Genomic DNA, 142592 nt, shown 5'->3' with positions numbered 1-142592 from the left:
TGTCCAGTAATGTGTGTTGTCTCTGGGGAACTCGAATCTGAAACTCCTCAGTACTGGAGAAGTTTTAACCATCTCTGCCTCAAAGCTTATTCTTGTCTTGGTCCCTGACTTCTCAGTAGGTGGCCTGTTCCTTGCTGAGAAACAGGGCTACAGTGAAAGCTGTTTCAGAGCAAACATGGTATTTTGGGATGAGGACTCTTGCTGGAGTAACGTGGGTTGGAAGGATGAGGCCTGTGACCTCTCCGGTTTCCAGAGCTTTCTCTGGAGAGGCCTGGGCCACAGCAGCCATGGCTCCTATGTGATTCCCACAGCAACCCCCTCTGGGAGTTGCCATTGGGGAGTATGAAGGAGCTCTCCATACATTTCCCTGTAAAGCAAAGGGTAGCTGAGCAGAGCAGCAGTTGTGGCCTACCCTGTTGCAAACGGTGTTGCAATATATTGAAAGTATTGCCTTTCACATCTGATTGGAAAAGTACAGATTTCTTTTGAGGATTTGGTGAATAGCATTAACTTTCTTAATGCTTTCAGCAAAATCTTATCTTTACTGTTCAAGCTCTCCCTTTTTCCGGGTTTGAGACCTTATCGCTGTAGAGAGTGATATTTTTTGCACAACTAAATACAAAGAAAAGGCCCTCCTTCATTACCTACAGAAGTTTCTGTGTAGGTTTTTGTTTTGCTTTTATTTTTGCAAATGTGAAAGTTAATGTTTGGGTTTGAACAAACTGTGTCCAGTAGAAATAAACAATAAAAATAAAAATACAGGCTTTCAAATAGGGAACAGCTGAATACCAGTACACAGAAATGCATATATATAAACAAATATAGTAGATACATGAATGCAAGCAAGTAGAGATATGCAAACACAAACAAAAATACAGCTATATATTATGTATACACTCATGTGATCATGTGTGTACGTTTGTATGTACAAAGTAGCATGTTTGCAAATATCTTTTTATATTTAAATGTATGTTCAGAAATAAAAGCATGTGCAGAAATATATATATGTACATAAAGTAATATAGATGTAGACATTTTAATATTATGAATTTATGCACTGGTAATCTCAGAAATTCTAATGTTTGTACAGGTATGTAACAACACACATTACGTATCTGTTTCTGTATCAGAACATAAAGTTACTCAGGTGTGAACATTTTATATAGAAATGCAACCATAATGCAGCAGGCTCCAGAGAATCCTCCACCTGCCCACAGAGACACACCTGAGAAGCTGTGCGCACAGCATCCTCACACAGCTAGGCTGGCTGAATATAACCACTAGTTTTCAAAGAGATGAGGAGGGCCACGGGCAAGCAGATACATGCATGTGTAGGAGTGGAAGCGAGCTGTGAAAGGGTGCAGGAATGATCCTGGGGGAGGACAGAGGGTGTGTGGAGCACCCAGAGGGGAGCAACGCAAGATCCAGAAGGGTTTGCATGAGCAGGGCAGCATCACTGGAGAGTGAGAAAGGAGGATGGGGAAGAGACAGAGAGCATGAATTGGGAAACACCTAGTCTTCCCCTGAAAAGGGGGAAGTATAAAATGAGGGGGCAGCTTATGGGTGATACCCACCCTGGCTTGCTGACACCCCATTTCTGAGGGGGAGTGGGGTAGAATTGATGGGATGGGATGATGAGGCTGCATGCTGGGATCTCTCCTGCCCCCCTTCTTGTGGTTGACCCTGCCAGTGATGCAGAGCAGGACTGGCTGTATGAGGCAGCTCTTTCTAAAGATGGGTTTAATCTCATCTTTCCTCATCTGCTCTGCCTGGATCTCAGCATAGGAGTGATATGCAGTGTTTTGGAGCACTCTTCACATCACCCCCTTTCTAGTCCTGCATGAGCTGCTCCTTGTGCCCCTGGCTACTGAGCAGCAAGCGTGGGATGCTGTACTTGGGGGAGAGGGGAGCATTGCCACAGGGCAGCTCAGAGCATCTCGTGCTGGGAGAGGAATGATAAACCCCAGTGTGATAAACTGGCTTGGCCATTGTTAGCCCACGAGGTAAAACAAGCCCGCATAGGGATAAGGGGAGGCTCAGGTCCTGCTGAGTGTTTCCAGCTCAACTGCAGCTAATTTTAGATTACAATAGTGAGGGGAGTGGAGAAGGGTCAGCCAGGGGCTTTGTTTTTTTTGCTGTGAATCCAGCTGCTGTAATCACATGTGGTAATGAGCCATTATCATAGTCTCTGAGCCCCTCCACCCCAGGCTACAATCCTTCACTCTGTTGCTGGAAAATATACTATGGTTCGGGTCAAGTACCTGGGAGAAGAACATGGCTTGATGAGAAATGCCTCCAGAAGTGGTGTTTGTGAATCTGCAGCTCTGCTTGTGCCCAGTGTGTCTGTGTGTTTATATATCTGAGCTGTTGTGTCAATATATGTGTGTCTTAATGTGTGTATTTGCTGGGGAGTGTGTAGGTATAGTGGGTGGGTTCAGCTCTGCATACTGTATGTGTATGTGCTGGCCCTGCGTGTAGTTTTCTCTTACTAATGTAGGGGTGTGAGAAGTATGCCAAAATGGGCACATGAGATAAGGCAGATTACACTGATGAAACACCTCCAGTCCATGCCATGGGGTGCAGGCCCAGACTGGCTCCATGTGCCAGCAGGCAGCATTCCCTAGCACCTATTCCCCTGGTGCTGGATTGACCAGGCTAGGCATAAAATGCTGCTGTGAGGAAGCCTATGCTGTCTGATTGGTATCTGTGTGACTGAAACACTGCAGCTGGTTAAGCAGCTAGAGAACATTGTCTAGCTGCATTCGTTAGACTTCCCATCATCCTTTCATCAGGCTGGCATGGTGCCCCGCACGTACCAAAGAGGGTTTCTTGTTATCTCTTCCGCAGAAAAATTCTTTCCCCACTCCTTAGAAAATAATATTTTACTATCCCAATATAGTAATTTCTTGACCAGTGTGAAGTAAATATTAGTTTTGTGAAGACTCATCAAAAACAACCCAGTCCTTATGCATGTACTGTTCACCCCTTGGGAAAAGGAAGGGAGGAAAGGGGTCTTAGCTCACTGGCAACCCTACTTCCCTCTATCCCATCTATCCCTCTATCCCACTAGCTTCTGTTCCTCTCCAGGCCTTCTCCTGAGCTGACCCCCAGTCCAACCACTCTCCTGAACCAGGTGTATCTTCCTATTGCTATGTTCAGGACTTAGCTAGGAAATTCTCTTTGTAATTTTACTCCTTGGTACATTTTTTTTCTCTTATGCTGATGTGTTTTAATTGAACTTCATTAGCCAGGTTGTTTTCTTACATTGCCCTTCAAATTTAGTTTCTTGCTCAGGGTGGAGAAAAACACAGTGAGATGGAGTGGCTGATATATTAAAAAACCCCCTACCAGAGATATTTTGGCCAAAGGCTCTCACTCCTGCCCTGCATTCTCCTGCCAGCTCACTCATGAGCTTCCGTCATAGAATCATAGAATCAGCCGGGTTGGAAGGGACATCTGAGATCAAGTCCAACCCTTGATCCACTACCCCCGTGGTTACTAGACCATGGCACTAAGTGCCACATCCAGTCTCATCTTAAAAACCTCCAACCCCCACCTGGCTACAACCTCCTTTCAAGTAGTTGTAGAGAGTGATGAGGTCTCCCCTGAGCCTCCTCTTCTCCAGGCTAATCAACCCCAGCTCCCTCAGCCTCTCCTCACAGGACTTGTGCTTGAGTCCCCTCACCAGCCTTGTTGCTCTTCTCTGGACCTGCTCCAGCACCTCAATATCCTTCCTGAACTGAGGGGCCCAGAACTGGACACAGTACTCCAGGTGTGGCCTCACCAGCACTGAGTACAGGAAGTGGGACTAGGAAATCTTAGATGGCTTTCTGGGGGTTGTCAAGTCTCTTGTGTACCACCAAGATAGGTAGAGAGAGGAAACAGAATTTTCAGTGGTATGCTACTGTTCCTGGTTTACTCTCCAGCATGTAGATTTCTGCAGAACTATTCATTCTTTTAATAAAAGTTACTTTCTCTTTGTGAATTGTTATTAAAGTATTAAATGTTGGTTTCCATAGATTTTTTTTTTACAATGGTTACTTACCCTTTGTGAGCGATTGTTAAAGTATTAAAAACTTTTTACTTCAGTTATTTGATTAACTGACTAGGTTTATTAGCAAAGTTTTCAGACATTAGCTTCAACCTATGTTGCACCGTGGTAGAGGGCAGAAATTAAAGGTGACTGATTTAATGCTATGATCTCTCCAGTGCTATGTCTGTGCTCTCTTACTTGGGTAATGCTGTAGCTTCCTCCTGTACCTCTCTCTGTCTGTTCATATTTTCTGTCTAGTTCACAGGTTATACTTTTTCCTCTGGTATTTTGCCGCTGCCTTTCCTTCCTTTTCTCCTTTATTCCTCTGCCTCATCCTTTTAATCTGCTTTAGTGCTTTCTTTTTTTACCTCATTATGTCTTTTTGTTTTTGCCTTCTGCCTCTCCATTGGTTCCTTTTTCACTCAACCTCCTGTTGTGTACGGGCCAACCTACATCCCACCCATCTTCTTGTTTCTCTCTTTTATCTTTCCTCCTTCCCCCCCCTCCTTCTAACCTCCTCTCAACAATAAAAGTTACTCATGGCTTGAGGGGGAAGCATCTGGCCCATGCTGGCTCTCATTCTCTCTCTTTTGTTCTGAATGCTCTTTTGTTATAAATACAACAAACAGAAAAGCACAAAATCAGCTCTCAAGGCAAACACTGCATAATAATCCTCCTTATCCCTGCTTCTCTTATCTCTGAAGAATTTGCTCTCCGGGCAAAATAAGAAGAAACATGAGAAAGGGTTCGCTAAATTTGGAGGCAAAAGAGAGAGACTAGAAAAAGCTTCATCATATGGGGCAGCAAGTTGGGCAGATTTGACAAAGCAGTAGGGCAAAGTGAAATATAGCTTGCCAGGAGCTTGGACAGCACAGTGATGCCCCTGTGGGTGATCAATCCCTGTTAATCAGCCTCTGTTCCCATTAGGTTGTGGAGGCATGGTCAGGATCAAAAATGTTAGTTCGGGGTTTTTTTAGCACCCAATTTTTGGTGCCTTCTCATTTGTGCCTCGAGCCAAGGCCTTGTGTATATGAAACGTGTTTGCCAGAGAACTGTACCTGCTGGACCTCCACTGATGTTCTCAAAAAGCCACAGCAAGGTGATTCTGTGACTTGCCAGCTCCAGTCTCTGAGATAAATCAAAATAAGAACAGGCTTGCCCATTGTTGGGGCTCTTGCTTAATGTTAGATAGGGATTCTCTGACTAAACCAGCTTTCCTCAGAAAATGTAAGCTCCCTGGAAATGAAATGTTAGTTGGCATGCACTAGTTTAGACATGCAAGTGTTCTCAAAGCTAAAAAGAAAAAAGCTTGTTAAGCAGAAGGCAAGCCTTTCCCAATCCCCAAAGCTCTGTGGTTGGGATACTGGTGGTTAATGTGGGGCAGACAGCATCAAGTTCTACCTGGGACCGGTTCTGCCTTGCCCTTTCCTTAGCAATCTTAAGTCTGGCTGTCCACATGCAGTGGGCCTCCATCCTAGCCAGTTAATGCATTTTGCATAATATACGAGTATTATATTCAGGAAAAGTCTGGGTGATTAGTTTTACTTGTGCTGTATCAGATAGCCCTGCTAAGGAGCTGTTAAGGTACTTCCCCCAGAAGTGATCTGTGATGTGGGAGGTAGGTGTGTGTCCTAGGACAGAAACAAAACTGGTATTTAGGAGGAACAGCCTATGATGCAAACTTCAAACGTGAATATTTATGCATCAGCAGACAGGGCAAAACTCACTGAAATGGGGGTTTTTCCCACATTCCTTAGGAAAATTTGGGTTCCAGTGGTGCATTTTGGGCTTGTGTCTCTTTTTTACTACTGTTTACTTTGCCAGCGCTGTAAAATAAAGAAGTACAACCCACTATGTTTTGCATTATGTATTAGAGATTTAATTTTCAGCTGAACTCTTATTGCTTTTAAATTGGACTAGTATGTATTTAATCTAGTCTTGAAGTTTGGATTGCTTAGCACTAGCAACAGATTCACGTGGGTTAAGAATAAACAAGGAATGAGGACATTTCAAAAGAATGCAGTCCAAAAATTGCTTCTAAAATTTGGATATGCTTAGAGCCTCCACGAATATGGCAACTATTCACACTAACTAGTAAATTAATATTTCCTGAGCTAATGCCAAAGTTTGAGACATCTGGGTGATCAGACTCAAAGTGGAGTTTGCTGTGTTAGCAAACAAATGGAAAATAAAGTAGGAAAAGGAAAAACAAGTGTGAGCCAAGATTAGTCAAAGAGGGTTAGGGAATTAGGCTGGACACAGCTCCTTGCTCTCGGGTGCAACCAGTAGCAAGGGTGACCATGTATTCCCTGTAGGCACGTGCATAAAAACACATGTACGCACCACATATGTGCATGTATATACACAGCTGCCACACGGATCTACACAGACACACTGTGCATTTACACAAACACAAGCAGCACCAATGGCCTCATGAAACAAGCCGGATGGAGGTCCAGTAGTGGGAAATATACATATATATATATATATGTATATGTACATATGCAAATATGATAAAGTGGATCCTTCCAGGAGCTGGACTCAGAGAATCTGGCCCCAGATACCAGTCTCCCTGACACTGGCACGAGGCTGCAGCCCCACTCCTGATGGGGATGCACACACACAGACACATGCACTCAGGTGTGTGCATGGCTGGCCAGGACAATCCTGGTCCCTCTAGTAGCCAACCTGCCATGGCCTTGCCCTTAGAGACAAGCAGACACCAGTGGTTCTCACCCCTATAGATCCCCAGACCCCACAGTCTCTCCAGCAGCTGGCTGGGACTGTTCCGGTCTCTCTGATAGGCAGCTCCTCCCTTACAGGCACCCCAGCTCCCAGGCCGCTTCACCTGGTTGCCAGCTATCTGGTTGGATCTTTATTTGTGCTCATACCCTCATCTGTACAGCCATACTTGCTGCACCCTGGGCACATGGGCCCCTGTGACCCGGCACTCAGACCTCCATACACACCACCCCCACCCCCAAATAGAGAGCACCTCACCAAGGAAAAGAGTTAGAAACAGAAATTAACAGGATTGGGCAAACTGTGCTAATCAAGCACAGGACGAGGCTGGACACTTGTGCTGGCCAGCTAAGAGTTTACATGCAACTGTCCCTTTTTTCCCCTCGTCTCTCCTTTTCTCCTCTTTGTTTCCTCCCCGAAACATCCCACACTAAATCCTGTGCAATCCCAAAATTCTCTTCCCCTGCATCCTGTAAGGTGTCTGGTGCCCCTGCACGCAGCACTGCCTCTGCCCCAGTCTAAAAGGTGCTCCAGCTTTAGCTTTGTGATGAGTTTCACACCTGAACAATAGGGCTGATGGCTCTCCTGGGACGGCACCTGGCCCAGGCAGGGTGTCCCTTCCTCTGAGTCCTTAATCTGGGTTGTCACCTGGCATTATGCCCCTGTTTTCCTCCGGGTGTGTGAAAATTGGGCCTTTGATGTGCTAATGGCTCTTCTGATGGGCCTGGGAGTAGCTGGGGCAGGGTCTTAGTTGGGCTCCTCTTCTGCTATTGTCTCTCCATCCCCTTTTGTGGGTGTGAAGAGGAGCTTTTGTCACATAGCCTAAGAAAGAGGACTGTGCAGGCATCCTGTGCCCTTCTACACAACTTTTTCTGCTGGGATTAATATTTTAACAACAACACACAAATACCCATGAGGTACTTACCACATAAATATCCCATGGGTATTTATCAACCTCACTCACCCTTATAAATGCCGTAAAATAAAAGGGTATTTGTGAGGGTGAGTGGGAGAAGGTTTTGACCTGTTGATTTCCAGTTATGTGTGGCCAGGTGACCACGCCAAACAAACAGCAGAAGCGAATTTAAAATGCCATTGTTCCAGTTCCCCAGAATCTTATGACAAAAGTGGTGTCTGGTCTCAAGGTATTTTTTCTAACGATGAAAAAACAGGCTGACAGGTTTCTCCCCCTGTCCTTGCCCTCGTCCCCAGCTCTCAGCTGTTGCCATCTGCTGAAGTCGAAGTCCTTGACAGGTTCTTAATTCAGTGAAGACTTCTCTTGTTTGACAGCAGTTTTGCCTGAGATTCAAAGCACAGCTCTTCATTATTCTCCTTGAAGAGTTTGGTAATTGTTTGACCTGAAGGATGGACAGTAAATTACTATGGAGCACAGTAGCCTAGTTTGATTTAATCACAGGACAGTTTGGGTTAGAAGTGACCTTAAAAATCATCTAGTTCCAATCTCCCTGCCATGGGGAGGGACACCTTCCACTACACCAGGTTGCTCAAAGCCCCATCCAACCTGGCTTTGAACACTTCCAGAGAAGGGGCATCCACAATTCTCTGTGCAATCTGTGCCAGTGCCTAACCACTCTCACAGTAAAGAATTTCTTCTTATTATCTAATCTAAACCTGCCCTCTGTCATTTTGAAGCCATTCCTTCTTGTCCTGTCACTACATGCCCTTGTAAGGAAGGGTGCAAGTCTTAGGCTAAATGCAGCTTCAGCTTTGCCCTCGTAGATTCTAGCATCGTAGGAAAAATATGTTTTTAAAAATAAAAACACGCAACCAACAAAACAAAAAAAAAATCCCCCAAACCCAGCTATCCAGAACTGTGCTTCATGCACAGCTTTGGGAGGAGGGATGAGCACCCACAGAGCACAGCGTTAGACTTCAGGTTTCTGCCCGTGCTGTTTGTGTGGCTGCCTCTCTGCACCGTCACTGCCGGCCTTGCTGCTTTGGCTTATAGACTGAATAATAAATATCTTTATTTTTAAATATAATAAATAAATAAAGATGTCGCTTTGTGTCACGCAGCTGCTTTCGGCGCAAACCAGCGGTATTGTACCAATTAGCCAATGTCTGGGGGTGACATCCAAGGTGTGGCGGGCCCTTGTCCCCGCCGCCCGTGCCTTCTCCCTGCGTCCCTGCGGAGCGGGGAGCGGAGCCGGGGCGCTCCATGGCCACCCCGCCGCCCGGCACGCTCCGCCCGGTGCCACCGCCCGCCCCGCTCCATGACCGCCCAGCCGCCCGGCACGCAAGTTCTCGTCAGAGAGTGGTGCGAGCTCGGAGGGGTGTTTCATGATTTTTTTTTTCTCCTTGAAAACAGAAATGACAGGATGCCCGACAGCCCCTCCCCGCCCCTCCCTCCCACCCTCCCGTGGCGAGCCCATAAATCCGTGCGGGGCGGGCGCGCACCAAGTCTCGGGCGTGGGCGGGTGCGGCGCCGCCTCCTCGCGGGTTCCGTTAGGTGGGGACGGGTGGCCGTTCGCCCGCAGACGTTCTCCGGGAGCCGCCGACCATGGATGACAAAAAGGTGGGCTGGGGAGCGCGGGTTCCCTCTCCTCCTCTTTCCCCTCGCCACTCGGGTACCCGGGCGCTTCGGCGGAGGGCTGGGGAGCGGGGATGCTATCGCGACCGCCGGGCGGCCGGGGTTGGTTGCCGGCTCGGTGGCCGCCGCCGCCGGGTGTCTGTTGATCTCAGTGAAGACGGATGCGGCGGTGGTGCCGGCAGGGCCGCTGCTTGGCCCCTTCGGAGGGTGGCTCGGAATAAGCCCCCATCTGCGGGAGGGGAGACGGGGCGCGGGGGCGGGCACAGTTTGGAACGGGTTGTTGTAGGTCGCAAGATCGATTTGGTTTCATGCGCGTGGCCTGATGATGCACATGATGCTGTCCGGGTTTTAGGGTATTGATCACGAGGTTTGTTTTGCTTGCAGCGCCGCACTCGGTTTGTCCCAGGGTTTAGGATGCTAGAAGGGGGGTTGTTATTAAAGGCATTTTGTTTGGTGGTGGCATGATGTGTAAAGGCATTTTTAAATTTCAAGAAGGCGGCGAAATGTATCTTTCCCCTCTTTCTCCTATGGAGAGCAGGGGACATTTGTCGATATCGTAGTTCATCTGCAGCTGAGAGTGCAGGAGTGGCGTGAGCTCATGATGTGTGTGTTTGAATGTACCAAGGGAGACAGCAAATTCCCAGCGGAACCCGGAGCGGGATGCCGGGGGATTATAGTTAGACGGGAACAGCAGGATTGGGGAAGGACGAGGCCTTGCATCGCCATATTGATGGGAGATGGGGGCAGTGCGAGAGGATGAGGCAGAGAAAAGGGGAGCACCCGGTCAAGGTCGCTCAGAGGAGCTCGGAGAGGCCGCTCCCGCCGGGCTCAACAAGTTGTACAGCTCTGGAGTTCCACTCGGTGACGGAGGGGAGCTGGTCAGGAGCATCTCCTGGATAACGAATGCTGCTGATGCCTGTGGTCGGAGGGAGGGGGGGTGGTGTGAATTCCTTGCTGGTATACAGACCTCAGCCTTGAGCCTTTAGATAGAGTGGGTGGAGCTGTACTATTTCTGAGCTCCCTGTTTGCCTTTTGGGGAGTGAAGCAGTTGCAACAGTAACAAATGATCCATACAGTAGATCACGGCCTGGCTCATTGGAGGGTATGGGTCATGCCACGTGATGGCTAGGCGGTAGGAGGCTGGGTAGGAGACAAATAGCAGGCAACAACCAGGAGAAGGAAGTATGAAGGCCGGCAGAACAACTTATAGCTTATGTATGTGCCATGCAAGTAAGGGGTACCCACAAAGCAAGGTACCGGAAGCAAAAGGCCAGCTGTGGTCATCGCGAGCCATGACAAAGCAGAGTCCTGGGGGAAAGGTGCTCTTGAGTTGAAGATGTGGAGAGCTGGGTTTTTTTGGTCGCAGCTTAACTATACCTACTGACTAGAGATGACCTAGCCTGGGGTCTTAACAGTGCTTAAATATTGTAATGCCTTTTTACAGCATCATTCTGATGCTTTGAAAGAGCTGTGTCCTTGTGGTTCTGTGCCAAATTTTCTCGAGACAAAGATGAGGGGAGAAGTCACAAGGTGCCATGGAGAATGCCTAGACTGCCTAGGGTGTGTTCAGGTGTGAATGCTACCTCGGTGATCATCTGCACCTTGTCCCCTCTGTCTCCATTACTGACCTCAGGAAGAGAACTCAGGCTTGAGACATTTACATGATGTAGGTGGGGGAAATCATGCCTGAGAGTAATTTCCTCAGTTTCTGTTTACTGGGGCCAAACTGGTAGGCGTCTTAGGATTGTGCAGGCCAGAAGGACATACATACTTGGCTTGAAATATTGGTGAAGGTGGTATGAGCACTGGAAGAAGGCTTTTGTCAACAACTGGGCAATTCTGTGAGCCGCTACTGGAGCTGGGCTGGAAAGTGAGCGACTGAACGAGCTTTGATAGTAGGCCCCACCAAGTACTTATCTCTACTCTGCCAGTATAAGTACAATAATTGGAAAGTCTTGGAAAAGGGACTGTTAATATTTTTGGAAAAGCTTCCAATCCCTCCTGAGACAGAAACACGATCTTTCCAAATTGTGCCAACTCAAGCACTGTCGGCCTAAGCGCCAGCTCCTGAGTCACCTGCTCCCCCACACCTCCCTCACTTGGAGCTGGCTTAAATGCCACAAGCTTCAAAACCGAATAAAATGTCAGATGCTTTTCACTGACACATTTCTCACTATGTGGGACTTCTGAGGGTTGGACCTTCCAGCTTTCTCCATGGCTCTGAGGGCTCAGCAGTTTTTATTTTAATTTAACAGAGATTGACATATACTGAAATTCCAGGGAGTGTGCTTCATTTAAAATATCAACTATTGCCACAGCTTCAAGAAAAATAAACGGGAAGGTTGGCAGTAACTGTTGCCATCTCTGAGGGAGGCTGCTGTGCCAGGTGCCCTGGGGCAGGGTTGGGAAGCTCTAGCCTGGGAAAAACAAGCCTGTTGCTGAAGAGTGCATGTTGTAACTGTTACGAGTGACTGCCAGTGTAGCTCATGGGCAGATTTGAGACTCAGTTTATGGGAACTTGTCATCTGGCACAGGGAAGTTAGACCCTTCTTTCATGACACGCCAGAGATCAGCAAAAGCTTCTGTAAAGCAGATCAACCCAAAATAACAGCTACTAATGCAGCCAGTGTATTCATTACTAATGAGCTGAGAATAGTTGTTGAAGGTCGGAGATAATAAAGGGGAGGCCCTGACAAGGCCTCCCACTTGTAGTCACAGAATTTTTTCCTTCTGTACAGTTGCATTTCCCTTTCCAGGGAGGGAGATCTAGGGGATGCTACTGGTAGGTACCTAGCCTTGCTGGATGAAAGGCCATTCCCGGCCCTTGGTGCACTGGCATATGGCACCCATGAGGTACAGCTGCTGTTCATGCTGAAGAGAAACTCAAGTTGATTAGAAAGTCAAATTAACTGAATGTTTCCTCTCTCCACAGAAAATCACAGCACCCCTTATCTATGCTGTTTGCATTGCTGCCATTGGCTCTCTTCAGTTTGGATACAACACTGGTGTCATCAATGCACCTGAGAAGGTGAGAGGAAGAATGGGCTGGGGAGATGGTATGAGTGAGGGGCTGATGGGAAAACAGAGGTGTATGAAGGAGAGGAACTGTCATCCAAGCTAATAATTTGGTTCTGGTTTATGAAGTCAATAAGACATTTAAAGTCCCCTTTCAAATACAACAATGGACAGGAAGGCCAAACTTTTGGGGAGGAGAAAGAGCACACAGAGAGGTTAATTCTCCTAATTAGGAGCAAGGGGGGGGCAGGAGGGCTCCATCTGCCATATGTGGTATGTGGAGGAATGTGAGCAACTTCAATTTTGAGTCAGAATAAACCAGCCATGGCAGAAGGAATGTAACAAGCAGTGTGCAGAAAACAGTGGAGGGTTGGTAAGGATTGCCCTAGTTTAGTTTATTTCAGGTTTCTTTATTTTACTTGTTTATTCATTCCTTGTGTTAAGTATAGATTCAGTGCTTGCAAAAGAGTTATGACTTGGGCACTCTGACCAAATCATCTCATGACTGTAGCCTAAGAAAGGAGAGATGAAGAAAATGAGAGATGTGGTTTTCATGTAACTTTAAGATGGTTCCTCTCTCAAGAACTGAGTCACCAATACCACATCCACCCTGTCTCCGGGAAGAGATGTCACATCACCAGCCGGATGGGGGATGGGGGTCGGTCCTCCCTAGCTAATGTCCTGCTGCCATCTGCTGGGGGCAGACACTCTGTCCCCCCTAGCCCATGAAAAATTTCCCTCATTATCTAAGAGAATATCTTGGAAATTGGCGTCATGGCCCTGTTGAGTTGTTTTACATAATGCTGCTTTTCAGCCTTACGTCAGTGAAGCCTTGTGTCTCTTTTAACAATGTCCATACCAGAAAGCCCCTCCCTGCTGCCAGTGTTTTGGTATTGCCAGAAATGTCCCCTTCCATTCTGTTCCATTTCTTGTTCCCTTTCACTCCCAACTGTCTCACACCTTCTCCCAAGAACCACCAGTGACTCACCTAATCCAAAATACTCAGAAGATAAGCCTGTTTTCCCTAATAAACACTACTGTCTTGTGTGTATTCCACCTGCTCACTCTCAACCCCCAATTCAGTGAAGCAATCTCTCCCTCATCATGCGGTTTCCTCTTTCTGCACCCTCATCTTCCCCTTGTATAACTTGTTGCTGCTTGATGATTTTTTTTTTTTTGAGTGGGGGGTCTATTGTTTTCATGACAGCAAGAAAGACACAAGTCTCCCCTCTCCACAGTGCAAAATACCTCCTGGATTGTAACTGTCTCCACCTGATCTCTTGCAGATCATCCGGACGTTCTTCAACAAAACCCTGTCAGATAGGAGTGGGAGGGCTGTCTCCCAAGAGCTCCTCACCTCCCTGTGGTCCCTTTCTGTGGCCATCTTCTCAGTAGGAGGTATGATCGGCTCCTTCTCAGTCAGCCTGTTTGTCAACAGATTTGGCAGGTAAGTTGGGATGAGGGATACAATCTGTTAGGGTATTTTTCCTTTCTACAATGCAGTTTTGGGAGGAAGAGGGCAGAGGTGAGCGGAAGGGAGGAGGAGATGTCTGGGGAGGAAGCAAGAATGTGTGGGCTGCAAAAAGAAAGGAAGGGTTTCAGGTCAAGGCAGGAGCTGAATGGGTATTATTCTGTTCCCCCGCTGAGACAGGAGATCATGGTCAGGTTTATCCCCCTCCCAGTGATTTTCCTGTTGGCAGTTTAAGCTCAGTCTTAACATCTTTTCCTGGGCAGGAGGAACTCCATGCTATTGGTGAATGTCTTGGCTTTTGCTGGTGGCCTTCTCATGGCCTTCTCTAAGGCAGCAAAGGCAGTGGAGATGCTGATTATTGGCCGGTTCATTATTGGCGTCTTCTGTGGTCTCTGCACCGGCTTTGTGCCCATGTACATCAGTGAGGTCTCACCCACCAGTGTCCGTGGAGCCTTTGGCACCCTCAACCAGCTGGGCATTGTTGTGGGCATCCTGGTGGCTCAGGTAGGCTTGGCACAACCTGATCATACCCGTGGGGGAGGGAAAGGAGGGCTGGGGGAGGGTGAGGAGGGTTGTACTTGCCATCAGGTGCAGTATGTGGTCCTGTAATACTGGGGTGGGAGTGAGGAACTGAAGTGTTTAAATCACTCTGCTTTTTCTCTAATTCTTGGTGTAGATATTTGGCCTGGAGGGAATCATGGGGACTGAAGCACTTTGGCCACTGCTTCTGGGGTTCACTGTCCTCCCAGCAATCCTGCAGTGCGTGGGTCTTCTTTTCTGCCCTGAGAGCCCCCGTTTCCTATTGATCAACAAGATGGAAGAAGAGAAAGCACAAGCAGGTAAGAACTCATCTCGAAGGGGCAGGGCAGTGTTCTGGCTCCCAGCCTACACTGAGCTTGAGTGGGAGGCCAGGACTGACTCTGGAGCCTGTGGTGGATTAGGGTGTGACTCCCGGAGGGCATCAGGCCTGGCCTACCCTCCCATCCTTTAGGTTGCACCAATGCCAGAAAGCATGAGAAACCTGGCATCCCAACAGAGGCTCCAGGTGGGATTAAGACTTGAGGAGTGGCACCTGGCCTGGTGGGCAGTAGCAGGATGAGCTGCTGCCACTCTGCCATCTCCTTCTGAAAGGCAGGAAATAGGATGACATTTAACAAGGAGCTTGGAGGTCTGAGATCAGCTCTGGCAAGAGCATGAACAGAATTTGAGATCAAATATGAGCTTGGAGATTGATCAACATGAGTAGGGCCTGTGCCTGATTTCCATGTTGATCACAACACCCTGACCTGGGTTGAAAAGATGAGCAAGGCTGCATGTAGAGGCTTGGTCTTTCCCGTATAACAGGCCCAAACACCAGCTGGCAGGTGTTCCACTCTTCCTGCTGTGCCCTTCCTGAAATAGCAGGGCAGGATACACACACGCACCCGTGGCTGGCAGGTCTGTGTATTATGCCTGACATTTTTTGATTCCTCCCTCCAGTTCTCCAGAAGCTCCGTGGTACACAAGATGTGTCTCAAGACATCCAGGAGATGAAAGAAGAAAGTGCTAAAATGTCCCAAGAAAAAAAAGCCACTGTGCCAGAGCTCTTCCGTTCTCCAAACTATCGTCAAGCCATTATCATTGCCATCATGCTGCAGCTCTCCCAACAGCTCTCAGGCATCAATGCTGTGAGTTATCTTTCTGTCCCATCTGCTGGGCCTCCCTTATCATGGCTAAACTTGCACTTGCCACTGATGCAGAGAGAACTGTACTTCCAAAAACCTCTTTGTGCCTTGACTGGAGGTCACTGTTGTATGATATGGCAAAGATGGCTGAGATGGAAGGTGGATATTGTGTTGGCTTTCACTTTTCCCACGCACACTGTGGCAGGACACTGCAGCCTTGCACCAAGTGAATGAACCGTGACTGGAACTGTGGAGTGCAGCTTAGAAACTCCCTGTTGGGGTGTGCAAGCCAATTAGGCAGAGAATGAGGGACATGCTCTCAAACATGGGATCATGACTGTGTCCAACTTTTGCTTCTCTTCCCAGGTATTCTATTATTCAACTGGGATTTTTGAAAGAGCTGGTATCAAACAGCCTGTGTATGCCACCATTGGAGCTGGCGTGGTGAACACGGTCTTCACTGTTGTGTCGGTGAGTGGAAGGAGGCCTGGGCCTCTTTAAGAGATGTGACTAAAGACGAGTAGCCTGTGGCTGTGGCAAAGCTAGGCAATGACCTGTAGGAGCAAAGAAAAGAATTAATCAAAGGCATTTGTGGGAGGAGAGGTGGGCAGAAAGAGGTACTGTTTTCCTAGATGAAAAGAAAGGTGAAAAAGGAGTGCATGGGGGAAAAGTGATGAGAGAAAGCAGCAGCAAGAACCAGAGTGGAAAAACTTGTGCTGAGGATGGAGTAGTCTGGTGACCTGCACTGAGATCACCACTGTCACTGAGGGTTACAGGCAGATGAGAAAAGAGGTGCAGGACACACTGAGCGAGGGAGCCTGTCATGCTTTTGCTACCAAAGTAATGGATTTTTCTTCTAACCTTTTTCCAGCTCTTCCTGGTGGAGCGTGCAGGGCGCAGGACCCTCCATTTAGTTGGTTTGGCTGGCATGGCTGTGTGTGCCGCTGTTATGACTGTTGCTTTGGCTCTGAAGGTGAGTAAATAGTGTTCTTATTCATGGTGACCCCAGCAGGAGACCTATAAGACTTTACATCTGCAGTGCTGTCCTGTAGGGCAGGTAGAGCTGGGGCTATACATGAGTGTGCAGTAGGGAGTGCGATTTTCTAACTCTGGAAACTGCTAGTGTTCACAGTGCAGCTGAGAAAGTTGTGACACTGGAGTTGGCATTGTGCTGTGCCATGTTTGCCTCAAACTGCAGCTGATTGTATTTTGTCCCCTTGCAGGACATTTTGGAATGGATCAAATATATCAGCATTGTTGCCACTTTTGGCTTTGTGGCTCTTTTTGAGATTGGCCCTGGCCCTATCCCATGGTTCATTGTGGCAGAACTCTTCAGCCAGGGCCCACGGCCTGCAGCCATGGCAGTGGCTGGGTGTTCCAATTGGACCTCCAATTTCTTGGTGGGAATGCTCTTCCCTTATGCAGAGGTAAGTCCTCGTTTATAAAGCACTGTGAGAGCACTGCAGCATTGGAATAGGTGTCCAGAAAGGCTGTAGAATCTCCATGGAGACTTCCAGCACATGACACCTTTAATAACCTGACCTCTCCTGGAAGCTGTCAGTGCTTTGAGCAGAGGGCTGGTGAATCTTCCGGAGGTCCCTGAGTCAGTCTTAGGATTGTTACTGAAGTGCTGTTGCTCACCTTATATTCTGGTGTCTCAAGTGCTTGAAGCTTGCAAATAGTTGAAAGAGCCATCTCAGTTAGCACATCAAGGCTTTCCCTTTAAAAGCCTCAATTTTGGTCACCCCTAGGAATATCAAAGTCTTTCAGAAGCCCACAGGAACCTGATTTAATTTTAAAAAACATTGATGAGAAGAAGGGCATTGTTGGAGAAATGTGTTGGAATTTTGACCTGTCAATGGCAAATGACCTTGCATTTAGATTTATTTTCAAATCAAAATCTTCTGCTTTTGTCCTCCCTGCAGAAACTGTGTGGCTCCTATGTCTTCCTCATCTTCCTCGTTTTCCTGGTCATCTTCTTTGTCTTCACATTCTTCAAAGTGCCGGAGACGAAGGGCAGGACTTTTGAAGACATCTCCAGGGGCTTTGAAGGACGAGCAGCATCCAACCCTACATCCCCTTTAGAGAAGAACCCCATGGTGGAGCTGAACAGCATACAACCTAACAAACAAGTTGCCTAAGATTCGTGAAACACCCATTCTTCAACTCTCACATGCCTAAAGAGTCATTAAAGGAATGAGCAAAGAAAACCATGAGAACTGGGACATTTTTCCCCTTCTCAATTGCTGCTATTTTCTTCTTTTCACCCACATGCTTGCCCATTGTGCCAGGCTTACCAGCATTAAGCGAATCTGATATGGGTGGTCTGCCATACTGGAAAGCACCTGGCACTTGCAAAAATAATCTCATCTTTCCTGTCAAACACCAGGAGAACAGAGAAGAGCTGGCAATGTTTTTTGCTTTCCTCACATCAAATTGCCATTTGGGGTTGACATACTTATGCACACAGTGACCATTATGAATTTGAATTACTATTTTTGTAGTGAGTTAAAGTGACCTGCTAAACAAGTCCCCAGCCCTTTGAGTCTATCTTGTGTGCGTGTGTACAGTGTTACACTGGAATTTAGCAAGCCTACCAAAAAGCCAGGTTGCTTTTTCCTATCCAGTGTTCACTTTTTTTAGCCTCAGGTAAAAGGGGACCAAGTCACATGCATATTTTTCCTGCTCTTTTATTTTCTTTTGTATAGACAAACTGAAAGCATACTTTTACTTCAGTTTATTTATTTGTATGTCACTTTGTAAATATTTATTTTTTTAATGGTGTACAAAAATGTACAGATAAAGAAATTGAGGAAGTTTAAGAGAAATAGCTATTCTAACAAAAGATGCTGTAGACTTGAGGCGCAATAAGGACTGTAAAGGAGGAATGTGGTACTAAAAAAGAGATCATTTTGGGTGGTATGTACAACAGAGCCAATTATGCACATTACCTTAAAGTTATTTGTGCCCTCTGGAAAGTAATTCAAGGAATTGTGTACTTGTGAGAAGAGGTATGTTTCTCCACCAAAATCTCTGTTATTAGGGATTTTTTGGTGGCTATTTTAAATAACTGTTCCCAAGTATTCATTAGGAAGTGATATTGGAGCTTACAATGGGCGTTGTTAGATTATATTTTCAGACATGGTTTTAAGCGTTCTATGGATGATTGAGGGTGGTGATTGCTAATCAGAAAATAACTTTTCCTGCCTTCTCTTGATTTTCTTTTTGGCTTTTCTGTTGTATTCTAATAGGTCATAAAGTCTGAAATTTGCAGATTGTTACTTAAAGGCGTGCAAGGACAAAAATTATTTTTCAAAGCTATATTTTCTTAGCAATTGTTCCTATAAATATTACAGAGGCATGTAGCATGACCCTTCTGGACACAGGCATGGTCAGTTATGGTACATGTAAGTTCATAAAGGTAGACATGCAGGACTAGAGAACAGAGCTACTGGAAGTTGCTACTTTAGCAGTATGAAAGGTCTGTAGTGCTCAGTCCCCTGCTTGGTTGCAGGCCTAATGTTTTTGCCCCATGTATCCTCCCTGGAATATCTGCATGATGATGTGGTGCTCACCAGTGTGCTGGGTAGGTGTGTACAGCTCTATAATAGTGCCTCTGTTAAAAGGCAGACAGTAATTGTACATCAGAAAAAGTTGGTATCCCCACTTGTCATACTGCTGGGCAGTTTAGAGTGTGTGTGCATGCACTCTGGCTAGCACAGTTCAGGTAGGCAAAAAGTAGCAGGTAGGTTATACTTGCAGTCAAGGGATGGGAGCTTTACTTTCGTGACTGCACTGCTCTGTCAAGGGACTCCAGGCCTGCACAAGCTGTCTAAAGGTAGCACAGAGGTAAGTCCAATTTAAACTCCTGCTCTAAGATGAAGTCGGCATCTAGTCTGTGATTTTGGACTTGGCCAAACTCAGGTCTACCTGCTGGAATCCATTACTGGATTTGCTAGAAGAGAGAGAGGCAAGCTCACGGAGTCCAAGTTGGGTAAAAGGAGGAAAGGCTCAGAAAGGTAGGAAGGACAGCAAGACTTTTGTAGCATAGATATCCCAAGCTTTCTTACCAACATAATGCTTCAGAACAGATTAGAGAAGTTCCCATTGATGTATATTCTGGGGGGTCTGTCTGATGTTTTCAGTAACTAGTGATGACGTTTCTACCTTCCCTAATGTGATACAGTTGCAGAGATCAGTTAAATTTGCTGCTGTGAATTAATTTGAAATACCCCAGCTTTGCACAATGCAATTGTATTACATCCAGTTTTACCTAGCTTTTTATCAGGCTTACATGCCAGATATTTATTCTCAGAAGTATTATATAAGACTTCTTTCCCAACTTTGACATTTTGACTCAGTTACACAGATTTCTGTGCCCTTCCTTTGACCTTCCAGCACGTCCAGACATGATATTTCTATATGGGGTATCTGTATGTTAGGAAATTACCCCTATGGCTGTGCATAAGAGCATTCCATACTTTGCATCAGATGTGTGTTGGCTTGGACCGAAATGTGTAGGCCTTTCTCACATGGTATCTCTTTGTTGTTTTCTTTTTCTGTAACAGCGTTGTGAATATTTTGGATGGATTTTTTATGCTTATTAATGTGGTTGTTTCCTGGTTTTGAAATAAAAAATATTAAATAAGTGTCTGATTTGGATTTTGCCTTTACCTTGTAGGTCTTCTGTTTCTTATTCCTTTATCACAGCCTGGGACTATACCCTAAAATGTTACCAGCATCAACCCTGCAACCTTTTTGGCTAGCTCAGCACTCTTTGCTGTTTTAGTCTAGTGGAGATGGTAATTCCTCTTAGCCTCCATGCAAATCACCTTTAATTCCCTTACTGTTACTCCTTAGGAGTTTTTAAACTAAAAAGGTGTGCATCTCTGCTTCCTGTTTACCCAAATCCTTTTGTTTGCCTACAAATGCTTTCCCACAGTGTTTCTCAGTAACAGGGAGAGGGATGTTGTTGGAGGTTATGAATTCTGTCCCAAGATAAAGTACCTGAGATTTCTGCCCCTGCTCTCTTCTTGCTGTGGTTCTCAACTTCTGTGCCAGGAGGGTGAAGAAGGGGCCCTTTTTCCTGTAGCTGATGCTTTGCTCTCTCTGTCTGGCAAGTGACCTTTATGTCCTCCTCTGACATCATGCCTGTGTGCACTAGTACTGGGTGTCTGAAAGGAGCAGTGTTGTGAAGAGAAATCCCCACTGCCCACAGAGCAAGCCAGTTCCCAGGAGCTGATCCTACAGCTCAGGGACTGTGGTATTCTTTGGCCCACTATTGGGTCTGGACTGCTCTCACCCATGGCTCTCTTGCCTAGGGAATACGGGGCACCCACCTATTCTCAGGTTCTCCTTTTCCTGCCCTACAGCTATCAAGTCTGAGAAGTCAATGCTTGTGTTTTTGGCAGAAACTATAAGAACAGTTCATCATAAAAAAGTGGAAATAAAATATCCTTTAGAGGAGGATGGACTGAAGTTAGAGGAAGGAAAAGATGACAGAACCCAGTGTACCCTAGAGCAGGATTCTGGCTAATATAGCTCCAGAGTCAGCAGGCTGCAATGAGGAAACAGTAGGGAATAATGTAAAGTCTGAAAAAGCTCAGCGTAACAGAGATCCAGTATAGACTTTCTGAAGCCTGACGTTACTGGCTGCTGCATGCTCCTGGCCTGTGTTTTGCTAAGTTTGGTATGCAACCAGCCTTGGAGCTGGGGAGTGCTCTGGGCTAATCTGTCTAGGATTGTTTTTCAATTCTAGCTGAGCTAAAAAAATAAAGCCCAGCCATCCAAACTCATAAGCATATCTAGCTCAAACTTAACTCTTAACATTTTGGTTTTCTTTGTCAAAATAGGAAGCAAAGAGCAAATTCACTTGGGGCCAAAGCATGTGATTCACTGAGCTCTAAATTAATGTTTTGTGTAGTTTTTGTGATAAATGAGGCTTTGTTTTAGATCTGGTTAATTCTGAAAATTGTAAGGAAGCTTCAAAAGGAAAACCTGTTTGCAATTAAATGGTTTGAATGTGTGAAGATGGGTTGTTTTCAGTTGAAACTGTTCATCACATCCAAGGGAGCATGTAGGCAGTTCTTGCGGCCTCCACAATCCCCCACAGAAATGAGTCACTGGAGAACCCTTCAAAGAGTGAAACTACTGCTGAGTTGACAAGAGAAGGCCCCCAAAGGTCACAAGTGACATCAGCCATGTCAAACGTTTCAGTGCTGTTTTACAGGCTAGAGCATGATAGAGTGTCACAGCATCACTGACAATATTTGTCACTTTTTGCTTGTGCTATTTGTGATGAACATATTTGTGTACCAGGCAAAAATAGCAGTTTATTTCTGTGAGAAGCAATGCGGGGGGAGAAAAAAAAAAAGAACAAACCCCACATTTTATTGGAGGTAGATTTCACTAATGCATGCCCTGTGCACAAATCTTTATATTTGATTTTGTGCTCTAAAAAGAGCACATTTGAGTTCCAGACATTTCAGGAGCTGGGGCTGCTTCTCCCTTGGGAACATATCTGGATGAGAGCCCAAGCAGAACTGCAGTCTTACCTCCAAGCAAAGTTTCTAAGCCTTTCTTTGAGGGCTCCTCCAAGAAGGAACATTTGCTAGTTTGGTGGGGGACTGTGCCATCATAGGTTTCATTTGAGAGGAAGGAAGGTGTGGACACACCGCTAATGCCATTATGATGGGCTGTGATGGAGCAGCAGCAGGAGGTGACTCAGTACAATGTTTTCTCATGCTGTATACATCATGAGAAAGATCCTGACAGCAGGTAAATCAAACACGCAGTTTGCTGCACAGAAAACTTACGTGTCCTTGGCTTTTTTTCAAGCTTTCTATAGACAGGACCAAGGATGCATTTCTAATGTTTTCTGTACTTATAGAAGGATTCTTTGAAGACATGAGAGATGCTTTCTGGAAATGGGGTACACGTCTGTGGTCTGTCACTTATGCTTTAGCCTGGCTCTGTCCTTACACTGTGAGTTACCAGACAAAAGGCAGTTGTCTTCATAGCATGCTGCTGTGAAAGACATCACTCAGGCTGTCTTAGACGAGGAAAGAAAATCATACTGTTTCCTAAAATATATATCGCTAAGGGAATTTAATAGGTGTTACTTGAAAGTATGCCATTTCTAGTGGAGACAGGCTGTGTAACTTCTAAAATAATTCATTTGCTGTGATAAATCTTGTTTCTATGCTATATCTCACTAAATTACAGTGTTTAAAAGAATTGTCTCTTCCTTTTCCATAAGACACAGCTTTAGCATGCCTGATAGACACATGACTGACCTGCTAAGTCTGCTTTCTGCTTGTGTTGCGCAACTGTTTTCTGTTTAGCAAATGGGCACATGGATTTATGTAAGGCAGTCACATTGGTGCACCAGTCACTGTGACATGCAGTGTGGGACCATCGCAGATCATGTACTGAACCAGTAACTGGTCACCCATATAGTGATCAACCTGATCAAACAGCACCCAACCTTTCATCTCTGGTCTCTGTTTCACCCTGTTTTTTACTCTTCTCCATCATGAAGAAATTTGCCTTCCATCAACAAATTTGCATCTCCATCACAAACAAACTCAGATGTTTATTGCTTCCTTTATATTCCTGTCACCAACTGCTATTGTCTGCCATATTGTCTTGTTTTTAACTTTTTACATTAAATTCTTTGGAGTCTAGACTAGCTTTATTGCCTCTTTGCTTTGCTTATTTCTTTCAGAGTGCTCTCTCTGGTATGGATCAAAGCTCACAATGACAGTCTTAACCTCATAACTCTTCTTTGAGCCTAGGCTATGATGCAAGTCTATGACCTAAAGAGTCCTCAAGGTCAACCAGAATAATTTTCCACTGAGGAAGGCAAAAGGATCCAGAACCAGGAGAGGATGAAAGCTGGCATCAGTAGTGAAGGTGTGGAGGGACATGGACACAGCAGTGTAACAGCAGACATTGATATGTATGGAAGAGCCCATAAGTGTCTGAATATAAAAGAGAAACAGTGAAGACTATGAGGATGTAGTGAAGCAATCAGTAAAAAGAGAATGGTGGGTTGCTGACCTCTGCGGACAGAATCATAGAATGGTTTGGGTTGAAAGGGACCTTAAAGACCACCTCGATCCAACTCCCCTGCTATGGGCAGGGACAACTTCCACTAGACCAAGTTGCTCAGAGTCCCATCCAACTTGGCTTTAAACACTTCCAGTCATGGGGCAGCCACAACTTCTCTGAACAACCTGTGCCAGTGCCTCACCACTCTCACAGTAAAGAATTTCTTCCATATATCTAACCTAAATTTCCCCTCTCTCAGTCTGAAGCCATTCTCCATTGTCCTATCACTACAGTTCCTGATGAAAGGTCCCTCTCTGTCCTCACTGTATCTCTTCAGATACTGGAAGGCTGCTATGAGGTCTCCACTCAACCTTCTCTTCTCTGAAGGAAGAATGTAACGCAAGTTAAAAAAATCCCCAAGATCTGGAAGGAAGATGAGGCACTCATAAGTGTGGCAACAGCCACAGCACCAAGGTATGGGCCCTTGAGATGCATGCAAAATAAAATGAAGCCCAACAGTACTCCAGTAGCTTATGACTCATAGGCAAGGGGTCATCATTTCCTTAGGGGAAGAGAAATAGAGGTGTCACCTCCACTGTGCATGTCCACGAGTATCTTTGCAGCTGAAACAAATAGCTATGTCTGTCACAGTATTCCTTGCAGTAGGACCTCACCTCTTGGTCCACAAAGACTGAGTTCTGTTTGCTTGAAAGATGGCACTAAAAATGCCTCTCAAGTGCCACAGGCAGGGAAAACTGATGGGCATGCAAGATACAGCTGGCTCAGCTGGACTAAACTTATCAGAGTGGCATATCAGAAGCAGCCTTACCAAAAACACAAAGCAGAGACACCTTCCTACCTGTGTTAGATAATGTAAGACAAGGTTCTGACAAACAGAGCTGGACAAGGCCAATGTCAGCCAAGCCCAGTGTGGACAGACACCACCACCACACTGAAACCTGCAGGGGCTTGTCCAGCTCAGAAAAACCACCAGTGCAGAAGTGTTGAGAGAAGTACTTTCCAGCTTCCTCAATTCATGCCAGAGACAAAACTTCAGGAGAGTGAGGGAGCAGCATCACACCGCCTTTATGCTCTGACTTTTTTCTGGTTCTGACGCAAGAGTATCATTCACACTGATCATACATCGCTGATAGGTAATGGGGTGTGTTGTAATGCCCTGGTCACACACACAAAACAAAAAAGTTAAAACCATCGTATTAGTATAAATCTGTGATGTTTCCAAACACACCATTTAGAACAATTTTTTTCTGTAAGCAAGTCTGATACCTTTTTCTAAATGTAATTGAAACCAAACCAAATAAAAAAAAAACCCCAACGCCCCCCAACATAAAAACAAAACAAAAAACCCAAATAACAACCAAAACCTCCAAACAAAATAAAGAAAACAAAGAGGGGAAAAAGAGAAATAGAAGTAAAGACAAACATTTTTCCTTGGGAATGGAAAGTCCAGTTCCTGACTAGCTATGTGTGTGAGGACAGAGCAGCCAAAGCATGGACATCAGGGCTGGCTAGAAGTTAAGCTTTAGCACTGATTTACTGCACAGTGTTGGCTCTTGAGAAGAGAGTTTTAGCTTTTTTCCTTGACTGGGACTTAACTTTTTGTGAACTAAACTGAACTAAGAGAGCACATTTTGTCCTGCTGAAGTAAGGGTCAGGAAAAATTAGTGACACTTTAAAAATACAGACTGAGAAAATCTAAAGCTCATAGGAAGCCTTAAAGGTGTGAATTCTGTTGAGAGGGTTGGTAGGAAGGGAAAGGTGGGACTCATGCCTGGAAATGCTGACAGCTCTTGGGAGCTAGAAGCAGCCACTGCAACTTGAACTGGGGCAGGAGAGCAGGCTGGACACACCTCAGTTCACTGACAGCCTTCTCGGGACTGGAGGCCCAAAAGGACACAGCAATGGTCCCAAATGCACTCACTTGGCATCAGATATGCAGTCATAAGGTGTATTTGCTTGTGCAGTGTCCCGACACAGAGACTGCAGAGGCATAGCCCAGCTCATCATTTCCTTATCTTCCCTGATGTGGAAGGGCAAGGTGATGAAAGAGAGGCACAAAAGAAAGGGGTTGTACTCTCCCTGGTACTAGTGCCAAGGACTGCAGGACATTGCAGGTGAATGAAAGACCTGGGAGCCAAAGGGGTTGTACTGTCCTGTCCCCATGATCTCTGAACTAGGTGCTTCCAGGAAGGTTTTTGGAGCACAGCCATGAAAACCATGTTTGAAGTGGCTTCCCACCAACACTGCAAAACCCAGTTGAGACCCATATTAATGAGTCCAGTCTTTCTTCTGAGATAAAAGAAATATCTGATGTGTGGTTTGTGGGTGCGAACACTTTGGTTGCACAGATACAGTTTGCTTGCTCAAGGTAGGGCGTTAAAAATGCAGTTGGGATAGGAGATGTTTCTGTGTTTAAACCAGACTTCCTATAGCTCCCATTTTTAAAAATAACATAATCTGAAATGATGTTCCACTCTCTGCCCCCTTGATTCACATTGAAACCATGACAGATGGATACGAAACCCTCAGAAATGTTTTTATCTCTTTTCTTACAGAATTCCGGAGTCTGAGAAGTGACAATATCCTCTTGGAGGAGATAAATGAGACAACAGAAGAATCAATCAGACAGACACAAAGACCAGCTGCATGTAACCCATTACCATCCTTCCCAGCCTCAATGCCAACACTGTATTCTCAGGGCTCAGTGCCGTAGGTATCTATGTTGTGACCACTAATGTCATGAGCACAGAGGAAGCAGTGTCTCAGGGAGTGAGGCAGGACTGAACACGAGTGCTTAGCAGCTAGGTCTGTGCTTTTTTGTGAAGAAAAGTGGTGACCCTGGAAGGGAAGCTTAAGAGGGACAGGTGGTGAGTTCTATGAGTGAATTGTGGGAAGCTCTCAACACCAGAGAAGACTTTCTCATTACTCTACTCTGTCTCCTTCTCTCTATTTGCCTATTAAAATAAATTATTCCTCCAAAATAATCCTGCTGCCTGGGGCTTTCCATTCTACCTTGATCACCCTAGAAGTGAGAGCCATAGGCTTCCTCCTCTCCATCTTTCCTGTCTGTACCTTTTATGTGAGCTCCTCATTCTCAGTGGACTGAGAAATCTGAATGTGGGGCTTCTTTGCAGTAAGGAAACAACAATGCCTCGTTCTTTGAAGCACCCTGTCACATGGGGCAGAAAATGGACCAGTAGCTACTGTGGGGTCTTATCTCCAGCCATTCCAGATCCATATTAACCTGCAGATATTTGCATGCTGCGCTTTGTCATTCTACCTCATGGTGTTTGACCCACCTCTTCCAGTATCGCTCTAAGCCTGTTCCACACCCCAGTGCACAGAAAAATGCTAGTCAACCTGTATGGCCTGCTCTCTTAGTTTCTGCCTTCTGCACTGAAGCATCCTCTTGACTGTCCCAGCATGGCCATCACTGTACCAGAACAGGCTAGTGAGCCCAGCAGCTTCTGCTTAGATACATGCACTCTTGGATTTTTCTTAAGGAATAGCCCATGACCATTAAGCATGAACTGAAGCTAGCATGAAGACTTTCTTCCTCACTCTGTCTCCCTGATTAGGAATTCTCCACTGACATCCAGCTTCATGGAGATGCCAAATATTTCATGGCCAAATTACATGCTCAAGAAAAACAACATTTAGGGCATATATATCAACAGAACATCAGAAGCATGTAGTGGCAATAGATGTGGGGTGCTTCTTCTGTTTCCAGATATTTCTCATTAAATGGTTAGGAGAAATCTGCTAATATTTGGTCAGTTGATTATGGCTTTGTATAGTCCATCTAGCTTTACCTTTGCCTCCAGGTAAATGTTCAGTGCTACAGAATATTTTATTGAACAATCAGTTGGTGTAGGTGCAACACTTACTCGTTCTGATGTATTTTACCTTGTGTGAGGGTGTGAAGAGGTTGCTCAAGGCACTCTTTGGGCAATGTCACATTGCCAGGACACAAACCTGAAGTTAGGAGGAGCTAATCTACTGATGATGTCATTCACACTCCCTGTGATATTTTACATCTTCCCAATTCCCAGTATGCTGAGTAGTGGTTTGCTGCCATACCTCCCCCTCCTTCCAAAGGAGTGTGCTGTGCCTACAGGGTAACTCTTGTCAAAGTATATTACATCAACTGCTCTCCCCTAATACCTACAGCCAGTGCTGTCATTTTAAAAGGCAGTCAGTTTGCCCTTGGTAAACCAGTATCAACCTTTCCTGAATACATTTTTGTCCTTGGCACATTTGGCACTGGGTGCCAAGAGGACATAGCACTGAGGTAAGAATGACTGGTCTGGGGCTCACCAAGTCATCTTGCTTGCTTTCTATACAGTTCAGGGCAATGTTAACCTTTTTCAAGCTGTCAGGGAAGACAGATGAAAGACTCTGATCTTATAATCACACCAGGAAATTCTTTCAGCAGCTTCGGATATGTCCTAGCACCCTTGAAGTGTATTCTATACAATCTCATGCACTGTAATAAATTCAGCCTCTCTAAGTAGTATCAAGTCTGCTGCTGCCCTACGCCTGGCTATCCCTAAATTTTCCAAGCCATTATGATATGTCTGGAAATCTGGGAGCAGGCTTTGCTTCTATAGACTATTGCAAGAAAGGCTTTGAGTACTTCAGCCTCATCTAAGGCTGAGGTATCCATCACTAGTTTGTCCACCCATTCCTCAGCAGCAGACCTGGGTTTTCCCTGGACTGGCTACTAGGGTAGTTACAGAATCCCTTTCATCACCCATCCTATCCCATGCAACTTTTTGCTCCAGCTGGGCTCTGAGAGGCCTTTCTGATTTTGTCCTTCAGTACCCAAGCAGTGCTTCCATCCTCTTTCTTCTTAGCCAATCTTTTTTTCTATTACTTGCGTATCTGCTTTTTGCACTTGAATTCATTGCAAAACTCCTTCCATAGCCAGGATAGGTTTCATAGAAAACTACCAGACCCCCTGCACAACAAAAGATTTTAAGGATGCTGTCTTTCCCTCAGGGCAAATAGTTGCTGATACTGTGTCACTGTCTTTTTACAACTCTCTGATGCTGCAAATCAGTGGAAGAGTGACTGATGGCACAACTGGAACTGTGGATTTCTGGGACACAAACAGTTACCTACCTTTCTTCCCTGGTGTTGTTTGAATGTGAACAAAAAGGAGGCTGTCCATACAGAAGGACAACACATTCTCAAAGCCCGGCAGCACTCTCCTCTGTCTCAGAGCAGCCAGCATGGAGCTGGTTGAATTGAAACTGAAGATGATGTTTAGGGAACAGAGTAAGAGGAAACCAAGGAAGGATGGAATGGAGTAAAGCACTGAGAGATTATGCAGCAGAGGGCCTGGCAGAAACAGTGAGTGATTCCAGAATGGAGTCCTGGAGCTGGCAGGAAGTGGTGAATTAGCCAGAAGGATTATCTTATACCCAGAACATGTCACTTGCTGGCAGTGTGTCTAGCAGCTAAAGCAGGAGACAGGAGAGAGCTGTGTGTGATAAGGAGAGGGAAGAAGTATGCAGTAAAGGGTGGTCAGAACCACTTCCTCTCTGAAGGCAAAAACCTTTTATAGGAGAATCCTTGAAAGTCGGAGTTGGTATGAGTGGAGCTGAACAAAGTGAGGTGGAGTGGCCACCAGATAGTTTTAGCTAGCTATTAGGTATCTTGGTGTGAGACTCCACTTTTTAGTGATGGGATCATGACTACATGGTGGATTGGGAGCAGATAGCTGGGAGGCAGAGGATGTAAATAAACTCTAGCCTATATCCACCAAGAATGTGCAGCTCAGCACTTGCTGTCACCCAGCAGCCTTTGTCTTTTTGTCACCATGCTCTCTCCAAAGCAGTTCTTTCATGTCCATCCAACAGTGCTCTGTGTGTACAGAGATGGCTGCCAAGCACACTGAGACGGTGGGAATGAACAAAAAATGCTGACAGCTCTGGAGTAAGTGGTATACTGAAGGCTAATCTTGTTTCAGCAGCTAGAAACAGGACTTGGTGTACTCCAGGCCTCTTTATCCTGTGGATAAAGCAGAGCTTGATAGCAATTGATGAGAAGGGTGGAAAAACATCAGTGAGCTTGCAAATATATTGGATATGCAGGTGCAGTGTTAAGCCTGCTGGTCAAAAGCAGACAGTAATGCTACAAGACACAGCACTTGTTTGGAGCATCTATGCACTTGTTCTGACAGGTCAGAGATGAGAGGTAGGGGAATACAGGAACAAGGAGGAGGATGACATAGAAAAGGAGAGGAGGGGTGTCTGGGTATTTTGGGTGCAGCAAGAAGTTGTGCCAGTGTGCATTGTCTTCTCCAGGCTTTTGACCTGAGCAACCCTGTTGGAAGAAGGGACAATCAGGGTGAAAGTTTAGCAAACAGAACAAGGTAGATGACTTAGGTCTTATCATGGGGTGGTGCCTGGCATGCAGAGTTCGAACTGGAACTGCTGGCCTTGCCGTGTGGTTGTGCAAGAAGCTCGGCAGCTCCTGGCAGCAAAGCTGGCAGTGCCATCTCCTGGGCAGAGCAGGAGCTTTGAACAGAGAAGGTTGCATGTCATTCTCCTGCTGACCGGCTGAGTGATCTTGAGCAAAACGCTGCCCCTCCTCTCCTTGCACCTGAATATTTTCATGGGCAAAGTGATGACCCTAGGGAAGTCGGTGAGTAAAATTCATGCTCATCGAAGTGAGATCTTGACACTGTCAAATAAAAGTGTAGAGCTACACCTGGTTGCTGGCGGAGAGGAAGAAGGACAAATGTTGCCTGAGTATTTCCACTTGTTTCTTACGGAGTTTCTGTACCCAGGGCTGACATATTGTCTGTGGTTCTCTAACTGGACTTTCTAAAGGACCCATCCTGGTGCTATCTCCAGCTATAATATAGAAGATTTTCAGTCATGTAGTGGCATCCTTTTGCCACAGAAATTTTACTGATTTGGTAAATTCAGCGCTGTCAAGTTGTAACCACCACCATCAATAAGGGAGATGGGTGTGGTGGGAGATGGAAGATGAGCTTTGAAAATGTTCACTAAGCACACCATAGCTATATATTCAGTAGGTTATGAAAGCAACACCTTTAAGACTGTATCTTACCATCCATGTAAGCTGGATTGCAACTGCCCCACAGGATATGAGCAATCAACATCTTCAGAAAGTTACTCATATCCTGCAGACGAGATATTAGAATGCACAATTGTCTGCAGAATGAGATTTTTCACACAAACCCAAAGAGAAACATGACCAAAATGCACACTTCTTATGGAATATCAACTGCTGGAATTTATTGTCAGCTGCCATCCAGAGCAACCTGCATAAAGGGCTTGGTGGAAACTGATAAAATGCACAGGACCTTTTAAGTGCCACAGGCAGGGAAAACTGATGGGCATGCAAGATACAGCTGGCTCAGCTGGACTAAACTTATCAGAGTGGCATATCAGAAACAGCCTTACCAAAAACACAAAGCAGAGACACCTTCCTACCTGTGTTAGGTAATGTAAGACAAGGTTCTGACAAACAGAGCTGGACAAGGCCAATGTCAGCCAAGCCCAGTGTGGACAGACACCACCACCACACTGAAACCTGCAGGGGCTTGTCCAGCTCAGAAAAACCACCAGTGCAGAAGTGTTGAGAGAAGTACTTTCCAGCTTTCTCAATTCATGCCAGAGACAAAACTTCAGGAGAGTGAGGGAGCAGCATCACACCGCCTTTATGCTCTGACTTTTTTCTGGTTCTGACGCAAGAGTATCATTCACACTGATCATACATCGCTGATAGGTAATGGGGTGTGTTGTAATGCTCTGGTCACACACACACAACAAAAAAAACATTGTATTAGTGTAAATCTGTGATGTTTCCAAACACATCTTTTAGAGCAATTTTCTTCTGTGAGCAAGCCTTTTTCTAAATGTAATTTAAAAAAAAAGAAAAATTAAAAGAAAATAAGAGAGAGAAACATTTTTCCTTGGGAGTGGCTGCATGTATGATGAGAGAGCAGCCAAAGCACAGACACCAGAGCTGGCTAGAAATGAAGCTTTAGCAAAGATTTAGTGCACAGTGTTGGCTCATGAAAAAATAGTTTTATTTTTTTTCCTGGACTGTACTTAACTTTTTGTGAGCTAAACAGAGCTGAGAGAGCATGTTTTGTGCTGCTGAAGGCAGACTCAGGATGAATTCATGACACTTTAAAAATAGAGACCAAGGAAATATAAAGATCATGGGAAACCTTAAAGCACTGATGCACGCTGGATGCGCAGATATTGGGTGTATTTGCTTGTGCAGTGCCCTGACACGAAAGAGACTGCAGAGGCATAACACAGATTGTGGTTCTTCATCTCCTTATCTTGTCTGACGTGGAAGGGAAAGACTGTGAAAGAGGGGCACAAAGGAAAGGGGTTGTACTGTCCTTGGTACGAATGCCAAGGACTGCAGGATACTCCAGGTGACCGGAAGATTTGAGAGCCAAAGGGATTGTACTGCCCCTTCTCCCAGACTCTTTGAACCGGGTGCTTCCAGGAGGGTTTTGGAGCACAGCCATGATGACCACATATGTGATGTGTGATCCGTGGGTGTGAGCACTTCAGTTGCATACACACAGTATGCTTCATTCTTACCAGTAGTGTAATGAAAAGGTACGAAGTGTCCACACACCCAACCACATCTAAGAAAGCCTTCTGAGAGCCTTGATCACAGCTGACATCTGCATCCTCCTTTCTCCTGCAGGCAAAAGTAAGGCAAAAGCTGAAACACTATAATCGTATAGCCACACACACAAGCCCAGCTTTGCAACCCTCCCTGTGACAATGTTTTGGGAGATGGTGTGGAGGTTTCAGGCACATTATCCTGGGCAGTGACTAAACCTGCATTAATCCCATCCCAAACTCTGCAGGACACAGGGGACCTGCTGATCTTAAATCCAAGCCAAAGCCTAGTCTCATAGGAACCATGGCCCAGTGGATGCTCCCACTGCCATCATTCATACTTCAAGTCCTGCCCAGTGCTAAGTCACCTTATGGTGGCCTCTGCTATGTTGGAGAGTGAAATGCCTGGTAGGGATGCTGGCAGGGCTGCCATTGGAAGCAGAGGTTTGTGTTGTGCTGACCCCACAACTCATTGAGTGTTTGTGCCACCCAGCTCGTTCTGCAGCTTCTTGGGCACTGCTCCAGTAAAGCCCCCAAGCCTGGGGTTAGAAAAAATGCAAAGGGTTCTGCTTACTGTGGTAAGCCCAGGCAATCTTTGCTACATGCCTCTTTTGCAAGAGGTATTTCTTCACCAGGGTACCAAAAGAATATCACAACCCTATAAAAAAAAATCTTTCCTGAGACTTCCATAGGCTACCAGCCTCCCACTCCCTCTGTTGTCTTCCCAAGGAGTTAACATTACATCCCCAAAACTGATTACCTTTGGGCTATGAATTGCTTCCTTGCTCCTGAGATCTCTCATTCCTGCTACAGCACAGTGCCCTGAGGGAAACACAGGCTACCAAGTGCAGACTTATTGGAGGATGCTGACTATATGTTACCCTGTCTGTAGAATAGAAACATTCCTGGTTGTGTGGCAACACACTAGCAGCATGTGTGTTTCCCACATGCCTCATTCTTGCAAATAGTCCATATATATAAATATATGTGGTTGACATCCACTCCCACACCCACAATTCTCCTTGCAAAGCTTAGATTCATCTGCATTGTAATTATCAGTAAAAAATTTTTAGGGTAACTGATAACTCATAGAGGCAAATTTTGACATGCCAAAGCACAGGCTACTCTGAAACATGAATGCCATGCCACCACACCACAAAACACGCATCCCTTCCCTCCCCCCCCAACCCCTTAAATGCCAAACCACAACTCAAATCAGACTACAGCTCAGCAGCAACTCTGTGGCTCCTGGTGTGCATCTGAGCCAGAGCTACAGGCTTCAGAGATCAACTGATTTTCTGGCAGAGTTGATGGTCTTATCCCTGTTTGACCTGCAAAGCTAACACAGGTCATGGGGGAATGAGACCCATTAACAACACTGTTTATTAAGATCCAGCAAGGATGTGACTGATGTCCCAGTAAAGTTTGCTGAAGTATCACCTGACATAACAAACACTGATGAAGCAGAGGACCAGATCTAGCTTGGCCCTCCAGCTCATTTCTGTTCCAGAGTGGTCTGGTACACAGGTGAGATGATTGTGAATAAGTGGCGGAGCTGAAGTGACACACAACCTTATCTACTTTAATCAAAGCCCCATTTCATGGTTTGCCTGCCAGTTCAGTCCTTTCCACCTGTCCTCACCTGCTTTGTGGGAAGGGCAACTTGAGTGGAACTGGCAGTGGGAATGCCTTCAGACAAGACAGATCTCCCCCTATATGTAAACAGAGACTAGATCCACAAATTACTGAGAAGGAGAGAGGATGAGATGCTGCAATTCTGGTTTGATACTTAACAGAGAGAAGCTGTGTTTTATAACACTTCTGTGCCTGTTGCTCTTGCCTGGGACTTCTCCTTGCTCCTCCTCCCTTTATTTTGCATTGTATACAAAAGACAATGTAACCCTCTTCGTGTAATCTCACCAAAACGGTGCCTAATACTGCCCTTTAGCTCTAAGACAAAGGTTTTCTGCAATGATAGTCTGGTGCTTCCGCTGAACCAAAGAGTGGCCAGTGCTGCACAATAACAGGCCCTTCCCTGAGCCCATGTGCTGCCTCAATCTTGCCAGTTTGTGAAAATAAGACTACAGGGGTTTGCCTACTTTTTTTCTTATTTTTTTTCCCATGCTCTGCTTTGTAGACATCTCCCTTTGAATACTTACCTATGGGATTCTTTCTCCTCAGGTGCATGACCAGCTCCCATCTTTTCTTCTTCCTCCCTGCCCAAGCAAGATAGGTTCCTTTTGCATTATTTCTTTGTTCTCTGTGGTATTTGCAACACCCTCCCAGCCTTGTATCACCTGTGAATTCCATTGCTCCTGGTTGTGTTTTCTCTGCCTTTTCAGCACCTAGAATGACAAAGCCTTTTGTGCTGCTTTTGCTGCAATTGAACCTGATACTTGAAAGGAGGAGAAAAGGTTGGAATAAACTGCTCTGATGATTCATCCCTGGGGCTGAGAGATTTGCTCCTCTGATACCAGTCCCTTGATCAGAGCTCTGCTATGTTATCTCTGTCTGGGTAGACTTAATTCCTGGCACATTTGGGGTGGTGGAATCACAGATACCAGAGCCAGTGACTGGAAAAGGAGCACACTGCATTCTTCTTCCTGTCTTTATATGTCAGAGTCTTCAAGGTCTGATATTCCAGGGCCTATAACCCCCTTAAGGCAGCCTTTTTCTGCATTTAATGCAACTGAGAAACCTCATACTTTCTTTCCCCTGCCAAAATCCATCACCTGCTCTCTCTCTAACTTCTACCCTTGCAGAGGTGTTTCAACAGTTTCTTTATTCCTTGTTCTGTGGGCAGAGTGCCCTACCAGCTCATCCTCTACTTGTGTGCCACATACTCACAACATATTGAAGACTCTCTCACCATTCCTTTATGAGACTGTGCACTGATTCACTGGTCATGAAACAAGATGGGTGAAAACCATGAAAGGAACATGGAAAACACAGCTTGAGTCTACTTCAAATGTCTTGGTTAAAAGCCTAATATGAGTGTGACGTATTCCCAGGTATTGACAGTTGAATGGGAAGAGGAGCCATGAAGACCCATAGATTAGCAAACTGGGCTTAAGTGGGAATTCTTTGGAAAATCTGTTTAGGAACAAGTTGGGGGATCACACAAGGACCACCTCTCTGTAGGTGGGTTTTCCAGTGGTAGGAGAGTATTTTCTCTATACACACATTTAGATTAAGATTAATTATGTTTAACACAAAATGGTCTTACACAAAATGGTTAAATATAATTTGAGATTTCAAGACTTCACACAGCTTGGTGCCATGGCAATAACCACCATCAAAAGTCCTCATAGCTTTTGTTAAAGAGAAGAGGAAATAGTTCCAGTACTAAAAAAATGTAAGCATTAGAAGATGCCTCATCAGTTTTCTTTTAAGGGAGAAAATTTACCACAGATAACATTAACAACAGTTAAGATCTGTTACTGTAGGGGAGTTAGACATGGTGGACGTGGAGCATAGCCTTGCTGCTACTTTATATGGAAACTTGTTTCTTCAAAGTGAACATGTGTATTGAATAGGGAGGAAAGTTCACTTTCCACTTCTAATGCTGGAGTTTGACATCTCTTTCTGTTGGTGGCACACACATGGTATGGACGGACACTTTGTGAAGTGGGAAACACACAGCAGCATGAGGCTGGATGAGAATTTGTTATGCTTGCCAAAAGCCTTCCATATGTTGTAGCCATATATCCAGAGAACTTGCTGTGGCCAGTAAACACAGATACTTTTGAAATTTGAAGACCAGAGATAGAAGGTAGACTGGAAAAGTTTTGAGAAGGATGTATGAGAGCTGAAGAGCCTACTGCATTTCATGAGATGTTGGAATGACACTAAAAGTGGTAGACATGGTGATATTGTCCAGGCCTTCTTTCTGCCTACACTGATCACATATTTTTTTAGCAAATTGGGAAGTAAAATCCTGTGGGTGGGACCCAGGAGACTGTGGGAGTGATGACAACACTGGCAAAGTTAATTTTCTCCCATTTCATCTTCTTCTTGGCATCATGGTCAAGCTACACTTCTCTTAGAGAGCCTTACTGTGTGAAGAACTTCAGAAAGGATATATGAACAGAAAAATCCATCTCACGATAGTGATCAACAGCTTATACCTAAACTGCTTTGTTTGAAACTAAGCTCATTCATTTCTTGGCCCTTATGTTTTTTTCACTACACAGATTAAAAAAAAAAAAAGATGAGGGGATAGAGGGAGAGGATTTAAATATATGGGTATACACATATGTATGGGTGTGGCACAGATTTTCATTTTTACCTTTCACTGATTTTACTGAAAAATTTTGCACAGCAAAATAATTTGAGCTTTTATTACTCTGACTAATTTAATGGAAGGGGCCTCTGTAGACTGTTCCCTTCCTTCATTAACAAAAAACATGTGAGGTTGTCTCCTAAATTACATTTACAGAAGGAAAAATTGAAGGCAGCTAGGAAATACTTAGAAATGTTATTTAAGGTTGGCAGACTTCCTAGCCCCTCCCCCAGTCTTTTTTAGGTAGGTGCTACCGTAGCTTCCCTTACATCTTTTAGCCCTGAGGAGTTTTAACTCACTTTTTTTTGTGTCTCTGGTACTGCTATGAAGAGTGAAGTACCAGTTCTGACCAGCTTTAGGCCCAGAAAAATGGAAGAAGAGAAAGGGAATCTTTTTCCTTTTTCTTTATGATCACCCAACTGAAACTTGGTTATATACCCTCACTGGGAATTTATTTAATTTCTTTCAGAATTTTTCAGCCTAGCATGACACATCTAAAACCCTAAAAAGTAGCAGCACGTTTATGATTTTTTTTGGAATAATTTCTCCTTTCTGCTACCTGTCCTCAGTTCAGCAAGGGCGTATGTTTTGGGGGGGAAAAAACCTCCTTTGCTGGTGGAGACTCATTAACAGTATTTACAAAGAGGACAAGGTCATCGTGACACCGGGTAAACACAGGGATCTGACTAAATTACAGTACAGTCTCACAGAAAGCAAAGAAAAAATGTAGAAAATCATCAGTCACCAAAAAAGAAAAGTCTTTGGAGAAAAATATGGTGTTTTAAGATAATTAAATTCAAATTCAAGTTACAATTAAAGAGTTAACATGCTGAACTATGTGGTTAAAAGATGGACAATGCGGGAATGTTGCAATGTGGAAATGGTTTAGCTACTTTGCTTCTTATCTTTCAAACTGCATTACTTTTCCAATTTCTTGCTCTTAAAAATGTCTTTTAATTAAGCCATTACTATCAATGCCAATAACAAAAACCCTGCAAATTTTTAAATAAAGCAGAGCATTTGTTTATGGTTTCAAAGAAAGGAGAAATACTATAAAACAATACTGTCAAAGCTTTTTTCTTAAAACAACTGCATTAACTATCTTTGAATAATTAACTAAAACCACATTGACCAAGTTTATGGACTGAAAAGCATACTTAACAGCCAACTTGGGCAGAATAAAATACTTGTTCTCTGATACTATTATTTGTAGAAAGAGACTATATGGCCCAAAAAGACTGTGGAGGATTGCTAGATTCTCATCTGCAGTGCAGGTTCCTCTGGGGAGAGGCACTCCTCATGCATCCCCCGAGTGGGGTCTGGTGAGGCCAAGCCTCCAAGAAAGTTGGTGTTTTCCTGGTATAGTGGTAGCAATAAGGACTTCTAAACTGTTGCAGCCCAAGAGGAATGCAGATGTAGTGATACTTCTCTTGATGCATCTGCTGCATCTTCACTCAAGAGGCTGTTAGGGAGAGCTACACCAAGAAGTGGTCATCCACAAAGTATCACACTGTGACTGAACATCTAAGTCTACTCAGGATGCTGTGAGCTTTAACTTTCAGTTCTTGCTTTATTATGTCCATACTGTACATGTCGAGCCTTACTTGCGTGTTAGCTGTCATAGGACACTGCCAGAACACAGACATCTCAGAATCAGGTTCATCCAGTATCTTTATTCAGACCTAAGCTTTTCCAGTCGACCGTCTTTGACTCCTTTTTTGGGAGAAACTAATATCCCAGAGGGACCTGCTCTGCAGGTTCACATGGCAATTGACAGGCTACTGTTTCACTGCTGTGACTGCTGCAAAGTTCAGTGCCATCTCACAAAAAGCAGTGGACTTAGCTGTTAATGAAAGTTCATGGTATTAACATGCTGGTGGAGAATTTACCCTCTTTTTAGTGCAGTGCATTTTCGGCTTCATGGTACAGAAGAGCAGACAAAGGCTGCTTAAAAAAGCCCTCTGAGCCAAGAGCATGAGCCTGGGAATGCTTTTGTGGAGATCTCTGTCAGATAATAGTGAGCATTTGGGCCTAGTCTGAATAAAACAGTACCAAATCAACCAGAATCTGGCTTGGTTTGATGCCAAGCCACATCTGTGTTACATGCTTCGTGGGGGAGATAAGTTGCTCCCTCAGAGGTCGTGCTGCTCTGAAACCCAGGGGGTGAGGCCCTGAGGTTCCTTCAGCTCCTCTGCCCCTCAGTTCCCCTCCTGCCCCCAGGGAGGTGACTGCCTCTGTGCTGCCCCACTCACTGGTCCAGTTGGGCAAGTGGCTCTGCTCCCCAGAGCAGCACCACCCTCCTCCCCGGCTTCTGCCCATAGGGACTTTGTAGTGCAAGTGACTGAGCTAGTTTATTATGGCCTCAGGGCACGTTGTAGGAAAGATCCTAGACACCTTCAGAAGTAGCTGAAATCAATGAGATCAAGGGTGAAGTGCTCAACCAGTGAGACTCCCAACAAGTACACAGATACCCACTGCCACCCATGCCATCGCCCACACTATGTTTTCTGCCAGGTCTTCATATTTAACAATCCTAACAGAGATGTTGATAGGCTCCAGGTCTGCTACCTTGTTTTCATATTCTAACTGCCCCTAAGGCCATGAAAACTTGAACACCAACATATAGTACAGCTCCTGTCATTGGTGTCTCTTCCTTTGCTTAATCAGCTAGGGCCTGAGGACAGACATGAGGGACAGTGATCTGAGCTCTTGTTGCACTGTAGGTCTGAAATGGGGAATGATTCAGAAGGGAGGCATGAGCCAAAACCGCCTTGTAGAGGCTGTTGCAGCATAATTGACATATTCAGGATGTTCTTGGGTTTCTGTTGAGGCAGATGTGCTCAAAAGCACTTTTTTACAATAAGTTTTTGAAGTAAATTTAATATATAAAACTGCAGTTCTTATGCAGAGATATGTCAGATCTGCAGTTTGTAGTCACAAGTGTTTCATACAAACAGAAAACATAATACTGGGTTTCAAGTTAAAGAGACTCTAGCGAGGCCCTTAGCTACCTCCAGTCTGCACCTCATGGGAAAATGAATGGTCCCAAGGCAGAAAAATCATGCTGTGATGTGGCAACTGAGTTGAACGGTCTGCTTGTGATGGCTTATGAGCTGCTTCATTGATTTACAGGTTCACCCACTGGCCAGTCCTGCAGTTCCTCTTTGTTTCCCATGCAGGGATGTCAGAAGACTCCCAAGTTGCCCCCTCTCTACAGACAGGGAAGCCAGAACTAGTAATCTGCCATGGGGCACAGAGCAGCAGCAGAAGTCCTGGTAGAAGTGGTGTTCTATATCCTTTTAAGTTGACTTAAATTCTACTTCCTATTTCTCTTGCTCACCCCCACCTGTCTGTATCTCCTCCCTGCTGATACTTGAACCCTCTCACTGCAAGAAGGTGCCCCTCTCTGGCCTGTTGGGGAGGTACTGGGGTGCTAGCACAGGCTTAGGATGAAAGCAGTGACAAGCTCTGCAGGTGCCTGTTCCTCTTGAATAGGCCATACATCAGTAAACATCAGCTAACCCTGCCTTAAAGGAGACTCTTCATCTCCTTTATTCCAACCAACCTGTAACAGCCTGGCAAAGGCCATAGCCAAGACTACACAAATGAAAGAACGTGCCTTTGAAAGGCCCTGGACAAGCAAATCCGTTAGCTGTGGACCTTATGTGCAGTAGATCTTTTCCTACCTCCATAGTGAAAATGTCTGTTCTGCTTGTCCCCCTGTAAACCAGCCAGCTGAGATTTCTGAGCCTGCTCTGCAAAATGAGATCTGGTGCTGGATGTGACTTGCCCAGTGTTCCTGAGTTTGCTCCGGCATAGGCATGTTGAAGATGGGCCAGACACATTCTCAGCTGGTTCCCTCAAATTTCTATGTGAAGGAAATTCCTTCTCAGCTTTAAAAAAAAAAAAAAGAAAAGGTTCTAGCCCCCAGGTCTAATTCCCCCTTTTTCCATCTCTGATATATGCACCAAGAGTGCGGGAAGTGCTGCCGGGTCAGTAGGGTGTGTGCATGTGTGTGTGGGTCTTGGGGGTGGTGTCAATGTGACACAAGCCACAAAGTAAAGGGCTCAGAACCCTCCCAATAACCTGAGGCCAGGCCTTGGGTTTGCCCGGCATGGTACTGAGTAGCTCAGCACCAGAATTACCTCCTGTCCACTCCCATGTGATGGAGGTTGGTTGGGATTTATTCTCCTAATGCAGTGAACAGCTGTTTTCAATAGAACATCTGCACTCATGGGATTTTCAGAGAGGACAATTTCAGCAAAGCCCAAAGAAGCAAGCTGGCGGAGTTTTCCTGGGCCTCTGGACCAGATCCTGCTCAGGTGTGACTGAGGAACCTGCAGAATGGGAAGAATTCAGAGGGGACATATTTCAGTACTGATGCCATGTGCTACTTTCCCTCCCCCCTGCTCTGTCCCCACCCCACCGATCAGCCTCTTTAACATGACAAAGAGTCTGGAGGAGCGGGCCACGGTGAATATTGCAGTCCCAGGCAGGGAATGGCCTGCTATAAAGCTAACTGCCTGTCTGTGCTTCGGAGCTACCTCAACTTGCTGGTGAGACCTGCCCCCCAAGAGAAGGTGGCATCTATCAGAAGGTGGGGGATCCACCCCTTCATCTGCTCCCCATGTGTGCGCACTTGGCTCTGCCTCCCTACCAGGCTTACCCCAGCGGGACTGGCATGGGGTACCTGGAGTTTTACTGGAACTCGGCGGGGGAGGCAGGGCATGCTCCCACATCGGCTGGGCCAGCGGGAGCAGCCAGTGCCAGGCAGTCTCCGGAGGCAGGAGGAAAGAGGCACACAGCAGGTAAGGAATTTCAGCTAAGTCCTCGAGCTGATCCCTAGGATACCTCTAGTCCTAGTTCAACAAATTGCTAAAGACTTTGAGCAACTTTTTCTCTCTCTCTGCCCTGGTTTCCTAATGTGTGACCTAGGCAAAGTGCGATGTCATAGGCAAGGAGGGTGGGTGACCTTAGGCAGTCACACCACCTTTGCATGCAACTTTTCTTTGGCGACTGTGAACCGGTTTCCTAAACCTCAACAGAGCCTGCAAGCATCGAGGCACTGGCAGGTTTGCTCCAGGCTGAAGGGCACTGTGGCAACGTGGTCTCATGGAAGTTCATGGTTCTTGTGGCAGGAATGTCTGGGCCTCCTTTTAGTCAAATGTTGTCATCCGTGCTATGGAGAGAAACCAATCCTGAAGATACTTCTTGTGGCATCCCTTATCCCCTTACAAACTCTTTGCACCTTTCATGTGCTTATTAAAATTGAGCCAAGGCCTGCTCTGAATCACTGTGCTGGAAGATCTGCTTCCTTTAAATCCAGCACTGTTACTTTCCTGTTCTTTCAGTTTGCCATTTTCCTCTATTTCCCTCTCCTTTCTGTACTCTTGTTGCCTTGCCTTTCCCTTTTCGCAAAGAAGTCCCAGGCACCATCGCAGTGGCATTTTCAGTTCCTGCCATTACTCTCCCATTCCAGTGAGTGGCAATAGAACAGCTGAGGAAGGCAGGTTTTCGCCCAGCCCCGTTGCACGGTCAGCCGGGCAACACTCTCTCGCAAGGTAAATGGGTGTGAGGAGAACGAGATTTTGCAGTGCCAGTTTCAAGCTGTCAGTTGTTATTGGAAGCTACAGGCTCAGGCAGAGTGACTAGTGGCTACCTGACATGTGCCTAGCTGCCAAGTAGTTTGGAGAAAGGCTTAAGTTCTCTGCATGCTTCCTACTCCACGAAGGCAGCAGGCAGATGGACTTGTTTGTGTCCCCAGTGGGTCTGGTATATAGACTTAAAACCCATCTTCAAACAAACACCCTTCTCTGGTACCACAGAGACAAGCGTTCTTCTGCCAGGAAGTACCACAGATGTGGCCACTTTTCTGAGGTCCACAGCACCTCAAGGCTTTTGAATGATTGCTTAGTAGGCTCTCAGCTTAGGATAGAAGAAGGAAAGGTTTGGTAAGGCTGATGGGAAGCCTGTTCCTCGGGGCGACATCAGTACTTTGCACTGGACATAAATTCGAGAGGTTGAGGAGGATGTCTCAGTGGGCTTCAGTGTCACAGCTCTCAGGGTGACTGGGAAGGAGGTTGGGAGATATTGGTTGGGCTATGTAGTCCAAAAGTGTGTTCTGAAATGGCACTGCCCCATTCACTGCACTTCCTCTCTCCTGAAATGTCAGTAGAAGGAGAGGGGACGGACCATGCAGAAGCGTTTGCAGAGGAGTAGTTGGAGGAAGGAGACACGGGCAGATTTATCATTGCAGTTATGGGGAAGAGGGGTGTCTGGCATCACAGCCTTTCAGTCAGGGCTGGCCTGAGAAGGTTTCAGCCTCTCTCAGAGGTCAGTAACCAGGCATGTGACAGAAAGGAGCTGGAGTAATCTCTCTTGTTAGCATTTTCTTATTCCTTCAGCCTGAATGTCTTTGCATTTTGGCAGCTTTTGCCTGCACTGGTAGCCCAGATTGTTCAGGAAGTTTTTCCTTTAGATGTTTATCTCAACTCCTTAAGACCAGGAAAAATGAAAAGGGTCTTGGATGCCTTCCTCTGCACTCTTGAATTTTGTCCTCCATGTCCCTGCTACAGGATTAATGGCTCACCTGTCCCGCACATCAACCTTTCCTCTCTCTGTCCCCACTTCTACGTCAAATTTCTCCCCTTCATTCTCCTCTTGCCAAAAGCTCCCCTCAGCCAAATAGGAACCTCCATCTATATATGTGTTTTCTGCAGTGGCGTGGTCTGTGGTGGGAGATGCAGGCAAACAGGACTAAGTCAATATTCAAGGTCTGACTGATGCTCTACACCTGCCACCCCATCATTGTAAGCACCAGCTTCTCTGCCCCACCACACACTCTGGTGGGAGGTTGCTTTGCCACTGTCTATCAAATGCCTTCATATTACTGGGCAGGCAGTTTTGGGGAGCCCAGTCACCAACCAAAGCTATGCTTGCAGTCACGACCAGGCCTCTTTACACCACACCGAAACTGAAATATTACTGAGGCCTTTTGGAGGAGGATAGTAATACTGTTAAGCAATGTGCACCACTGTCCCCTCCCTGCCCTGAATTTTCTGCCTGGCAAAAGGGAGGCACAAGCACCCCAGAGGGGACTGAGCTGGGAAATTGCTCATTGTCAGTGTACTTATCTGTGCTCAGATCCATGAAGAAAGGAAGGTGACACAAGCCTTTGTTTCAAGAGAGCAGGCAGAGAAAGCTCATACCCATACAGCTCTGTGTTCCATCTTGTATACTGTTTCCCATTGTCTTTTTATTTATAGAAATATCCCCAGCTTCATCCAGTTCTGGGAATTTCAGCCAACTCACACCAGATTCAGCCACCAGTCCACATTCGTCATCCTTGTCCCCACAGCCTACAGCTAAGTCTCAGAAGGGCAGAGAATGTGGCGTGGAGGGGATAAGGAAGACCAAGAGCCGTACAGCTTTCTCCAAGGAGCAGCTGCAAACCCTGCACCAGCGGTTCCAGAGCCAGAAGTACCTCAGCCCCCAGCAGATTCGGGAGCTGGCTGTCGCCCTGGGGCTCACCTACAAGCAGGTGAACACAGAGACTTTGACCCATGGTATATCTGTCTCACAGTGGCTGAATGGTCACATGCAGCAACATCAGCAACAGGATGGAAAGATGAGTCACCAGCAGAGAGTAGAGGCAAAGGCGCCATCTAACAGTTGCTGTCCTGCTTATTCATGCCCAGAGATCAGAAGTACTTTTGTGGATAGGAGAGCCAGTGGCATTTGGGCCTCTCCAGCCAGGGGTCAGTTAAGGGTTCCTTCCCAACACATGTAGTAGAATTGCAAACCCACTGATGAATATGTTTTTTGCTGCAAACAGTCTCTACCCTGGGCTTGACAGCACTTCACAGCTTTTTCCATGCACTGTGAACTTCACAGAAACCCTGGCAGGCATCAGTTCTCTGAATCACAGGGCTGCAACATGCTGAAAGCTACTGCTAGTGTTTCCCAGGGCTGATCTTGTCCAATATCTAATAATGTTCCACACTTAGCACTGCTTGGCTGCTTGACACCTGCTCCCCTCTCCATGTGAGTACTGTGAGGTTCATTCATACATCAGAGCTCTTCAGGGTCTGCTAAGCTCCAGGTAGGTTGTGTGTAGTGAAATCATGCTGCCTCAAATGATGCCAGCAGAGGGGGCTGGGCAACGGGGCACAAGTGCTTAATGTACCTAGAATTTGGATCTCAAAGCTGGACATGGCCTGGATGCCCCGGGACTAAGAAGTTATACGTGCACTGTAGGTGCACACATAACACGCACACACAGGAACTGGTTCTTTCAGGAACAAGATAGGTGGGACAGTCTGCTCTTTCCTTCAATCCACATCCCTGCAAGGCTGCTTTCACAGCACAGACACAGCCCTGGGGGAAATGACTCTGGAATTCGCCTCAGCAAGGAGCTTTGCATTTGAGAAATGCTGGCTAAAAGGAGCAAGTCTCTCTCTTCTCCCTTCACAAACATGCAGAAACAGTGTCTTAGAAGTTTGCCTGTAGTACAGGGAGCTTTTAGATCCCTCAGTGGGTCTGATTTGCACCAGACAATCACCTCCGTGATTGAAATGAGTTGATTTGTCACAACCATCACTGTCCCTTGACATAAAGCCAGCCCCTCCCCCATCACACAGTTGCACTAGCCACCTGCTGAGGCTGCTAGACAGACCTCTCCCCTTGGCAACAACCCCAGGGAGCTCTTAAAAGGCCTTTATCTGCTGCTGCCCATGTATCTATGCCATCTGGTCACTTTTCCCCTGGTTCTTCCTGCTTTTGGATTTGGTAACATCCCTCTCCTTTGCCGACATTTTCTCTGCTCTCCCTTCCCCCCCTTAGGTGAAAACTTGGTTCCAGAACCGGAGAATGAAGCTGAAACGGTGCCAGAAGCACAGCCTGTGGACTGAACGGGCTCAGTGTCTCACACAAGTAAGAACACAGCACATAGTTCTTCATGGCTCTTCTATCTGGACAGATCAGTCCTGTGATGTATTTCCTCCTTGGGGGCAACGTAAGCATACAAGTATCAGCGTACCCTGCCTTCTGCTTTGCTCAGCACGGAGGCACAGACTATGCCATGGAAATGTTTCCAGAGAAAAGTTCTTTTCCTCATATGTATATGTGTATGTGTATATATATGTATATGTATGTATGTATCTATATATACAATTGTGTATCCACCCCTGAGCTATGGGGGTGGATATGGTTCTTCTTGCCCTCCATGTCATTGCTGCTGGTCAAGAGACAACATGATATGTGAAGGGACAGAGCCTCAGAACGTGTCAGGCCCGTGCACACCAGGCTGTGTGCTGACTCACTGTCTTTCCTTTTCAGAGTGGCTTCCAGACCAATACTTACCTGGATGTGCACCCCAAATTCCACCAGGGCTATCCAATCACTGCAGTTGGCAACATGCAAACCATGCCTGCCCCCCGTCAGCACTATGGGGCAGGGCAGAACGCTTACACAGTTGTGACCAGCGAGGATGGAGGCGTCTTTGGCAAAGGCGGGGGTACCTGCAGTATCCAGCAGACAGTGGGTTTTATTGCCCAGCACAAAGTAGACTTTTACCACAGCTGTTCTGGCAGTGTGGAATATCCAGGCTCAAAGTCAGGTGATGGCTGTAATTTTCACCACTCAGCCACTATGGGGGCTCCTTTCCCAACCACTGCTGGCCACCATCTCTATCATTCCTAAGCACTGTGGATGTGGGTTACTTGGGCAGCCAGGAATTGAATCTTATTCTCATCTCTCCCTTAGTAATTCGTGTGCTCTCCAACTCAACAGCACCCTGTAGCTAGAACCTGTTTTGACATCTGAATATGTGCCTCCAAGCATGTACAGACACACAGACATGCAGATACCTGTTTGCCCATATACACACATACAGCCCTTCATTCGTAGGCCCTTACACTTGCACACACACACTCCCTTCTTGATTGGCACAGATAACCAAGTTCTCTTATAGCAAGACCCACGATCTGGCTACAAAGCTTATTATGCCTTGGATCTTCTAAATTATGGATCTTCTAACTTGTCTCAGATGAAGCACAGATTCCTTTGGGGATCTCATTTATACATATCACTGTATACGTGCATATATAACACATGAAGCATTGGGCTGTATGGAGAGGTGCTGGTCACATATCTTAACTGAAGTTCGAGAAGTTATTGCCATGTGCCAGTTGTCCATCTGATGTTTAGACCACCAGTTCTGTAGGTGAGCCATGAGGAATAGAATTGATGAAGTATCCAGTGAAGGGAGATGTGACAAGCAGTTTGCAGGAAGGCTGGTAAGATGATCTTATGAGCATCAAAATTATAAATAAGCCCTTCCTTCTAGTCTGTATCTTTCTGCGCCTCCCCTTGAGGAAATCTAACAGTGCATTCAATTTGGCAAATAAAAAAAAATATTTTTAAGATGCACTATGTATTTTTCTGTATCTTTTTTCCACTGCAATAGTTCATTGCAACATAAATAGCCATAACAATCATATGCCATTGTTGTTACTCATTTGATGCTGAAAATAGGTCAACTTCGTGACTCTTTGCAATGGCAGATATCTAGAGCCAAAGAACTTCCCACCTTAAGAACTTCCCCTACCCAGCAATATTGAATACTGACTGTTACGGAGGTACTATAATTTCTAAACTTAAGACTATATATGTGTCTAAATATCTAAAAACAGATGTGTGTAGCAAAGTATACTTAATTAGAGGCCTCAAGTTCCGTGAGGCACAGGTTTTCTATCACTTCTTGATGATGACAATGACTTTCACTTAATGCAATGAAGTAACTGTCATGGTTAAAAAAAATGAGCATAAATGAAGGCAATGATTTCTGTGACTGGAGTAATAAGCATGATCTTCTATTGGCAAAGCTGATTTATGTCTCTGTGCCTCCCAGCTGTTTATTCCCACTCCCTCATGCAGACGCTCTTTGACCTTATTGTAAACTGTGCAGTGTGCTGGTTTTAGCTGAGAGAGTTAATTTTCTTCACAGTAGCTAGGATAGTGCTGAAAACAGGGTTGATAATACAGAGATGTTTTCATTAGTGCTGAGCAGTGCTCACACAGTGTCGAGGCCTTTTCTGCTTCTCCTTATCTCCCTGACAGTGAGAAGGTTGGGGGTGCACAAGGAGTTAGGAGGAGACACAGCTGAAACTGCTGATCTCCAACTGACCCAAGGGATATTCCAGACCATATGACATTGTGCTCAGTGTATAGAATAAGAATAAGAAGAGGGGGACGTTTTAGTTATGCCGTTTTTCTAAGTAACCATTACGCCTGATGGGGCCCTGATGTTCCAGAGGTGGCTGAACCCCTGCCTACCCTTGGGAAGTGGCGAATTAATTCATTGTTTTGCTTTGTATGTGTGTGTGTGTGTCTTTTGCTTTACCTATTAAATTGTTTTTGTCTCAGCCCATGAGCTTTCTCTCTTTTACTCTTCCAATTCTCTCCCCTGTCCCAGTAGCAGAGAGTGAGTGAGTGGCTGTGTGGTGGTTAGTTGCTGCCTGGCATTAAACCACAATATATGGCCAGCATGATTTGGGTAAAAATAAGGCCTTTGGGATGGTGAATTTCCAAGTCATATAATTTTGGCACAGAACCCCGCCCCACCCCCTACAGCCAGCAAGTGGCTAAGGTTGGGAAAGACGTGCACTTGCAACAATCAGAGGGGTGGGGACACTTAAATTAACTGAAAAGGTGCTGGTTAACATCTGAAGATGGACTACAATAGCAACAATTATCAGGGCTCTCTCACCAGTGTAAGGATTTTTTTTCAGTCCTTCTGGAGCCAACAATGCTGTTTACTCACTTGAATATCATCTGAAACCTTTCCATGCCACCCCATCAAAGGCAGATGTAGGTGAAATAGTTGAGCCTGTGACTGCTCCTCACTAATAATTCTCTGGAAAAGGAGATACGTACTCCTTCAGAGATGCTTTAGGACAGGCAGGATCTTGCTGTTAAGTCTCTGGGACTGACTTGAAGAAAGATGCTGTCTGTAAGAGCAACGGTTGTGATCTCCCTGCTATTGACCTTCACAAAGTAGTGCAAACAAACACTACCAAATATTGCAGTTTCCGCAGAGACACACAGAATTTCTCAGAGGCCATCATTCAGAGACAGACCTTATTGCTAGAGGTGGTTCTGGAGACCAAGAGCCTGCAGCAATTCCAAGAGGCAAATAAGCAACTTACAGGAAGGGAACCTATTGATGTCTGCTGTGTCAGTAGCTTCATTCCCGATGTCCTGTGTAAAAGCAGCAGGAATGCAGCTTCTGTTAGACGCAGTCCTTCAGCCTCAGCCAGCCAGAGGGACACTAGGGACTTTAGTTTCTTTTCTGGTCCTTCCCTAATATCTAAACAATCACTTGGATGGATCTCAGGGCTCACCCAATGAAGAATTCCCAATGTTGTAATTTGTAAAAGATTTAATGGTTTGAACACAGCCCAGTGCGAGAGACACATCCTGTCTGTGAGCAGATGGACTTCCATCAAATGGAAGAAATTAATTCTAGCCTGGTTATGAAAGAGATTCACAGATATGACCTGAGGGTGCTCTTCAAAACTTTGGACACCACAAAGATAACATGGCCCCCCTCAGAAAAAATAATTTTTTTTTTAATTTTTTTTTTTAAATGTCCAAGAGCAGTGTCATGATTTTGGGTCCTTCCTGCCTCATGACTATTCAGTATCAGCTAATATGCTGCTGCCCTCTGATGATGGGCCAAGCAAGAGATGTGGCAACACTGTACTGAAAATTTCCAAAACCCTGTTAGCTCAGCATTTGTCACATAGTGTACTTAGATAACTAAATATGTTTATATACGCCTGTAGGGAAGAGCCTGTTAAAGCAAAGATCATGACCTTTATCTGCACTGGGGAGACAGCCAGGGCTGTGAGCCCTTGCTCATGGACCACTCAGAAGAAACATGGAGCTTGTAAAACATCTGTACAGGCCATGCTGACACAGAGAGCAAGGAATGTGGTTGCTTGCACTGCTCTACTTGCTTGGTGTTTTGCCTATGGGACAGCAAAGGCTGGAACCCAGTAAACTAGAGAATAAACTCTAGTCTACATAACATGTACTAGATCTACTTTCTTCTGTTTGGGTGTGATTCTCTGTATGACTGGAACTACATCTGCAGCATTGACAAACAGGAGTGTTGACACTGCAGAGATACTGTGAAAGCAATACAGTGCATTCTCACAAGCTTAATATAAATAAAAAACTTCAAATGATCTTACAGCTTGATCCTAAAAAGATTTGCTGGCAAGGCACATCATGTTTTCAGTGTGCAGAAGTCACTGTTACACAGAACAGTCATGAGAAGCAATAGTCTTAACAGAGATCTAAGGTATCCTAGCAGAAAGAGCTTTTCCTGGCATGCACTTACTTCCTCTGAGGAACTGATACAAACTTTTTTTTGGCAAGTATGAATCTGGAGGGAGTAGTTGCATCTCCACCAGTTTTGGTAGTAATGCCCAATTACCTGTGCAGTTGTTTCACATGTGGGATTCAGGCACTTCAAGATAACAAGAGGTTGCCAGCACCGCAGAAAGGCAGAGTTCTACGTAATTCCACAGCCTCTAGAAACACTTCCTGAGCTAGTAGCAGTCCTTTCCAGCCCACCTGCCAAAATTCCAACAACAGCTGCTCCCCATGTTCCCTACAGCTATATATGCTTACCAAACCTGCATGCAACCCAGGCTGATCAACCAGGGGATTAACAGACCAGTGAGGGAGCACTCCATGGTAAATGCAGTAACACAGACCATAGCATGCAGAGCAATCTATCTCAGCCCCAGGGCTGGTTTTGCAACAATATCTGTTTCTGCAGAAGGACATCTGCCAGCAAGGCTATCTCCTTACCCTTGGAGCAGAAACATGAAAATAAAACATACCCAAGCAACACAGGTAAGCTGCAGTAAGCATCCTCTGCAATCATTCTGCAAAAACCTGCATACCTTGGGTATTTCTGTAGAACTAAAGATTGCATCTTAAAAAAATTAATGCATAAGCTACTAATTTTAAAGCTGAAAGACAAGGCTTTAATATCTATGACTTTTATAGGTATATGGTTCAGCTCTATTTTTTAAGGGAATTGTTGAAATTAATACTGCTGCTAGAGAATTACTCAGAATTCAGACAAACTGATGTTGGGACATAAATGCCCAGTCAGGATGAGAAAGGATTTCTTTTCTGTGATACAGAAAATCATGTGAACCTGGCATTTCCCCCTCTTCCAGGCAATTTAACTTTTTCTACTGTTTAAGGTTGGCAGCCCACACACATGGATGACTCAGCCTTTCTTCCTCCTCTATAGGCTCAACCCTCTGGTTTCTCCTTCCTGTACCTATTGTACTCACCCTTGGAAGTAGAGGATTACAGTGTTGCAGAAGAAAGGGGATATGCTTTGGCACCCACACAAGCAGGTTCTGTTCAGCAAAGGGCCTGTAGCAGCTTGAGCTGTCAGCTGCCACTTCCACTAATTGTGTTCGGTGAGAGTACCCATTGAACTGCCCGTTTCAGACAGATGAAGGCTTCATTGGTGTACTGTACATTAAAGAACCTGGGATTAAACCAAAACACATAATTTCTGCTAGTTTAGACTATGGCTATTAATAGGAGCTTGGTTCTGTTTTTGTTCCAGTGGCAGAATTCAGTTACTTACACAGAGACTTCTGTCCAATTGAGGTTAGCACAAAGACCCCAAGGGAGCTGCAGCCTCAACGAAGCAGGATCCCAGACCTGTAATTGTGACCCTCTGGAGCAGCAGCAGGTTACCACACAATTTCAAAAACATTTTCTTTTTCTTCTATCCTCATCCTTCAATACCTCTTGTAAAGCATTACAGTTTAAGGGCTAATACAAGCATGTTACAGGGCTGCACATTACTTCAAGCCAGCTTGTCCAGTTGCCCAGCCCTGGAACTCCCCTCCCACCTTGCACTAGGCAACACACATATGTTAAAAACAAGGCTGGTGGATTTCTGTGATTACTTTTTTAGAACATTTGTTTGATCCTACTTCTGGGAGAAACACAGTAAGGTTACTTTTTTTTTCCTTCACTCACTGCAGGTCTAACCTGTGTAGAATAACTATTCTCATAGCAGGCTATTTCAATGCAAGCTGGTGACACCATTTCAACATTAAAATAAAGTAATTTATTTTTAATTAAAACAAATTTGTAACATTAAGAGCATTAAACAGGAACATGAGAACATTAAGAACATTAGGCAGAAACAACATGCACATAACATAGAACACACTTGATATAACTGCAAAAAAACCTAACAAAACCACAACTTTATGAAAAATTATTCTGCAACAAGTGTTTGCCTTCTTTGCAGTGAAAGCTCTGATACGAGATACACAGGGTAAGGATCAGAGATCACCTGCTAAAGAGGCAGCACAGGAAGGTGAGACTTGAACAACACACAAACCTTTATAACCACTGCAGCTGTGGCATTGCACACTGACTTTAATGAATGAGGTTTCATTTTATCCACACGCAAAACACCTTTGCCAAGGGTTAAGCTCTGAACAGACAAGCACTTTTAATCAGAAAACTAGCCCAAGTCAGCAAGGTGCTGAGCCCCTCCTCCGGTGGTTAAAACAGCAGTAGGACAAGACAAAGAAATACAATCTATATTCCTGAGTCGAGACCCTGGAAACCCCATGAGCAAACACAAGACAAGGGAGCAAAAAATACTTAAACCTGAGACTCATAACCACTCTGGGCCCCCATGGGATGCCAAGGGACCTGGCATTGATGCTGTACAGGAGAGCTCAAAAACGGTGTGACAGTGTCAGAAGTACTCTGGAAGTCGTAGGTGTCTTCTGACTCCAGGCTGACATAATCCACATTGTCAGAGTAGCTGTGACAGAAGTTCATTGGCTGGCTTAATAAACCCACAGCTTGCTGGGTATTGCAGCTTGTCCCACCTTTTCCAAAGAGCCCCTCATCCTCCACAGCCACGAATGAGTACAGGCTCTGCCCATTCCCATAAGTCTGTCCACTGCTGTAGGCCTGGTGCGTGTTGGTCATAGCCTGAAGGTTTCTGCTGGCACCGACAGGGAAGCCCTGGTGATATGTGGGCATTATATCCAGGTATGCAGCCTGACGAGCCCCATTCTAGGAGAGACAAAGAAGGTTGTTCAGTAATGCAGAGCACCACACCAACTGCCCATTCTTATTGATAGGTCCTCCTTTTTCGCTCCCTGCCCCTCCTGTAAGCTAAACAATAGCGCCTTTTTCATACTCATTGTCCTCCCTATAGACCAGTAATAGCAGAGGTGGCAGGATCTACTGTCAGTAATCTCCAGATCAATGTGTCTGGGAGCACCACGTGGGTGAGAAAACCAGCAAATAGCTTTGCTAGATGTCTTTGGCTGTTTCATTTCTATCTCTCTCAAATGAGAGATAAGTGGGCTGGAAACAAAGCTCTTTCAGTGCCAAGGCAAGCTTAAAATAGATGCCACTGTAAAACCTATTACGATAACTGGATTGGTAATATCGAATCCTGTACATTGTTTGAATTAGCAGGTTGGACATGATGCACTTCTCTCCACAGACTGGAGGAACCACGACTGGTGGTGATGGGGAAATTTACTCACCTGTGGTAGATACAGCCCTTTTTCCACCCACTGGCTCTCCTTTTGGCAACGTTTGAATTTCATCCGTTGATTCTGAAACCATGTTTTCACCTAAAAGTGATAGGGAAAGGGCATAAGAAATTGGAAATTCATTCTCAAAGCTTACTGCACATCCCAAAGATGTTTTTCCTTCTGCCTGGCTTCTAATACGGTACATAATTTCAGCAGCTAACAACATGCAGCAGACAAGGTAGCTGCGAAATCACAGACCTGAATCATGAAAACGAACACTTCTACTCCTCAGATCACCACGGGATCTTCCACGATTTCAAAAGCATTACCCAAAAGACAGGCCAAGACAGAAACACAGCTTGTACAGCAGCATTATCCCACTGCTGCGCCAAGATCAGTGCTCAGAACCGAGTCATTCCTTCAGTCAAACAAGCAGCTGGTGGGGCAAGGACCCTTTCTTTAAGGAGAGGCCCGGGTGCCACTATGACTAAGAAAGGTAACGTGCATAGCAGTGCAAGTATTTGACTTGTTGCGTTCAGAGACAACAAGCGTCCATACAGAACAATAACCTGACTCCACATCGCCCTGCTTTGCTGCTCTGCGTGCCCTTTGAAACACCTGCATGGAGTGGGAGGGTAGTGCTGGAAGCAAACATAAGAGGAAGACTGAGTCATAAGTTTTGCCAGCCTCTCCTCTCACGTAAGCAATAGCATAAACAGGATCACGAAAGAAACTTATCTTTGAGGTTTAAGAAAAGAGAAAACCACCAACCCCCCACCACCACCACTTGTTCTCAAGGTCACTTCATGCCAGGGATGCAACTCAGCTACTCAGGGCAAGATGTTCACCTGCTTGTAGGTGAGCTCAAGGGTAGTAGCCAACTCCCGAATCTGCTGGGGGCTGAGGTACTTCTGGCTCTGGAACCGCTGGTGTAGGGCTTTAAGCTGCTCCTGCGAGAAGGCTGTGCGGCTCTTGCCCGTCTTCACCACACCTTTGCCTTGCGCTTTGACCTTCTGCAAAGAGGAGTGGGGAGACGGGCTTGCTGCTGCGGTGGGACTGGTGGCAGAGTCAGGGGTGTAGTACTGGGTGAGTGTCCCAGAGCTTGAAGAAGCTGGAGAGTCATCTGAGGAGAGAAGACAACTAGTGTGAGAGGAACCAGGGGGAAAAGACTCAAAAACTTTAAACTCCAGCTTCTCGGGAGAATTTAAGGTTGCGGATGCCCTGGGGACTCACAGGGGCTCCGCAGCTGTGGGCACAGGCAGCGTTGAGCCAGGGGAACCGAGACCCCTCGCTGAGGGCCACGCTGAGGCCGCCGGCAGCACCCCCGGCTCCCGCCGCTGCTCCCCTCGGGGCCGCCGGCGGAGCATCCCCGCCGGGGCAGGGGGCCGCCCGCAGCACCGTCATCGCCCCCCATCCCGCGGGCAGGAGGGACACAACTACCCTCAGCCGAGGGCAGCCCATCCGCTCCGCCGGGGCCGTACCTGGGGGACTGGACGTCTTCTCCGTCGCGGGCAAAGGTAGGGCGTCCGTCGCCGGAGCCTCCTCGGCGGGCATGCTGTCCGTGTTCCCTGGAGAGAGCCAATAGTAGTCCCCATACAGAACAGGTGAGTAGGACAGGCAGGACGGCATGGCCAGGTGGGCGCTCATGGCCGGGCCGGGACCCCCAGCTCCGAGCATGTGGCGGTGTGGCGGTCGAGAAAGCAGGCAGCTCGCAGTCAAGTACCCCATTGGGCTGAGGGGAGGGGGGGCCGATGCTTTAAGTCCTCTCCAGCCTGGCCTTGGCTAGAAGGTATTGTCATGGCCATTGTCATGTTAAAAATTGGTTGATTGGTGGGGAGGGACTTTAGGGGTATTCAGGGACTGGGGGAGGGCTGGGACACCAGGCCCCGCTTCCCAACTTGGCCCCTTGGTGCCACGGTGGGTGTCAAGTACATTCCTCCCTACTACGGGGTGCGAGGAAGGTCCTTGTTTCTCCCTCGGGGCCAGAAGGCCTGAATAGAGTCGCCTGGTGAGTTGGACAGGGCTTGGCAGACCCCCCCACCCCCACATTTAACACTCTTTCTCCCCACCTCCGCCTCCTCACCGGTCCCCGCCCAAACAGAAAGAATGGACCCACAGCCCGCCGCGGGGCATGCGGAGACTTTGTGCGTCTGCATTGCAGATCGCAACCATCACTGCAAACAGATAAGACCTCCACCTTCCGGCAAGTGAGCCCAGACGGGACGCAGCGGGGACGGCGCTACAGAGCGATGTCTGTATTGCGGGGAAGGGGGCTCAAAGAAAGCCAGGCTACTTCTCTCAGAGGCTAGCCCAAGGCTGAGTCAGGCAGTCCTGCTCTGTAGTGGCACAGAGAAATAGCACTTCACCGTTTTCAAGTTTCTTTCCCCAGCCACTTGAGCCTTTTTTCTTTTAAAAGTGATAGCTTAAAAAAATAAGAAAGGTTCTTTTTGCTATGCACCAAGGAGAGGTGGGAATCACCGGGTCAGATTCAAAAAGAAACGAACACTGCAGCTGTAAAAGAGCCTTACAGATCTTAAGGATTTGAAGTCAGGGCCTAGAGTCTTCTTGGGGAGCATAAACTGCTTCTCTTCCCCCCTCCCCAGATTACTATTTACTTTTAGGAAGTAAAAAACTTATCGGATCTTACAGCCCGGGAATTACAAAACCTGGAAAACCTCCTGGAAGACTTAAAAATAAGGGCATGTGATGCATTAAGCAAATTTTTTCACCTCTGCCAGTGCAAGGAAGCAGGACACAGGCACCTACCTGTGTACAAAGGCAAGGGAGTAGCTACTAGCCCTGTTCCATTGCAAAACATCTTTAGGAGCTGACAGAGAGGGACTTCCTTTGGTTTCCTTTTATCTCCTCCTCCCATCTTGAATCGTGATGAGAAATGAGCCCCAGCTGGTTCCCTGAGCCACCTGTAAGGGTCCTTGCCGGGCCTACTTTTGATCGCCTCCTAACTAATGGTGATTTCATTTCTCGGAATCCGGACAGGATCCAGTCAGACACATGATTAGGAACGGGAGGAGGCAAGGGGCGGGAAGTGATTATAATCAGGCGAGAGAGATGAAATACAGAACAAGAGCCAGAGCCTGCTTTTGGCCCCGAAGCAAGCAGTCCCGGGCAGGGGCCTGCCCCAGGCTGTGGGTTTTGGGCAGGTCGCTTGCTCGGTGCCGCCAGTCCAGATGCACGCATGGGAAGGGACTGCCCCTCGAACACGCAGCCATCGTGCTGCCCTTTGCGGGACAGAGGGCCGCCGGGACCCACGGTCCCCTGCTGTCAGGGCTTCCCCAGGACAGGTGTGATCCCTGCGAGGGCTCTCTGAGTTCATCAAAACCAGTCCTTTGCAAAGACGGAGAAAAACACAGGGTCTCTACAGGGCACAGCCCTTGCGTTTGGCCATCCCAGAGGCTGCAGGAACCCCTGAGTCGTCCGAGGGGACACGGCTGGCGAGGATCAACTGCAGCAGAGGGATGAGAGTTTTACAGATGGAGTAACACCGCCTCCACCAGCAAATCCTCCCTGGGAGAGCTGTGTGTGTGTTAGGAAACGCAGCAGGACTGCTCATAATTTGCAATTTTCATACATAGACCAGTTTTCACGTATAGATCAGATTGTGTCCTAGAGTCACACCTGTTTTGTAGTGTGCATGGAACGTTTTTCTTTTCGTTTTTTTTTTCTGCCTATGTTCATCTTTTTTTTTTCTCATCCCACTTGTTCTCCATTATCTTTTTTTTTATGCTTTAACCACCAAGTCTTTTTTTTTTCCACATACAACCTTCCAGTGAGGATAATTTGCTCTCCTCCTCAACTATACCTCTAATCAAGTGACCAAACATATATTTTTTTAATGTCATTGTGAGAGAAACAAGACTTGTGTGATGGATAAAACCATAATATCTAAAGTCAGAATTTATTTAGGAAATCAAATTATTTTCCCCCAAATAAATGATACACATAAAAACATACTGTGAAGGTAAATCCAGAAGTTATACAGACACAAAGAATGCTATGGGAAACATGATATGGATGTTTGAGAAGCTCTCCAGGGTGATCAGGTCTGGAACATCTGCTTGTGGCACCATTAGCCTTCAGATTGGCTATACTGCCCATTAAAGTCCATGCTGTTCTTTTAAAAAATATCTGTTGGGAATGATTCACAGAGCAAACGCAAGTATCCACTCATGTTTATTTTCGAGCTGTTTTCAGCTGGAACAGCAACAGAGGTCAGATCTAGTCTAATCCTGTTCTTCCCAACAGGACCAAATAGCAGAAACGATTTTGTTTTTGACCTAAGGTTGTGTTTCCCTCTCCCCGTAAGTTTGCTCATTAAGTATCTGGAAGTGAATGCAGCCACTCACTGGGCTGTGGCATACCCTAACAAACCCTTTCTATAGTGCTTCAGCAGCAAAGATAGAAGTTCAAGTCCAAAAGCAGCCTTGGCCTCTTCGCCTAAGCAAGGTGAGATAGGACTGTGCATGAAGATGTTTTCATCCAGCAAGTTTCCCCTACAAGGATCTCCCATTATTCTCAGTAAGGGAATTCCTTCGGAGAACTGGAGCTCAACCTTGCTCTGAAGTGATGCAAATACACCATTTTACATAGGCTGGAGCTGGGGAGGCAGCAGCTGGATGATACTGTAAATCCAGCTCTGAAGTTCACATCACTGGGTCAGAAATGCTATGGGTTCCTACCTCAGTGCATTCCTAAATTCATTTCCGTGAACAAGATAATGTTATAGCAGTAGAAATTGTCTCAAATTTTACATACATTAGGTACTCTTCTGTCCTCCTCCAGCTAGCTCTAATGTGGGTTATCTGTGTTTTGGTAAATACTGTGAAGTGTCACTGTGTGTCGCTGTATCATTCTGCTCACGTTCATGGGGCTCAGCGAGATGGCAGGGTGCTGGGTTGATATTAGTGAACAGGGAACCAGGGCCTGCTGTCCCTCCAAGGTTTTCCTGAGAGCCATCATCCTCTGACAGGGATGTGTGTGGTTGGGGAAGGTAGACAGAAATCCCCACCTTGTGTTTTGTTGAGCTTGTCTGAGCTTTTCTCCCAAGCAGGCACCTTTAATTTTATAATTTCACTTTTTTTCTAATTGAACATTCCTCAGGTTAAGTGTATGAAAACACTCCTGCCCTGCAAACCTCAGTACTCTCACAGCCCTTGGCTCTGGACAGCCTGTCCCCTGTAGCATGGTCGCAGCTCACAGTCTGGACCCAAGATGCCAGATTGTGGAAGGAAAGGAATCAAGAAAGAATAACAAAAATTAGACCCTCATTCATATTAAAATACAGTTTTCCTTTCTCTTGACTCTTTAGGGGAGCAGGTAAAGGACAAAGCTTTTCCCTCCCACTAACCACCAGTCTCTCAATGCCCTGTGAATTACTGGATGATGTGGCCTTTTGTTAACAGTGGAGAGGAGACTTGCACAGGGGAGCCATGGCACAAAACAAAGTGACTCCCTGAAAAGGCAGGAAATCTGGGTGCCAAAAAGCAGGTGGGAAGCAGGCTAGTGAGACAACCCAAATTTCTAGGGTTTGATGGGTCTGTTCTTCCTTTAACAATCCTTCATCCATGCCTGCCATGCACATGATGCTGGAGTGCTGTAAGCATTTATCTCAACAAGCATTCCCTACCAGAGCCCATCGGCTTTAATATGGAACAGTCTTCCCAGGGCACGACTTTTGAGCAGCTTGGAGCCAGGGTTATGGAAGTCCTGGGGAATATGGAGAGACTGTGCACATAGGACAAACCCTTCCAAGCATCCTCTCTGCTCGAATCCTCCCCTCTCTGCCCCAATCCTCCCCTCTCTGCCCCAGCCCTAGTGTAGTTGTTCCCACAGGCTCAGTTAGATGTCCTCTTACTAAAAGAAAACAGCATAAACACAGATGTGTTCAGATGACTTCTGCGGTTTCCACCTTAAGGGGGGCAGATAGTAAATCACTGTACCAAGGCCCTAGGCAGCCTCAAAATATGAGTCACCTCCCCCACTCTCCTAAAGGATGCTCTGCATTGGAACTTCGTCTTTCGTTCCCCAAGAACACACCACATAGGAACTGTGAAATGACACAGAAGCTCTTTTTTTTTCCCCCTGAGCCTTCTTTGTTTTTCTTCCCCATTCTTATAGGGGCAGTTTCCTACAAAATCCACTGCTGCTAGAGCCCTCGGTTCAAGTGGGACACTTAGAGGTAGCTAAATTTCATGCCTTCTCGAGTTCACTGTGTATTATGGCACCTGCTTTCTTCCACATCTCTCATCTGAGGATGATCCCATGTATGTCACCATTGTAAATGAACATCAGAACAGAACTAATGAGGATTACATGCCAAGTAGGTGACTGTGATTACACTTGTGCAGACCATAAGAGGGCACACGGTCTAGAAGTGCCACTAACACATCCCACCAACCAAGACCTTCCAAGTCAGCACATACTTTTCAGGCAGGTGACTGTGCCAAATCTGTGCTATCTGGATTTTTTTAGCCCCCCAAAACTCCCCTTAAGAGCAGCTCACCTATGAGACAAGTGTCTTAATTACAGCGAAGGCTGGGATTAGGAAAAACTATGCTCATTTTTCAAATCTATCAGGAGCTGACATACTGATGTCCACATTGCCTGGCCCTTGCCCCTACCTCTACACCCTCTCCTTTTTTCCAAGACTGGCTCTTGCAAATGCATTCATGAGCGATTAGCAAGTGTTTGAGTGTGAGGCTCCCTGGCTGACACCTGCTCTACATCTGAATGGTAGAGCCAGTAAGCCCAGGGCTGTGGAATGGGATCTGCAAGTGGATGTTGTCTGGGACTGACGGAAGAAAAAGATTTACCTGCTTTTGTCTGACAATATTTAGATGGCTGCCTTGGCCAAGATGGAAAGAGAATGAGACAAAGAAGAGATGAACAGTGAGAGGCTGGAACTTTTTCAACTGGGTATCATCTGTCTAGGAATTCAGTCCAGTGAAGAGTTAAAGCTGGAGAGGAGAACATCATCATCAGCTAGTGGTGTAAAGGTTAAAATTATTTGTACTTCATCATCCTTAAATTCCATGGAATTCCAGCTCATAATAGGCTGTAAAAGCATGTCTGGGGCGCAAGGAAAAAAATCAAAGGGTCTGTAATATGGACTGCATCTGTTCCCAGGGTGCAAGGTCAGGAGAAGCCACAGAATCATACAGTAAAAGAACTTCAGAGCCGCAGACTATCGTGACAAAATAAAAATGTTTCCCCAGCATAGCTTAGTCATGAAGGAGCCATGAACTGCCTGTATTGAGAAAAACATTTTGCTAAAAATTACTGTTCTAACCTCAGTTATGTCCTCCATGCAAACTCTGAGGCTAACATAGGCCTGAGAACAGCTCCTCTTAACCTCACTCATGACTATATCACTTTTCTGTAGTTGTAAACAGCCTAATAATAGCGTCAAAGTGCCTGCTGATGCAAAGTAACCTTGCAGAGTATTGCATGGCTTTGGTGCAAAGATGCAGGTGTTGACTTGTGATCCAGCAGGGCCCTCTGACATGGTAACACCTCAGATGTCTCTCTTCACTCACTGCACACACCAAACCACCCCACCTCCCCAGCAGAAATGATCAAGCCAGATGCAATTCATCTCTCCTCAGCTGCTGCAGTTCACAGACAGCACACTGATGCAAACTGCTGAAGATTTCAGTTTCTATCAGTACCCACCTGCTGTGAACCTATGTGCTGGCACTCCTTTTCTGTGATTTGTTCCCCAGGAAATAGGTGTACACCGGTCATAATGGGATTCAGCACCTGTCCCCTGCATGTATCCTTCATGTATTGACCTTCCAGTGGCTTGAGGGAGCTGCCTGGAGCACCTGAAGCTGTCCTTGCAATGCTGAATGATTCAGTCATGGAAATGCCAAGGGCTGCTGGCAGCCTGCTTAAGAGCAATCTGCTAGAGCACTCGGAACAGGAGAAAAGTAAATTCTTAGAATCAGTCTGTTCTATGTAGCATCCTCTTCCTAGCTTTAAAACTTCCCATATGCTGAAACACATGAACATCTAGTTTCAATCTCCTGAAGTTAAGGCCAAAAGAGAGGTAATTAGTCCAGTAGACCAGGTGCTGATTTCTGTTCCCTCCTGTGTAACCAGGAAAATTGCTCAGCAGGGAGGGATTCTGGTCCCATGACAGTCAAAGACACACATTGACTTGGGTAGCACTGAGGTCTGAGATTTTTCTGTGCTTGTAACAATGTACCTGAGTGCATAATTTGACCCTTTATTTAAATGTGGCAATACAGATATTCCAGGTCAAAGGAAAAAAGTTAGACACAGTGAGAAAAAGGTGAGCCACATTAAGTAGAGGGGAGGAAACAGAAAAAGAGAACAGAAAACCATTTTATAGGTGTAGGTTCCTAGATTGCCTTCATCATTATGTCTGAGCATTTTCCGGTGGAGTATTCAGTGCCCTGACTCAGATCTTCCACTTGTGGTTCTCTTTCTCTTTCTCATCCTCTCCACAGGGAGACAACTGCAGGTTTTGTGGAGGAATTAATCTTGGCTTGGTTTGGGGCTTGTTCCTAACATGCTCACAGCTATTTGTATCTGAGGTGTATGTTGGAGACCTATGTTGGAGGCTGCTGCTTGGGCTGGGTTTCTTTTAGGGTTTTTAGGAGGCTTTGCTTCTTGCCCTAGAGCCATAAATTAACCTTATCAATCGAGTAGATAACATTTGCTCTGTTTACTCCAGTGGTTTTAACTTTTTGCCATCTGGGAAGTGGATTCAGCTTCTCAGCATCCCACTGCATTAATATTGACTGGTTTTCAATTTTGCCTGATTTATGTCCAGATTTTGATATCTCGGTGGTGGTACATGGCACTGTTTTAGTAGTAGTTTGCTGATCCTGGTCAGTTTTAATTAAGGGTCAACATGCTACTTCCTCCTCATCAGATGTCAGTGCAAACTCTACTGTTTTGCTCTTTATCAGAACAACAGACTGACTTACTGTCTTGCAGCTCTTCCGCTGGGCGCGGTAAGTTTGAGTCACTAGACCTTGTTTCAGAGAGAACTAAGAGTTCTACATCCTGCAAATCCCCTGTAAGATTCTCTCTCATGTGCATTCCAAAGCTCTGCCTGAAGCTTTTGGACATGATCATGCTCAGCAGCAAGCAATGCCTCCACTTTTCCTTTTCCTCATTTATCTGAAAATACAATTCTTTCACTGAATCTAGTAAAGACAGTATTGTTTCATATTTCTGTATAACCTCTCCTTCAGTATCCAAATTTTCTCCCTCCACCCCAGGGGTAGAAGAGTGACTAAGAAATTTTTCAGTGAAGGGCTACAAAATATTTTCTTTATATTGGCTACCCAGGACAGCCATTTTCTCCAAAGGTTCCTACAAAAGGAAAGCGCACAACCTCCACAACTCTCTCAGAGGAAGCTGCATCAGAATTCTCAAGAGTTCCTGAGTCCCTACAGAAGAGACCTCAACCTCCATAACTCCTTCAGGAAGCTGTGTCAGAATTCCCAAGAGTTTTTACATAAGGAAATCATACGAAACAACTACATAGCTCCCTCAGAGGAGACTATACTGTTGTCAAAGGCACTTTGGGTCAGAGAACGTTACCCTGCTTTCGCTGTGCCAAAATAATGTTATGATCTGGTTGTTAAAATTATTGGAAATGCCTCTGCCATAATTAAGGTACAAACGAGACTAAATGCCAAAGTCAATAGTATGGGCTTTATTTAATGGTAAATGTGAGATAGAGAAAGAGAGATAGAAAGAAATAGGGAAAAGGGGGGGGAGGGGTTGAAGAAAGAAAGTGACAGAGAGAGATTCAAATAGAAAAAGTATCACCACTCCATGTGACCTGGCGGTGTCCTGTCGGTCCAGTTCTTCTGGTCTTCTTGGTGGTGAGGGTTTCCCAAAAAACATAGAGTCCAATGGATTAATATACGTTTAGGAGATGCCAGGCACCTCCCCTTGGAGGTGGGAAGCTTTGCAGTCTCTTGTAACAGATTTGTTGTCTCACATGGATCACATGCAGTCTTCTGGTGGTGGAAGGCCTCAGGAATGAATCAGGGGGGCGCTTTGGGGGCGCTTTGATGGTTTATGACCCCTTCTCAGCTGCCTCTCATGTGAATGTTCCCTGTGTACATCGTCTTCCCAGGGAGGGGCAGGGGGTTTCTCCTTTGGTTTGGTGTGGAGAGATTTCACCATCACACACCCAAAACCCTTCTCCTCCACCACCCCCTGAGCCCAGCTAGGGCTGATTCTTAACACAGATACATTCTTCTTTCCTAAGCCTTGTTTGCTTCTCCTCAGACTTGAGATGATTAGACAACAGTCCTATCTCAAGTCCCCAGTCACAGTCCAAATTCCAGTCTGGAGGCATTGGGAGGAGGTGGGTGCTTTGGTGGCCACAGACATACTGTTGCTTCCTTGCGGTTTGACAAAAAGTCTTTCTATGATTTTGACAATCTTTAAGACATTATCAACATTTCAGTCCATCACAGCCCCTTTTACTTGAAAGCAAAGCGATGAGATTGGGGCATGTTGTAGCATAGACTTCTTATAGCCCCTGAGACAACTCTCTTTCCTGCTTAGAGTAGATTTTCCCAGGGTTAGAGAGCTCCCTGCTATTAGTAAAATGGAACTGCTGAGACCAGTAGATGCCAGCTGTCAACTTTAGAGCTGTAAAGGAACCTCTATATGCTGGTCTGAGACCACGGGATACATTGAGGAGATGGTGAACTGGGCAGTTTGGTAAGTAGGGACCAGCCTCAGTCACAAAATACAACTCAGATACAAGGAAAAAAGCAGGGGTGGGTGAAACACGCCCCAGTCCTTGTGCTGTAGTCGACTGACTTAGGAGGCTGCTTATGCTGTTTGCTAACTGATGTTGGGAGGGCAGGAGAGTGTTGCTTTATGAGCCATCAGCAGAAGGAACAGCTGGGCTGACCCAAGAGTTTGGGAAAGTGTACTTAGAATAACGTAAACATCCAAGCTAACTGAGGGATCTCCACTTTGCTGGATCCATCACAAACCCATGCTCACCAGCAGACTTAACTGCAGGCAACTTTCCATGTCAAAGGCCTTATCTTACCACAGGGACCACTGTTCTAGGGTACATCTCCAAGCCAGCATTTAACTCTGTGGTTTGGTTATGGAATTTGGACAGTTTGAAGCTAAGAAGTGTGGTAGTTTGGCCTGGGCCTTCCTTGGTGACCAGCTTGTAACCAAGGAAGTGCCCAGATTTACCCGGTATTCCCTACGATTTTTACGTAAACTAGGGTATAAGAAGAAGGGAGGAAAGACCTTCGCTCTTTTTCCTTCCGGCGGCTTTGGAGGTGCAGATCTCCCTGTGTTGAGTCTGCCGGCTTGGAGAGTGAGGCCTGGTAAGGCCTTGTCGACCTTGGGAGGCAGAGGCCGCCGGCAGCCACCAGTCACCCCAGCGTGATTCTGCGTTGTCCCAAGGAGAGTAGTAAGATCTTCTTTGTTAATTCTTTTAGTTGATAGACCTTGGGCTACTGAGCGGGATAATATAATATATATATATATATATATATTATTTTGGTTTTTGTTCTTCCCTTCCCCTTTCCCTGTGAAATTATATATATTTATATATTTCAACTGTATATAACTGTAAATATAAGTGTAAATATATTTATATACATTACTTTGTCTCTCGTTTTTGGTTCTTTCGTTTTTTTCCCCCTCTTCTCCCTTGGTTTGGGGTGGGGGGGGGAACTCCTTGTGGTGAGGTTTGGAGACTTGGCAGGGAGCCAGCTCCAAACCATAACAGAAGCTTCAACACCCAGCTGAGATGATGGTTAGACACTCTGATAGTGACCTGACGGAGTGGTGTTCAAACTGCAAGCAAATGCAATGTGATGACATTGGGTAGTTCTGTGGCAAAATGATCTACCCACAGCCTGGCTTGGTGTGAACTAAATTATCGAGTAGGGAGAAGGATGGAAAATAATATATCAACTCTTCAGTATAACTGACAAAAGAAAAACACATTCTTAATTAATCACTTCCCACAAACAGGTCACTGCCTACCTCACCATCCTCAGCAGTGCACATAGCAGTGGGTAACTGCTGTTACTTTTGTTTGTTGTTTTCCCCACATGCCAGGAAGCTGAGGCACAAGGCTGTGCGGTGGCACAGCCATCCTGCCAGGCCTGGAGAAGCATCAGGCAATTCACATCTTCGACAACTTGCATTCTTAGGCTGAGCAGAAATGAAGATCTGTATTCTATAGAAGTGAGGATCACACGCTGGCAACACCTCCTGCCCAGACTGCTGTTTGTACTTGGGGAAAGAGTACACAGGCCTGTGACACTGCTGCTTTTTGTGGCCCACTGCCCCAGGCACCACATAGAGCCGGGCAGGAGGCTGTTTGAGTTTGTGGCACAGGTGCCTAGACAGCGTCTCCCACAGACCGATGCACCTCTCCAGGAGAGCAGCATGGAAGCTGGCTGCTCCCTACCCCAATACGCAGCCGCAGGGAGCTATGGCGCTTCCCTTGTGTGCTCCTGCCTTGTGCTGCAGCCCAGGGAGAGGGGCATCCTGCAGCCCAGAGGGCTGGGGCACTGCGGTGCTCAAATCCCCCCAAACCTCCGCGGAAACGCCATTTCAGGCAGAGAGTGAGTCACTTCACATCAGACCAAATAACCGCGGTGACCCGAGTAAGCGGCTCCTCAGGGGGTTCTGCGTTATGCAACCAGTTCCATCCCACTTCTGGAAATAAAAAGGTGTAACTCTGTCCGCAGCCCAGCCCCGCGGCGTGGAGCCCACAAAGGCTCGGTGTCTGTGGCCCCGACGTGAGGGAGAGCCGGTCCTGGGACACAACAACGGGTGGAGAAAAACCCCGAGGGTCAGCCTTTTGCAGACCAGGTCGCGTCTGGGAAACCTGAGCCTCCTCCGTCCCGGGACGGCAGGTTTCTGGGACACGTGGCAGTAAGGCTGAACTCGAGGGGCCGGGAGGTCTCCCCCAACCCGGGCTCGTTTTTGCTTCACCGTCCGGTGGCCACCGAGCGGCAGCAGACAGCCGGCAGCGGCGGCGAAGCTCACGCCTCCCTTATCCCGCCCCCCCCTTATCCCGCCTCTCCAGCGGGCAGCGGAGGAAGGGGATGCCCTCCCGCCGCTCTGTTCCAGTGCCCCCGAAGCCCCCGAGGGGAGCGATTGTAGCGCCACTGCCGCCTTCGTCGTCGCTGAGTACGTGTCACAAGACACTCAAACAGCGTTGTGAATCCGAACAAGATATTAAGTGATATCAGCCATAACAGCACATAAATCCAGGAATTTCTATTTACTCAGTTTTGCACCCAAAATAAAATCTTGAAAACACAGCTTTCCATCCTCCACAGCGTTTCTTGTCCTCTTGCTTTTCCCCTGCTTGATTTCCTTTCTTTAGGTTCACAGAACACACGTGCTTTGGACATGATTTCCTGCTGCTGGCAGCAAATCCCAGACACAACCTCTATAAACTGGCATTTGCACTGGCACCAATATAACTGGCTACAAGCTGGCCTAGCTTAAACGGTGCAAAATGCCTATCTTTCCTTGTTTGCACAGAGGGAGGGAATATCATCCTTTCTAGGATGACATGCCAGACTGTAACTGTCTTTTTGCAAAGGAAAGACTTAATGTGATACTAGGAATCTTGCAGAGGTGTTGTCTCAGCTGTTCTGTTCTCTTTTGTAGCTGAGAGTCACTACTCTTGTGTTTCTTTCAGCATTACACAGCTACCAGCTCCTGGCTTTGCTGCAGGCCATTCAAATTCTCCATGAGTGCTGGTTTTGCTACCTATGCTGCAGGTAAGTGACTCATGCACTGGAGTTTCCACTAGACAGATACCTGTACAATAAAGGCCACAACTGGGAGAAATTTCCTGTGCAAATAAGCCCTTCAGCTAAAATGGGTTCTGAAGAAGTTAATCTGTAGGGTGTAAACCCTGAGGGTATGTGGTCTGAGTTTCTGGAGGGCTCATTAGCCTGGGAATCAAGCAGGCTATAGGAAATGAGGCTGAACTTCCAGTGCCTTAGGATGATGTTGTTGCTGACAGTTCCCAGCAGCACCGGGGTATATGCCAGAATCCAGGCTGGCAAAGATTAAAGGCTTCAGCTGCACCAGGAGAAGAATCTCCTTTCCCTCCACCACCTGGCATGCTCTTCTGATCTGTCTCCTGTGCGCATGGACAGAGTGAGCCTTGTAGCATGAACTATCCAGCATTTTCTTCCCCTGGCACTGACAGGATGGAAGCATGGCTGTCTTTGGCCCATCACTGATCTCTCCTCAGGATTTTCTGCTTATTCTTGTTGTCTCTTTTATTTGCTTTCATTTCTCTCCTGCATTTTTCCTGTTCATTTTCGTCTCCAGATGGCTTGCCGTTTTAAATTCTAATCTCCCTATCTCCTTGTTATGTTTCCATGACTCTGCGTGATGTGCAGCAATCTGTGGCCAGTAACCAAAGCAAGCTTCATTTGAAGATAAATATAACTCCTGATAGAGATGATTTTGAAGCAGTGGTTGCTTGGAGCTGCAACTGTAGTTGCCATCAGGTATAAGGATGCAGGCACCATTTTTATCTTTTTTTTTTTTTTTCATGGAGAAGGAGAATACTCTTGTGGTTTTATGGTCCTTCTTCATTATTGGCCATTTATATCATGGGCATAGTTAGGTGCTCTCAGCATGCGTGATTCTGACACTACTAAGGACATCAGTGCTGAGAACTTTACACCAGCCATGCTGCTGTGACCACTTCTCTGGCATGGTGGCAATCTCTCCAATCAAACCAGGGAACAGTATCAACCTGGCAGCTTCATCTGTTTTCCAACTCTGCCTCCTAAATCACAGTCAGATTGCATCAGGCTTCTTTGCGTGCTCAGAGGAGCCAAAATAACAATAGTTTCTGAATCTCCAACTTCCAGCTGTTTCAATGCTTGGATGCATGCCAATGCTGGTTTGTTTTTTTGTGGTAAAATATGTCTTTTTAGGAAAAAGCCTCACAGGTACTCCTTTCCTGCCTAACGGTAGGGATGACAGGATCCCAGGAAGGTTCTGTGGCTGTAGCGCAGTGAGGTTTAGGAGTTAGTTCATAGCTATTCACTGTTGAGGGCAGGAGGACTTCCCACACTATAACGTTGAATATTCATACTATTTTCAGTGTGCTGTGGACACTAACCAGCTCAGCAATCCCTTTAGCTGCGACAGTGCTCACACCTTATTTAAAACTCAGAGACTCACCCTGGGGAACTGTCTTGCCCCAGTAGCAGTAATGGACAGTAGGACTGGGGGACAGCAGGAGAAGGAAAGGTATGAGCTGTACTTGCTACAGCATCAGTGTCCGACACTATGTTTAAGAAATGCCTCAGCCTTCTGAGGAAGCTGTCAAAATGTAAATCTCACCAGTGTGTCGTTACCCCTAGTTTTTGTTCTTCTCAAATAAAGACAATCTGTTTCTGCAGCTGTTTGAGTTGTTTTCTATCTTGGAGACACAGCAGTGCATGTAGGAATGGCAGTTGAGCTGGGCAGGATTTTTTGGCTTTCACAGGGAAAGTTTGTTTGGACAGAACCAAAAGGTTTCTGTGGAAAGAAGGAGATTAGCCGGGTAGCCACTCCTGGATCAGACTCAGGTTCATACCTGTTTTTAAATCTGTCTCTGTGGCATCCCAACTGCATGCCACAGGCTATCAGCTGTTTCATAGGACAACATAGGATGTGGGGTAGAAGCCAGTGAGAGTGGGAGGGAAGGGAAGCAAGGACCCTGTTTGTTCTGTGAGTCAGAATAAAAGCATCTCATTAGCTTGATGCTTTTCAGGAAACAGAACTGCTGATTTATGGCCAACTGTCTTCAAGCTTGGCTGAAGTCAGTCAGGTATTTCTGGGAAATGGAATTTCCCAGGTTTGCGATACCTGATTTTTTCATATCACATTTTGGTTTGCTTGCATGCCCAGTTATTTTTTGCAAAAATCCATCTGTTCCTTTGCAGACCTGCTCTCCAAACTATTTTACTACTTTCTGTAGAACTGACTGGATTAGAATTAAACATTAAAAAAATCTGTGGATGACACCATTCATCTTGTCCCTCCCAATAACAGAACTGCAAGGGTGGTAACTGGCAGCAGAACAGCAGTAACAAACAGTAAGGGATAGTCCTGCTGCAGTCCTATGAACAATTTGTGCTGTAGTAAGTGGAGGTATCCTGATTGAAAACATCTGCAAAGATATGATGCGAGCACAATAAAGCAACTTGGACTGTTGGTTGGGGATTTGGACTTGAGCCTATTTCACAGCTCACTCTCCTCCTTCTTCCTCTTTCTGTTGCTACAAAATCCCAGTACAAACACAGTCTGTTGCTTGAAGTCAAGATAAAGCTGTCCTGGTGCATGTTATATCTTTCTAAGGCTGAAGACTGGAACAAACTGGGGCCATAGAGAAGAAAATGAAGTTTTCCTCATTCCTTGTCTTACAGTAGATTTCACTTGAATTGGGATTTTTTTCCCTTTCCATGGGCTTTTGCCAAAACCTTTTGTCCTACCATCCCCTGCACGGCCACCATTCCTTTAAAGAATCTCTTTATCCCATCTCTCCTTTTACTCACCTACTACCCACTGCTGCAGCTTGGATTTTCCTTCTGGAGATGTACAGATTCAAGGGAGGAGATGGACACAGATTGTCTTGGGGACAGAGATTCATAAATTCCACTGCCCACATACATTGCTTCTGTGGTTCTCATGTATCGGTGTCTGAAAAGAAACCTGAACTCATTAGTGTTGAACCACAGGGCAGGTGAGGGTTTCCCTAGAGCTATTGGTGCTGCTGCAGCAAAGGGCTGTCTGTGGGCTGGAACCAGATGGGACATTTTCAGTCTGGGGAGAGGAGCAGCACACAGAGGCAGGCTCCCCACTGGCTGTGCCAAGTGTGGGCTATCCCAAAGGCAATAGCAGGGGCCAGTCCTGCCCAAGTCTTCCCAGCTCTGCTGGCTCATTCTTCATACTGCTGTGCCAAGTATGTATAGGCAGCTGCCTGCTGCCTCTGGGGTGTCATGAAATCTGGGTAGTGCTGAGTGGTGGACTGGCTTCTGTTACCACAAACATCTCCAAGAAATTCCTCTAGGAATTGGAGGACCTTGCAAATGGACAACTAGAGCTGCATGGCAATGTGTTGTACCCCAGCCTGGCCTTCTCTGCCTATGTCTGACTCATGTTCCCTCTTCATGGGAAGAGTTTCCTTGACCAGCTAATTTAGGTGGAGTAACCAAAGGGCAGTATCACTATTCAGGGCAGTCTCTTGGCAGGGAGAAGTGTCCAGATAGCACACGGATGATGTGGAAAAGAGAGACCTCCTTTAAAGATGAGGGAAAATCCTTTATGTTATTGCACTGCTCAGGCAGGCTTTCCCCATCTTTCTTTCTTCAAACACCAGCTTTCAAAGCAGAAGCTATTTCACTGTCTTCTCCCATTATCAAAACTCTTTGAAAATCATTGGGGAAGCATATGCTTAATAAAACAAGGAAACAAGCTTAATAACAGGGATAAATAATTTTTCTGGGGTATTTATTTACCTCTTGTTTTTTAAGCTCTGAACTGTCTTTCCTGTTCTTTGTCTGACGGGCCTGGACAAATATATAATGTCAGATGAGTGGCTGTGACGCAGGTCTGAGGCTAGAGGGGCTGAGATACAAGAAAAGACTTCAGAATCTGACAGCAAAGGTCAACAACATCCAAGAGGCTACAGAGAGATGCGCTGGGGAGTGCTGTAATTTTTTGATACGCTGATTTTGGTGACAATTGTCTCCTATAAAACTTCTGGCTTGTATGGATTCTCCTATCAACTCTGTGAGGTGATAAAGCCTCCTTAGCAAGATTCATAATAGATTTGGGGTCAGAAAGGCCCAGCTGTTGAGGGACCAACATCTAATATGTGCATAGAAAATATTCCCTGATGCGCTGCAGGCTTTTAAAAGTGGAAAATAAATCACAAAAATGCAGTTATGTTTTGGTTTCTATTTCATTGAGTGATAAAGATAAAGAGCAGCATAATGAATGAGATAAATTGAACTAAGGCATTATGACTCATATGTCCCATGACTGAGCTGTCAGAACAAGATGTTTTGTGTTTCTGGTTGAGTTACCTACATGCTGATGATCTCACATGATGTTTTTCATTCTCATATCCAAGCTTTCACTGAAATAACAATTATGGCCAGAGTGCTTAAGAGGCAAAATGTCTGTGGGCACATCAATCAAAGTCATCAGTTTTCTTCTTTTTTTCTTTGGCTCTCTACCAATCTAGTTACCTAACCTGCTTTATTTATAACCCTATTGGACCCCTGTAATTAATAAGGCTTATTAATTACCCTGCAGACTCCTGACCACTAATGCTAGACAGTGCTGTTGGTCACTGGTAGGTGCTGCACTTTTGTTCTAGGTCAGGTGTGGGCCCACAACCACATTCTGACAGGGCTCTGCCAACTCTTCCCAGTTGTGATTTTGTGCCAGCATATTTTTCTGCCATGCCCTGCACATGGGAAGCTGGTGCTCCAGGTGGTACTGAGCATGGCTCGTGCTGTGCATTGCAAAGGTGCACTCCTGTTGCAGAGAGCAGATGTTTGGGCAACTTCCCAGGAATGGACTGGCTGCTTCTGAAAGCAAACACCATCCCATGACATGACCTTAAGTAGAGATATCCCACTCTGTGGTAGGAGGGCTAAAATGTTAACTCAGCAATTCAGCAGGTCATATTCATCTAGTCCTAGGACACTGCAGCAGCAGGAGAAGGTGGTTCAAGCCCTGGGTGTTTGGAAACTGAAAGCCCTCAGCATCCAGTCTTTTGTTGCCAGCTCACTCTGAGAAACTGAACCCGTGGCTTGACAAGAGGATGTGAAGCTGTCACAGCGCAGCAAAAGCATCCCTCTTCCCAAGATACAGGAAATCCAGATCAGCATGCCATGCTGCTGTTGCAGTACACATGAGATGATGAAGTCTGGAAGACTGAAAGAAAACTTGACCTAGGAAACGGTATGTTCTTGCATCTCAGGCAGTGTTAGTTTTATACCCCTGTGTTATTCACTAACATTGGTTGCATGATGGAGAGTATTTGAGTGAGAATCACAGCTAAATTTACTAATCATAAGAAATTATAGCTATCGCATGTTATGTGAGTGTGTGTCTGTCCACTAAGGACTTGCAGTGGTCACAGATACAAGCCATACTGTTTGTGGAGCTAGAGGTCAAGAATGGGAAATGGCTTCTGGAGAAGAGACATCCACATTGCTTAGTTTCAGCCCATCACATAGTGCTTAGATCTTTGGAGGAAGATGTTGACAGGCACATTCTAGGGAACAGAGCTGCTGCAGTTTAGGTAAGTATTATCCCGTCTCTTGACTTTATCTCAGGTGATTTTTATTGCTGTCAGAGCAGGGTCATTGGAATGGATCATGGAAACAAACACATATTGCACAGTATCCTGCAGGAAGCTTTCCCATCAAATCTCCACTGAGCCCATTACAGGCTGAGTGTCACCATCTTATCTTAAAAGCATCATGTAAATCAATCTGAAATCTACAAAGAGGCCTCTTCCTTAGTAATGTTTTTCATTCAAAGGTAGGTGAGTTTATCACAACCTTGACCTTCATGAATTTCCACTATGAACTTCCATTTGTGTTCTGTTTTCATTATAGAAGTACATTCCTAGCAGACCTTTCCTGGGAGTATCTGTCATACTTTTTAGCTTTCAGAAAGTTGCATTGTTGCCACTGATACTTAAAATGCATTTACAAACAGCCATGTAAAAATGAAAACACTGGTAATGCACACCTTGACATTCTCTTCCAAGCCATGCACAAGATTGCCCATCAGGTTAGGGTGGGGTACATTGGTTATCCAAGAGCCCACACTACTCACTTTGTTCCTTGTGGAGACAGATGGTTTCTGAGGCAGCCAGCACTCAAGCCAAGTGGGTTAGACACGCTGGTGTCAACATCTGGCATTAGCTCCAGCATCAGTCCTGAAATCACTGAAGCTCCTTGTCCCTCAGAAGAGACAGGGCTCAGCAATTTTCTTCAGGTATTCCATAAAAAAAGATATGGAATCTAAAAGCTTTATACTGACAACTCATGCCATTTTGGGATATCCTGGGTAATGGAAAAAACCTCCAGGCCAGTTCCTGGAGGGACAAATAGCCCTGTCACTGTACTAGGCCAAAGCTGGCTCTGTGCATTCAGGCAGTGTTGAGCTTGAGGTAACCTCCTCTCCTGGAACACAGAGTGCTGCTGGCATGCAGAATGTGGCACAGCTCACCATGAGGTAGAGCCAGTCTCTTCGTGGTCTATGAGGAGCCACTTGGGTCCTGTTGCCTGCTGCTGCCCTGGGCTTCTAGTCTGAGGACCGTGCCTGCAGAGTCTCTGAAGCACTCCCTGTAGACACCTCTGGTCCTCGTTAGATCAGGCTTGGTATCCTGTGAAAGAATTTGTGATGTTTCCAAACCTGATCAGGCAGTGCTGTGCCTCAGCTGATGGACCCAGCCAGACTTTGAAGGGAGCCAGCTAAACTCTCTGCACCCACAGTGCAGTTAATCTGCAAGCAGAATATGAGCTGCCAAGTGACTGGTAATTGTAGCTGCTCCTCGATGTCATCCTAGGATTGTGAGTCTTGCTAGTTTGGCCATGTTTTTGAAAGGGGGCTGGCAATGTTCTGAGCTGCACTGTGTTCTTCCAGCATAGCACTTACATGAACAGCATGCTCATGTTGGGAGCTGCTATCTTTCCTAAATATTTCCATAAGAAATTCCTATAACAATATTTAAAAATACCTTAAAGAAAGGGAATGTGAGTTTATTTTACAAATCTCAAAATAAATGGATTTTGCCCTCTTGCAGTCTTATCTGTATACTCACCAGCACCATAGGATCATAGAATATCCTGAGTTGGAGGTGACCCACAAGGATCAATAAAGTCCAATTCCAAGATGTGTGCATCTCAGTGGCCTTGCCAGGATCACTTATGGGCAAGAGAGATGGTGTAGGATATAGAGTGGTTCTCAGTAAGAAAGGCCTGACAACATATGGCTTAATGAACAGCTGTTTTAATAAGAATAAGAATAAGAAAAGGAATGTAGATAGCAAGTAAATCTAACACCCCTTCAGACGCTGTGTTCTGGCAGTGTTGGACAAGACCATGGTTGGATTTCCCCACAGCACATTGTGTATATCCTGCCTGTGAAGGGAAGCTCCCCACTTTTGGTCACTTGAGCTATTATATATTTTCTTAGAGGGACACATTTCTGTTCCTAAAGGAAGTTCAAACTTCCTGCTGCACATATAGATAAGGGTTGGTTAGCGACTGCCAGGTGGGTGGTACAGCCACTGGTGCCAGGCAGGAGCTGCCCCAGGCTCCCTTGTCACAATCCACCAGCTACATTTCTCCTGAGAGCAAGGGATCTGTGCGGCCTGAGGGCCATGCTGCATGTGCAGCACAGCCCAGCACAGACCTGCGTATAGAAATTACAGATGAAATTAGGAATGTACAGGTTTCTCAGTATCTAAGCACAAGTGACCAGACATGGTCTGTTTGAGATTACCAGCTCCTTGAATGCCATGTTTGCTGCATGGTTCTCAATACATGGACCCCTCTCTTTCTCCACAGAGGAAAGTCTCCTGGGTTTGATAGGGAAAGTAAGCTCTGCTGACACTTTGTGAGTGAAGTCTCTCATCAGTGGTATTTGTGAGCACTTCATCCTTGACGAAGCTGTGACAGCATGGAAAGGTCTGGCAATGTATGAGGCAGAACTACTATGCTTTCAACAGAGGAAACCTTTCAACCTTCAGGAAAGGTCTGTGTGCCATGCAAAAAAGCTGCGTCCCTGGGAGGAGTGTCCTACATGTTACATAAGTCCATTCTTCTATTCATTTTTATACTACTACTTCTCTCTTACGACAGTCCATTCTTAAATCTAAGCTTTACAATAATTGGTTCTATAGGCTATATATCTTTATTCCAAAAACAATAACTGGTCAATTCTACGTAGCTTTACTGATTGGAATCCCTGATACACAGATCAAGATGGGAAGGGGTGAGGGGGTTTCCAAGCAGCATATATGGTCCAGTAACTTAACATACAAGGTCCAGTAACTTCTTGGCAAGATATCCATGGTTGCATACTTCAAACATAACACTCCTTAAAAATTCTGCACATTGTGCTTCACAATTTTCTACCTTTAATTGAATGAACTACTTCTTTTATATGATCAAATCTCAATTATTTTATCACAACTACTTCTTCTATGTAATTAAATCCTAATTATTTATCAGACTATTTGCAACACACAGAAGAATAAATCTCATTTTTCTGCTAAGGAAGCATTATCATCCCTTTGAAACTTAGAAGCAGGCTTCAAAGAGATTGTTCAATTATTACGTTTTTTAACCCAAAACATGTATCAGCCCTTGCTTCCCAGCTTAGGAGTTAGGAAAGCGAAAGGAGCACTGCTAACGGCAGGCATGTACGGACATGTCATTACGAGGTGGAACTGCAGTCAAGTAAAGTTTTCCTGTTTCCTCTTACGTCACCCTGAGCCCGCAGAGCCCTGGGGATTTGCTCCAGCGTCGGCCGTGCGCGGAGCCCCGTTTGCAGGAACAGAGGGGAGGACAGCACCAGGAAGGGTCCACCGGGAGAGGAGAAGCCATGTACAGGAAAAAGATGAGAGGGTAAAAGAAATTGATGACCAAAAAAACACACCCCAACTTCAGTTCTGTGCTGTTGTTGCTTCGACCCAAGGGGACCCCTGGCTTTGCTGCCCCGGGGGGATGCTTTCTGTCAGTGCAAAGTCTCTGCCTTGCTTGGGGAAGGGCGAGGGCGATACTGGTGCCAGTGTACCCGAGTAGGAGCCCCGTCCCAAGTGTAACTGCAGTGGCCGAGGAGCTGCACTGAAGTCTGAGCCTGTTGAGGAAGTTCCCACCGGCATAAAAGCTGTCACGGGAGCCATAAACCATCGAGAAACAAAAGGCACTGACAAAAGCAAAGGAAAGATGGGGGTGTGTTAGGGAAGGGCTAAGGCTGGCTCACCCCAATGCCGGACAGCAAAGGAATCCAAAAATGCCTCTTTTCCCTGCTCGACAGTTTCAAGGTCTTGAAACAGCCGTTCTGACACAAAATGAAGTGTCAGACCAGGCATTTTCTGTTCAATAGAGGAGGGAAAAAAGCTTTTAATGCAAAGTTTAGTAAAGAAAAGCCTCGGTTGTGCAAAGCGTTAACAAGGGAGGAAAATTGCAGATTAAAGAAGTTTTGACACATCTATGGTTGTGTATTTTTAGACATTATCATTATTACTATTATTATCTTGCAATGAGCAGAATTTTAAATAGTTTCTAATAAAAAGTGGTAGAGGAAGGAAGGAAAATTATTAAATGTCTATAATGATGTGGTTTATTACACAAAGCTTTAATGAGAGATATTAGGTTTTTTGGTAAAATTTTAAAATAATCTCATAGCATTCCTGTTCAAGTTATGGATGATGGAACAATGCAATAGCAAATTTATAAATAACATATTTTAAAATATATTTGTAATCAGTCAATTTAATTTTCAAGTTTTAATGCGCATTTATATAGCAGCTGCATATTAATGAAAAAGAAAGTAAAGCCTAGGAGACAGTTATGTTGGCTGTCATCCCTCCACCATTTTCTCCCCTAACTTCTCTAAATGTTTTAGGGTACAATCCACCTTTTAAATTCTCAGCCACTCTTTACAGTTGGTGTACTTCTCTCCAGCTCTTAAATTCTGAAAAGGTTCATGAGACTGATGAATCAAATTTAGAAACAAAACTAAAAATGTTTTCTTTTTTATTTATTTTATTATTTGCTAACTCTTAATTTTGTGTCATATCTGTATCAAGGAACCAGCTGTTAAGTGTTTGGGGTTTTTTTAAGTTAGGCTCTAACTTAAGTTAGGCTGAGTGTATATATGTACCATTCATAAAAATGCTGAACAGCAAGGACTGCTTGTGAAAACTATAAAAAGAAAGAAAAATTGAAGCAATTGCATGGCTTTTGGCAATTTATCTGTAAACTCATAATTTATTTTAAGTATTCTCTCTTCTTGTTTGGGGAGAAAAAAGAATAGATGAAAGGATTATGTGATTCTATATATATTCTCTAGTGTGTGAATGTTTTATGATTGTTTTTAAGTTTGTTGTCTGTTAAAGCTGTTTGAATTTACATTAATATATTATTTAAAAAATAGCAAGTTACGTCTTGCTGTATAGCAAATATTTATAAGTATGAAGACTTTTGCTTATATTGCATTAAGTTGATTACACCATAAATTTCTCTTGGCTGAACACATCTCTAGGGTGGCTGTATCTTGAAGATTAGTGTATTGCAAGATTGTTCTAAAGAAATGCCTTTATGTCCCTGAAAATATGCACGGGACATCCAGTTATCCAAAGTGCAATATTTTATGGTCAAAACGCAGGCAAGAAGGTGCTTTTAGACCAGTTTAAGTAAGACTTGGAAGATTTAACTTGTTTGTATGTATAATCAGATGGCAACATCTACAGATACCTTTGAACAAATCAGATCTCTGTAATCTATTGTAATATCACTTTCCAAAACATTAAAGATACCTTCTGTAATAATTAGATTAACTGATTGGGCTTGAGTATTTGGAATTCAGTGTATTTTCTTTGGTGGACTTCAACCAGTTACACATATTATATATTTATTGTGAACATATGATATAATTATTTTATGTATATATGTTCCCTAAAAATCAAGTTTTAAGGAAATTTAAGCTAATAAACATTAACTTCCAAATAACGTAAAATAAATAGAAAAAATGCATCTCTTTTAACACCTCAAATGAGAAAGCATAAAAATTGAGCCTGTGAATGCTTCACTTTTGTCTCTCTTTATTGTTTTTTTAATGACATACTAGATGAATTATGTGTAATAAAAAAGTTATTCCTGTACCAGAATTAAACATTTTGTGGCATTTACATTTGTTACATTTACATAAATTTGATAGAAAATCTGATAAAGAAATGTGCATGCGTGATGTCTGTGGTTTATATAAATGGAGTTTACATGGAGAAATAAAGAGAGAGATACATTCTGTGGTTTATAAAATGCTTTGTGTACATACGTATTTTAGCATGTAGGAGGCTGGGATGAGAGAGGAGACAGGATAAGGAGACAGAGACTATTGACTGACTCAGATAAATGATGTGATTTTTAAGTAGGTGATGAGTCTTGAAGCTAGAGGATATGTGACAGTTACTTGATCTGCAAGATTTCATTTGTCCTTTGTTCAGATTGGGGTTTTTTTGGTGGTGGGATTTTTTCTTTGTTTATTTGGTTTAGTTTTCTTTTTGTTTTAAATTTTATTAGTGGGTGCTAATCTATAGAACAATCTGTAGGCTTATTGCTTTTTTTGTTAAGAGTTTGTTCAGTTGTCTACTATATGTGCTCCAGATTACTCTAATGTGGAAAAACATATATCTGAAGTGCATTCTCATATAAATCTCTATACAAGGCAATTAATTGCATGAAGCTACAAAGTGCCTCTGGAGACTTTGTCTCTTATTTATGTATTACAGATAATTACGGAATATAAAGGATACATTCATGACCAACACTGGAAGTCTTTGTATAGGTACTTAATTGGCAATATTTAAAGGTCTTTTCTGAACTGAAAAGGTCTGGATCTAAGAGATGGACTATCTGTCAAAAAATATCATTCTTGGAAGCTGCATCTTTTTGTATAGTGCACTTTTTTTTTCTTCTCATGTAGGATTGTACTGACTGTCCTAATCTTTATGAAAATACAATCAGCAAGAGAATCCAATAAAAAGAAATATTCAGCTTCATAGTTTATGGGTGGTTTGGTTGGTTTTTATCTTTTTTTTAGTTTTGACAAAATTTGCAATGGCTCCCTAGATTGAAAAGGGCTAGATAGAAGCCCTGTAAAAATATCTGACACATTAAAAAAAAAATGTAGAAAGCTTTCAGAAATACTCACACTGATAAGGAAGAGGACAGCCATCGGGAGGATTAGTGGTTCAGGGTTTAGCTCCTTCACGCTGCCATGGTGCCTACCTCCCCATTTTTCTGCACTGCTCTTTCGTGTTTTGCCCTTCTCAGTTCTCCTCTCATTTCCTGCACCCTCCCCCTTTTTTGTGTACTGGAGTACTAATGAAAACAAAGTTGTAACCAGTGATTTCTTGAAATTTCTCTTCTGTTTCAGCATGTATATATCTAAGAAGGCATTAAAAAAACAGTTTGATCCCTCTAAGTTTTCACGGGAGACATATCTACTATGCAAACTGCGATGGGGTGAGAGCAAGAGGTCTTGGATACACTGGGTCAAAAATTATCATGACGATTATTATCATGACGATTATTATCATGACGATTATTATCATGCTGAAGTCTACTTCCTGGAGAAAATCTTTAGAATGAAACCATACAATAATGTCAACTGTTCCATAACCTGGTACCTGTCCTGGAGCCCCTGTGCGGAGTGCTGCTATGAAATACTGGATTTCTTAAAGAGGCACGTGAATGTGAACATAGACATTCGTGTAGCACGGCTTTACTTCATAAACTCACGAAGTATCCGCAGAGGTCTGAAGAAACTTGCGAGGTCGGCACAAGTAAACATTAGTGTCATGAACATGAAAGGCAAGATTTCTTGTGCTTTGTGGGATTGTTATGGGCTTGCTTCTGTGCTCAGTGTCCTCCCCGGCTTCTCTGAGGGCACATCAATCATTCGGTGACTGAATGTTGCATCCACAAACAGATGTTAAAATATTGCAGGAGAAGAGGGACAAGATTCTTAGGAACCAGACCTGTATGAAAATTCTCCCTTGTTTAGAGATACCTTATTTATGTCACTCCTGAGGGAATGGGAGATAAGGTCCTTCTCTCTTCTCCTAGGGGACTAAATGCATTTGCTAGGATAAGGCTGGCAGAAGGGCTTCTCTGCATTTAAAAGAGGGTAAAAAATTACCTGGGGAGAATGGCATTGGTTCCAAATATGGAGTGGACAGCATCCATCAGCTGACCTGTCCATGGCCAAGTTGTCTCTGTGACACGGACACAAGAAAGAGGTTAAAAAGTCTTGTTCTGTGAGCTTCTCTGGCATCTGAATAAACTCAGGTTAATCATCTTGCTTCTATTTCTCCAGACTATAATGACTGTTTGAAAATCTTTATCGACGGAGGTGCTGATGATGATTTCTGGCCTGGAAACTTTGAGTCAGAGATAACAAAGAATTGTTCGAAACTCAGTGACATCTTAGAGGTTAGTAGATTTCTGAGCAATAGAGGGAACCACATGAATGCTGATTTGCAATCTGGAGTAACTGAGCTGTAAAGAGAAGGAAAGAAGCCATTCACATCTAGTAGGAGTTTAAAGAGTGCTGCAGCAGGCTTTTTGGAAACAGTAATATAGTAAAATCATGGAAACTGTCCTGTCCCATTGAGAGAAATGCATTGTGGGTTTTTTCTATCATAGCAAAGGCTAAGAGGGCAGTTTTTCTCCTTCAGGCTCCAGAGTGGGAAATCCCTTGATTTTTACCTGGAACTCCAGTCTTATCCCAGAAACCCTCCACCAGATTCCTTTCTAACCTAGATCTGAGCATGGGTTTCAATTCACCAAATGATGCTACCCAACCCCTTTCTGTCAATATCTGCAGTGGTCTGACAGCCTCTGAGTCACTGGCCCCTCTATAATACTTCATTGAAGTCCTTTCCAGATTCGATTCAGCAAATTCCATGACTGGCTGGAAGGGTACAGTTTCTGTGAGATGAGAAAAGCTGTTCAAAAGAGAATGTCTGTCCCCTGTGAAAATTCAACCTTTGTTTTTGTTTTGTGCCAGACCTCCTGAAAGGCGGGAGACAGAAGAGAGAGTGTGTTCAATAACAGTGCTGAAAGTTTGTGCCTCTGGAGGCAAGAGACTGTGCTTGAATGAATAGGTCCACATTCTTGGCCTGAAAGGACATAGGAAAAAAATATAGTGTACAAAAAAAATCTAGCAAAACTAATATAGGTGCTGTAGCACTTTGATTTCACTGCATTAGAGTTTTCTGAAAAATGCTATTTTTAGTGAAACAGAGTGAAAGAAATCTATGGCTAAGTGGATCACTGATTATGTCTGTTACAAATCACAGCAGGTCCAAAGTGCAATTAGAGGATCTAAATGTTATACTTCTATTTTCATTTCAGGGTCTTCATTTATAGAATCAAAGAATCACAGAATATCTCAAGTTAAAGTGACCCAAAAGGATCATCAAGTCCAACGCCCTGCTCCTTGCAGGATGACCTAAAACCAAACAATATGACTAACAGCATCATTTAGGTGCTTCTTGACCTCTGACAGGCCTGATGTGGTGACCACTTCCCTGGGGATCCTGTTTCTGTGACTGACCACCTTCTCAATGAAGAACCTTTTTCTAGTGTCCAAGCTGAACATCTGCTAATGCAGCTTCATTCCATTTAGTCCAGTCCTGTTACTGGTCACGAGAAAGTCAGTTTCAGGATTACTTCAACTTCAGAATTGTCCTGTCCCAGCTGGAGAATCCAAGACTCACTCTTGTTAAATTTTGTACAGTTGGTAACTGCACAGCTCTGCAGTCTATCCAGATCTCTCTGCAGGGTCAGATCTCTCTACCCTCAAGGGAGTCCACAGTTCCTTCTAGTTTAATATAATTGACACAAGTACTTAATTTTGATTCCTACATTTGATTCCTGCATACAGATAATCTATAAAAACATTGAAGATCACTGGCAGTAAAACTGAGCCCTGAGGAGCCCCAGAGGTGACTGGTCACCAGCCCGATGTAACCCCATTTACTGTAGCTTTTTGAGCTATCAGCCAATTGCTCACCTAACGCCCTATGGACTTGTGTGCTGGACATTTTATCTTGAAGGATACTGTGAGAGTAGTATAAAATCTTTGCTAAAATCCAAACCTACTACATCTACTGGCTTCCCTTGGTCAGCTAGATGAGTGACCTTATAATGAAATGAAATGAAGTTGGTTAAGCAGGACTTTCCCCTTGTGAACCTGTGTTGACTATGACTGATAACTGCAGTCTTGTGAGAGACTGAAAACCTGAAAGAGTTAATGTAAACCTGAAAGAGTTAATGTCTCAAACATCTGGCAGAAGAGAAAAGGAATGTTACCATGCAAACGAGACAAGGTGCAGTTAGAAAAGGGGGTCTTGAGGAGGCAGGATAGTGCTTTTCTGGGTCCAACTTCCTTATTTTGGGTAACTATCTCTAAAAACTAAATTTGAGACAGCATTGCACTTGTGTTTCAGATGGGGGAGGATAATTGAAACCACGATACCCCCCAACCCCCTTCTGAAAAGTTTGAGAATAACAAAATGTACATGTGTGAGGACTAGGCTATAAATAGCACAACGGAGGGGCAGGGTGTGCACCCACCATCCATGCACCCGCCATCTGGAGGAACCGGACCAGAGACGGCACTGGAACCCTGTGTGGTGATCCAGATCTTTTTTCTCTACCTCTATTTTCCTATCTTTCCTTTTTCCTTTCTTCCTCTCCTTGAAAGTTTAACTCCCTGTGGTCGCAGGCTGTTCAGAGATCACTGCCATGTTTTGTTCAGAAAGGTTTCATCCACAGGCTGTTCAGAAATGTTTAAATTGTTGTTGCTACAGCTTGCCTAACCTATCATAAAGTTTAAATCAATGCTGCCTATATAAATAAAACTTTCCAATTGATCGTTTAGCATTGTTTTGCCTTTATTTAGCCCAAGGGAATCTGGAACTTTGGCTACCTCAGAGCAGGGAGCCCAGAACCTCCCTTTCGGGACCCAGCAGTTGTTTCTCAGAATAACCTTCTCCTTAATTTTACCAGGCAATGAAGTGAGACTGGCAGACCTGTAATTACCAGGGTCTTCCTTCTTACCTTTCTTGAAAACTGGGGCAACATTGCCATCTTCCAGTTGACTGCCTCTCCAGACTTGGCCAGCTCCTTCAGTATCCTGGGACAAATCCCATCCAGCCCCATAGATTTATGCTTATTCATCTGGAGCAGCCACTCTTGAACAAGTTCAAGGTTGTCTCTGAGTTTATCAATCATCCCCTCAATCATGGTCTTTCAACACAAGGCTCCTGAGGTCCCAGGGCCCATCATTATTATTAAAGGCAGAGGCAAAGAAGGTATTAAACATCTCTGCTTTGTTCCTATTTGTGATGTGATCTCTGTCATTGAGTAGCAGACCAACATTATCTCTGATCCTCTACTAAAACGTTTCACACATAGCACATGGCCAGCTGCTTTACTGCTTCTGTGGAGAATGTTGTAATGTAAAATGTTCCTAACATTCCCCAGTTTCTAAAGGCCACCAACAACCTGGACAGACAGCTTGTCACTGAAAGACTTGAATATATTTTACAGTGCTAAACATCCCTAGTGAGAAACTTCTGGATGTAGAAATGGAGGCAGGTAGCAGCCAGAATGGGGAACAGTGTCCTAGGCCCCATACTCTGCTAACTTTGTTATTCTTCTGATGTGGTCTAGTGGTGCGCAGATGATGGGAGAAGGATACTTAAAGAGGATTGCTAAATTAGCAGTTGATTAATCCACTTTAACTTACTTCAGCTGAGGCATTTTGATGAAAACAGGTTATATCCTTCACTCTTGAGAAATGAATCTCTGGCAAGAGAAGGTCAGGATGCCAAAAGGAACATCTCTGGAGACTTGCTGTCCTCTCGGCTAGCCTTGTCTCCTACCTCATGGTGCAAGAGGAACAGAACAAACCTGAAACCACAGAAAATGCCCCATCGGGGCAGAAAGTGTAGTCCAGACACTGTGTCTAGCAGTGTCAGAAGGAGACATTTTTCAGGGAGAGCAGACAATCCTGGCCACTATCTGTGATTCATTATGATCCTGTCACACTACCTCAATACTCACAATGACTGTGTGTTTGGGAACTCTTCATCTTACCTTTTTTAGTGTCCGTATATGGACTTTTTACCATGAGTTTCTCAGATCTACTTTGACCCTGTCCTGGCATCAGCATCCACAGTTTACTGGGGCAGAAGATTCCAGAAGTTCATAGTTTGCCATGTAAATAAGCACTTGCCTCTGTTTTAAACTGATCAACTTACCACAGTAAGTGTCAGTTCATTAGTCTGCATTTGAAAGACTGTGCTAACCTAGAGAATTTTCCACTGACTCAGTGGGAGCTATAACACATAACTGACAGCAGCACTTGATCTTAAAAGAGCAACTTAAAAAATCCACAGATGCTCCATTTGAAAGAAGGAAATCCTCCATCCACCAAAAGGTGTGACTGTGAGATTATAATTACAGTATCTATGGTCATTGCATTTCAGCATCTCCACTCAGCTAGTGAAAAGGAGTAAGAAGGTATTCTGGAACTGCACTGCTAGATGTATTCACTGGAAATCCCTTGAAAAACAAGTCACATTAAGCTGCATGAAGAACTGTAGGAATGCAGTTGTATTCCTTTCAGTAGTCAAGCTGGGTTTTTGCTGCTCTGTCCAGTTGTTAGTTCCTCTGACAAGTGCAGAGGTACAAGCCCTGCTGTCAGTAGTATGCTTGGGAATAGAACCTCTCTCCATGCCCTGTTTTTGATCCTGGTTAATTTTTTGCAAGACTAGGATAAATATTCGTTGATTTATACCCATTTTAGTCATTGAACTCTAAAGGTTTATTTGGGCCTGATTCTTCTCTCATTTTTACTGCTAATCTTTAACATAATCAATAGAATTAACCAGAGTTTTGGACCAGTCTAACCTAAAGAGAATCTGGCTTATGTAACTCACAATATGGCAACACTCCTCAATTAATAATGTCTGCTTTGGTAGATGTGTTCTGTTGTTTTGATGTGAGTCTTAATATCTTATACTTTCAGGAGCTGATGCTTTCAAGGTGGTTTTAAAGAGTCAGAGAAAACCAAACCACTCACACAGGTTGTTATGGGGGGAAGAGACACATGGACAATGTGAAACTGCTAAGCTCAATTTATGAAGTGGACCAAGTGTCCCCTGTAATCTCTAATGCTGAAGGTGTTTGTAACTAGTTGTCACAGGCTGCCAATCAAACAATATCACAGTGTACACCTTCCCAGCAGCTTTGGGGATGGTTCTGTAGCTTGTTGGTCCATTGTCTGTGCCACGGCTCATTATGTTTAGTTCATGTTTATACTGTCCTGTTGGCCCTGACCTACCACACTCGGCCCCTGTTTTCACAGCTCTTGGCCAAAGCAAGGTTGTGACATTCCTATACCATAAGCAAGCAAGAACTCTGAATTGTTTTCACAGTAAAAAACAAAGACAGTTATTATGGTCTGTACCTCTCAGGGCCCTGAGGATTTAAAAAAAAAAAAAAAAAAAGAAATTGGTTATCTTGACCACCCTAACTTGGGACTTCCGCTGACACACTGCCCACAAATGGCCCATGAATGACATTTAAGCTCAGGTCTGCACTATTAGTCCCTGCTTGAACTGTGGTGTAGATGTGCTTGTCTCCATCTCTCACACTCATGCATACGTCCATGCCCATGGCAAGCCATGGATCCTGTTGATCTGTTTCCTGACCCATGAACTGATTTTCTGGGTCAATCTCAGACCTGTCTCATCTCTGTGGACCAGCCTGGTGATCAGTGTCTGTATGTGACCTTGGTTGCCATCACAGGACCTGATTCTGACCTAAGGATTGACTCCACAGCTTGACATAGGACCTGCCTTGTCAGCATGAAAATCTGGGCTCTTGGTTGATCCTGACTGCTAGCCCCATGAACATACCATTAGACAACATGGGAGATCCCTGCAGTCAGTTGTCCCAGTTGTGTTACCTCCTAGCATCTCGTCCACCCCCAGCCTACTCAGCTGGGGACGACAAATGCTAAATGTTGGAGCTAAAACGTTGATGTGTTATCAACACTGTTTTGGTCACTGGGCTAAACCCCAGCACTATATGGGCTGCTATGAAGAAAATTGACTCCATCCTTGATGGTGCCCTTTGGTTGTAATACCTATTCTGGTGGATGTTTTCTGCTTTTGATGGAGGTTTTACCTCCCATGGGAGCTACAGCTTCCAGGTCAATTTTGGGGAGAGTTTAACCATATATGGTTGTCATTAAGCAATCCTTGAGTTCTTGGAAAAGAAAAAGCTCAGCACTGAATGTTTCTGGAGCTGCTCTGAACAACTCCCTGGTACGATAGAGAAGGAATGGATGAATCATTGCTTTCTGTCAAGTGAAGTCTATCTGGTTATGCTGTCCCCCTCACTATTTTAAACTCTGGCAGTTGTGTGATGACAGTATGACAGATGCAGGCTCTCAAGGGGACTAGGGACACTCATGCCCACCAGGTTTGGAGTACTTATTGTTCTGCTTAGTGCTTTGACAAAGCATGTGCACTGAAACAAAGACATAGAAATGAGGCAAAATCAGAAAGATAAATATACAGAACTTCTGTGATGCAAAGTAGTGTGAGAAGACACTGCTTAGAGTAGAAAAACATATTCCAAAATACCTTCACTTGCAGCTTTTCTTTTTTCACACTGATTCCTCATGAGGTATCTTTATTCCACTTCTCTGATTTCTGCAGCCTCACCAGTTAATGTGAAAGAATTATATTACAAGGATATTGGGAGGTTTTGTTTAGCTAAGAAAAATTAATACTGAAGTAAGCATGGAGGTAAGCGCTTCCTACTAGCTGCCTGTTTTCCACTTTGCCTGGGTCAGGGCTCTGCCTGCACACCCTTGTGTCTGGCTGTCATTCCACTTTGTTGAACAGAGTCAGACTCATAAAGCTCACCCAGCAGCAGCACAGTGTCACCAGTTATCTTAATCTCTTAAGTTTTGGTTTCCACATACAGAAGCTGACTAAGAGTCTCAATGAAGTCTGATGACGCTGTGCAACCTGCAGAGGAATGGAAAGCAAAGGTGCTGTGAGAGATAAAAGAGCCAAGGGTAGGTGTGCTTATCAATCAGAGTTACAAAGTCCTATGCTGCTAAGGAGGTGTATTTGTGTATCTACAAAGCTTTTTTTATATGCTTTATTGCATTTTTGTGCATACATAAATATCTGTAAATATTTTTGTAAGTGTGTATTCATACATATAGATTCATACAAAGAGACACATTTTAGACTTTTTTATATGTGAAGTTCATGGAGTAAATCTTAAAACACTTTGTGTGTGGTCTTTCTTTTCATAAAAATATAGATATCTACTGAGAAAACTCCATTAAAATCAAACAAGCATGCAGTGGATTTTTCTTTTACTGTCAAATGTGCCAGCAGCAGAACACTTGAACTAACTCAGGATTTACCATTTCAAATTAAGACCAGGGGGCAGCCTGTAAACTGAGATTGAGACCTAAGCCTCTGTGGCATAAGCCCCAGGCTTTTAGTCACGTTTAAATTCTGTCTTCCTCTTTGCTTCCAAACTTCCACTGAGTGATTCTCACCTCTTTGCAACAGATCATTCAGCTAGAGAATAGAAAGCTGAGTACCTGTAAAATTCTCAGAGATTTGCAAATTGGGATCTGGGCTGATTTAAACCTTGTCCCTTTTTGTCTTCTTTGATGTCTGACCTCACTTTCCTTCCTCTGTGCTCCTCTTTCTTCTAACCTGTCTGTCTTCCCTAATTTCTTCCATATGTTTCCATTTCTAGGACTTTACCTCAGCCCGAATTTGTTACTAGATGGGCTTCTTGGATTTCAGGTGTCACATAAACCAAAAGACATTTGAGAAAAAATACAAACTATGTGCCTGTTCTTTCGAGACACAGGTGACTCAGCAAGATAAGTTAGGGGAGTAGTACATCAGTAGACACCACCTCTGTAATACATCACAGCTGCAGAACTGTTATGCTGCTGTTTCCTGGGAGACATCTGTAGGGAGTTAGTTCCCTGTTTCTCTGTCCCCCTCTCTGTCATTCAGTGCATATCTCGGAGGCCCTCTGCAAAGTGTTTTGAAGAAATTGTGAAGCTTCTAGATTATTATTCACGGTGAATCTGGTCAAATGTATATGACATGACTCTACTACCAAAAGGAATATTCTCATGAAGGTCTAAGGAACCTGATGGCTAAAGGAGTCATGAGTGAGTGTATGTCCACCATTCTGTGTGCCCTTTGCTATGTATGTTCCTCCAAAATGCATTTAGGTTCATGAGGCGTGCATATGAGGGTGCTGGTTCTTTAAAAAAACCCCAAACATTTGCTGGAGTGGGTGAGATATATTCAGATGTTACCAATAGCTCTGCATCACAAATCACCTTCACATTTATCTCTAACATTACCTCCTGTAAGCAACTTCTGTAAGGAGACGTACTTGACTATGTGAGAAGTAGAATAAAAAATTTTTCACAGCTGTTTGTGCAATATGAGGTCCCACCTATACATATGACCATTGCTACAGGCACATAGCAATTTAAAGGTGTACTGGATTACTGCTGTTTGCTCATAAAGACCAAGAAACAGGTTTTTCTCACCCAGATATATGATCTGAGGCCATCATCCTCCTCTGACTCACTGAAGTCTTTTCCCTGTAAACAGAATGTGCAAGTTCTTCTAGACATACGGAAATTCTCTTGTGTGGTAACCTTGTCCTTCTGATTTTATTAAGGTTAAACCAGCAACTGAATTACAAAGGGATTTCTCTCCTCATATTAGACTGGCAGGAATGACAGAACAACATTTCCTTTTTAAATTTTTTTTTCTTTTTGGTTTTCCACCATTTCATAGAGCACACTCAGCTTCCTGGAGATACCTGAAAATGTTGCGTTGCTAATTTCCTGCTTCTGTTTGGACTCATTTTTCTCTCCCTGCTTTCTGTGGCATGTTCTGGTTTTATATCAGGAACTACTGCTGCTAATCAAGCCATTTCTTGCAGATCAGAGCAATCATCTTGAAGCCTTATTTACATCTGCATATTTGTAAATACCTACTGCATGGAGAAGGCAATGAAGAGAGTACTACAGTAGCAATGCATTCCTGGTCTTACTGAGAATCGTGTCCATGAACTCAGAACTACATTAGTCAATCACTTTTTTGTTTTAAGAATCTGAGTGTCTGAGCCGATCCCATTCACTCTCTCTAAGGTATGAAATAATACAACCACTAGGGAACAATTCTGTGCTGTGAAGTGAGGGGTGACCTTGCAGTAGAAGAGGCCCTAAAGGTAGACTCTGTGTTGGCACTGCAGTGCCTGATAACCTGCCATGACTAGTCTTCTCCTTCGCAGAGAATCCTGACAATGCCTGAATCCCTACTCCCTCTGAACTCCACCGTTCATCTATGCTTATGTTTCATCTACCCTGGCAGGAAACTGAACAGTTTTTGACAATAGAATACTGAGAGCTGGCTGCAGAGAATACAAATAAATCACTCCCCTAGCTTTACAATCCCAAGTCAGACTTAGCATTGAAGAAGGCATTGGCTTTATCCTCAGGGAGTGCACATTACTGGATGATGACTCACCAGGGATGCATTTCTACAGCTTGCATTGTGTCACAAAACCAGAGAAAACTGTGACAGAGACTGATTCTACCTAAGCCACATGAAGAATTCTTTTGTAATCCCTTTCCTCTGCAACCCAGTTTTGGGTCAGTCAGAGGAAATCTCACTAGAAACTAGCATTGTTTCACTCATTTTTCAGAGGAGTACATATGAGTACAGAGCTCTTCTCAGCTGTGACATTTCAAAAATGTCTTGGTGTTCCCTCACAACAAGCTGTCAAGTGCTGAAGCTCTCCTGGATGATAGGCAGCTTGCCTCAAGTTCACCTGACAGTGTCTGCACAGTCACTGACCACAGCTCAGTGGTCACACACATTGAGGGTCTTTGTTTTACGTGAGGACCTAGGTTCAAGGGTGTATGAGTGGTCCTTGGAACTCCACAGGAGTAGTCCCATAAAGTGAAATGGCAGCAACCATCATCACCTGCTGGAGTTCCACAGACTCACAGGGTTTTGCCCATGATGTCATTTATCTCCCTCTCTCCATTGGGTTCTGCTCAACTTTCTGATATATCTGGGTGTTAGAAAAGTTATTTGCCATTCCACAGCTATGTGTCTTGATGCCATTTGTGTAAATGCTTCTCTCTCGGTGCATTGGGGTGACTAGAGAAAATTTGCTTTTCTATTCTGGAGCTAAAGGTAATAAAGAGATGTAATTTCTGTCTGCACTGCAAAATAAAAAAAAAAAAGTCTCACCTGTGAATTCCAGCTTCTGGAAGGTAACCTTGTATTCAGGGCCAGATCCATTTCTGAATGGCAGCACCCTCATTTACAGTCTTTTGCTGCCAGGAACTTGCTTTCAGATTCAGCCAGTGGGGTAGTGCAAATAAGCATAAGAAAAAGTTACCACAAGGAAACATTCAGCTGAGTAACATTAGAGACGCCCAAAGTTCAGCATTCGGGAATAGAAACCGAAACAAACGTAAGACTAATAAAGGCACATCCATCGGCCAAGAGGTGACACACAAAACCAGAAACATCCATGGCTGCTGTTGGTGGCAGAGGTAAGTAAATTTATGTGAAATGTAGGCCTATTTCTCCATATTTACTGTAGTTGTATCTAAGAAACTGGAGAGTAGGGAAAAATGTGTTGTGTTGGCACATGAGGATACACAGGAGACACTTGTGGATATGTGTATTATCTCTTTGAATGCATTATCATATATTGAGTCTTAGGTCCAGCTTCAAAATATTAATATAATTTTGTTAACCTTAATGTGGAAGAAAGAATTCAAAATCCAAAAGAACTTTTAATGGGAAAGAGATCTCAAAAGCAATTAAGAATGGAGCAAATTAGTTAGCTTATCTATTCACTTATTTTATTTTCATTGTGAGAAACAACTAGAATATTCTTCTTAAAGAATCAGGGCAACACAGCTGTGCGAAGAGTTGATCACATCTCTGTTGATGTGGAAGACTATTTTATTTCTACTGAAATGCAATTTGACTGCGTATATTTCATAATTCCTCATCTTAAAGAGCTAAGCTGTGGAAAAAGTGCCTTTAGTATCTTAATTCTAAGTAAATTATTTTTATTATATTATATATTTTATGTAAAATAAAAATTAATTATTTTAAATTTTAATTCTATATAAAATTTATGTATAAATTTGTAAAGGGAAATAAATTTTAATTAATTAACCTATTAAATAAAATTATCGTTCCTCGATCCTTAATTTCACTATAGATGGATTTTTACAAAATAAATAAGTAGCCTTGATCACCTGCAAGTGATCAAGTGTTTTTCTCTACGCTCTCAGCTGGGAAGAGATCAATGAGTCCTGGGGTCAAACTTGCCTGCTACCACGAGAGACAAAATTTGTATTATCAGGCAGGTCTGTGGTGCTCCCCCTTGGATATTTGTTAGTCAGAAATCATCCTCCTTTCTGCACTATATTTTTTCCTTGACACTGATATTTTTCTAGCTTTTGAAATGGTTTCATAATAAGTAAGGAAGGGACTGTTGGTTGCGAAAATGTTTTTGTCTAGACTGACATTATGAGTTACAATAGGAAAATAGCTCAAGTTTTGCCTGCCTAGTAGAAGTGGTTTGGAAGATTTAAAGGGATAAGAGATTTGATTCCGCTCTTTGATTAGTCAGAGAAAAACAGATGCAGTACTGCTGAAATCAGTGAAGTTAAACTCGAGTGTTTACGCAATCCACCCTAATGTGTTAAACTGAGCAAGGGTTCAGGTAGAGTATAGTTTAAACAGCCATCAAGTTCAACTCCCAGGTAGGAATCCACCCCTCCTGCATTCCAGAGTGCTTATCCTGCTGTGCAGACATTACTTATTAAGTCCTTTTAGAGAAAAGAGATTTGGCAGGGAGTGTATAGACTGAAAGGGGTCTGGAGAGAAAGTGTAGAGGAAATTTTGTTTTCTGATCTGCTATCCTCAATGACTTACAAATCTTTTCCATATAGATCCTGCACCCAGAAAGGAAAACCAAGGGTAAGAGATGTCATCTATCACTGTGTGCTGTTTGAGCTCCATGGTGATTTCCAGAGACAGCCTTGTGCCTTGTTTTCCTCTTAACATCCCTTTCCCCAATCTTCCTTTTCCATTTTCTTACTGCTTTGGCTGGTGCTGATCTCTGAGTGGTGATGGGGCTGCTTACCCACCCAACAGTTCTCAAGAAAGTGCTGCGGGTGTTCTGGAGTCTTCATCAAATTCCGTATTTAGATCATTAGATTGCAACATTCTTCGTGCTGCTCATTTGTGATGGGAAAGGCTGAAAGTGGGAGGCTTGACTGATGCTGAGATCAGGCAATGCACAACAGGACCAAACATGGTTGAAGAGCTGGAATCACAGTACTGCTGGTACTTCTGTTGCAGGTGGAAGATACAGCCAAAAGACTTCAAAAGAAATTATTTGCCTGGCCAACATCCACAGGTGGTGTACCTGCTCTATGAAATCAGGTGGAGAAATGGTTCCATCTGGAGGAACTGGTTCTCAAACAATTGTAACCAACATGCTGAAGTCAACTTCTTGGAAAATTGCTTCAGCGATGTGCCACCAGCTCCTTGTTCCATCACCTGGTTCCTTTCGACTAGTCCCTGTGGAAATTGCTCCAGGAGAATTCTGGAGTTCCTGAGGACACATCGTAATGTGACCTTGGAAATATACGCAGCCAAGCTGTTCAGGCACCAGGATATGCGCAACCGGCAAGGTCTCTGCAACCTGGTGATGAATGGAGTCGCTATACGTATCATGAATCTTGCAGGTAACCCAACTACTCTTTGGCGGCTTTGTCTAGGTGTGGATTGAAAGTTTTGGGACTATGTGCACTCTCAGTTTGTAATAGAGGTGATGACTGGCATTGTGGAGGACTAGTGAGTGCAAAAATGTCACTCTGTTCTGCCTTATTTTTTCCCCAGTCCTATACAGCAGCAGGACTGACATGGTCATTTCCTCTTGCCAAATCTGAACATGGAGAGTTAGGGCTTTCTCTAGCCATCCACACCTCCCTTACATGCAGTGAAAAATCCTGGGCTTAAGACAGAACCTGTCCCTCCTAGCATATATATGCAGATCAGCTTGCCAGCTGCAGCCAGTAATTACTTCCCCTTGATAGAGACTTTCAGATGATGCATCACAGAGAACATGTCTTGCACGTGTGCCTTTTTGTGTGTATATCTTGCTTGCCTGTTGATGTTTGGCTGTACAAATAGTCCAGACAAGCAGCTCACAGAAAGGAATGAACATTTGAAGAGATGAACCTCACACACCTGTCTGGACACTTACTACTGGAGTGTGCAGCTATTAAATCCACCAGGTCTAATGCATTCTTAAAAGACATTGCTTATCTTGTGGAACCTATATCTGGGATTATACCACCAGAGCACTGACAGAAGCTCTGGCCACCCTGTCAACACTAAGATCATTCTGAAGCTGATAAATGTTGGAGTGTTCACTCCAGGTTTTCCCTGATCATTGAGATAAGTCAGACAAATTCATGATTGAAGCAACGTGTCTTACCAAAGCTGTGTGATCAAGCGCAAGGCTGCCAAAAGGTATGCCTGACAAGCTATGACTTGCAAGTGCCACTTCTCTTTTCAGTCCTTCCCCTTGCTGATTCCTTTTCTCTTGGCAAATGTGCTCTGGCTTTATGCCTTGATGTGCTATTCTTGATAGGGGCTGTCCTAGCCACCACAGTGATTTCTCTCTCTGGCTATTCTTTTTTAGACATATTTCTGGTTTTGGAGTTTCGGTTCCCCTTTTCACTAACTTACTTGTGTATTTAATTGTGTAATCCCTTACATGAATATCTTTCTCCTGCCCTTTACTGTATTCTTACTGAGAAACAAGTGACAAACTGACATGTTAATGAAGAAAGAGCTGAGCATCTTTTCATCAAGAGTGACTGGATATCTCTCTTCCTAGATTACAGTTACTGCTGGAAAAGATTTGTTGCATACCAACATGGAGAAGATGATTATTGGCCCCAGAACTTCACTGCATACATCTTTCTGAATTGGAGAGAGCTTGGTCATATCTTTTTGGTTAGTAGACACCTGAAGAACACACTGAGAGCAAAAATTACTGCAAAGTCCCAAGAAAAGGAGGTTTGGCAATGGTGTTAGCAGAAACGATAGTATTAAAAATAAGTATGGGCTTGATGCTGCATAAGTAGAGGGCCCAGCAGCAAGAGACTGCCGAGGACTATGCCACTACACTGTGCCTGTGTGGCCAGGAGTAGAGAAGAGATTTAACAGTACTCTCAGGTATTTTACTAAGGAAAGGGTACATTATTTCAACCTTTTACGTGGACCAGCTGCCAATTAATTAGCTTGCAGCTTACTGGAGCTATTTGACCCCAAAAGCTTCTTCAGCTATGTAATCACGATTCAAGCACTCTCTTTTTGTTTCTCAGGATAGGGCCACTGATTTTAGCTAAGTTCTGAGCAAGTTTAAAAGCCTGGATTAGTGGATTTGCTTTCAGGATCAGATTCTATATATAAGAGTATCATGTGACTGAGATCTGCATTCCCTGTTTCTTGTAATCCATACAACTGCAGAAGTTATTTGTACAGCCTGATATCCTACTATATAAGAAAGAGAAGGTGGTCTACTGAACAGGTCTGTTGAACTCCAGTCCTAGAAGACTAAGACTGGAGTTAACTTCCTGGCTTACCCACTCTTTGTGGAGCAAGCCAGTTCTCGCTTGAACTGGTCCCTCTATGCAGAATGGATGGCAGGAGATGGAGGAAGGGATGCACACAACTGCATTATACAGGCAGGAACTTACAGTCACACACACAAAACTAACCTGTATGTAGGATGCTATAAGCACCTGAGGACACTATAAACTTCCTGACTGAAGAAAAAGTACACTTTAGACTTCATTTCAGTTCCATCCACCCCAAACTTTACATAGGACTTTTAATACCTCATGACCTGACCTTTATAATTCTTGTCTGAATAAGACATTCAGGTGACAGGATACACACTCAGTGGCAATATCCAGTCAATCATCTGATCTGAAGTAGTTAATGCAATGTAATGGTTTAGGAGACCTTTTTCCCTCGGCTTTCAGTCTTTCTGAGTCTCCTAATGCCTGAGATGATTAAATAATTTAGCATCTTATGCACAATCAAATGCATAGTGTGATGCTTACCAGGGAGCTGAACAAAGCTCTCTGCTAAATGCTTGTGAGTACTGACAAACTACAGCTGACTCAGCACGGTTCCCTGTGCAGCAGTACGAGGTGAACATGCCCTTCAAGTCCAGGTTTTAAAGAGCCAGCTAACAAATTACTTGTCTCTCCCATGCAAGCCTTGTTGATTACTGGCCAGTCCTGGTGGCTAGGGAGCTTGCACTGGGACACATGCTGAAAGTCAGGCATGCACTCAACTGCTTTGCTGTCTCAGGAAAACACAAGCCACCCCTAAAATGAGGGTGAATACGGCCCATTATCAGTAGTTCTGCTAACTACCAACCCTCCACAGAAGGAATGGGAAGGTCTATGTTTTCGGCACTTTTGAAAATCCAGCCTTGTTTTACTAATTACACCGAGGTGTAATGAGGTGAGTGAGTTCCAGGCATGTGCTGTTGTGTGAAGTCCTGGCCTCCCTGGCAGAAGAAGGACACTGAGGAACCAGAGAGGATTTGGTGGAATACCCCTTCAAAGGGCAGGGGGCTGGAGCACTTGCCCTACGAAGAGAGACTGAGGGAACTGGCTTTGCTAGACGTAAAGAAAAGAATGCTAAGTGGGATCTAACTGCAGTTTTCCACTACATAAAGGCAGTAAAAATGTAGCTAAACTCTCCTCAAAGATGCACAGAGGGAATATGAGGTAACATGCACAAGCTGCAACAAGGGAAATTCCAACTGGATAGAAGGAAAAAGTCTCCCCTGAGAATGATGCTGTACTGGAACCCAGAGAGGCTGGCAGACCTCCTTCCCTGGAGACACTGAGAGCTTTCCTTTGAGCTGCCAGATCCAGCTTTGGAGTTAGCCATGATGGAAATATGCTGTTGGACTAGAGACCTCAAGAGGGCCTTTCTAACCCCTGAAAAATCTGTCTTTTCGCAGGAGCTAGCTCCATTTCCCCCGGATTCGACTATGCAATCTGCCACCTTTTAAAAGCTTCTGTTTCTAAATGGTCTGTTTTTCTTGGAGGTGTGTACATGGCACAGTACACACCTACCCTGTTGCCTGGAAAACTATATCCCAAAGGAGACTATTTAAAATACTGAAGGAAGAACAGGGTGATTGATTTCTTGGACTAGATACCGTATTTTCAAATTCTGTATTATGTTCAAGTGACAACTTAAGCTTTTGGCATCTGATTTTAATGTTCAAGTTTCTTTCTTCCTACTAGGGTCTTCCTCCGTTGCTGCCATACTGAATACTAATAAGCATCACCACCATGCTTTCAAGCTTGTTTTGTGCATCAATAACAGACCAGAAAAGCCACTGCCCAGCAATCATTTCTGCTGCAGCCTTGATGAGTTTCATCCTGCCACCAGAGAAGGCTCTTATCACTGTCTGGAGATTGTTAAGTATTGGACAGAGCAGAAGGAGTACATGAGAAGCCATCAGGAAGTTCAGATGATGCAGCCAGGCATCCAGGACACAGTTCTCTGGGTCTTTATAAGGCTTCCTGAGAGTCCAGTGGGGATGGAGACCATGCCCCGTAATCAGGTATTTCACATCTGCTGATTCTGCAGTCAGATTCTCCAAGAACCTTCTTGAGATGCCAGCAAGCAACATTTTTCATGGATACGTGTTTGTATGTTTCTGCAAATACTTCAGGCTATTACAGTATTTATGCAATTCTGTAATAATATCTCACTTTAAGTTTTTATTCTCCCTATATTTATGACTGTAAAACCAATAGAATAAAAGGAAAAAATATCAACCCTATGGAAACTTTGCTTTTCTTGTTCAGTTTCTGGATACACATCCCTCCCTTGTAATTCCACACTCTGGAGACCTAGCTGTTCATTGCAAACTGGGGCAATAAGGTAAAAAATCTCTGCTTTTCCAGCTGGAAACACTGAGTGGAATGGTGAAGTAGGAGATATTGAAAGCTCTGAGCTATCTGTACAAGCAGAAGGCAAAAAGAAGATACAGGTGTGCTGGGTCTTGCAGCAGTTTTCAATTTGCACTGCAAATAATGTAGAACATCTGAATGAATCATGTTGGGAGCTCCATGTTTCATAATTCCCAATCCCTCCAAGCAGGAGGCCCATTGTGTGATCCCACTGGGGAATGTGCTGGTGCTGGGATTTGCAACATGCAGGCACAAACAATGATTTGAAGAGTAAGGCAGGGCCTGGAGGGAACCACGCCTATCTTTTCCAGTTTATCAGTGCTTATAGCATCCTTTGGCCATGCCAAAATCTCCAGATGTTTAGCAGACAATCAAGACAGCCAGAAAAGCTGCCAGCTGAGGAAGCAGCTCCAGTCCCTGCAGTATGAGAGTATACCTAAGGCTGAGCACAACTGGTGGGGAGTGTCTCCTGTGTTAAGCAAATAAAATAACTCCAAACAGTGTGTATAGCACAGATAAAGTATTTTTCCTCCTGTACAGGACCTCATGCTGGATGTCACATGCCCTCTTTCTGGCCATTATAGTGTTTACTCTTTGTTTCCTTAGGGAGAAATCAAATCACTTGACCGATGTGTAGTTGAGTACAGCAGGGTCCATAACCATTCATGCTCAGGGCTCAGGCCTTGCCCACTAAAGGCAGGAGGACAAACTTCCTGTGGTCTGTTTGGAAGCTCGCCTGTTCCAAGTCAGCCCAGCGAAATTTTTCACACCAATTTTGTCTGCCAGAGTGAATTTGCAATCTGCTGTATCTCTGCTGTGCCCCTACTGGCATGTAAGGGCCTAGGGGTGGGTCTACCACACTATTAGTCCATAAAGGTAACCACAGGAGGCAGCTGGTCTGCTCTCATTCTCTTCTGTCCCTCTGGACTGGTATAAACATTGTGCTAACTCGTAGAGTAGGATAGTTCTTAACTGTGAGCTAATAAGAAGATTATAGCGTGGAGACATCAACATCCTCCCTGCCCTGGAACTTGGGTGCATTCACCCATGTGAAGAGACAAGCCCCTTGTAGGCAGGAAGATTACCTCTCTCAATATCAGCCCCATGCCTTTAAAAGCTCCAGCGGTCCTTCAGCTGGGGTGCTTAATGGTAACAATACCAACAGCAGCAACAACAATGGAGTTTTAGCTATATCTGATGCGTGTTTGGAAGTGTGGGGGGAAACCTGCCTATCACAAAAATGTATGAGAGATTTAAAAACCAAAGGTAACCTTCAAAATACTTGCCAACCTTTGGTGCCTCCCCTTCTGCTCTGACCTCTGGTCTTGCAGCAACCCACTCTCCTTCCCCTTCAGAGGCTCTGCTCATCATCACTGGCTATGTCTGAACAAGTGGTCTCTTCTCTGCCAAATTCCTCCAATGTTTCTTCTGTGAACCAAATCTGACTTCCATTTCTGTGAACATTTAGTACATATGTGATTAAATAATGAAATTTCTGCTCATAGGAACACTAAAGAGTCAGCACCAGGGAGAGGGGAAAAAACTACTCGAACCAGAGGACAATGTTGGACATGAATACATCCAGGCTGAAACCCCCCTGAAGGGACAAGTAGCAGGGGACTGGACTCCATGACTCTGAAGCCCCTTTCTATCCTGACTTCCAAGTACCAGCATATGGGAGAGAAAGAGAAGGCAAGTGGGGGGAAGACATGCTTGTGTTGGCAAGGGTCTGGAGTGTGTCTTTGCATTGTTTCATGGTTATCTGTTTGTTACATTGCAAAGTCCAAGGGCACTGTGCACTGAGCTGGAGTAATGCTCTGTGCAGCTGTGGGAATGATGTCAGTGTCCTACTCCTCAACAAGCATGTTCTGGGTGTTGTTGAGAGCTGTTTCCAGCTAGGAACAACATTCCTCCAGCCAACACCCTCATAAGGGGTGCCAGACGCCCTTGTGTACGAGGAGATGGCAGCCATGCCCAGTTTCCCATGCTGTACCAATAGCCATCCCATCCCACTTGTCCTGTTTTGTCTGTTATCAAAAACCACTCCTGTACAGCTATTCAGATGTGCCTGTGCCTTGTTTATTACTGCAAACTGTGGGCAGATGAACCAAGTAAGACTGGGGCTAGTACCACATGCCTCTGCTCTGGCCATTCCCCACAATTGGGGGAGGAAACTTCCTCCCAGAAATCACAAGTCCCCATTTCCCACACCTCAGGCGACTGGGGCCTTGAGGTATATTTGCCACAGTCCTCTTGAGATGTTACCTTCTGCCCAGGTACATATAAAGGAAGGAGACACCAAGAATAGCACAGCCACTACCTCCATAAGGGATAGGCTGTAAAGATAAGTGTATAAGCATTAGTGAAATGTTCACTATATACCCAGTCTGCAAAGCAAGTAAAATACCTTAGGTTGAAAAAATAATGATACTACATAACAATCATCCCCCAGGGAGTTATTCTTGGCATAGACACCTAAAGCATTTGAGGTTTAATTACTTTATAATGCCAAATTAAAGAATATCTTGTAACAAATAATATGAAGTGGTATTTGGGAAAAGTGTGGTTAAAAAATCTCTAGCAGAAGAGCTAAATTCCTATAGCTGAATCACATGGATTAGCTGAACAGTCCACTGTGAATTTAATCTGCTTTAGATTCAGAAGAATCTAAATCTAGGATGTATTCTGAATGCAGTTTGTGTTTCTCTGCATGTGCTCATTGCATTTATTCTCCTACTGCACAGTGTCACCAATTGTCATGTTTCAACACGTATCTTCAACTCAGTGTTAGTCAGCCTTTAAGCAAAAGCCAACTGCTTTTTTAGAAAATGCTACTTTTGCTGGTAGCTCTCCAACAATTTCACTGAGAAGGACAATGATGTTGTACAGGCTAATATCAAAAGTTGAAAGACAGAGATCCTTTTTACATCTCTATTTCTCTTCCTGTTTTGTGAAGTATATTGGGTCAGCATTCTGTGTCCACTTAGGTCAATTACAAGTAATGAATGGGGACGATAGGCTTGCCAACAATGAAGGAAGCATCTCAAATAACTTTTGCATTTACATCACAGATTTTGGGTGGTATTCTAAAGTACCTGAACACTTTATCTGCCTTGATCTGCTGGGTGACATTGTCAGCAATTCAAAATTACAAGTAAAAGAATAAAGACAGTTTAATAGGATAGTGCCAGGTTGCCCCTGATGACATGTCAATCCTTTGGGTCAAATTTTTCTTCCCTCACTCATATGGTACCAAAATAATGACAAAATTAGATGCTCATTTGTAAGACCTTTATTTATATAAATAATATGCACCATATCAAACAAATATACAACACCATGTTTGCAAATTAATGCTTTGCAAAGAACTCTCATTGCTATTCCTGGTTGAAATTTCTCAAGCTGAGAGTGCCTCGGGAGCCTGAAGTTGTAGGAAGCTTGTGATACACCCAGTTGTGACCTCTCCTAGCAGGAGAAGGCACTGTGGGAGCAGGGCTCTCCACTGTCCTCCTGCAGCTGGCCTGTCATCAGTAGAGGTGTTCTGAGGAGCAACCCAGGAGCCTTCAGCCTTACCCAGAAAGAGGAACAGGATGGAGCAGAGAACTTGCGACCATTACAAAGGAAATGACTGAGCAAACCCAGAGTGTGGGGCACACTAGCCTTGGCAAAGCCTCGATACGTTAGACTGCAGAGGACAATCCATCTGTAATTTAGGTGGTGGGAACATGGTGGTGAGCAGTCATGTAGTGGGAACCGGTATCTTCAGCTTGTACAGACTGTCCACCAGATCAGGTGCTAAGGGGGTCCCCTAGTGGAAACATAGTGATTGCCAGGCAGGAGGATGGTTTGATTTTTGCTGCTACAGAAGGTATCTATCTACAGGCTATAGAGCTTTGCTTAAGCCAGGTGTTTTTTCTGGTCATTTCTCAGTACAGTCACCAACTAGACATAGCTGGCCATATTATAGGCAGTAAAAGGTGAAAAAACAGAAGACTGTGGGACTGTAAAGGTGCCTCCAGCAGAGGACAGTTGACTAGGGAGGGAGCATATTGCACATCTGATCTAGATGGAAATGCTTAGGGGATGAAATGTATTACACATAGTGAGAGGTGTGGTGCTCTCACTCACTCTCATGTGAAAACCTGCTGGCTTCCAGTGAGGAAAGATGAGCTACCTGGGTTGTCCAGGACTGACTTCAATACTCTCAGCTGAGCTTCCCAGTAACTGGCCAACTTTGCTGTTAGCACATAGGCTATACCACTTCAATGGTGATGGTTTTTAACTTCCTACCCACATTCAGAAGGACAAATAAACCATTTCAGAAGGGAGGACACAGAGCAGCTAAGTGTAGTGCAGCTCTAAGAGCCAAAAGACATGCTTCCTGAAGCCCTCGTGAAACGTGTAGATCAGTGCAGTGCCAGTGAGAACACAGCCACACAAATGCCTTTGCAGGCTGTCTGCTCCCACTTGGGCAAGGCTAAATCCAGAACTACATTTAGTGGACCACCTGAATTAGCTCTGCAGGGACCGAGGGAGGGCAAATTGCTCTCTGGAACTGCAGTCCTGGCTATTCCCAGCTAGCAATGGATAAGGTGTGATCCTGGGGAATATGTCTTCAGAAGACAGCCTAATTCTCCTTGGAAATTAAAAAGTAAGGATAGTCTTATCTCTAGACACAGAGCTGAAAGGAAGAGAGATGTAAAGAGAGAAGAAGGGAAAGATTTGTTGTAAGAGAGAGTTGGAAATCAAAGAACAAATGTTTGTGAAGTCTCCTGGTTGCTGATGACTTTTACTTCAAAGTCCCAGAGTTTTAAAGGCATCTCGTAAATCATCTACTTCGTACAGTGGCTGCAGGACAAAATATAAGTGCTAGGTCAGTTGTCAAGTGAGCAGGAACCTATGAAGATGGAGAAGGAATGGCAGGAGATGGGATGAGAGGTGGCAGAAGAGGAAGAGAATGAGGAAAGGAGAGATGAATGAAGTTGGGGGAAAAGGCATGAGGGACGTGGAAGATGAAGACAAATAAATGAATGAAATATCAGGGATGGGCAGCAAGAGCTGAGAGGAACTGTAATGAGGAAAAGAGGAATAAGCTGAGGGAAGAGGCACCAGAAGAAGGAGAATTGGCACTCACCAGGAGGATCCGTCGAAGTTTCCTGGAGAGATGGACAGAGTTTTCATGCAGCCCTTCCCAGCCTTTGAATGTCTGTTCCCTGTTCTCCACAAATGTGTTCCAGCAGTAGAAGAAATCTGTGCAAGGCAAAGGGAAGTTACAGGGTGCTCAAGAGGACACTGACCTCTCCTAGGATCACTAAATCATCACACACTGCATCATTTTCTCTGGTTCCTTGTCCTGCCTTCTCCCACCCTCCTGGGTCTCCCTAACCCCCCATAGACCTCCATCATCTCTTTCTTGCCTGTGCATCTCACCTTTGAAGGTCATGATGGCAATTTGTGCTCCCGCCTTGTGCAGGCGTCTCAGCCCCTCAGGCTCCGCCTTGCGGTCTTCACAGAAGTAGAGGCGGGCCGTGAAGATGCGGAGGGTCAGGTTGGGGTAGGAGCGCAGGAAGTTGGCCACGTGCTGGGCACAGTCATAACAGGGGCTCCAGGAGGTGAACCAGGTGATACGGTAGCAGCGGCCAGGGTCCAGGTCCCAGGCTGCAATGTAGCGCAGGAAGAGCACCTCCACGTGACAGCCCATCTTCATGAAACAGGGAGAGGGGCAAGGCGTGAGGTGGCGGGGAGGGAGAAGGGTGTAAGAGGGGTGAGGTGTGAGCTGGATGGAGTGTGAGGGGAGGAGGAACACGGCGGGGGGCATGTTCTAGGGTCAGCGCACAGGGGGAGAAGGCACAGTGGTACGTAAGTGGAAGATTGGCTGGAGAAGCACAGGAGCACACTCATGTGAAGGAGTGTACAAGAGGAATGTGTGGGAGCTAAGCAGAAAAGTAGGTAGACTGGTAAAGCAGGAGGGAGTATGGATATCTTGCCTGGTGACACACTTGGTGGGCAGCACAAAGCAGAAGTTTACCTGAAGGCTTCATCCCTCAAACAGTGTGTACTGGTACAGCATCCACACTTGTGGACACATGAACCAGTGCCTGCGTTGTTGTCGCAGCCTTCCTTTGCCCCAGGCAAACTGGAGCTGCGTGCAGCTCAATATGGATATAAGAACAGGGTGACAGGGTGTTCCCCGTACCTGGTTGCGCAGGTATCCAAAGTCCAGAGAGCACGATGTAGCACTGTCACGGCGCTTTACAACATAGCAGAGATAGGTTTCACGCCGGCCCTTGGCCCAGCGCAGGTTCTTGAAGTTGTAGAGGAAGAGTTTCCTTTTCATCAGGAGGCTGAAGCAGAAGACCAGAAAGAATTTACATTAGCCCCACCCTGGAGCCAAGAGTTTACCATGTCTTTGTTCAGGGCTGAGCACCAAAAATATCCTTCTCATATCCAGGCCTCTCAGTACGAGAAGAGCATCAGTAATTTGCATGAAATGTGTTAGGGAAAGGATGCAGACCTGACTGTGGGGATGAAGCAGATGACCTTATGAGTGGAAACAGTAAGTGAATTAGTAGTGATTAGTCAAACAGCAATTATGGCTGAGTAGAGTGTGAAAATATCTGAAAATATCCAGAAGATGGACACCAATGAGGGAGAAGGATGAAGGTGCCTGAGAAGACCTGTGAAGTTGAGAGGGTCTAGAATACAGTCATCAAGAAATATTATTTTTGCTATATGAAACCCTGAAAAACCACTGGGGCAAGAGATGGATCAAATTAAAACCTCTTCAGAGAAGTCTGGGCTGAATATCTTCCAAGCATTGTCCAGGGCATCATGCAGGGCTATGGGTTAGGGGGTCAGGTCAGATGCCATACGCTAGCGGATGGAATGCATAATGGGTAGGCGCGCTGACACCTCTCCAGAAACAAGTACCATTTCCACATTAGTCAAACACCAAAACTGGTGTGGGCCTGCTCCTGTGCCCAGGGATCCTGTGGTGGAGAGGCAGCAGGAGCATGGGGAGGGTAAGGTAGTCATGAGCCATATCTAACAGCCTCTGTGTCAAGTGGAGGCACATAGGCAGCTGTGTTCACTGAGGTGAGATGCTCACCTCCCCCGCAGCAATGCAAAACAGAAGTGAACAGGTTAAAAATAATCATGTCCTTTGTCATCTTTTCCCTCTGACAAGTTGATGTTCAGTAGGGAGATGGGGTAAGTTTAAGAGATACCCAGCTGGGTTTTCTGGAAAGTCTCGAGTGAGGTGGAGAAAAGGGGAATTTGGGTTTGTTAGGAACCTAAAACTGATTTAAATCTGAGAGTCTAAGCACATATTTCATCTGTTTGCCAGTGTCACCATAACATTTGATCACTGCAGGCATCCTCTCTGCTTCTCCAGGAGCTTCTGTCCCTTGTGCACCCTCACACATGGCCACTGTGTCACAGGTGCTCATTCATATAGTCATGCACACCCTCTTGCATTTTGTTACCTAGTGCAAGTGCTTTGCTCTCCTGTCACACTTCCTATTGCACCTCACCCAACATCAGAGACACATGCTTCCCTCAGGCACCCTTGAGACCCTGATTGTCCCACAGATAGGCAGGAGATCTGCACACATGCTCTTTCCTGCCACGTCACCCTCACCTGCAGTGCAAAAATACCTGTCCTGCTCACTCAGAAAGAGCAGGAGCTCACATACTCTGTTATGCCACTCTTTATACAGATCTGCTCCTGGAGAAGCAGATCACATGGAAGTGTGTCTCCTGTTAGGAGAAAGCCCATGGAAGTGTGTCTCCTGTTAGGAGAAAGCCCATAGAGAAGACAAGGCTCTGCAGAGCCCTGCACACACTCAAGAGGGCAAAGCATCCCTATTAAGCATTTCATTCAGCCAAACAACAGTCTGAGGCAGTCTTGGAGGTCTGTCCTGTGAGCACTGCCACAGTCCTGCTCTGTTGGGTTTGCAGGTTGTGTCAGGAGTAGAGCACAAACTGATCGCACTCCATTTCATCACTCCTTTCTCTGGCAGTTCATGTTGCATATGTGTTTCCCATACTCACTGTATGTTCTTCATGATCTTTCTCACACTTAGAGAAAACCCCACTTCCTACCACCTTAGATTCATTCTATTTCCCTGCCTTTCCCTCATTCATAAGTACAAATACTTATGAATGAACATGTGTATATATTCCCTAACACACACACACACACACACACACACACATTGGTCTCCTCACAAAATTGTCAACCAAGACAAGAGGCTTCTAGCTCTTAGGTGTATGTTATTGCAGGGATGTGGAGAAGACTGTCACCCATAACAGAGATGCTGGAGAGGGGACCCCCGTTCGGTGGTGACTTATCCTCAGGTTGTCCAGAAAGGATAGCCCAGACAATTGCACAGGAAATGAGCAGGTGTGGTAGGCCAGAAGCTTGCAAAGCTCTTACTTGAGGTGTGCCACAACTGCAGAAAACAGAGCAGAGGCACTGTGCACAACATAATTGCTTGCTGAAGAAACATGTAAGCCAGGTGAAAAACAGTTACATTAATGTTGATGTTTCATTAAAACCCACATGGAAAAATGCATTTCATTACATCAAAAACATTAGGGAAAACAGGCTTTCCTTTTTTTTTTTTTGGTGTAGTTTTGGGCAAAACCATTTGTTTTCAAAATGCTTCTGATTCTTCTTCTAATTGTCCCTGTTCTCACTTCATCCCATTTTTCTCTGTTCAATGGTTTTGCCCCTGCAGAGCAACATGTGGATGCAAATAAGAGTGAAGAACAAGAAATGACACCAAACCACAAAAAAAAAATAAAATGATGATTACTTAGGTTATTTTTCAGTGTCAGATTAAAGTGAAGACAATTTTGAATCACAGAAGAGATTTGCTCAACTAGAAATATTCATTAACATCAGTTCTTTTTCTCTCTTTGCTCTGGAGTTCAGCATCCCAGGGTTTTTTTGCTAGGGAGGATTTCAGAATATGGCTGGTACAAGAAGAATAATGAATGAACAGATGTTGTGGGGAGCAACTGAGCAGATGTGCAGTTAGATATAAACTGCTGGATACACATGCAACTCCTATGGCTATAGCATAGCTCAAGGGAAAGCAGCAAGGACACAGGAGCTGTGATTATACCTGGACACTGAAGAAGCAGACTGAACAGTGATCTTCTCAAATAAAGATTCTTCAGATCAGAGTGAAGCCCCTCCGAGTGTGTGAATAGTATGCAATTGTGGAGAATGATAAGTGATAATTAGCTCACAGAGTAATTGCAGTGCAAGTAGAGGACTGAAGTGCTTAAGCCACAAATAGGATCTGACCATCCTTCTGTTATCATTCTTTGTTTCTAGAAAAGAAAAACAATGAAAGGAACAGATAATAGCCACAAGAAAAAAATGACAGAAAGGAAAAAGAGCACAGGTGGCAGAGAGTCAAAGAGAAAGGACAACAGAGACACAGAGATGTGAGGTGCAAGAGCAGGACGGAACAGGGCTTTAGATCAATGAGTCAGATGGGGAAAGGGAAAAGGATGGTGAGCACCAAACAGAAAGCAAGTTAATTCTAAAAGAAAGACCCTCATTTCTTATATGAGCAAGCAACTAGAGGCACTCATCTTACCTGTCCATGACTGCCAGGGTCTCTTTCAGGTGATAGGATTACAGGGAGGTTGTCTTGCAGGCTCTGTCCGTGCAGCCCTCTGACCTGATATATAGAAATGTGGACTGGTCTATGTGTCCCCTCCCCATTCACCCCTATCTAGCCCTTGCCTGCTTTCATCAGGGTGTGGTTGAGGGAGGAGTTAGAAAGGCCTCTGGAGTTGCAGGAGCTGAAGAACAAAGTGTTGAGATGCAAAGGGGCATCAGTTCTGAAAGATGCTCAGCACCCATTGGTCGCCATCCCCCACTGCACTCCCTATTGGGCCCCCTCTGCCTGCAAAATTATTCTGAAATAATATCAATAGCATAACAAGGCAGGAAACATTGTCTAGTGGTTAGAAGGGGGCCTGAGATCTTGTGTACCACTAACGTGAATGTGGGCAAAACCACACTATCCCTCCAGGCTTCACATCATGCAGCTGTGCAGTGAAGATGATGACCCTGTCCTGCTCCACCACAGAGGCAGTTCTGTGCAGTGCCCTGCAACCACCAAGCTGGAAGGAGCTCAGGGAACACCAAATTGTTGGCAGGCTTTCCCCCCTCCTCCAAGACCCCCTGAAAGGCCTGGCAGTTGCTTGGCAGCATGAGGCAACACCGAAGCTGAAGAGAGCGAGAGGGACCCAGCTCTCAAGGTTTGATGGGGAATGCCTGGCACCTGAACATGGCCATGGGTGACTGAGCTGTGTCAACACGCCAGGAGCAGTGGTGAACCTGCATTGCAAAGCTGTACACAAAGGACCAGTGCGGAATAACTCTGAGCCTAATGCCCAGAGATCTACCAGCAGCAGGGTGACTGCCAGGACCCTCTGACTGATGGATGTGCTCAGCAGGCGTGCGGTTGTGCGTTTTCACAGCTGGGATCACACTTGGGATGCACACGCTTCTCTCCACCAACACCACTCTCCGCCACCCAGGCTCTGCTCCTATCCTGGCATCCATTCCCTCTGCAGGGCTGCAGGACAGCCAAGGGATGGGGCAGTGGCTTTGGCTGGGCAGGATGCCAAGGAGGCAGCCAGGGGACATTCTGCTTTGTTTCTACTTCAAGCAGGACACGGCTGAGAAACAGGGCTTTTGTTTACCTCACGCTAGGGTAGTTCTTAGTTTTTTCTCTGCTTGATTTACTTTCCTTATTAATTTTACTGGTTTTCAGCATGCTAAGACTTTGTGAAACCAGTATATGCAAAAACATGAAAAGGAGAGATGAGCTGCCAGAACAGAGCAGACTCTCTAGCCCAACACTTGGAGAGTACTTGCCTTTGAGAGCAGCAGGCATGGTACATTTCAGGAAAAGGAGAAGCACTCCTGGAAAGTCCAGACTTGGACTGTCCGACTCCTTAGATACACACTCAACAAATCCACATTTTGGCAGCTGTACTGGTCTCAAGAGTGGTGGCAATTACCCTGTTTGAGGATCTGGCTCCTAGTGTTTGACCTAAGCTAGAAGAGCCTGCAATCCTTAAGAATCCCTGTCCTACTTAATAGAGTCTGAGAGGACACTCTTGCTAATGAAACAGCTGTCCCCTTTCAGCCTTTGCCATAGTAGCACCTTGTGACAAATCTCCTAGGTCAGACTAACACATCACACTTTAATATTAGTTTTTTTCTTTTAATAATGCAAAGAGGACATTTGTTACACGGGAAAGGAAAGGAAAGGAAAGGAAAGGAAAGGAAAGGAAAGGAAAGGAAAGGAAAAGAAAAAAAAGAAAAGAAAAGAAAAGAAAAGAAAAGAAAAGAAAAGAAAAGAAAAGAAAAGAAAAGAAAAGAAAAGAAAAGAAAAGAAAAGAAAAGAAAAGAAAAGAAAAGAAAAGAAAAGAAAAGAAAAGAAAAGAAAAGAAAAGAAAGCAACACACCCTGGAAAATCTGCTTCTTAGGGATCACAACTGTTTGTGTTTCATCTGATAAATTAAGATAATTTCAGCTATATTTAGCTCCCAATTTTCATAGCCAAAAGATTGCAGATAATTTTAGATAACATTTTCTACTCTGAAAGGAGTCAAGAAATATCTTCATAGCCAGCCTGGTCTTCCCCATAAATTAAATTTGTGCAAAATGATTTTCTTAAAGGTTTAACATGTCAAGTCTTATAATATGTTTAACTAGATCCTTTTCCTGGTCCTTCCTGTAAGTAGAATTCATTATTTCATGTTTAAAACACGCTATTTTCCTTAAATATTGAGCGTTTCTTTGCTCTCCACAGAGGTAAAAAAGAAAGAACAGATGACCAAATAGATAAAATATATTTATGTTACTTTCTGTCAGGGCTCTCAAGTCTAAATACTGCTGTAGGCTTTCTAATGCCTTCATTTAGACCAGTAACTTCCCTCACTTGGAAGGTGCAAGTGCACAAAGTCAGTAGTACTGATTCTCTGCCTCTAGCTCTAATCCCCAGAGAAGAAACATGTTGGTGTGGATGTGTTTTAGTGTCTTGTAGCAAGTCTAAACATTTCCAGAGGGACCCTCAGTTCCTATGCAGTTCTGCCTGGAGCTGGAGCTGCACTCTCTTGCCAAGGCAAGATCCTGATCATTAGCAAATGTCATCTCTGCACTAGTTAAAAAAAAGGTATTTTGCAAAACCATGAAAAGGTTGCTGATCCCTGATCTAGTTGCTAGTCCAGCTTTCTCCCTGGTTATAAATTGCCAAATCTTTAACATATAGTGGGACACTTTTAGCTGGGAGCTAAGAGAGATGCTGATCACTCCAGTTTTTCTTCCTTTCTGCTCAATGCAAACCTATTTAGAGAGGGAACTGGAGGTGGGAGAAAAACAATTTTACTGAAGATGACTCCATCACTGTTTCTGATCAAAGTCCGCGTCAGTTAAAGGCTAGCAGTGAAGGTTAGAAAGGGTCCCTGTCCTGATGTGTTTGGAGTGTTATTTATTATGAGACACTGCTCCAGCTTATCAGGATCATGGAAGGATATCCTAGCATCCCTTCAGGTTTCTTGTGCTCACGGCTTTATTCCTTGCCTTGGAGTGAGAACAGAGAAATAATAGCTGTCCGAAGAGCAGTGATCAGATGTAAAGGAGGAGGAGGAACACCACCGTTATTACTTTTTTGAAAGATTCAGAAAGCAAACTGCTAAGAAATTAGAGAGCAAAAATGCAGTGAATAAATAAAAGTAATTACTGAGCCCCAAAGCAGAGCAGAGGTTGCTTGTTTAGTCAACAGGAAGTCATGTGCTAGTGTGTATCATTATAAATACATATTTATTTTTTCCATTCACCCTTTGCTCAGAAATCACCTTTTGAAACTAGCGCCAATATCACCAGTTGGTTGGTTTTACACTGAACACAAGAAATGCAGACACCTGCTTCCCCTCGCCTCAAGCAAAAACCTCAAGCAGAAAAACTTTCTTTGCTCAACAAGTGCTGATGCACCACAGACACGGACTTGCACAGAGACCTCGAGCTGGGGAATGGTAGAGCTCCTTGCAATTCCAGGCACAGGCAGATAAATAAGCTGATATGCTTGTTTATTATAAGCACATAAAATATGCTTACTTAATATAAGCATATATTAAGTGTAAGACTACAATAAAGTGCATATTTATTACATGCACATTACACTGTGTTCACTCCACAAAGGTTCATCACCCTATTTTGAAAACAGACCCAACATGTAGGTAACACACTTGCTCAGACACCTCTGCCAGACACACCATTCCTTTTACTCCAGTCCTGGGTGCAAAAAAACCCTCCACACTAGATGTAGAGACAGCTTGCTGTCTAGGACATGGGGCAGAGGGCCTTGTCCCTAGAACTGCCAACTCATCCTGTGATGCAGCTGTGGATGCCATGCCTGGGGAGAAGATTTCAGCAGTTGCATGACAAAGCAATGACTTTTCGTAATGCAGAATATGCAGCACTGCAGAGATATTTGATGTGAGGATGTGCCTGGGGTGGACATCACCAGGAAGGGACGATGTGGTGCTGGGGTTTGCAAACACAAAGCCAAAACCTATGGAGTGTCACTGAGGCTGCATGTAAGTTAGCCAAAAGCAGGGATCCCAGGTTATGAGAAGAAAGCAGGAAGGAGAGAAGACAGGAGTTCAGGATGTGTGGGAAGTGCCACTGCGGGGCAGGGGAGGGGCAGCTTATGAAACTTGTAGCCCTGCACAGTGCAGTGCTGCATGCTGCAGGACTGCTGGATTGCTGGGTGTGCACTAAGATTATACATTATTGTGTGTTTTACTAGTAATTAGGCTTTCCAGGCTTGCACGGCAAAACCTTTTCCTGGAGACCAGACCCACAGTTTAATTTGTTCCACTGTTGAGCTTGTTTTGATGCTGCGGGATGAGGCAAATCAGGGTGAAACTATAGAATTGAGTATACACTTTTCAACCGCAGCCCCGTGAGTGCTTCTCACTCCTACTCTGCAGCTCTTTCCCAGCCCAGGCTGGGGCTTCTTATAGGAACTAAACTAATGATCCTTTACTATGACTTTGTGACCCCACAATTTTTTTCTCTCCCCTTCTGCATTAATACCATCCACCATGTCCCTAGGCCACAGCACTTCCAGCCTTTGCTACCAGAGACTGATGACTGCTGGGATCACCAGCAGGAAGGGAGGAAAGGAGCTGGATTGGGTTAAGGAGTTTGAGATCTAGTGAATGGCTTCCCCATCATGAATACAGGTAAGAAATGTGACCAAAGTCCAGGTGCTTATGCTAAATGTTCTCCAGTGCCTTTTCCAGCTTGAGGCCGTGACATGGTGTGCAGCTTATCTCATTAACACTAAGAAAAACACAGACTCGGCAATCAAAGCAGAATGTGCCTTCCCCATGCTGAGAGCCGGGGGGGGGGGAAGTACCCACCAGAGCTGCTTGTGCCTTGCTGCTTCCCATAGCAGCGCCTGCAGCTTCAGCCTCCGGCATGCCCTGCCCGTGTGACTTGGCTTCTGACTCCGTGCTGCACAGACCTGGAGAACACCCTCTTTGTGCACAGGGAGCTGCAGGCTGCATTCTAGTGTTACTCCGTTCTCCCACAGTTCAGCCCCCTGGTCTGGGCACTCCCAGACCCTGCTCCAAATCACAACTTTCTCCTTCTCAATGGAAGCCACTGGCTCCATATCTCTGCAATCATCTGGTAGCCACAGGGAGAAATTCAGTTTTGCACTGTAGTTTTTCACAATGAGACTCACCTTCTAGCTGTGGTTATGGTTTTGCAAACCAATGTTGCCTATGATTAGCTCCTGTTTGTGCAGTGCTGCAGCTCGTGCTATTCAGTGCAAAAAGAGCTTGCACCTGTGGCCTGGGTGGTAAATCCTGATTTTAATTTCCCTGTTGTCTTTGGAGTACTTGGTTGGAGACACTGGGACAGAAGGGCTTGGGAGTGCCCTAAAGAACAGCATGTTGCAAGTTTCTTGGCTGGCAGTCGTGTGTTGAGTACTCTGCAGTTGTACAAGGTTTCCTTGGCTATAAGTCCTCATGAGCAGTGCTCTTGCATCTTAGAGTTTTCTCATCAACAAAGCAAGCATTTGCAGAAGATTTGAGATAGCCTTGCTAGTTCTTGTCTTCCTTCTCCCAGAGTTGCTCCTATGCTCTCATTCATCACCGACCATATCCAGAAGGCTTGTGGCACGCCACCACTAATCTCTACTCCCTAATGCCAGTGTCAGTAGAGTTAGGGTCTGCCTCTGACAATTTGATCCTCTTCTGGGAGGCCCATTACTCTTGGCACTGGGGACAGGAATGGAAGACCCATCCTAAGGCCAATGAAGAGAGGGAAAAGGGGACGAGGAGTGATTCTCATCATGCAGTGAGAATCTCCTCCTTTGCTGTGATATCTCTGCTGCCTTCCTTCCCTGCTAGTGCATTTCCATGCCTGGTTGTGCTGACTGTTACCATCAGTTATTTCTTTAGCCATGAGCACATGAAAGGCTCCCAAGTTTCTGCTTTAAGCAGTGAGGTCAGAGTTGTGATACGCTTGAGCTAGCTGCCCAGGCAGGAGAGGGTATCCAAGAACCTCAGAGCTTCCCACCTAATTTCACAGGGTTTAAAGATACCCTGCCATGTTCCATCCAAAAGCAAGAGTTCTGCTTGGATGAAAAGCCTCGTAGAAGCTCCCAGAAAGCAGAGAAGAGAAAGAAGAAGAATAATTTGAAGATAAAACAAAGACCCAGGGAAATTACTGATTATGAATTATTATCAGAAATTTTAATTCACTGGTGCCCATTGGTTGTAGCATTGCTTCTGCTTCCCACTCAGATGTGGCTCAAAACCAACTATATCTCACTAAAATATAGGGTCTTACATTCACATACACAGCCAGTTAATTTCTCTTTGCCCAGTCTATATTCAATGAGCGGACATCAGCTCCAGTTATCTCTTCTGTCATTTCTGTGCAGGTACAGGTAGGGTAGGGCACAGACCCATTTACTTAAGGTGGCTAGCTTGGTCCTACCCGATTGGGAAAACTGGGGACAAGACTAAAAAGGCTCACAGATTGGAGAGGCAAAAATCGACTCTGAAGCAGTGCCCCTGGGGACTCTTAGGGAACAGAAATGGCAAAGAGGCAGAGTTCAGATGCCTTTCCTAAGCAAAACCAAAGGGAGACTCCAATGATAGCAGCTGATTCACAGTGAGAGCCAAGAGAGATGGTGTGTAATGACAGTGCTGGGTTCAAGCAGAGCTGATGAGAAAATTACTTGCCATCACAGCATGGAGAGTCTCAGGAATGACTATGTTCCCACTGCACCAGGCAGAAAATAAACTCTTTTGAACCCTACCTCCACATCAAGGACCAGCCTGGAGGCTAAGTGTAGGCTGTGGAAGAAGACAAGTTTTATTTGTTAATCCATGACAGTGGCCAATGCAGTTTCTGCCAGCCGATCTGTGCTATTTGGTACCAGAGAAGACACACAGCAAGATGTAAGCATTTTCTAGTGGGTGTGTTTTCTAATACCGCCTGACTTTGGTGCTATGAGGGAGCAGTTGGAGCAGAAAGTCCCACAGGAACGCCTTCAGTATGGAAAGGCTTTGTAGATGCAAGACACCCAATATAAGAGACGTCATGCTGACATATGCATCAGCATGAACCCAAAATCTTGTCTGAAACATCACACTGGTAGGCTGTGCTGCCTATCATGTTTGAAACAACTGCTGCTGCTGCATGTGCCACTGCTTCTCCAGCCTCTGAGATACTGGCTAAAATGCCAGAGAAGGTGGCAGGAGGATCCAAACCCCGCAAGCCCCCAGTTTCCAGTTGGACTGACTATGGAAGCAATGGCTGTTTGCCAGAAGCACTGAAGAACTTTCTCTCACCACTCTGAAAGGGAACTGAAGCCTGCACAGTACAGAAGGACAACAGCTGCACCAGGCTGGGGCTCAGGAGCCTGGACAAAAGCAGCACAGGAGAACTTGGTACTTTGAGCTCCTTTAAGGTTAACAAGCCAAGAGGAAGGTGCCAAGAAGGCAGCAAAAGCCAAGAACCACTTGGTCCTTGACTGGCACTGCCAAGAAGCCCTGATTATCTGTGGCTGCAACATAAGTCCCAAGGAAAGCCAAGAAACTGGCAGCCACCATGACCAAGAAAGCAATCGAGAGCTACAGAATATGAAAAGTGACAGACCAAAAGAGGCAAAGATTTAGCTAACGGCAAAACAGTGAAACCCAAGGCTACCAAACCAAAGGCAGAGAAATCGAAAGTGACCTCAGGGTGAGAAAGTAGTGCACGAGAAGTAGATGCTGTATGAGCATAGAAAAAGTGGCCTGCTGCAGAGCCATAGACTGCAAATCCTTTAATTGAGCCACTGATTTTTGTCATGTTTTGCATTTTTGAATACAGTTTCTCCAAAGGAAAAGAATTAATTTTAATAATTTAAATGCCTTGTTTTGCAATAAAACTCGGGCTTTGTATGAAGTAAATATTTCTTCTTGCTATTTTCTTCAAATGTCTGCAGCAGTATTGTAGGGGAGAGAGTTTGCTCAGAGATGCACAGCAAAAAGAACAGAGGCAACAGATAAAAGTCGCAACAAAGAAATTTCTGACCTGACATCAGGAAACTACTCTCCATCTTAAGCATGATGCAGCACTGGAACAGATCAAGGATTCTCCGTCCTTGCTGACTTTTTCAAAATTCACCTGGACAAGGCTCTGAGTGATCTTGTTAGCTTTGAAGGTAGCTCTGTGTGCTAACTTCCAGCATAATTTTATCTATTATCCTAACTGGGAAGGTATACAATCTCAATATCCACATTTATTTAAAAAAATGCATAGCTTCATGTACATTTATTCTTATATTTAACTAGGTGAGATCTGACATTACTTATTAGTTAGACACATTGAATTTCATGTTTCTCTATTACATCTTTTTGTTAATGTCTAATTTGTGACAAGCTGTATTTGTATGGATATTGCAATATTAGTAAAATTTACAAACCAGCATTCTGATAGATAATTTATTCATTAAATGAATTTAATGTTTTTTTACCAATTCACTTTTTTATATACTTCAGCATAGTAGCAATGAGTACATAAACTGATATAATTTATATTATTGAAAATGTTTTTATTTGAAAAAATAATTTACATTAATAGCAAAAGTAGACAAATACCCTTGAGATGTTTCACACAACTTTTTTTATAACTTCTTTTACTGGACTGAAATCCAGCTCTCTATTTTGTAGGAGTTTATTCCAACTTACTGCACTACAGGGGCTATGGATAGCAAGGAACAGAGAGAAAGGAGCAGGATGCTGAAGATCAGAGAGCAGGAAGTGAAGAGGTTCAGAAATGGAATTCAGATTTCCTGTGCCCTGTCAAGGGACTGTTCACAGCTGGACGAAGGTACACTGTCAAACAATGTGAGACCATGTGGTGCCCGGAGCCAATGTTATAGGATTGTGTACCTTAAAAATTAGAGAAAAAAAAAAGTTGTGGTTGAATTTTTTCCCCCCAAAGATTTTAAAGTCCCTTTTGGTTTCCAGCCAGCTATTCTTTGTCTAATAGGGGTGCTTTTTTTGGATAAGCTGCAAGCACCAGTCCCCTCTGTGAAGGACAAGCCCACACCCCAGCCAGAAGGATGCTCTTAAGGGATCCCTCCAAGCTGAGACGCCTGATGTCAACATATTTTGTTCATGCTGTGGGTTATTGAGGAAAGATTCAGGCAACATGGAGCTTCTAGGTGACATGGCAGCTGCTTCCAACAGGAGACCAAGCATCATAACACTGGCCTTCAAACAGCAGCCTTCAAACTGGCAACACTGCTCAGTAGTGGGGAGCCATGACAGTAAAAGGAGTAGGAACAACCATTGTGTTGGAAGTGACTGCAGGACATCTAACTCCCACTCCAGGTCAGAAGTTTGTGAAAATCAGCCACAAACACAGGACCATGTTTCTAAAACAGGCCTCTGGCAGCTTTCTTTGTGGCTAGCCCAACTGCATGAATGGCAGACTTAGCTGGAGCTGTATTTAAAACCACTGCCCTGGCTTATAAGAGAAGGCTCTATCCAGAGACCAGCAACCATGGCAATTCAGTTTGGAACAGCAGGGAAGATAAATCTGTGTATGGAATAAGTGCTAATGAAGGTGGGGAAGTGTGTCTGCAGACTCCAGTGCTGTAAGAAAAGGGAAGGATAAACTGAATCACAAAAATTTGATGGCACACACAGCTAGTGGAAAGTGCCAATAGAGGGACACTGCACAGGTCAAGAGCTCATGAGACAGAGCAGGGTTTGGCCTGTGTAGGTGGGAGCAACATCTACAGTCACTGGGGCTGAGGCTGTTTCCATTGTAACAGTCCAAGACAGGGACACCACAGCATCAGCCAGGAAGGGGCATTGCTTCTAGGGGATAGCACTGTGCAATAACCTGCATTGAGTGGTTTAGTCCTGAAGTCCTATGGGACACTGTCAGAGGCACTTTAATGGGTACTTTGGGCCACAGCCACTTTTGTTCTAGAAATACCATCTAAATGCAGACCTTACTGCTTGCACATGAACACACTGCCTAGAGTGCCCCAAACTCTGAGTGCTCTGTCTTTTCAACAAAAATATGATGCACAGTCAGTGCCTGATGAATCTATGCAAAAATCAGAAAATCAATGAAAGAGAAATTTTTCTAAACCTTTTGACCTAGATATGTAATTTTCCCATTATTGAGTTAAATGGTTGTAGTGAACAATTCTTCTTCGCTCATGTGATATTTAGCACAGCTCTTCTCTTATTTCAGTCACCTTACCATTTTACTTGGAGATATTAATTCTTTACCAGAAAGTCATGGCACATGCACAGTGAAAAGATGTGTTTTCAGCACAAATTTAATGGACTGGGAGGAGTTATCCTTGTGTACAGCAGCTACCAACTGTCAGGAAAATCTAGCACAGCTATGCTGGAGCAAATTTTATGTTTCTCTAGAAAAAATAATGACTTCCCAGGAAGACCTGTGATTCATGAGTGAAGGGAAGGTGGCAGCAGAGGACTAGGCTAGCAGGGAGTAAAACGGTCCAAATGACAGATTTGGGCTGGAGTCAAGTTTCTCCACCAATCTGGAGGAAATACAGCAAGTGACAAATAGACCCAAACACATGAGAGTTGCCAAGAATAATAGGAAATAAATTTTCCTTTAATACGCATTATATAGACTCTAGCATTAAAACAATGTTCTCCCGGACAGGAGCACCTCTTCCTGACCCTGCTGAAAGCAAGCAACAGAAAGGCTTCTAACCACTTCCCAAACTGTATGAATGTTAAATTTCTATATGCTGTACAGGAGCTATGTTACACAGTTATATATCTATATCAACTTATAGTCAACTCTAAATACAGAGTGGAGACCTGGCCTAGTCCAATTTCCAAGATGTCCCTCTAATATCTTGTCTCCATCCTACCTTCCTCCACACAGGCAATTTTCAGAGGTATCCCATCATGGAAGTCAGTGGCTGCCAGTGGCTTGAATTTCTGTGAGATCAAGCTCTCAGTGCCCTCCTTTCTACAGAAACATGCACTCTCTCAGCACAGAGAAATTCCTCCTCCATACTTAGTCTCCAGAGCCTAGACTGAGGAGGAGCATCATTCCCTGAGTAGGGGTGCAATGCTCCTATGTATAGGATGAAATTCCAGACACTGCATAACTTGAAATTCTTTCTCCTGTGTACTGGCTTAATATAGAGAGATTTAGCCCATCTATGGACAATTTTGACCTCATATGGAACAAATCTGTCTGCACGGGGTGTCTTCCCCTACAGAGAGGATGTAAACAGCTTATTGATGCATACAGCAGAAATCCTAGTCCAGGTGAGAGGGTCTTACATTAATTGTTTTGCTCTTTTTTTCAAGAGACATCTGCCTCTGTGCAGCAAACTGTCCCTGATATTGTGTGACCCTGGCTCTGTGCAGGAGAGCAGTGTCCCTGCAAGGGTGAATGGTACTCTGTTCAGCAGCAGAATATATTATGTGATGGGGGTGAATGCCTAATCTAGCGAACTGGCTCTCCGTTAGCTGGGAACAACACAGAGCTCCTAGAGAGTCTTGCTGATCTGCTGCAGTGCTCCAGTGCCCCACAGAATCATGCCACTGAGAGTCACACAGAATAATTAATACAGTTCAGACTGCTTTTCCCCACTTATCCTACCCCGTGTCATCATGTAAACTGCCCATATACCTGGAAACGTTCTCCATATGTCTGAAATACAAAGTTCTTGAGCAGACCAGACATCCAGTGCTACCAGAGTAATTCTTCTCCCCAGGTTGGCCTGCCTCTATAAGCACTTATATCTGCAGATATGTTTATCTTCCCCATCAGCACCTGGCTCTGTACAGGTCAGCACAGTCAGAGAACCTGCAGGAAAATCCCAGGTCCCTGATAACCATGGATCTCAGATAATGATTCTTCTCTCACATCTGATTCCAGTTTGTGACTCCTTTCTGCTTTGTGCAGAAGCTTCCAGGTCAAGAGGTAGGAACTCAAGTGGAGATATTGAAAGCAGGCTCAGCAACTGGAGAGTGTGGAGGTAGCCAGACCAAGACAAGACACCAGGACAAGCTAATTCATTGCAAGTTCCCCGTACTGTCGGGACACGCAGGTTCTTCATGGGCTTTCTCTGGCTTAGGAGTGGAGACAGCCATAATTACTGCTCCCTGGAACTTGCCTGGAATGGACATCAAGAGATGTCTTCGATGGGAAGGGAGGGACAAGAATAGGGGAGAGGAGACGAGGGAGCGTTAAGAGGCAGCACTCTGTTCCAACATAATCTTCTCAAGAAAAATACAATGCCATACTAAATCCAGAGTTCTTCCTTTCGGTAGCAGTTGTGTGTGAGGGAGGCAATGGGCTTGGGACAAAGAACTTCCCAGAGGGAGTTATAAATGATCTGTTGCCATCCAGGGGCAATGAGGTTTGCCTTGGGTTCAGGATAGCTCATCTCCCATTTCTGTCACTTCTCTGATGCCAGCAGATACAAGGAGGAGATTGTGCTATCACACAACAAACGCAGTGGCTCAGGAGAATCAGAGATGCTCAGGCTGACTAACAATATCTGAGCTCATACTGATGCCATCGCAAGAAATAAAGGGCAGGAGTCCTAGGGCCTAGTCCTAGTTTGTACTCCTCCACATGAAATGCAGCTTAGGGCATCAGCACCACTGGAGAGGACTACATCCTGTTCCTATACAGAATATCCCTCCAGGGACAAAGCAAGAGAAGATGCAACACATTTATAAGGACCTCTGGGAAATGAGCAGCTCATGGCCTACCAGACAGAGGGAAAGGAGGGAGCATCTTCTATCCTCAGCAACAGATTTTAACGATGACAACAGCCACTATAACAGACTAGCAGAGTACTCTGTGCACTGCAGCACCTGCAGAAGAGAATGTAGGGGAAGGCATAGAAGCAAGAAAATGGTGGGGATATCACAAACAAGAAGGACTTGTCTTGGGTAGGTAGTGGATGAGGATTTCTCTTCTCTTCCTTCCTTTTCCTCTCCTGCTGTTGGGAGCTCACAGAGCATCAGGCCTTCCATGCTGCTGCTCCAGGAGCTGTCTGCAAGGGAGAGGCAGGGGTTGCCCAGATCGGCGGAGACGTCGAGGAGGAAGGCCAGCCAGCTGGCGACAGATCTCATCTGAAGACATAGCAGACACACACAAGTTGACAGATAATCAAAGCTTCCTTCAAATTCTTCACTACTAGAATAGCTAAAGGTACATCCTTCACTGCATCTACAGAAACTGTTGAAACTGCTGAATCCTCATATACATGAGGCATGCAAAACAGGTCCTTAGGCTTTTATGAATTTCTTTCTGGCTTTATTCATGTACCATACATACTAAAATCACTGGTATTTTGCTGCAACAAAGACTTCATAAAAAATCTAGACTGGATCCTGTTTCTATTCATGACCAGAAATACTGATATTTACTCTTGAACCTCAAAGGAATACAACTTTGAGTAAGAGTGTGTTTGGGGCTAGTAGAGCATGATCAAGATGGAGGAATACAGAGTTATCATACTTCTTGTTAGTACAATATCTACTTCCCATTTTATTTGGTCATGTTTTTTGTGTACTGGATCTAAGACTGCATTGCATTAGAGCTCCTTCACACAAAGTCCAGGGAAACTACTACATACAGATTGGAGTCCAAGCTAACTAGTTAGCTTAGAGACTATCAGATGGCTGCAGCTATTCTTCTAGGCTAGCTTGTGATATCACTCACCTTGCATGACCTCATTCTCCTTGCAGACAATGCGAGAGCACACCTCCTTGTTTATTATGTACATGCGACGCACACTGAGGGATCGCCAGGGTCAGTAGTGAAAGGCACAGAGACCCAAAGAAAGAAAAAAGGGATACAGGCAATAAACATATATATTCACTGATGAGAAGGCAAGTCCTAAATTTTTATGATTAGTTACTCTAGATCAAGGTTGCCATCAATAGCAAAGTAATCTTGGCAAAGGCTTCATAAAATCTTAGAATCATAGAAAGGTTTGGGTTAGAAGGGACCTTCAAGATCATCTTGTTCCAACCTACCGTCACGGGCAGGGACACCTTCCACTAGATCAGGTTGCTCAAAGCCCCGTCCAACCTGGCCTTGAACAATTCCAGGGACTGGGCATTCACAACTTCTCTAGACAATCTGTTCCTGTGTCTCATCACCTTCTGAGTAAAGAATTTCTACCTAACATCTAATCTAAATTTCTCCTCTTTTAGTTCAAAACCATTCCCTCTTGTCCTATCACCATTTGCCTGTGCAAAAAGCTGCTCTCCCTCTTTTTTATAAACTCCCTTCAGGTACTGGAAGGCCGCAATAAGGTCTCTCTGGAGCCTTCTTTTCTCCAGGCTGAACAACCCCAGCTCTCTCAGCCTGTCTTCATAGGAGAGGTGCTCTATCCCTCTGATTATCTTCATGGCCCTATAAATGGCCAAATATCTTAAATATGGATTACAATATAGGGCACATTACAGTTCCTTAGTGCCGCACAGATAATAGTAATTGTGCTGTTTTAAATAATCACACAAAAAGGACACTCTGGGGATAGGATTCATCTCACCAACTGGTTCCCAGAGACCTCTAGTCTTCAAAAGGAACAATTGCTTAACTGGGTATACCATTTCTGGAGAGTTTTTAAGGCATTTCTTAGGGACTGCTGGTTTCTTACCTTGTAACACAGAGGTAGCTGATACACTGCTTTACTGGTTTGTGAACAGAGTACAGGCGCGTGCAAGGAAACTTTTCTTCACGACAATCTGGGAACACACACACACAAATACAGAGGTGCAATCCAGCATCACTGGCAGGCAAACTCATTTTGGCACAGATATCACTTCATCACTAGGTACTGTCCTCCAGGATTCTAGGGAAGGCCTCCAGCCTCTATTGTCCTCTCTCTTGCGAGAGATGGGTATGGTTTAGAGGAAAGGAAAATAATGCAGACATTTCTGCATCTGATCCCCTTGCCTCATAAGACAAAAGCAAGGGAAAGCTGAGTGAAATGCAAAACAAGCTCACTGGGCATCCTGAATACAGGATGCACATACTATAAAGCTGACAGACACAAATAAACAAAATGTAAATTGTAGTTGCATATTTAAGACGTGTTTCTAATAGATCTGCAATATCACATTTCAGGACACGAATTTAGTTCCTTTTTTTTTTTGGACAATCAACTCTATAGCTAACTATGATGGGTTTTCCTGTATTGCATTCTGAAATGCCAGGTATCGGCCAATGACAATGGCACAATATTGACCCAGTGTATCTGGTCAGGTCATCTGGCACTTCCTCCCTTCCCAGGCATGCCAGCCAGGAGAAGGCTGCAGTTTCCACTACCATAATTCTCCAGTACTTCTAACTCAAGAAACAATTGAAAGCAATTTTCCAGGAGACAAAGCTCAGTGCTCAGCCAGCACTTGCTTGGAGAGCTAACAGGGTGGGTGAAAGTGGGTTTGGGAGGGAATGCAGGCAGCAAACTTAAAACATACCTGATGAAGCCGTTGCAGTTTCGCTGTCAGACAGAACTGGAAGACAGAGGGTAGCAAAGTTAGTTAGTTACCATAATTTCTTCCTAGATATGCGCTTAATCAAAACAAATACCTGGAAAGGTCTTTCAAGAGCCCTCCATTGTAACTTCCAAGGTGGAAGAAGATTTAATTGTTACTGACATGAAACCATAAGAGAAGGTACAAATCCAGTATGAATCTAGTGCCAACTACTCAGCCAATAATGGTAAAAATCTGCCCAAGCTTTCCCATAAAGCACTACCATTACTGTTCAAAATTACACTATAAGGACATCTTCACTTAAAATTCAAAAGGTCAGGTAAATGTATTTATTTGCTGTAATTACTATTTATCTAAACAAGAAGTGAAGGAGCCTGTGACTGCCTCTTCCTAAGGAGTAGTGACACCTTTAAAAAACAGCATCCCCAAGACCTCTAGTTCTTTAATGTCCATGACAAAGGATCAGAAGGTTGGTTTGTTATTCCCTCTAATAAAGTAACCCATCTATACCACAGCAAAACAGTACATTTTATAATTTGCCCAGTAACAAACTGCAAAGGAATTCAGAGAACTGACTGCCAGGTGCAAGTTTTCATCAACAGTTAGGACTTTTACTTCTGCTCACGTGCCACAGTGTAAGCCAGAAACATAGACAAAACACATGTGCACAAGGGAAAATGAGTCTTTTGGGTTTTGGGGCTGTGCTTAGGGGCAGTCAGAGATGGCAAGATTCTGGGTGTGCAAGGGACTGTGCAAGGAGAGGGAAGAAGGGTCTACAACATGTAGTTGTGAACTGAGAATAAACTTACCGGGAGGAAGAACTGCAGGTGGTGTAACAGCTGCAGCTGGAAAAAGAGAAGATGTTCTGAAAGATCTTAATTTGAGCTTTCGGCATGATAGGATGCTGCAGAGCAAAGATGGGTCCCAATGGTACATCCTTTGTGAAGAATTCTTCTTGATCCCTCAATAATAAGCATTTCAAAGCCCAAGCATTTCAAAGTTTGCTGCAAAGGCTTCACCTTTAGTCTTTCCAGTTTTAGATGTAGGTTAGTCACCACCAGTTTGGTCTAGACACTAAGTCTTATCTACACTCATACAGACTGTCAGGCCTCATATACTGAACACATTGCTTTCACCTCCCATCCCACCCAGGATGTGTACACAATATGGTTCTTCCAGTTTTCTCTTCCAGTGTTGACCCACAATAAATACTCTAGACAGATCATGAACAGAATCAGGGCAGAGGACAGGTTATGGAACTGATGTCCTGGAAAACAAGACACCATTCTCAGATGAGCTCTCCTACACACACAGCACACTTCCCAGAAACAGCCATGCATAGCTGCCTCTCTTTGGACCATATCATTGACCAGATGTGTTCCCCCTCTCCCTTCCCTGTCTGGTCTTCCCAGCCTCAGGGGGATGTTGAGACTGCTTCAGCAGAGAGAGAAACCAGTCATGCCAGCTTTGAAACCAGACTCATATGGAAAAAGTGGGGAGGCTCCTTCTTGAGCCTCCTTTCCTCCATTGCCTGTTGTTGCAAATGCCTATACTCCCATCAGCTCTGAGTCCTTCCCCTGAGGTTATCTCCACTCTCTAAGGAGACACACTGCGTGCTGTAAGTGTTCATCTTCCAAGTCCTCCATCTACCCTACCTTTGCTGCCCCCCAGTGACACAGCCACAGGCACAGTGGGGAAGACAGTACTAAAAGAACAGTATGTCCACTTCCTGATCCCAACACTGCTCAGAGTTTGCTTTACTACTGTCTTTCAGGGTTTTTCTGCCACTTCTGTCTCTTGAGCATCAAGCACATGTGCTACCTGCCAGCAGACACACACACAACCTGTGTCCCAGTGCTGCCCAGTTTGAATCTGTCCAATTTATCACCCTTGTCATTTAGTCTCTTTGTTTCTGCCACCTTCTGTGGAAGACAAGGCTGAGTGAGCTTGGAATGTCATGGCTTCCTGCAGTGCAAACATCTTCAGAGAGCCCTGGTACACTAGGTGAGATTGGCATTTCCTCGGAGAACAGACCATTAAGTCACCCTAAATTAATCTCCCTGCATAGAGCACAGAAAAGATTCCCAGACAGCCGTAAATGCTGGAAGAACACTGCTAGATGTCAAAAGTGGGAGGAGGGGTTTCTGGGCATAATGGGTAATTTCTGGGTGTGTGTAGGCAGAAGTACAGATGAAAAGGGAAAAAGAAGCACGAAGATGCCAAGAGATAGGAGCTTACCAGGGCTGCTGAGAAGAGAGGCAGGGGTAACATCGCCTGGAAAAGAGAATGTTCTTAAGAAAGCTTGTCTTTACTTTGTGGTCCTTTATATAGCCAGCCATAGCTAGCTTGAATTACCTTGGCTGCCATCACAGGCTCATGAGACAGTACGATCCAATCCAGTGAACTCATAAACAAACATAGTGCCCCCATCCCACCCGTATCCGTTCCCTTTGTCAGTGACTGGCCTGGAACTGGATTTTTTAGTGCACATGTTGCATCAACCAGTACTGAATTCTGGGTGCATATTCTGACTTCTCAGATATGGCCATTTTAGGCATCTTGGTGGGAAAGAAAGATGTCTGAAATGAAGGTGCTGATGGCTCCTACAGCAGCAGGACAGACAGCTGAGGCACCCACTGCAGGGAAGGAGGGAGGCAACTCTAAAACTTGGATGCAGAAATTCATCAGCAGATGAGTTTCTTTGAAAGGCAAGTAATGGCAAAACTGGGGTGGAGGGATAAAGGGATAAAGTGATGGAGGGATAAAGTGTGAAGGAAAGGGAAACTTGGAGGACATGTTTTAGACTGCCTTCTGAATAGTTTTCTGGAAAGCCCCAGATACTACATGACAGGATCGTAGCTGAAAGATGTCTGAAGGCTTAGTCAGGGGCTTCAGTTTGAAGAAAAGGCAGGTCCTTGTGGTTCTTCTGGGTGCTGAAGCATGATGCAAACATATGTTCATTTTATATTACCATGTCACAGAAATGGATAAAGGTCCAGAGGGATAAAGCAATTCACCCCCAACAACAAAGCCAGTATGAAGACCACTCGGTATCCTTTCCCAGTGGCCTCACTGCTAAAGCACCACTTGTGCACTTCAGCTAAGTGTTCAGGACCCCTACACCAGCAAATTAATTGTAAAGAGCACAATACATTTAGCAGGTTGTCTTGGAGGGCTTGTTCAATCTTCCCTGAAAAGTAAGTTCACAATGTCAGAGACAAAGAAACAAAGAACAGTATTTGCTAATAAACAGGCTGTAACTCCACAGGACAATGGGGTCACATGAGCAATCTTCAGCACACAATATGCCTGTAATACTTACCAGTTGCACTTTCTGGTTCTTGCCCATTGACCACCCATGGAAACCAGTCTGCAAGAAAAGAAGAGAGTGAAGAAAGACAGAGATTTCTACAAGTCTGCAGGCTTTGTGAAATCTTTATGAGACATTTATCTATCCAGGAGACACCACTGCCCTCTGCTGAAGGGAGAAATCTCTTCACTCTCCCTCAGCCTCCACTGCTGGCTGGCTTTCTTGTTTAAAGACTTGTGGACACAGCGGGTCCTGATCTGAAACCTGTTGCTTCCACCAGGGTCAGTGGCTGGGCACAGGGACAAGTTAGTAAATACCTCCGGATCTCCTACCAGACTTTGCATTTCTGAAGCCCCATTTGATGCATTTTGAAAAAAATCCATGTGGCCTCCATGCTCTGAAGGCTGGTCAAAATCCCTATATTCATTTTATAAAAGAGGAAACCGAGTCATGGAAATTATTTACTTGGGGTCACAGACTGAGTCATTGGTACAGTAAGAAACAGACTGCAGGTTTTGTATCTCCTTAGGCAAATAATTATCTGGTCCATCATCCTGCTTGGGTATAGAGCACAGAGCAGATGATCTTTCCCTTCTCTGCACCTGGGTGCACTGGAGAGGGGGAATGATAGAGGCTTGCTGTGCATGCTGTGTGGAAGAGAAGAAACTGAAACTGGGCTAGACTGTTTGTTTGTCCAAATATAAAGGGTGAGAGAGCTGCTTCCTACAGCAGCCAGGAACAGGAAAGTATTTCCTGCAAGCCACAGAGAAGGGAAATGTCTGCATAACTGGAGTGAGATGAAGGAAGGAGTTGGCAGGAAAAAGCCACAGATCTGGGGCACTGCAGGGATGTGTGCACGACCAGCCCAAAAAACAGTACACCCTGCTATGTCTTGTGAACTCAGCCTTTAGCTTTCTGTTCTTAATGGGAACACCATGCAGGTAAAAAATATTGGCTCTGGAGCTTCTGTCTTAGTTCTTCTATGTTCCAAGAACAGTTACTTGCAGACTGCAGAGGGACTCTTGGGACCCCTACATAATCCTGCTTTGCAGCATTACAGGAGTTGTTGGACCCTGATATTCTCTTCCCCACCCAGCTGCCAGCAACAGCTCAGCTGCTGGCAATTAACCCAGAGAGAGCCAGACATGTATAATAACTTAATTGCACAATTTAATGTAGCCCAAAACTTTCCCTGTTCTGGCTAATCTCTTAATTGTAACATGTAGAGAAGTAAATGGTAGTGAACACTTTCTCACTTGTTTCTGATGCAAAAGGAAGGACACAAATTCTGAAACCATTGCAGAAGCCAGCAGTGCCAGATTTGAAGAGACATGTAGAAAAGGCAGGGAGGCTCTCCCCTCTTTTCTAACATTGAAAAGTCAGATCTTACTAGTTTGGTGGGTTTTTTTGCTCCCTAGGAGCTAACTAGAAAACCGATCTAATTCTAAAACAACAGGACATAAAGTTAAGTGAAATCTCTGCATATGAGGTGAGGAGATAAAACACATGACTTTCTTATCCTATTTTCAATTACTTCAATTTATATTTGCTATTGTACCAAATTCATATGTTTTATAAACAACAGGAGTTTATTCTCCAAATTGCAGTAAATTCATCTTTGAGGTCTAAAACTGCAACTCTAACTCACTGAATCTGTAGCTTACCCCAAAACAAAAGAAGCAGTGAGAGATCAGCTGATCATTCCTGTTATTTTCCAAGTTAAAACAAACAAACAAACAAACAAACACAAACAGAACTAATAAAACAAAATACACAAAAGTAAGAAATATTCCTTTCAGGCCTCCTTCATTCATCATAAAAACCACAGACTTTTTTTTTCCCCCTTAAATTTGTAGGCCACCTACAAACTCATCTCTTGGATGCCTCACCTCCCTGCTTCACATTCATAAATATGACATTGTCTACTATGCACCTTTAAAGGAGAAAGTGCTATTTGGAGCAGAATCAGGCTTCAGCATGAGGGGAGGGCCAAAGAAGGTATTGCAATAACCTGATTTGTGATAGGTAATTAGGTAATCACCTCTCTCCCACATAGAGTCTTTCCTGGGCGAAACTTTATCCGTTCATTGAAATTCATCTTCTTTCATTGTCTGTCCTGAGTCTTCCAATTATAATGTCTGAGGCTGTCCTTTTGTTTTGGGTTTTTTGTGCTTTTTTTTGTTTTAAACAAATTTGATCCCTCACCTGAATTTTTGCCAAAGTAGCTCCAAGCAAACAAAATCACGGAGCAACAAAACAGAGTAACAACATCCACCACCACCAAAAGCAAAAAGTGGTCTGAACTACAGAGGTTAGGTTTCTCAAAACAGCTGTACAAAGAACTACAAAACCTTCCAGCAGCCGAGTGGCCTGAAATGGGGTCATTCCAGCAGGAACTACTAGTGACAGCAAATGTGTCATAACTACAACAGAACAAATTTTGTGGAGCACTGGGAAATGCCCTGAATACACAGGTGGTACACCAGTAAGCATAAAGCACACCTAACTCTCTTTCTCAAACTGACCTGGCTGTTTTGCTTACATAAACATCCCTGAAGTGGAGGCTGTAGATCTCTGTCTCTTGTGACTCCCAGTACTTACTGGAGACTGTCACAGATGAGAACCTGTTTCCAGTTTCTAATTTTTTCCTTACAGCCCTATATCCACCTTGCCTTTCCTGTTCGGTAATTCCCCTTTCACTACCTATCTACATGTCTCTGTCTTTCTTCTTAGGTCATTGCTTATTAGTCTGTGTAGGAAATTCTGTGGGGCCCAGCTGGGGAAGAAATCCTCCCCCTGGCGTAAGGACTCACCAGCTGGGGAAAAGAAGAGTGCCAAGAGACACAACAGTATACAGGTTCCAGAGTTCTTCATCCCTGCGGAGTGGAGGAGAGAGCAGTCAGAGGAAAGCTAAGGCAGGAACTGGAGTACATTCCCCCACAGCACAGAAACTTTGCCTGCTATCCCCCATTTCCCTCTCAACACCATTTGGTCTTCCCAGCCTCCTTCCTGTCTCCCTCCTCATCTGGCCAGTTTTCCAGGTGTTTCAGAAATATTCTGGACTGAACTTATAACATCACCTGCTTTCTTCCTCTTTCCATCTCCTCCCCCAGTCCCCACCTTTTTTCTCATCCAGGTGGCTAAGCCCCACTCCACACATACATCCAGCATGCAAAAAAAAGTTTTCCCCACATTATCTCTCTCCATTCTCTTCTACTTTTAAGTTATTTTGAGGAGCACTGAGACAATAGATAGGGTCCCCATCACTTACTGCAGCCCTCAGCTTCCACTCCCTTCGGCAGCAAATGCTCTGTCTCTCCCCTTCGGCGTCCCCCCCACTTGGGCTATTGGGTAAATCACATACAGCCACACCCGGAATACGTTCTCCTTTTGGTTGTCTTCAAAAATACGATTTCTGGGAAAAAAAAAACACAAACCAGCGAGATGGAGGGACATGGTGTCATCATGCATCTGGAATGAGGGGGGGAGTAAGAAGCAGCTGCCCACACCCTCATTCCGGAGTTTATTGTCCTCCGAAGGGCTCCTCCCATTCCCCCAGGATGGCCCAGCACCAGGGATGGATTCTTGGGTCTGTGTTGCACACTGGTGTCCCATTTCGTCCTTCCCTCCTGCACACTCACGCTTCTCCTCACGCCGCTACCACTAGCCACGATTCCCCACTCAGCTGCGGCCTCTTCCCACCCCAGTCCTTCTGTCCTCTTCCCCGTTTCCCTGCGCGCCTCTCGCACAGGGACATTGCAGAACCGCATCCCGTGTACCCACAGGACGCTCTCGCTGCTCCGGCCGGGGGGGTGGGAGCAGCCGTGTCCCGCGGGGACCGAGCGCGGGCGGCGGGACGGGGGGCACACGGCGGGGGGCACAGGGCGAGGGGCACACGGCGGGGGGCAGGCGGGCAATCGACGGGCAGCAGCAGCGCTGACATCAACCCGCTGCCCCGCCAGGGCGGGGCTGGAGCCTCCCGGCTGGATGGAGGGAAGGGGCTCCCGCCTGGACCAGGCTGGTGGCGGGGAGGGGATACGGGGAGCAGGTACCGCCCACGGGACCTGTTCTGCAGCGCCGCTGCCTGTCTGAGAAAAGCAGGACATAGGGAACACGTGTGCAAAAAATAGAAAAAAAAAATTAAAAAAAGGTAAAAAAGTAGGAAAGTGAGGAAGACAAACTGAGAAGGGAAGAATGGGACCTGACCTTCACTGCCATCCTCCTGACTCCCCTGTGCCTCCACTCTGCATTTTATGAGCCCCAATGGAATAGCCACTCTCCCCTAACCCGTCCTCCAACAGCCCCTGCATCCCTCATCTCCTGTTGCTTTTGCTGACTTATTTTCCCTTTGCTGTTTCTGTAACTACTCCTCTGGATCTGAGGAGGCACTGGATGAGCTTCAAGGCACAGTCTCAGTCCTGAAGCCAAGGAGAAATCTAGGAAACGACCCCACTCCCTCTCTCATCTAGCAATGAAACATTGTAGGGGAAAGCTGTGTCCCCCAAGGCTCATCGTTAGCTTGGTAACGCTCATTTGTTCTCAACTAAATGCAGACTAGAAATAAAATTCTATAATGCTTTATACAGAGTTACTAAAGGAAATTCTCACTATGTCCTCGCTGCCACAGGAGACTCAGAAGAGTTTTGCCCACATGTGACATAACTGATGTCACCACTTCTTACCTGATAGTGGCTGAGCATTGGGTGTGGCAGTGCTCAAGAGGAAAATGACTGCTCCTTCTTATTTCTGGTCCTCCCAAGGCTCCTGGAGGATGCACCGTTGGTGGACCGTACCAGAGGAGGGATAGAGGGGATGGAGAAAGCTAGGAATTTCCCTGGTGCCAGGACAGCCTTCTGGAGCCAAACAGCATTGCCCTGTTTCACTGTAGCGAGACACCAACATTTGCACTTTCAGAGACCAGCTAAAACTGGGTGCATTGGAAATGCTGGTGAGGTCATTAAACAACAAAAAGAATGTGATGGAAGTTATAACCACACCCCAGGTTGAGTAATCCTCTAAGATTCTTGGCTTTTACTAGAAGTCCACATAGCAGTATGTTTGGGTTACAATTCTCCACACACCTTGGTTTGGTTTTTGTTTTTCTCTGTACTTCTGTGTTGTCATTCAAGTCTCTGTTACTGCTTAACGGGATAACTAAAACATCCTGAAGACTTTGTGAGTTTTGAACACATTTATTAGGAAATTTTCATTGATGCCAAATGTTTTGGTCTACCGATGTGCTGATGTACCACCATCTCCCACAGAGCACAGGATTCACAACCAATCCTGGGCAAAGTTTCTGCTGATTGCTTTTGAGCTTTAAATCCTTCTTTCAAACTGGAAGACTACGTCCTCCCCCAGCTGCTCGGTGTGGGTAGACCCGTGGTGCTAGCAGCACGCCTCCATTTGGAGATCTTGGCGCGGATGACGTCGATGCTCCTGGTGATGGAATCGCTGGGTGAGAAGTAGTTCAGTATTTCACAGGCCAGACAAGCCGCGGAGAAATAGCTGGAGGTATCATGCTGCTCTTGCTCGCGGTGGACACCGGAGGGAGCCGCAGCACAATGGCATGAGAACGCCCCTTTTTCCTCTTGCAGTCCAAGCACATTCTTCAAGAGATGTGGCTCTGCATCTGCAGGCCTCCATCTGGCATGAAGGATCTCCTCTTAGCTCTTCTAATTGTCTACTGGATTCACAACTGTTTAACTGGTTTGCTTTTTGAGACAGAAAAGAATCTTGTTTTTATCCCCCATCCTTGCCCCATGACATTGACAAAGGTAGTTGGACAGCCCTCTCAGCTAGGAGATATGAAAAATTAACATCCTTCTGCACCTTCCCTTCTCATTCACTCCGTTGCTGTCTTGTGATTTGTGGGCTGCTGTCCTCCATCACAGGGTATCCTGGGGACATCTACAGCTGATGACTCAAGATGAAGCACTCTTCCTTCTAAAAATTCAGGTATCAAGGCCACAGTATGGTGTGACGAACTGTGCTGCAGTAAATGGCGTGGGTGACTCATAAAGGAAACACATATTCTCTAAGTGCTGACTGCAGTGCCTGTAGGTGTTTACCTAAGATCAGAAGCAGTGACAGTGATTCAGCAAAAAGTTATTTTCCTTCCCAGTTGGTACTGATCCCATTATGTTACCAGGGATGCTATAGTGATGGTAGCATGGATAAGACACAAAATTTGCCTTCCTAGAAATTAAAATCACCTAACGCATTTCACCCCAGAGACTTCTGTGTCTCAGCAGACAGGTGAGTGATCCTGGGGCATACTATTTGTATAGGTCTTAGACCATCATTTAAATTCCTTCTGATTTCTTTCCCTTTCCCTCTTTGTCTTCTTGGCCTTCACATATCCTCACGGTAACTGGGCATTAAGTTACATCTGACTGATAAGAAATTAATGAACTGCTGTAAGATATGTGAATGTATCATGTCAATAATGCAGGACTACTAGTCATGTGAGTTGGGGCTGAATTGAATTTTCTTGGGTCCCACACTGCTGATGGACTCCACTAATACCTGAGGTCTGACATCATCCTGCAGTTGTTCTGTAGGTTTTGCTGAGGTCATCAGAGGGAAGGGACATGAATTCAAGGCCTGATCCATCTATCCTCAATTTTTGGAGGTTCACATCTGACTTTGTATCCAACCCACTGTAGAAGTGCAAACACTGCAAAGTGCAGCAGCCTGGACACAATTTGTCTCTTTTTGACTCATAGTCATGCTTTCTGTTGTCCCATCCACAAAAATAAGGAATTCTTCACCCCTCTGTTTCCAAATCAACAATGCAGTGCTTAGAGGGCATGCAGTCTTGCAGTCACAAAATGCACTAAGATAGTCCATGAAACTCTGATTAATACCCGCTCAGCTCCCTCAAATCAGTTCAGCACTGTGAAGAACTGACCACAAGAAGAGGAAATCAGTGAGCTCTTTGCTATTGGTTGGTGACTTAGCCACGTGCTTCAGGCCTTTCCTGGACAAGGTGGTCAAGGTGAATTACCAGAATTTTCCTTCTTCATTTGCTGTGCTTTGGTGTTTCCTTTGCTGCTCTTTCTTTAGTTCTTACTATCATAAACGTAGTTGCTTTCTGATCCTTTGAACTGTCTCAGGGCCAATTCCTCCTAGCTGTTTCACCTGTTCCTCCATACTCCCTTTTCTTCAAGCAGCTGAGCTCAAATACGGCTTCTCTCACGGAACTTTTTCCAAGATTGCTCTCCCAGGGGAACAGGTAACACTTTAAGCTTCATCATGGCTAGGCTTCGCGAACGAAGATTTAGGAAGGCTCTATCCACATTTGTTACAAGCACGCTGGTGGCTAATGAGGCCAATATGAGACAGACATGTCCGATTGCAAAAGGCACAGCAGAAAGACTCCTTAGGTGGTATATTCTGCAAGACACGGTTCTTTCTGCGTTGTCTTTTCTCCTCGAGAGTGATCCTGCGTGCAACACTTCAAGCTTAACAAATATATAAATCCCTCATGTAAGCCCAGTATATGTGTCCATACAGAGTCTGGAGTACATGGAAACACCATATTTAATTTAACTGGTGCAACTTCTCCATACAGACAAGGCTGCAGCCACAAGTAAAATGCCAGTAAAGACATGATGGATTCCCCCTCCCCTTCTCCCATCTCCTCTGGACAGCACAAACCCTGGAGCAAAGCCAGCAGGATTAACCCTCTTGTTGCAGCACAGTGATCAAGCACTGGAACAGTAACCAGAGCTGGCTAAAGAAGTCACTGCTGGGAAGCAGAGCGGTGTCTTACTGCTGTACAGAGAGGTTCACCAGAGCCGGTGCAGCAGAGATGAAATCACTGTTGAGCTTTCCAAACAATACAGTATCTGTCTCATTTGAGGTCCAGTCTTTTGTACCATTTGTATTGTCTTTTAGTAGTCCTCTAAGGTGGAACAGATTTTAGTGGGTTTTTTTACCCTTACAGTCTAAAACCAGGAGTGACGCCCCTCTAGCCCTCCTCCCAAGAAAATCAGCTCCAAAAATCCCAAAATCACACACTGAAAGGGCTACTCCAATATTTAGTGTTGCAGTGCTGACATGTACATCATTCCGAGATCCTCACACAGCTCCATGAGTGCAGTAGTGGGGCTATGGGGAGTACTGGATTTTAAAAGATGTGATGAAACTGGAGCAGCTTGCAGTGCCTGAATTGGACACACCCTTTCAATTAAAAGAGGCATCAGAGTGAGAGAAGTATACAGGTCCATGCTTACAGAGAGGTTTCATGTGCACATAGAGAGACTGGAAGTAGAAATATCAATTAAAAAGAAAATAAAGCAAAAGTATAGATATCATATTATATTAATTATATTGAAAAATAGAATACCTGTAAATTTTTAAACACCATTGAGGAAGGGGTAAAAGTGGCAATTTTAAAAGCCATTTGCTTTAAATTCTTTAACATTTAGAAAAGATCTGTTGTCAAAACCTTTTCTTAAATTGGCCACATCCAAAATATACAAACTGTTGAAGTCCTTCTCAGTGTAAGCATTGACAGCACTTACCCTGCTTCTAATAGGACATAATAAAGAAGAACAACAGTTGCACCGAGTAGAAGAAATGCAAATGAAGCTACCTGTTAGCAGACAAACTGATAAAAGTTCATATTGAGGGGAAAAGTAGGAAGCACCATTTTCAGGTTTTTATGCCTCCATTTCCTATATCCCTCCATTTCACTGGGACTGTAAAGTCTGCCTTTTATCATCATTTATGTTTTGTTCTACAGTTGACATTAGAGAAATCTGAACAAAGATTTTGGGCATTACTGAAACTGCAGTGGTATAAATCACTGTCTCTCCTGTAGGTACTGCTGAATTCAACCAGATCACTTAAATTTTCTTCTGACCTTCCCCATGTATAGTGACTATTCTAACTCAATGGCAGACTGAAACCAAGGCAAGCAATGTTAATGAAAATCTGTCCTAATGTGATATGTATATGCATAAAGGGCCTGCACTGCTTTAGCTACCTCAGTTTTAAAGAGATGAAAACAGCAACCATTCTGTATCAACCTCAACAGCACCTTCACAAGATGCCTGTAAAAGAGCAACAATGTTGGTAGCTGAAAAACCTAATTGGATACTGTTATAATAATTTCTTGCCTCTGTCCATCAATGCAGCTGCCCTGATATGTATCTTTTTATGAAAAAGGACTTCAACTATTCATCCATTATGCTCTCGTTCTTAGAATAAAAAACACATTGGAATTTTATTTCCATGCAGCTGTAAAGAATATTTGCATTCAAAACAAAGCCCACTGGCTTTGCTTGTTAAACTATCTAAATGTTATTTCATATCAACCAAACCTCCTTAGCAAGGCTCCTCTGGCTATTTATTGTATCCTCCTTGAGTTTTCTTGCCATGCTTGCCATCTCAGGTTTCTCTCCAATTTAATTCTTGTGTTTTTTTTGCTATGTTTTCCTTCTCCTGCACCTAATCTTTTTTCTTCCCCTATTTCTGCATTTATTCCTATATTTCTGTATATGCCTTTTTCTTTCTTGATTTTTTTTCTTTTCCTCCCCTCAGTGCTCTTTCTCCTGGTTTTTCTATCTGAACAAGCTTTTCTGACTCTGGCATTCTCTCTGTCTCCTTGGTTTCCTTTCAGTTGCCCAGTCGCCCTCACTGGAATGTTGGCAGAAACATATTTTTCTTTGAAAACAAAGAGACTAAATAAGTAAATGGATAAATAAAATAGCTGGGAGCAGATGGGAGGTTTCAATTCTAGAATGGTCTGTATTCTGTGAGCTTTTGTCACTTCTTAGCAAAGGAGGAGATAGTTGCACTCCCTGCCCACTCACCCCCAGCCTCACAGGGAGCCAGGCTTCCCCCTCCCCTGGCGTGAGGACCTTGCTGGGAGTGATGGATTGCACTGCAGTGAGGGCTTGAAGCACTGCAGGAAGAGAAGGGGGAGGGATGGGGAAGGACGGGAGGGAGGGAAGAAGGGAGGAGACACGCTGGCAGCGTCAGGCCAGGAAGGGTGTAGCCGGGCTGATGAGAAGAGACGAGAGGGGGGGGCTGGAAAACGGGGATGGGGAGGGCATGGCGGGGGTGGGCGTGCGTTTCTGCAGGCAGCACGGCTCCGAGCAGATTGGTGAGCCAAGGAATGATGGAGACACAAGGCACTGTGGGCAAAGCTGTCACTGGGCAGCGGGGCAGACGGGCAGGGAAAATGGAAAAGGGATAGGGAATGGGAAGAGGGATAAAAGTCAGAGAGAGAGAAAGTAAGGCTTTGGCTGTACAGCAACGACAAAAGGACACAACTCTCGCAATCTAAATTTCCTTGGAGCTGTAACAGAGGAGGCAATGTTGATGTAGAAACACTGAAAAGGTCAAACAAGACCATTCATTCAGCAAACGGTCATTCAGCAAATCGTACTGAAATGGGCTTTCATTGCATTCCAAAGGGTGGTAACAGCATGACCTTTGGGCAGTAGCGAGGTACATCTGTACCGCCAAAGCTACTGGCTATGGTGAGCTTGCAGCGTCTGGCTGCAGCAGCTTATTGCCCTGTGGATTTTGGCAAGGAGGACGCGCGTCCTTTTGCCTGGGCACTGTGAGGAATGCAGATGACCTCCCCACTGCACCAATTGCAAGTGCTGAAACATCACTTGTCATTGTTTGTTGACTTTCACGCTTCTCTTCTTCCTTATTTTAATATACATTTCTCCATCTGTTCCTTATTCATTGCCCAGATTTTTTTCTCCATTTCCATCCAGCCTCCTTTCTCCATTATTAACATCTTTTTTTTTTCTCAATTCTCCTCCAGCATTACCTTTCTCCCTTCCTTCCTCTCTCTCTGCCCTTTCGCGGACGTCCCCCTGCCCACCCCGAGGCGCAGCGCTGGGAAGGGGCTCGGCGGGCGCCCGGCGGCGGATGCTGGGGGCTCGGGGCTAGGGGAGGATGGGGAGCGGGGCGGGTCTGCTAGCAGCCCTGCGACAGGCCTGCAGGACGCTGCCCCGCCCCTGCAACTTCGCAGAAAGACCCCCCCCCCCCGCCCTCCATCCACTCACTCCCCTCTGGATATAACTGGCTCTCCGCCCCCCATCGCACTGCACCAGCTGCGGTTTCCAGCTACACTGACCTAGTTCTGGCCTCTCTGCGAGGCACCTCTGTCCCCATCCTCCCTTAGCACCTCCCTTAGCACCTGGCCTTAGCACAGGAGGAAAGGGGAGGAAAGGCTCCCTTACACCGCAGGGAGCCTCCTAAGCACAGTTCCTATCATGGCGCCGGACCCTGCGAGAGGAGACCAGAACTGGAAATGCAGGAGCCCGGCCCTCAATCACCTCTATCGGCTCAAGAGAGGCAAGAGGAGATGGGTGTGTAGACACACACACCAGCAAGGTGGCGAGAGGGGGTATCAGAGTTAGATGAAGAAAAGATGAAGAAACAACTCCTCACGAATGAGAGAAGTCTTGGAAAAAAACCCAGATTGCCTGCTCTCATCAGATCTGGGCACAGAACTGCCGGACACAAGAGGATAACATCAACACGATGGGGATAAACTCGGAGACATTCAACCTGCTTGCCTGAAGCTCTTTAGCTCGCAGGGCAGATGTTTATCAGACTTAATGCAGCAGAGTGCCTGCGAGGTATAGCCACCCTGTGGTTGCATCAGATCCTTCCCAACAGGCACTGAAATCCTAAGTCATCACTGCAACAGCATTCATCAAAGGACAATGGAGAAAGAGACAGAAAAGGGCAAAACAGGAGTCAAAAAGAGGTAAAGGAACAGGAAAGAAAAGCAGGCAGGCAGGAACTTTCTCAAGATGGTAAAGGAAAAATGCAGACTGAGAAAAACAGCTGGAGAAGGGGCTAGGCAGACGACAAGGAGTGGCAGAAGGGAGATACAGAGAAAAGGAAGTATTTTCCTTTCAAATGACTGTTTCCATCGAAAGCACATTCATCCTTTTGTCCAGCTCCTCAGTACTGTTCCCTGTTTCCTTGCAGCAGAATGGCAACTTAGTTGGGGGAAATGCACTCCTGTCTTCTGGAACTGGGAGCTGCTGGTTATATACCAACCTTTGAAGCTTACCAGCTGCCATTCACCCATTCCTTTGTTTCTGCCTGTAACTCTGCCCGCCTGGGCTTCTTTGTGTCTCGCAGTTCTCAAACTGTTCCCAGAATAAGGATAACAGAAGCCTCTGACCTTCTCCAAAGTTACTTATTCAATTAGATGCATGCTCTCCTCCCTTATGTCCCCAAATGTTGTTGTCTGGCAGGAAAATTCTTGCAATGCCCCTCTGAGCCCCTTTCTTCTGTCAGGATTGTGCCCTGAGCCTGAGCCTCCTTTCAAATGCTGGGAACAAGGGGGTTCCCATTCCTTCTATTCCACCACCTGCACAGACCACTGTTATTTTGTCTCAGTATTTACAGCAAAATAATTATTTCCCCCGCAGCAGTCTGTTGGCTTCCTTCCCACCGCCTGGCATAGGAAACGGGCAGTCGCGCCCTCCCCCTCCCCGCGCGTTCGGCACTGGCCGCCTCTCCACTCCAGGACCAGCAAGGATGCAGGGCTCCCTGAACCGCCCTACACGGGCAGCATCACCCCCGCTTCCCCAGCCCTAGTGCCCCCCTCCTGGTCCCCCGCCTCGGGGCACTCCAGAGCCCGCCCGGCGCTGCCGCCGGCGGGACGGCGGTGCTGTCAGCCGGCCTGGCGGCAGAGACCTCGCCGCCGCCAGTCGCAGCCGGGCTGCGGGCAGGGTTTATTCAGAGGCAGCGGTGGGTCCGGTGGGATGAAGCACATGGAGCCAGGCACATGTGTGACGGACCCACCTGCAAGCTGGGGTGTTGCATTCTGGAGGGCATGGTGCTGGGTCAAAATGTTTTTGGGACTGAGTCAGTGAAACCTGGAACCTTTTGCAGACCCCCTTAGCAGGGTGTCCTTCGTATTAGCAGTACTGTCTCCATTTTCTGCTATCTTACAGTAGCTTATTCAGAACAGCAGTTAGTGTAACAGGCAGAATCAATGAGAAACTGAAGTTGTATGAAAATAAAGATGATTTTGCACCATTTGGCATAGTCCTCATTTTACATGGTATGAAACAAGAATGATACGGCCATTTCTTGTTGAAACACAGTCCAGAACTTGTTTCCCTCCATGGGACCATCTGTGTTCATATGTGAACCCAAGCATTCATGTGTGAACACAGGCATTTACCTTGCCTTATACATATTTTTTTATGATGCAGTCATCCAAGCAGGAAGCAAAAACATCGCTATGAGATTTGGCTGACCAAATGAGTAGCTACAGGGAGCACACAGTCAGCACACACGGAAATAGGTATAAATAATTAGGCCTAGCAACATCTGCAGGTTGGATTTTCCACCATTTTTCCATCACAAGGTCATACACCCAACCAGAGACAGCATATGAAACTTTACAATGTGAAAAACGGGATAATGTCCTGCGGACTTTGGCTTCAGGACTAAACAGCTGGTTTGCAGTTTTAGTGAACTCAGTGACAAAAGATATTTCATAGAATCAACCGTGAAATCAGATTTTGCATACATTAAGGCTTTGGACCAGTCCTTACATTATGCATTACAGAGTGCATGGGAAAAATCTCAAAAGAAAAGTGCCAGGAATCTTTAGTATTGAGAGGTGTCCATTCCTTGCTGCTACTACAATTATATTTCTTCCCTAAAGGGTGAAGCTTGGTATTCTAGATCACTGACACATTCCCCAGTATTGTCCTTGCACTATTAAATAGTAAGAATTCTGTCCTGAGAATGAGATTTATGGGTAACAGGAAAGGCCTCACCTTTACTGGATAGAAAAGAATAGAAAAAAGAGGTCTTGCTTAATTCTAGGAAGTATAACATCTACATCCAACTCAGCTGCAGTGACAACTCTTTGAAAAAAAACAACTCAAAAGCTTCTGCAGCAGTAGGCACATCCTGGGTGGGCATGCCCTGAGTAGTAAATTGATCCTTTCTCCTGCTCTACCTTTTCAAGAAATAGTAAAAGATTTTCAGGACTCCTTCCAAGCTCACTTAGGTTTCTAGATGATGGGAAATTGTTCTAGAGATATAGGTTATCCAACCTGTGACAAAGTACGACATACTACAACTCCAGTAAGTCAACGAACAGTAATAAAAAAGATACAAGGCTACATTTTGCATGTGAGAGAGCTACGAAGGCAAATGGCAGTTGGTGGAATAAATTGTTACTGATAATCATAAGACCCAGCTGAAACATCTCAAATGGTTTGAGATCAAATATCTTACTGTTACCATGACGAGTGTTTTTCCTGTACTTGTAGAATGACTTCCTCTCAGATGTCTTATAACCAAAAGTGCGTTTGTATGGCCAAAAATCTACATTCCTGAATTTTCCAGCTGTGCAATTCTCCTCTTTCCACAAACTGCTAACGATGTTTGAGCAGGAGAGGCACCTGCCTTACAGCTTGGCTGCTTACTGAAATATAAAAGAAAAAATTTTGCTATTATTATGTTACTGTAGTTTTAGTTATATAAATACTAATGCAGACATTTTTCTTTCCTCTTTGCTTTATGCTGTCTTAAAAACAGCATACATGAATCCAGAAGAAATCTTAGTCTGAAATACACGTACTAGGCAATGGGCAGAGGTTACACAATCTTCAGCAGAGCAGTGATACCACAGTAGCTTTTTGTTAGCAAATTCCCTGTGTAAACAAGCCCCGTGCACCTCACAACATGAAATTACAACTTTTGGAAGTGTGAACTTGGTGCACATGGGAACTCTATTCCAGAAGGCTTTAGCATGTAGTAATTCTGTTTAAAAAGATAATGTTTCATTACTGTCAAGATAACAGAAAAACTGTTTAGCATTTTGGTGTTATTTATTTATTTACTTGCTAGTTTACCCTGCTGGTACTTGCCTATGATTGCCTCCTGCTCTCAAGTTATACTTTGAGTTGGCATTTAGGCAAGTGGTAGTGTATTTTTCCCTCTACTGTTGTACAGAGTCAGACAGATGTCTTGGAGAACAACCCAAGCAGACAGGCAAGCATTGAATGATGTCTGGGTAGCTGGGGATTTGGGCCTCTGACATCATCTGTGAGGTAGCTTTGCCTCTTACGCATGAAGCGAATAGTTTTCAGAAGAGCACCTGAATCGCACCTGAGGTTTGGGGAGTAGGACCCAGTTGTTTGCAGAACCAAATGAGCAAACGTGTATACCCTTCAGCAAAGTCAGTCCTAGAAATGCTCAATGATGTTTGTGTTATGAGTATTTTAACCGCCAGGTATAATTTTGCAGAAGATATACCAAAGGTGAAGCATATGACACTACAGTACAGCATTGTGCAGTATGAATGAATAAACATCGCAGATGATTTTAGGGCATTCTCTCTTCCAATACATAGGTTACTCTTGTGGAAGTCAGTCCCATCGTGTCAGTTAAACATCGTGGATACTGCATGAAGGGTTTGGATGGCTCAGCTTATCCTGCAACTGCAGGTTGGAAAGCCTGTCTGGAATGGTCACATGTAGATGAACTGTGCTGGGGAGGCAAAGACTATGTAAACTGTCTGTCGTTCAAGTGAAAGAATTAAGACGAGTAGGACAGAACCGTCACATGCTAAAGAGGCAGAAGAAAGCAGGTTGAATGGTAATGTTCATGGTATGATGGGTGTTCGGGGGTATCAGAATGACTAGGTGAGTATGTCCCATATTTGCAAAGCTGGGAGTGCAGCACAGGTTAGCGAGGAACACACACGTTGTTCCCCCGGAGTGCAGAGTGTATGTTTGCTGTGTCTAGAGGTTCTGAAGGTTGTTGAAGGAGAAACTCACATAGGACAATGTGGAATATACAGCTGATATGATACAGTGAATGAAAAGGGTGTGGTACGAAGGAAACTGAGTAGGTGTGCCACAGAAACTGATAAACAAGGTGTGTTGGTTAATACAGGGGATGTGTCATATTCATCTGCTGCCAACAGTTATTATTTTAGAGAAATGACAGCAGTGAGGGATGATGCAGCCCTGGCTGCACACTGGGTACACATGATGGTGTATGGTGGGTGGTGCGTAGGACATGTCACACACGACATAGGACAAGGGGACATAGTCTCAAGCTGCAACAGGGGAAGTTTATGCTGGACATTAAGAGAATTTCTTCACAGAAAGGGTGATTAGATATTGGAACGGGCTGCCCAGTGAGATGGTGGAGTCACCATCCCCGGAGATGTTTAAGGAAAGACTGGATGTGGCACTCCAGTGTAGTTGACATGGTGGTGTTTGGACACAGGTTGGACTTGATGATCTCAGAGGTCTGATTATGTGATTCTGTCACACCTTTAACTGAACACGAAGGATGAGGGTTCTGGGTTTGCATGCCACATGCCAACAGCAGCAGTGACAAGCGCGACAGACATCGTACATTTTGCTGACGGTGTGGCTGCTTGTGCTGTGCTGGGGCTGGTCACCCATGGCAGTGGGATGGTGCCTGCACCCCCGAGTGGGCAGTCAGGGGTGAAAGGTGGGGACTGCAGGAGAAGCTGGGTCGGCACGGCAGGGCCTGGGCTGGGGTCTGCCACGGCAGTGGGGGCTGGACTGAATCCCCAGCTAGGGCAGAGGAGGAGGGTGGGAACAGGCAGAAGGAAGAGCATTAGGAAAAGCATTGTCAGCATGTCCATGATCCTGTCCCTCTACTCAGCCTTGGTGAGGCCGCATCTGTAGGGCTGTGTCCAGTCTGGGCTCCTCAGTAAGGAGAGACACGGAACTCCTGGAACAGGTCCAGCAGATGGCAACGAGGATGACTGGAGGACTGAAGCATCTCTCTTATAAGGAAAGGCTGAGGGAGTTGGGCCTGTTCATCCTTGAGAAGAGATGACTGAGAGGGGACTCATTAATATGTGTGTCTGAAGGGAGGTGCCAAGAGGATGGATCCAGGCTCTTCTTGGTGGTACTGAGCTATAAGACAAGAGGAAATGGGCAGAAAGTGATGCATAGGAAGTTCCACCTAAATATGAGGAAGAACTTTAACATAAGGGTGACCAAGCACTGGAACAGGTTGCCTAGAGAGGTTGTAGAGTCTCCCTCACTGGAGATATTCCAGAACCGTCTGACACAGTCCCGTGCGACACAGTCCCTGCCACGTGCTCTAGGA

The 142592-nt window shown here is 44.9% G+C and overlaps 7 protein-coding genes across 7 annotated transcripts; 4 read left to right on the top strand and 3 right to left on the bottom strand.

Moving 5' to 3' along the window:
- The first annotated feature begins 9179 nt into the window (after window positions 1–9179).
- LOC113964877 (solute carrier family 2, facilitated glucose transporter member 3) lies at window positions 9180–17689 on the top strand. Its single transcript, XM_027677649.1, has 10 exons — window positions 9180–9311; window positions 12259–12354; window positions 13628–13788; window positions 14076–14316; window positions 14489–14651; window positions 15292–15479; window positions 15843–15947; window positions 16348–16449; window positions 16700–16903; window positions 17402–17689. Exons 1-10 carry the CDS (start codon window positions 9297–9299, stop codon window positions 17615–17617), a joined length of 1491 nt encoding a protein of 496 aa, XP_027533450.1. The 5' UTR covers window positions 9180–9296; the 3' UTR covers window positions 17618–17689.
- A 23396-nt stretch (window positions 17690–41085) lies between these two features.
- Window positions 41086–46157, top strand: LOC113964900 (homeobox protein NANOG-like). Its single transcript, XM_027677692.1, has 4 exons — window positions 41086–41266; window positions 43724–43998; window positions 45300–45389; window positions 45795–46157. Exons 1-4 carry the CDS (start codon window positions 41086–41088, stop codon window positions 46155–46157), a joined length of 909 nt encoding a protein of 302 aa, XP_027533493.1.
- Window positions 46158–52181: 6024 nt separating this feature from the next.
- LOC113964929 (homeobox protein NANOG-like) lies at window positions 52182–54724 on the bottom strand. Its single transcript, XM_027677711.1, has 4 exons — window positions 54559–54724; window positions 53926–54200; window positions 53087–53176; window positions 52182–52604 (listed from the first exon to the last, which is right to left on the bottom strand). Exons 1-4 carry the CDS (start codon window positions 54722–54724, stop codon window positions 52182–52184), a joined length of 954 nt encoding a protein of 317 aa, XP_027533512.1.
- A 20878-nt stretch (window positions 54725–75602) lies between these two features.
- LOC113964876 (C->U-editing enzyme APOBEC-1-like) lies at window positions 75603–82740 on the top strand. The gene is made up of 5 exons (XM_027677648.1): window positions 75603–75762; window positions 79298–79422; window positions 79453–79734; window positions 80240–80355; window positions 81280–82740. The coding sequence occupies exons 1-5, from the start codon at window positions 75740–75742 to the stop codon at window positions 81292–81294; spliced, it is 561 nt and encodes a 186-aa protein (XP_027533449.1). The 5' UTR covers window positions 75603–75739; the 3' UTR covers window positions 81295–82740.
- Window positions 82741–86747: 4007 nt separating this feature from the next.
- On the top strand, window positions 86748–96549 carry LOC113964928 (C->U-editing enzyme APOBEC-1-like). The gene is made up of 6 exons (XM_027677710.1): window positions 86748–86753; window positions 88002–88069; window positions 90380–90580; window positions 92412–92800; window positions 93961–94079; window positions 96401–96549. Exons 1-6 carry the CDS (start codon window positions 86748–86750, stop codon window positions 96425–96427), a joined length of 810 nt encoding a protein of 269 aa, XP_027533511.1. The 3' UTR covers window positions 96428–96549.
- A 5258-nt stretch (window positions 96550–101807) lies between these two features.
- AICDA (activation induced cytidine deaminase) lies at window positions 101808–103427 on the bottom strand (the record flags this gene model as incomplete). Its single annotated transcript, XM_027677724.1, has 4 exons — window positions 101808–101923; window positions 102210–102325; window positions 102506–102776; window positions 103272–103427. Coding segments are annotated over 4 exons (597 nt in total), but the record flags the coding sequence as incomplete, so codon positions are not given.
- Window positions 103428–116201: 12774 nt separating this feature from the next.
- On the bottom strand, window positions 116202–132089 carry MFAP5 (microfibril associated protein 5). The gene is given in 12 exon segments (XM_027677709.1): window positions 116202–119785; window positions 120378–120451; window positions 121324–121411; window positions 122147–122182; window positions 122974–123009; window positions 124403–124438; window positions 125487–125534; window positions 128288–128350; window positions 128746–128809; window positions 128811–128889; window positions 130157–130296; window positions 132003–132089. Coding segments are annotated over 12 exon segments (873 nt in total). The 3' UTR covers window positions 116202–119663.
- Window positions 132090–142592: the final 10503 nt, after the last annotated feature.

The sequence above is a fragment of the Neopelma chrysocephalum genome, unplaced genomic scaffold, assembly GCF_003984885.1.
Source record: "Neopelma chrysocephalum unplaced genomic scaffold, ASM398488v2 Primary Assembly neopelma1_43, whole genome shotgun sequence".
Lineage (NCBI taxonomy): Eukaryota > Metazoa > Chordata > Aves > Passeriformes > Pipridae > Neopelma > Neopelma chrysocephalum.
The sequence above is the reverse complement of the archived record's forward strand: the minus strand, read 5'-3'. Positions and strand labels throughout refer to the sequence as shown.

Coding starts and splice junctions, on each gene's coding strand:
- LOC113964877 (XM_027677649.1), top strand. Junction 13,789..14,075: donor TTTGTCAACAGATTTGGCAG/GTAAGTTGGGAT, acceptor TTTCCTGGGCAG/GAGGAACTCCATGCTATTGG. Junction 14,652..15,291: donor AGAAGAGAAAGCACAAGCAG/GTAAGAACTCAT, acceptor TCCTCCCTCCAG/TTCTCCAGAAGCTCCGTGGT.
- LOC113964900 (XM_027677692.1), top strand. CDS start 41,086: ATGTGTGCGCACTTGGCTCTGCCTCCCTACCAGGCTTACCCCAGCGGG. Junction 43,999..45,299: donor TGGGGCTCACCTACAAGCAG/GTGAACACAGAG, acceptor TCCCCCCCTTAG/GTGAAAACTTGGTTCCAGAA. Junction 45,390..45,794: donor GGGCTCAGTGTCTCACACAA/GTAAGAACACAG, acceptor TTTCCTTTTCAG/AGTGGCTTCCAGACCAATAC.
- LOC113964929 (XM_027677711.1), bottom strand. CDS start 54,724: ATGAGCGCCCACCTGGCCATGCCGTCCTGCCTGTCCTACTCACCTGTT. Junction 53,177..53,925: donor TTGAGCTCACCTACAAGCAG/GTGAACATCTTG, acceptor TATCACTTTTAG/GTGAAAACATGGTTTCAGAA. Junction 52,605..53,086: donor AAGGGCTGTATCTACCACAG/GTGAGTAAATTT, acceptor TGTCTCTCCTAG/AATGGGGCTCGTCAGGCTGC.
- LOC113964876 (XM_027677648.1), top strand. CDS start 75,740: ATGTACAGGAAAAAGATGAGAGG. Junction 75,763..79,297: donor TACAGGAAAAAGATGAGAGG/GTAAAAGAAATT, acceptor CTTCTGTTTCAG/CATGTATATATCTAAGAAGG. Junction 79,423..79,452: donor TTGGATACACTGGGTCAAAA/ATTATCATGACG, acceptor ATCATGACGATT/ATTATCATGACGATTATTAT.
- LOC113964928 (XM_027677710.1), top strand. Junction 92,801..93,960: donor ACGTATCATGAATCTTGCAG/GTAACCCAACTA, acceptor CTCTCTTCCTAG/ATTACAGTTACTGCTGGAAA. Junction 94,080..96,400: donor AGCTTGGTCATATCTTTTTG/GTTAGTAGACAC, acceptor TCTTCCTACTAG/GGTCTTCCTCCGTTGCTGCC.